This window comes from Choloepus didactylus, chromosome 10 (assembly GCF_015220235.1).
Source record: "Choloepus didactylus isolate mChoDid1 chromosome 10, mChoDid1.pri, whole genome shotgun sequence".
Taxonomy (NCBI): Eukaryota; Metazoa; Chordata; class Mammalia; order Pilosa; family Megalonychidae; genus Choloepus; species Choloepus didactylus.
This window is the reverse complement of record NC_051316.1, coordinates 114898718-115042896: the sequence shown is the minus strand read 5'-3', so window position 1 is coordinate 115042896 and position 144179 is coordinate 114898718. Positions and strand designations below refer to the sequence as shown.

Genomic DNA, 144179 nt, shown 5'->3' with positions numbered 1-144179 from the left:
TGTACTCTCAATAAAATCCTAAGGAAAATTGGAGTTCAGAGCAAAAGATGAAAAGATAAGATAATAATAACAGCCAAATATTTGTTCCAATTAGAAATATCAGTCACCTACAAGGATCTCTCTCACTTAATTGCTTTCTCAGGTATGGGTTTAGAATCAGGCATAAATAAATGGGAGCTGGATAAAATAACAAAATCATATAAGGAAATCAGAATGCAATAGTAGACCAAATATTTTAAAAAGTAAAGGACAGACTCAACATTAAGTAAATTCTAGTCTATGATGTAGAAGGTAGAAAATAAGTCTCTTCAAGTGTGCAGAAGAAAATGGGAAAATGGGAGAACAATGAAGGGAAACAAAGAGGATAAAGGGTAAAGAACAGAGATATTCTACTGGTGTTGGGAATAAAAAACTGGATCAAATTAAAAGAGAATCAAAATACAGAATTATAACAGAAGAGCTCAAGATCAGCAGCATATGCTTACTGTGGAAACATCACACACAAAACAAGACAAAGATATTTTATTTTTATTTTAACCCCTCTCTCATGTCACTTATTTGTTTTCTTTTATCTCTGTTTCCCAGTCCCATTCCCCTCCCTCCACATAGGTATCATTCCAATGTTGTTTTTTAATTAGCTCTATTAAAGGGTAATTCATACACAATAATTCACCAACTTAAATGTACAAGTCAATGCATTTTAAAAATGCAGTCGTGTAGCCATTACCAATATAGAAATAAAGTACATTTATAATTTTAATTACATTTTAATTTAATTCACTCCTTCCCCTTTACAGGCAACTCACTTCCCTACCCTGGCACCCAGAAACTACTGTCTGCTTTCTCTCACTATGGTTTTGCCTTTTCAGACCCAAATAATATGCAGTATTTTATGTCTGGCTTCCTTCATCTAATATAATGCTTTTGAGATTCATATAAATTGTTCTGTGTTTCTGTAGGTAATCCCTTTTCATTGCTTACTACTATTCCTTGTGTGGATAAACTACAATTTGTTTATTCATTCACCAGTTAATGTGCATTTTGCTGCTTCCAGTTTTTTAGTTTTATAAGTAAAGTTGCAGTAAACGTTTGAGTACAATTCATGTGGCATAGATTTTCATTTCTCTTGGGTAAATAACTAGTAGAAGAATTGTTGGGTCATATGGGAAGAGTAGAAAAATTGCAAACCATTTTCCAAAGGGCTTTGCCAATTTTCATTCTAATTAACAATACATGAGAGCTCCAGTTGTGACACAATGTTTGACAACATTTGGATTTGTCAGTTTTTCAAGTTTTAGCCAATCTAGTGAATGTGTTATGGTATCTCAATGTGGTGTTACTTTCCAATGACTAGCGATGTTGCATATTTTTTTCATTGCTTATTTGCCATTCATTTATCTTCATTGGTAAAATGTCTCTTCAAAAGTTTTGCAAATTTTTAAAAATCTGGTAGTTTAGCTTATTATTATTGAGTTATAAGTATTTTTTATAGTATTTTGGATATAGTTTTTAAAATCATATTTTGTAAATAGTTTACTTCCAGTATGTGGCATGTGTTCTTATTTTCTGAACAATGTCTTTTGAAGAGCAAAAGTTTTTGAATTTTGATGAAGTCTAATTTATCAAATTTTTTCTCTTTTTTCATTCAAGACCCCAAATACAGATATATTAGATGGCTTGATATCCCACAGATCATAAATGTTATGTTCAATTCATTCACTGTTTTTTCCTCTTCGAATTGCAATAAATCAATACATCAAAGCAAAAACTAGAAGCTGGATAGCACCAAACATGGCAGAGACAGTAGAATTCAGGAAACGCCCTGTATGTTGGTAGGAATGTAGATTGGCATCTCAATCAATGCAGAGAAGGCATTTGACAAAATTCAACATCCTTTCTTGTTGAAAACACTCAAAAGGTTAGGAATAGAAGGGCACTTTCTCAATATGATAGAGGCAACATATGAAAAACCCACAGCTAACATCATACTCAATGAGGAAAGACTTAAAACTTTCCCTCTAAAATCAGGAACAAGACAGAGATGCCCACTGTCACCATTGTTATTCAACATTGTGCTGGAAGTTCTAGCTAGAGCAAGAAAAAGAAATAAAAAGTATCCAGATTGGAGAGGAGGAAGTAAGACTTGCACTGTTTGCAGATTACATGACCCTATATGTAGAAAATCCAGAAAAATCTACAGCAAAGCTACTAGAACTAATCAATGAATACAGCAAGGTGGCAGAGTACAAGATTAACATGCAAATCAGTAGTGTGCCTATACACAAGTAATGAGCAACAGAAGGAGGAAATCAAGAAAAATTTCCCATTTGCAATAGCAGCCAAAAGAATCAAGTATTTAGGAATAAACTTAACAAAGGCTACAAAAAACCTATGCACAGATAACTACAAGAAACTGCTAAAAGAAATCAAACAGACCTAAAAAAATGGAAGAACATACTGTGTTCATGGATTGGAAGACTAAATATAGTTACGATGTCAATTCTACCTAAACCGATTTATAGATTCAATGCAATACCAATTACAATTCCAACAACTTACTTTGCAGAAATAGGAAAGCCAATAACCAAATTTATTTGGAAGGCCAGGGTGCCCTGAATAGTCAAAGTTATCTTGAGAAAGAGGAATAAAGTGGGAGGTCTCACACTACCTGACTTTAAACCATACTACAAAGCCACAGTGGTCAAAACAGCATGGTACTGGCATAAAGCTATATATACTGTCCAAATGAATAGAATTGAATGTTCAAAAATAGACCCTCTCATCTACGGAGAATTGGTCTTTGATAAGGCAGTCAAGGCAATCCAACTGGGACAGAGCAGCCTCATCAATAAATGGTGTTTGGAGAACTGGATATCCTTATCCAAAAGAATGAAAGAGGACTTCTATCTCACGTCTTATATAAAAATTAACTCAAAATGGATCAAAGACTTAAACATTAGTGCTAAGACCATAAGACTGTTAGAAGAAAATGTAGGGAAGTATCTTAAAGATCTTGTGATAAGAGGTGGTTTTCTGGACCTTACACCCAAAATTGAAGGAATAAAAGAAGAAATAGACAAATGTGAACTCCTCAAAATTAGACACTTTTGCACATCAAAGGACTTTGTCAGAAAAGTAAAAAGGCAGCCTGCACAATGGGAGACAATATTTGGAAACCACATATCAGATAAGGGATTAATATCCAGAATATATAAAGAGATCCTACAACTCAACAACAGAAAGACAAACAAGCCAATTTAAAAATGGGCAAAGGATATGGACAGACACTTTTCTGAAGAAGAAATGCAAATGGCACAAAAATATATGATAAGATGCTCAACTTCACTGGCTTTTAGGGAAATTCAAATCAAAACCACAATGAGCTATCTCACACCTACTAGAATGGCTATTATCAAAAAAATAGAAAATGACAAGTGCTAGAGAGGATGTGGAGAAAGAGGCACACTTATTCACCATTGGTGGGAATGTAGAATGGTGCAGCCACTCAGAAAGGCAGTATGGCAGTTCCTCAAGAAGCTAAGTACAGAATTGCCATATAAGCCAGCAATTCTATTACTAGGTATATACTCAGAGGAACTGAAAGCTAAGACACAAACGGACATTTGTAAACTGATGTTTATAGTGGCATTATTCACGACTGCCAAGAGATGGAAACAGCCCAAATGTCTATCAACGGATGAGTGGATAAAATGTAGTATAAACATATGATGGAATATTATGCAGCAGTAAGACAGAACAAAGACACAGAACACATAAAATGTGGATGAACCTTGAGGACGTTATGTTGAGCAAGGTTAGCCAGAAACAAAAGAACAAATACTGTGTGGTCTCACTAATAAGAACTAACATTAATGAGCAAACTTTGAGAGTTAAAGCTGAGAACACAGGTTATCAGGAGATAGAAAGAGGGTAAAGATCAGGCATTTGATGCTGAAGGACTACAGAATGGCCAACAGGATTTATTGTACAGATCCAGAATTGATAGCACAATACTGTGTGATGGTAGCATAATATTGTAAGTACACTGAACAAAGATGTCTGTGAGTAAAGTTGAAAGAGGAGGGCTAGCGGCATGTATGACACCAGAAGTAAAGATAGAAGATAAAGAATGGGACTGTATAACTTAGTGAAACCTAGAGTGGTCAATGATGGTGACTAAATGTACAAATATATAAATGTTTTTACATGTGGGAGAACAGATGAATGACAACCTTGAAGGTGTTGAAAAAGGGAGGGTATTGTGGAAAAAATATATATACATATGTATATGTATACAATTTTACAATTATAGCCTACAATTAACAGTAACTTGGTAATATGCTTCCATTAAATGTAACAAAGGCAATATACCAAAGCTAAATGTCTATGAGAGGGGGATATAAGGTAAAGGTCTGGGATTCTTGTTAGTGATGTTGCTGTCTGACCTTATTATTGTATTGTGATTTTTCCTTTATCTTTTTAATTCTTTTTTTTTTTAATTTTTTGAAGTACCGAATATGTTCAAGTGCTCATTGTGGTGATGAATGCAAAACTATATAATGATACTGTGAACAACTGACTGTACACTGTGGATGATTGTATGGTATGTGAATATATCTCTAAAAAATTGCAGGGAAAAATATAAACAGAGGGATACAAGTGCTGGGGAAAATGTGGAGAGAGGGATGTACCTATTCACTGTTGGTGGGAAATAGAATGGTGTAGCCTATCTGGAAGACAGTGTGGTGGTTTCCACAAGAAGCTAAGTATGTGGGTACCATAAAGTCCTGCAACCTCATTATGGGGTATATACTTGAAAGATCTGAGAGCAGAGAAAAAGAATGGACATTTGCACACTGGTGTTTATGGCAACAGCATTCATGATTTGCAGTGGGTGGAGGTGGCCTAAGGGTACATAGACTGAGGAACAGAATGGTGAACTGTGGTGTATGCATGCAATGGAATATTGAGCAACTACAAGAAGGAGTGAAGTTGTGAGACACGCCACGAGGTGAATGGATCCTGTAGACAGCATTTTGAGTGAAGTACACCATAAATGAAAAGGCAAACATTATAATACCTCACTATTATGGACTAACTATAATGTGTAAACTCTGAGAATTGAATCTTAGAGCACAGCTTATCAAGGGAACACTTTTTGTAGTGGTCCCTAGATTGTAAGCTCTTATAGCAGTCACATCTATTCCTGAGTTGTAATGGTTATCTCCAAATTCTGAGATGCTGAGCTCTTTGTGTATAACCTGCTCAGTCTCTGGAACTTTGGGTATCTGTGTAACACCTGAAATTCAGAGCTAGAGTTTGGCAGCTATGAATGTCAGTATTACCTCATACAACAACTGTCAAAAAGCTGAAAAATAATTCAGACTTCGATTAGCGATATGAATGAAACAGATCTGGTTAGGACTATGGCAAATCAGGCCAAAGAGTATTGACTGTTTTAAAACTTCAACTTCTGTGTGAGATCAAGGGAAAAGATGTTTCTTTGGTGCAAGATCTATATTTTCTGTGGCATAATAAATGCTTTAACTTGTATGGTCAGTTTATTCAAACCCCATAATTACATTGAACTTTGAATGGGCAGTGAGATCTGGTAGATTTGTATAGGTTAGTGTGAAATCCTGATATATCCCAAAGTAATTTGGGCAGAGAATAAAAATGTATTTGCAGGGCGCCCCTGAGGAACTGGGGAAAAATGCAGAAATGTTGGACTTCCCCATCTGGGTTATTACTGATATTTTCACAAACACTGAGTACTACCAATTTAGTAGGCCCAGTCCTCGATCTTGGGGCTTGCCTTTATGAAGCTTGCAACTGCAAAGGAGAGGGAGGAAGTGAAATGAAATCAAATAAAGTTTCAGTGTCTGAGAGATTTCAAATGGAGTCGAGACGTCACTCTGGAGGTTATTCTTATGCACCATATAGATATCCCTTTTCAGTTTTTATTGTATTGGAATAGCTAGAAGGAAATACCCAAAACTGTCAAACTACAACCCAGTATCATTGATTCTTGAAGATGATTGTGTAACTATGTAGCTTACATGGTGTGACTGTGTGATTGTGAAAACCTTGTGGCTCATACTCCCTTTATCCAGTGTATGGACAGATGAGTAGAAAAATGGGGATAAAAAGTAAATGAAAAATAGGGTGGGATGAGGGGGATGGAATATTTTGCGTGCTGTTTTATACTTTAATTTTCAGTCTAATTTCTATGCTTGTTTTTTTTTTGTTTGTTTGTTTGGTTTTTTTGAGTAAGGAAAATGTTCAAAACTTGAATGTGGTGATGAATGCACAGCTATATGATAGTACTATGAACAATTGATTATACACCATGGATGATTGTATGGTACATGAATATATATCAATAACACTGAATTTTTAAAAATAAATAGCAGAGCCAAAGGAAAAAAACAAAAACAAAAAACCCTGAGCAAATAAATTGCCATTGTTTAACCCAACCCATTTAATGGTATTTGCTTTGAGCAGCCTAGGAAACTAAAACATGTACCCATAACCATTCCCCCAAATTAGTTGACAGCTGTTAGAAAGAATAAGAGGTTCAGAGTGTAACTTAAATGTACAAAGTGATGACTTTATTGAATAGAACATACATATAATACATATACACATTACATTGATATTATAATATGAATACTTATACACAATACATAAATACGTTTTGTATGTGTATATAATTATATAGGAAATAATTCAATTAACATTGCAAGAAATACATGTAATACTTAGAAATAATCATAACAATAATTGTGTAGAACCTAAATGGGAAAAAGTACTTTGGTGAGGATAAAAGAGAATGCTGTACTAAATGGAGAGACTCCTTGCTTTTAAATGGAAAGACTCAATACTGAAAAGGTGTCAACGCTTCCCATGTTAATAGAAGAATCCAATAACTTCCCAAACAAAATCACAAAAAGATTTTATGCCATTATTCTAAAATTCATCTAGCCAACAACATAGCATAAACAAAAAGGCTAACAAAGAGGAACGTCTATTGATGTTAAACATGACAGAAAAAGAAGAGTAACAGAAATTAAAACAAATTAACATTAATGCCAAACAGCTGAATATGTGATTGACAAGAATAGGAGATCAGAAACTGATTCAAAGGTATACAATTACTTGCTATGTAATAAAAGTGGGGAAAAGATGCATTATTCAAGAAATATGGCTAAAATAATTGGTTTACAATTTTGTGGAAAAATTAGTCTTATCTAATGCCATATGCCAAATAAATTCCAGATAGCTGATAGATATAAACATTAAAGAAAAAATGTTTAATACTCAACCAAAAAAATTTTAGGCAAATAGTCATATGACTGTGGGAGTAAGGGGGGAAAGGTGGTAGTGGGATACATTTAGGCCTTCTTAAACATAACACCCAAAGCAGAAATTATTCTGGAAAACATTAAAAGTTTTAACTACATAAACTTGTCAAATCTTCAAATAAAAAACCCTATAATCTAAATGAGTTGGATATGCCCTCTCTAGCAGGACATACTTCTATTTCTTCCCTTTGCCTCCTTGAGAACCAGTGACATGAAGGATAAAGTCTAAATCCCTCAACATTGCATTCAAGTCCTTTTACAACATGGCAAATGTTTCAATGATCAGGAGAAGTTCACATATGCTTTCTGATTTCTTCCTTCCAACCCTGTAAGTCACACACAGGCACATCTACACACTGTTCTGCATAAAAGCAACCAGTGAGAGCAACCCATGACAAATTTACTTCCTCCTTGTTCAGAGAAGCATCAAAAATGGGGATGAGCATTCATTTGCTTCTCTTGGGAGGTAGGGAAAATGGAATATGAGTGAGCAGTTACTTTGTCAACAGGGAGAATGCACTGCACCCTGGAGAGGAAAACCACAAAAGGCAGGGCCACTGGATACAGTGGAAAGGCTGCATTCTAAACAAGGGTACCCAGCCAAGGGGCGAAAGGGGCTGAAATCCCACCTGAGTTCCTCTTGCCAAGCCATAAGCCCTGACTTAGGACCATGACTTTCTAGAGGAAGGGATTGCCTTTTCCTCCAAACAAAAGTGCCTCCTGCTAACCAAGTTCTACCCATGAAGGGCTGTGGTCCACCCAGTGGCTGGAGAGCAGGTGAGTGCACCTTTATTTTTTCTGTTGTACAAAAAGAGGTCACAGTCCTGGCCATAGACCCTGGGAAAAGGTAGAAATCGGGATAAGAGAGAGGGAGAGAGGGAGGGAACAAGAAGGAGAGGGAGAGATGGACAGAAGGAGACTCTCAGGAGCCAATTGCTTACATCTCTTGCCAACTTCATATTCAATAACTTCAAGTAGGTAACTTGAATTAACCATGATGGGCAATTTTTACACCACAGAAATAGGCAAACACTACAAATCAGAGTCCCGTCCCCCCCCCCACCCCCTTCAGAGAGCTAGTTGTTAAATATTCACCATCACTGGATTAAAAACTGAGCTCTAAGAGAAAGATGAGATCCAAAATTTATTAAGCACCTTTGGTGTGCTTCCCGACACCCATGCAAACACATGATAGAGTGATTATTACCCCACTCTGTAGGAAGTAGCTGAGAGTCATAGAAGTTAAATTATTTGCTCAAGGTCCCACCCAGCTAGCAAGAGGCAGAACCTGGGCTTAAACCCAGCTTTCTCTGGCTGACTCAAAAGCCCAGGTCTTTCCACCACACCGCGCGGTTTTGCTAAAATCCCAAGCCTGTGGTTTTGAGATGGCTCGTGGACAGCACTTGCTTATCACATTAATTTTCCTTAGCATTTTTATTTCCCCCATGATGTTGAGGCATTGTAAAGTACTGCAGCACTTCCAGTATATTCAAAAGGCTTGCTCCCCTGGCCCCAAAGTCAGCCTCCCAGTTAAGATCCTTCTTCAGAGAAACCATCCCCGAGTCAAGCAAGTCGGAGATCAGTAACTGCTCTGCATTTTCTGACATTGGGAAGACATATTACACACTCCAGTGACTGCAACGCTGAGAACAGTTTTGGAAGAGTATTGTTTCAATTATATTATCCTTCTGGGGGCCCTATTAACATTAAAATGTCTTTTGAGACTAGCTAAAGACTTGAACAAAGTAAACCCCTCATATGACGGCTCCCTCAAATTTATGGTTGTTGAGGAAAAAAAGAAAATCCACCCTAATTCTCCCTTTGCACATGACACAAGGATAGATGACTCTTCTCGGACTATTTTAAGCAAAATTATCTTAGAAAATGAGGGCCATTTCAGAATGGATTACTTCAGGCCAAAAACAGTGCTGGGTTGGAGGTGATACGGAGAAAGCAGGGATTGGAATCACACATACCTCAGTTCAAATTCTGGCTCTACCATGATACTAATGACAACAATTATAATTTACTTAGCAACTATTACAGGACAGGAGCTTTATATAATCCATGTTATCTAATATCCACAATAACAGTGCAAAGCAAACATTATTCTTATTTTAAATATGGGGAAACCAAGGCAAAGAGAAGCTAAGTAAACTTAACCAGCTCAGGCAGGTGGTGTGATCAGCGGCTTCTGAAATGATTCCCAATGATCCCCATCGCCTGGCATTCATATCTTTGTGTAACCTCCTCCCCTTGCAGGTGGACTGGACCTAGTGACTTGCTGCTAATGAGTAGAATACAGCAGAAGTGCTGGGGTGTTACTTCCAAGATTGGGTCATAAAGGAGATGGTGTCCATCTTGCTTGTACTCCCTCTTGCTCGCTCTCACTTGCTCACTTTAATGGAGCAAGCTGCTGTGTTCTGAATTGCTCTGTAGAGGGGCCCATCTGGCAAGGAACTGAGGATGGCCTCTGGCCAACAGCCAGGCTATCAGTCCAACAGTCTACTGGAACTCAATTCCACCAACAACCACTGAGTGACCTTGGAAGTGGACCCCACCTTAGATGAACCTTGACATGACTCACCTTGGCCATGTCTTAGAGGCTGCCTCATGAGAGATCCTGAGCCTGAGGACCCAACTAAGCCCTGCCCAGACCCTTGACTCACAGAAGCTGAGATAATAAATGTGAATATTTTTAAGCTAAGTTGGGGGGGTGGGTAATTTGTTACACAGCAATAGATAATGAATAAAGGTGGTAAGAGACAGAAATGAGGTTTGAAGCCACCCTTCTAATTTCAAAACACAAGCTCCTTCCACTGGGCAAGGGGATCTTTAAAAGCCATGTGACCTCAGGTGAGTTACTGACACTCTCTGAGACTCCTTATCTACAAAATCAGGATGATGCCCAAGTCACAGTGTTCTGGAGAAGCTTATGCAAGGTAATGTACATAATGCCCTTGGTCTGTCTGCCAGCTGAAATATGAAAGCGGAGAAGGGAGTGAATAGACATTTTGGGAATGTCTGAAAGATGTCAAGCCATAAATGAAGGCAGTGGACAGAGTGAAAAATAAAGTAGTCACAACGTAGTCTTTGGAGGCCGGCCTCCTGGACTGCATGAATTTGGGAGGCACAATAGTACATGGCCTCATCTAGCCCTTGACTTCTCTGATCCTTCCTCACTGATGCTCACCTGAGAGGTGTGTTCTGAGGATTTAATGACATCCCGATTATAGAATAATCAGTATAGGACCTGACGTACAATAGGACACTCGATAGATGTTGGCCATTTTTACACTGTTTCTAGTTAGCATTGTTGGGGATTAAATCATATCCCCCACAAAGATATGTTCAAAACTTATTCCCCAGACCTGTGGGTGTAGATGCATTTGTCAATAGCATCTTTGGAGATCCTATAAAGATGAGGCCACAATGAGTGAGGGTGGGCCTTGATCTGGCATGACTGGAGTCCTTAAAGGGAAAAGAAATTTAGACACAAAATACAAGCCACAAGAGGACACGGAAAGAGACATAACTCCATGTGATGGAGGTAGAAGCCAAGTGCCAGCAAGCCATCACCAGCACACTACAGGCTTCGGAGAAGGCACGACTTGCAATACCTTCATTTTGGATGTCTAGCCTCCAAACTGTGAGTCAATAAATTCCTGTTGTGGTTTTTTTGTTATAGCATCCATGGAAAACTGAGCAGTATTAGTTTTACTAATCGTGATGGAATTTCAGGGACTGCCCCAGGCAAGTAAGAAAGTTCTGGATTGAGGACTCCCAGTATTCTCCTCCTATGTTGCAGTTCCTCCCTGCTCCCTGAATGTATCAGGTAAGTCCAAATTACCCAAGCTTTGGTTCTCCACCTCAGTCTCTCTTCCCTTCTCTATTTATCAGATCCTATAGGAGGACATCTCCATGAATAGTTAGGCCCTAAAAGAACAATTGAAAAACAAAAGGCCCCAGCTAAGTATTGCATTTCCTACTTGCCACGAGATTCCTCTGAGGGATTAAGCATTAGACATCTGAGCAACTACTGACATTCATGGTCACTGTAGAGCCTCTGTAAAAAACAGATATGGCCATAGCAGGCACTCACAATGACCTGCTTACTATCTGCCAGAAGGAACAGAAATCACGTCCATCTCGTCCATTGTCATGCCGCCATGTCTCAGAAGGCCATAGCTTAGAAGAGGGGCTCAGTGAACATTTGCCAAATGAATGAAAGATCCGAACAAACACCAGAGCTTTTGATGTTCCCCAGAAATCACTGCTTGATTTTCTAAAAATCACTGTTCATCAAAATATTTGGTGTGAGCAATTTTTTGGTACAGCAATTTCACTTCTGTTTTACTCCTGTTGGCTGCTGTTATAGCCTGGCAAATCTGGTTAAAAAACACACACAAGAATTTCCTTCCCATATGCAGACTCAGTGCCAACTCAGTTTCCTTGGAAAAATGAAATAAAAGAAGACAAAAAGGTGAATGTGATCATGTGTACTTTGCTGAGCCAAGCATGAGTATCTACGAAGACGCTAAAGCACTGCAGACCTCTGCTAGCTGAGATCATTCTGACAGTAAGAAAGGACTGTCTTAATGAAGGCATGCTCTTGACTATTGCCTTTTTTTTTCTTTATTAGAGAAGCTGTGGGATTATGGAACAATCATGCATAAAATACAGGATTCCCATTTACCACCTTATTATTAACACCTTGTGTTGGTGCGGCATATTTGTTACAATTGATGAAAGCACATTTTTATAATGTGCTATTAATGGTTTAACTTAAGGTTCACTATTTGTGCAGTGTAGTTCCATGGATTTTTTTTTTTATTTTTTATTTAGCTACGTACATACAACCTAACATTTCCTCTTTTAACCACATTCAGATATATATTGCAGTGCTGTTAATTACATTCACAATGTTGTGCTACCATCACCAAAACATTTCCATTGTTCCAAGTAGGAACTGTATACATTTTAAGCTTTACATGTTAAGTTAAGGTGTTTTTTTTCTTTCTTTTTAACTTCAAAGATATTTGGACATATTTATAGATGAAGGATGTCATAGAATTAATCTGACACTAAATATCCTCCGAATTTATGTAAATCACCATAAACCTCCAAATACAAGGAAATTATTGAGAAAGATGACTGATTTTTATAATACCCATTGATTTTCCTTACCCTAACAACTGAAACTATTTGTAAGACTTAAATATGTAGAGAAATACAATTTACATACATGATCTAGGAATGGTTATTTTATAAATGTCATAATTTCACTTCTTCCCCTTTTTCATACATTTGTTCAGTAGGATTGGGGTGCTCAGGAGTTAAAGAAAGAAGAGAAAAGATTTATTCAGTTAGGAAAATCAGCAAGATGTGAACCACATTTTAGAATTAGAAACAGCAGTTGTATTAAAAGGAAAAAAAAACAAACTAACCACTAGACTTAGAATTTAAAATGTGTGTGTGTGTGTGTGTGTGTGCGTGCATGTGTTCAAATCCTTACCCTCCTCTAATTGGCTGGGTAAATTTGAACAAAACACATCACCTCTTAGAAATCTAAATTTTTTCATCTATAAAATGGGCAAAATGATTCTGACCTCATTCTGGCCTGGTTGTTAGATTTAAATGAAACATTGCACATAAAATTTCCTAGCATAGCTCCGGGCAGATAGCAGGCATGCATTAAAAATTGCTGAATCTCAATGGGAATGGGACTGGCCAGCCACAAATGAAGTCTAATGAGAAAATAATTACATAAACCAAACCTCTGAATGGTTAATGGTGAACATAAAAATCTTCTTTTCCTCTCTACTTCATTTTCTATTTAACAATGGACATACTGTCATGATTAAGGGCCAGAACTTTGTGAAAGTTACTGCCATAGAAACATAGAGCTGGATCTGTAAAAAAAATAAACAGTCATTGCATTCGAAATGTTCATGTCATTTAAATTAAACTCCAATTCTGTGGGTTTTGCTAAGAAAAACATTTTTAAAATTTCCACTTTTCCTTCAAAAATAGTTTTAATTTTTCAGAATATTTTTTATGCCCTCCATTGTTGGACTACTTAGCCCCAGCACACTTAGATAAATGATGGGTGTACAGTGATTTTCATAAGTCCCTCTGTTTACTTCTTTTCATCCCCAAAGAGTTGATTGGTAATTCCCAGAAGACAAGGCAGATGCAGGCTACCAAGATGACTGAGTGCCTGGCTTTTTCTTCTGTGCCTTGGGAACCAACCTCTTCTGTGGGTTCCTCTTGCTCTGACCATCCCATAAACTCTGTTGCACTACATGGATCTAACTGAGGACACTATTCTTCTCTCGCTCCATGCTTTCCTTGAAGTGATGGTTTTAACAACCTCTTCCAGGCTCATGAATTCCAAATCATGATCCCAGTTCAGTCATTCCTACTCGTACTTCATGTGCAAGGACCGATCAGACTTTCCCCTCCAGGACCCACGGGCTCTTTAAAGTCATCATGTACTAAACTGAGGTACTTTCTCCTTTTCTTCACTAAAGTTGGCTCCCTCTCTCCAGGAATAGCACCACCATCCACCCAGAGAACATGAGTGAGAAACCTGGCTCCCCTTTCCACCTCTCCACCTCCCAAATCCAAGTCTTCCTGATGTTATCTTCTAAACCCTCATGAGCTGGACCCATAGCCCCTCCCTGTCAACTATCACTGTCCTGCTTCAGCATCACAGCACCTGCTACCTATTGTCTATTGTCATACCTTCCCAACAGGCCATCCTTCCTCTCGTCTTGCCCTGCTCCAGTCCATTTTCCACATGGCAACCACAGTGTGACCATGTCGTTCTGTGGCTTAAAACCTTTCCATCACTCTACATTGAGGAGTCTAACTTAGCATATTGTATCTATGTGGATTCCTATGAGATCCTCCAGCCTCAGCTTTTACTATCCTCATTAAAATAATGCTTGAGAAATACTAAACTCCTTAGACTGGCTTTCTCCACAATTCTTGCTATGCCATAACCATGTGCCATTTTGCCCAATGTTGCCTTTATATTAGAATATCTTTTCCTCCTCTAGTACTCATTCAAGTCTCAACTAAAGGTTTGCTTCCTTCCAGAATCCCCCGGGCTCCCACAACCTCACTTGGGTACCTCCGTTCTGGCTCTCATTAGTAAGAACTATAATAATATATCTTAAGGTATGTTCCACCAACCTAACTTTCATTCTGCATTAATCTGAGATCCCTTTTAGATCAAAGACCTAAGTAGCATAATGCATGATTTAAGAACATGGGCTCTGAATTCAGACTCATGGGTTTAAATCCTGTCTCTACTAGTTATTAGCCAGTTGACAAACTACCAGGACTCTTTAAGCTCCAGTTTCTTCATCTCATACAAGGTTCAAGAATAGCACTGAACCCAAAGGACAATCATCAGAATGAGCTGAGACCTAAATGGTGAGAAGAAGTCAGCCATGCAAGGACCTAGAAGATGCACATTTCAGGGAGAGAGAATTGCAAGGACAAAGGCCCAGCAGATGAAATACAAGGGCACTGAATAATTGACTGCCACAGCCGTATGCTCCTACAATACTCACTCTGCCTAGGATTATGATTTGTTAGAGAAAATGGTGAAGGCCCCAGAGTTAACTCATGGTGCTTTGCAGAACCTCATCAGGTAGGCTCTGCTTCATTTTCCCTATCCCATTTGGATTCTTTCCAGATTTTACTATCGCATTTAAGCCTTGGCAAAACTCTCAAAGCCCTCAGAAGTGGTGAAAGGGCTACACTCACAGGGATCCAAAGAATGGCCTTGGGAGCTGAGTAAGAGAAGCTTGACAAGGGCATTGTCCAAAATGGCCTGCCTCTGGGTGATCACCGCAGAGCATGTAAGTTTGGGGAATGTGGCCTTCTTGTCAACCTTGGCAGTAGCTTTATTTCAGCATGAGATACACTTGCCAAGTGAACAGAGACTCAAAGATTGCACTGGATTTAAAAACTGTTTTTTGCTGTGTAGTAGAGAAATAAAATGATTTATGAGTTTGTCATGGAATGGATGCTGCCCTCTGAAAAAAAACTTTAAAAACATCCCAGTCCCAAAGTGTCATGCATTTCAAATGAACTGAGTGATATATGCATGCACGTGTGTACATGTACACACACACACACGTATCTCAGTGCTTGTCCTCTTTGTTCTTTGCCTCTGTGGTTTGGAAGCCAAGTCCACTGTGCGCCTTCACTGACAATGCAAGCAAATTGTAATTATAATGCTGAACAGTCATTTCCAAGACAAACCAAATCTGTGTTCCATTAAAGTCAGTGAATAGTTAAACATTATTACTTTTTTATTCCCAACCATAATAAAAAACAGGTTCCCCATTCAATCTGATGCTCCAGAATTCAGAGGATTCCACACGGTCCCTTACGTGTTGTTAGGAAATAGATTCTGATGGTGCCCCATGCATATCAGCAGGAGGTCAGCTTCATTTATGGTTTATCATGCTCACTGTGGTTTGGACAGCGGCTACATGGAAGTCCTGGAATGGTAATAACGTCTCCCCCCTGAGGTACTAGGCCTTCCTGCCAACTACTGAGCATATCCCCTTGGTGTGTCATTTTGAGAAGTTAGATGGAGTCAGAGAAATGAGAGCTGTGCCTTCTCCTGGACAAGAGATAAGGCAGTACTGCTCTTCAAGGGTTGCTTCACAAGGGAAAAATGACATGAGTTTTTCTGTTAATCAGTTTGCAAGAATCGTATGATGACATATTTTTGTAAAACTTTGACTTTGAAATAAAATATTCCTATGTAATTGTGCCGGTTTGAATATAATATGTCCCCCAAAACGTCATTATCTTTGATGCTATCTTGTGAATGCAGATGAATTAGTGTTGATTAGATTGTAATTCTTTGATTGAGTGTTTCCATGGAGACGCAACCCACACAACTGTAGGTGATAACTCTGATTGGATAATTTCCATGGAGGTGTGGCCCCGCCCATTCAGCATGGGCCTTGATTAGTTTACTAGGGCACTATATAAGCTCAGACAGAAGGAGCAACCTTGCTACAGCCAAGAGGGACACTTTGAAGAACGCACAGGAGCTGAGAGAGGAGCTGTAGCTTACAGAGACATTTTAGAGACAGCCTTTGAAAGCAGTCTTTTGCTCCTGAGAAGCTAAGAGAGGACAAATGCCCCAAGAGCAACTGAGAGTGACATTTTGGAGGAACTGCAGCCTAGAGAGGAACATCCTGGGAGGAAGCCATTTTGGAACCAGAACTCTGGAGCAGACGCCAGCCACGTGCCTTCGCAGCTAACAAAGGTTTTCCAGACACCATTGGCCGTCCTCCAGTGAAGGTACCTGATTGTTGATACCTTACCTTGAACACTTTATGCCCTTAAGACTGTAACTTTGTAACCAAATAAACCCTTTTTATAAAAGCCAATCCATTTCTGGTGTTTTGCATTCTGGCAGCATTAGCAAACCTGAACAATAATCAACCAGTTATTTTATCCCAATGCCTCAAATTTATGTGCATTCAGGATGCATTTTAATGGCTAAAAATAACCCCTTAAAGAATATTTGGATTACAAAAGCCAATAAAATGCTCCGATACCCACTTGCAAACATTTATCTCCTATAGAAAGTCTAACTTACATGGAATACATGCATCATACTGAACATTTTGCAATCATGCTGGAAATTACCAGTAGATTTAAGATGCAATTAGAGAAGACTAGCTTTGGAGCCTGAAACTCTGCAATTCTTTACTCAGCAGATCTATATTATGCTCCTAAAATGGGGTTCCTATGGGACAACATTTTTATGTTTACTTATCAACCTGTTTCTTTTTCTGTGGAGTGGTTGTTCATAATTTTGGTCCACTTTTTAATTAGGCTGTTTGCCTTTTTCTTACTGATTCATAGGTGTTCTTCTGTATTCTTGATACTAAACCCTTCTCTGTTTGGGAGTTTTACTTTTCACTTTCTTGGTTGTGATTAAGGAGAATCTTCAAAAGCCGGACAATCAGAAGGGATAGGGCTACTCTACACTCCAGCTCCGGACAGCCCTGAGGCTGCCCAGCAGGGGTCCAAGCATGGCCACTGACCTTGCTCTCACCTTCCTCAAGAGTCTCTAAGCCTAGTTTGTGTAGCTCGGCCCCTAGGCTCTCTCTGGTTCCTTTTTTCTTTGACATGTGGCCTTCTCTTGTGATTTTTATTTAACAACTGCTGCCCAGAATCACAGGTTACTTGAGCTACGTCCAGTCCCTTACTGTAAAAATACAAGGCCTTCAACCCAAAGAGGGGAGGTGCTTTCGCTGAGACCACACAGTCAGGGTCAGGCAACCTCCCAACCACATCTCCTTGTCTCGATGCCAGGCCTTCCCCTTGGAGGTCTGTTCTACTCTCTTTACCATCCCCATCACAAAGATGGCAGAATGGAGGCTCGGAGAGGGTTTAATATCTTGCCTAGCATCCTACAGATAATAAATGACAAAAGGAAGCACTTCACCCAGGAATGTTTGACTCCATCATATTTCTCTTGCTATATTATGTTGGGAGAACCTAGGTGAACAAATGAATCAATGCTAGGAATCATCCATGTCTCCAGAGGAAAACTCATTTCTCAAGTATCTCAAAGTGTCCTTAGACATCTAAAAGGACATATCTTGACATGTCCTTATTAACATCTCAAGCAATGATTTGTAACAAACTTTCTCCCCAAGAAAACAGGCAAGGCTCCATGGAGAATTTTAACTCGTCCATTCTTCGAGGAGGTTTATGTGGATGGGTTGTATATTAAACAGCTGGAGTGCCTCAGGGGGAGTGAAGTACTTGAATTGCTACAGTGACTTATGCTGTCTGAATTACATCCAGGCCTCTGATTCTCCACATAGCTGGGAAGATTTGTCACATGTTTATGCTATACTGATAGTAGCTGGACTGAACAATATTTTTGTTTCACTAACTGGCATTCCATGGAGCAGAGAGGGTGTCAATTAGTCATTAAACGGCTGGAAAAAAAATGGCTTTGATGACTCTCTCTATAGAGACATGCATTAGCATCTGAACAAGAAAGAACCTGGAGGTTCACCTAATCCCAAACCCCTCACTTTAAAGTTGAAGGAGACTAAGGACCAAAAAGGGGCTCCATTCAAACTATAGACAGCAGGCAGACTTTAGAATGTCTGTGACCCAATATGTGAGTCTCTGGTTCAAGATGTATGTGAGCTGAGAAGGGTCAAGTGCAAGTATTATTTATAAAGAAGTAACTGCGGCAGTAATCTGGTAGACTGTACCTCTATAGGGTTTACATACAGTTCTCCTGATGGCCAAAAATCTTCAGATACGCAGATACTATTGACTGCCTAGTCCAACTACCATACACAACTTCCTCTTTGTTAAAACAACTCTGATTTTATTCATGTGGCCATGTACACAGGCCCAGATAATCAATAATGCTTGGTGTGAACCAGTCATGGCAGCCCCATGTCCCTTCCTCAGTGATTTACTCAGAGTTGAGGCAGTGAGACATAAGGACCCAATCCTGGCCTATTAGGCACAAGGAAAAGTCACTGGGATCTTCTGTGAATTGATTTCCCTCCCTGATAACACAAAGATACACAGGGAGAAAGACATCTTCCTACCTCACCTGCACCCTTGTGTTCTGCTTTGGAGGTTATTTTGTGAGAACATGATGCTCAGAGATGCAGCAGCTATCTTATGACCATGACAGGAGACACTGCAGACAAACTGAGGATGGCACAACAAAAGGACCTAAAGAATCAAAGTCTTTGATGACAATGCTTAGCTGCCAACTGAGCCCTGGGTCCTCACACCTCTAGATAGGGTGCTAATCCAATGGTAAATGGCCTTACAGTTTAAGCCACTTCTAGGGGGGATTTCTGTTGCTTGCAATTGCCCTTGTTTTAAAGAAACATTAAGAAATGATGGATAAAACTTAAAAAAAGTAATTTATTCATTAATGAAGCAGTGTATTCCTTAAAGCACAAACTGCTAGGCTTTCCATCCTTGTATTCCCAAGGACCAACAGTAAACGGGTGTAACTGTGTGAATGTGTGCACATACACGCATACATACCCATGTTGATAAACAAATTGCAGGGCAAAGTTTGAGGGGTTGGCAGGTATGACTAAACTCAAAAAAATGTTTAAAGAATGGAAACTAGCCTTTGTTGAGAACCTAACACAGGCCAGCCCTTATCCTAGAAGATTTCCCAAACCAGAAGAATACTAAGGGCAGGATGTGCAAACAGTCTACCCTGGGAACAAGCAATGAGGGGTGCACTGCCTGTAGAGAATTTAAAAACAACACCAAAATGGACTGAAAAGTTGGTCTGCTCTTCATTATCACCATGAGCCAGAAATTCTAAACAATGTCTGTGATGAAATATCTCTCCACGAGTATTTGAAACAAAATCTTGTGTTGGTCTAAGTTCTAAAACAATTGTTGTGGTTACTATTGAGTTCTAATGATGTGCATGTAAGCTTCAAATTAATACATTCTTATTACATATCTTTTAATAAATGCCGTATCTAACACAGAAGTTAATATGGAGAACTCCCAGTTATACAGTCAGCTCCCAACATTCAAAGACCCAGACACAGGCAGTCTTGCGGAGACTACATTTGTGACGATTTGGAACCATTCCAGCTTGCTTCAAGCACAAGTCATGCCCACAGACCTTGCAGAGCTACCTCTCCCTGTGTTTAAACAGGTGATACTGAACGATCAAAAACGATAAAGAAACAGAACTACAGTTATTTCATTCCTGATACTCCTTGTAACTACTTGGAGATTTAATTTGCATTAAAAATTTCAAGCAGTGAAATAGAGGGAAGCTACAAAGTATTATATTCTTGACTGGAAAGTGCAAACTTTAGTCCATACAAGAAATGTGTGAAGTTTTTGATGGAGTTAATCACTCACCAACAATACTATTTGTAAACAGCCAGAATCATCCCGATCAATGTAAAATGAAACACCAGACCTTAAAATTAATCCTTGAAGTTCAGCACAGAGAAACTGAAGAAAAGGCCATTACCTACCCAACAACAAAATGTAAGGAAATGGACATTTTGCATGGGAAAAAGAATGAAATTTCAAGGAAGAATGCCAAGAGAAACAACAAAAGATGCTCATCTTACATTGCCTTGATCATTGCAGAAGGAACTGCATAATTGTTCTAAAGCAATTGATCAAATAATGTCAAAATTTATCATTCAGCCATTTTCCCTGATTTTAGCACATTTTACAAAATGTAATAGACATTTTTGATAAATTTTCTGGTGAAGGTATTGTAGTGGAGTTTTTTGTGTGTGTCGCAGTCATTTGAAAAACAGTAGAATTGCTCCCAGAGAAACAAAGACATCATCAGTATAACAATTTCTGGAATTTATTATGAATAAGGATTTTTATGAATCTGCCAGACTTATGCATATGTTTAAGATTTTTCCAAACTATTTGTATGTCTGTTGATTCCTATGAAAGAAAATTTTGAAATTAAAATTAATACAATCTCAAAGAATTTATTTTATCAATTATGAAAGGAGATACTTTGATAAGTCTGGCTATACTATCTATTGAATAGAAACATGCAAAAAAAAAGTAAATTTTGAAAAAGTCATTGACAAATCTGAGAAAGGCATAAAAACAAACTCTAATATGTAAATGTGTGTGTAAGCATTCCCTTTTTTCAAAACTACTTTAATGTAATTAAAAAGTATTGATCCTTTACTTTTTTTGCCTTTTTTGTAATATAATGTTTTTACTGGCATGATTTTATACATATGAAGTTCAATGAAAAATTTTATTATCTGTATTTCTTCTCTCCTCATTATTATTATTCATTTGTTTCATGATTATTATTGAAGATCATTTTGTCACTAAGAGGAGAGGGTGTTAAAAATGACCTGTCTCCATGTGTCACGTGTCCTAGGCACATCACTATCAGCAGCTCTGTGAAACAGGTTTTACAGATGAGAACACCAGGACTCAGAGAAATTAGGGACCCAAGATTAGGAACTATCACCCCAGATCCACATGTACCAGGATTTGGAACATTTTTTCATGGGGATTCAAATGGATGCTTGCTGTTCTTAGCAACCCTATTGGCCAACTCAGCCGATGCTTAAGTGCAGCATGGCGTAAAGCTAGCCTCCAACTGCGGTCAACTGCATGCGTATTTATGAATTTTACTTTTGTATAAATCAACCCCATTTTAAAGCCTTCTACCCAGAATCCCTTGCTTCACCCAAACAAATTTTTCCACTAAAAAATAAATATCAACTGTGAAACAGCCTATTTATGTAAGCAAAAACATTATCTAATCCCCATCCATTATGATTCGAAAATATACAATGTACTTGATTATTCTTTTTGATAATGTTACATTTCTAGTAAAGTTTATTAAAAACAGAACTCTTTGAGAGATACAAAGAGAATCATTGTGAAAATCCACAATAAACCTCATGTTTCCAGCCTCCTACCCTTAGTTAACGTCGTTCTTGAAGATATACAAGGAAAGGTATACGGGGCCCCTTCTCAGTTGTTATACTATATTCTGTTTCCAAGGGCAAACATGCTAAGGGGATGAAGTCATGAAGTACTCTGCAAGGTGCTAATAACTCAATGGGACATAATAACCTGCTGAAAATATCAACATTCATGTAAAGTATGGCAAGGGAGAGTAATGAAAATTTGGGGGAGGTGGAGGAGGGAAAGAGCACCGTAATGGTGACCTGAGTTGATACTGATGCCCCACTAGGTTTGAAGATGTATTTTATAATCACGTATAATACTTAAATGTTACCAATAGCACTTTAATTTGGTCAGGGTCAGTGTTTGTTCTTTGAATGTCCAAGGATTGCTCTTTCTTTCAGGCTGTCTCTCCCTCTCTACTATAAAATTCCAACTCAATGAGTTTTCTTCTATCTGTTTTCCTGTCATTGTCATTATCCTCCTTCTTAACTTTATCTTGTCCACTTCATCAAGCTACTGGGACTATTAAGTGCCAAGCAATTTACAAAGGTCATCATCCCACGTATTTCAAGACAAGCTGCTCGTCACATAGGAATCACTTTGTTTCCGCTTTTCTGATGAACAAATTGAGACTCCAAGCAGCCACTACAGCTCATACATAGGATGCAGGACTCGAACCCAAGTCCCGGTGAAGCCAGAACCTGTGTGTTCCTTTCCACATGGCACTGCCTCCCTCATGGCCCTGGTGCCCAGGGCTCCTCATTCATTTATTTCACACTTGGCAGCTTATAAACATCCTATGAAATCAGACAGCTTTTTTTCAGGCATGACAGAAATCTCAGGCCAGCCCCAAGCTATCTGAGTACAGCTGACCAATGAGGAGAAAGGTGTATGTGGAGGCATCTCTATGAGTCAAATGCCATGAAGGCTTTGGCTAAAAGATAGAACATTCAGAATATGTGTCCCAAAGGAGGGGGCAGCAAAGAAAGGGTCTGAGAATGTTCTGTATTGAGCCCATGAACTTGGATATGGAGAGAGAGGGGCTAAGAGGGGCCAGCTGGAGGAGCTCTTTTCATGAAGGACTCTGATGCATGGGGTACAAGCTGTGCTGATCCGGATACCAAATGTAAGCCAAAGTGAGGAAAAAAGGATAAATCTCCAGCTCTACATGGAAAATCACATGGCTTTGGTGCATGTTAAGGTAGGTTATGTGCAGTAATAAGTAGGCCCCCAAAAGAATAGTGACGAAAGCACAGAAGGGCTTTTCTGTTTGCTTTTGCATTTTTTATTTGCTTTTATGTTTTCCATTGTGTATATGTGTGTGTGCACACATTCAGAAACAGTCCAAGGAAACAGGCCAGTGAAGAGCTAATGGGCTCCATGGAAGCCATCCCCTCTGGCACGGGCAGCCTTGGGAACATCCAATGATAACTAAACAGCATTCTCCAAGAGGATTCCAGTGCCCGTGGTGGGGAAACAACTCCTTGCTGGACTTCATGGTCAGCAAGAAAGGACAGAGGTGGTGGAAATCCACAAAGAGGAGTCGCCCAGGAAGAGCACAGCTGTCACCCTGAGGTAGCAGAGATGTCTGCCCAGGGCTCACAGGAAAGGAAGTTGGGTAGCAAGAGGTAGGGCAAGAACCAGAGAAACCTGAAAGTAATAAGTGTGTATTTTAAAATATTCAAACAGTAAAGGGCTGAAAAAAGAAATATATTATTAATAATCATTTTACCTGAGATTAAAATTATTAACTTTTCAGTGTATAGTCTGCCAATCACACGTTACATGCACACATACACATGAAACATATCATACTCCTGTTTTAGAGACTACTTTTTTTTTACTTAATAATATACCATGGATTTTTCTCCTTGTCAGTAAGTACAATATTTTTCACTATTAAAGGCTCTTAGTACTGCATTAAGTAGGTATTATATAAACAATTGAGTCATTCCTTCATAAACGCAATCTTGGTATGTATCTTTTCCTTTCTTTTTATTTATCTTTACATCATTAATACCTACATACCTGGGTACATAACCTAATGTCATCCACATTTAAAAGTTGGAAATATATTGCCAAATTTCTCTCAAGAAAATTGAGCCCACCTATATTCACCTTATCAGGAGATGGATGCTTGACCCTCAGAGTCACCAATGCTAGATATTTTTATGAGTTTATAAATATTTGCCAAGCAAATGAGCAAAAACAGAACTCATTCGCATTTTAATTTGTTTTTCGCTGATTATTAGTGTAGCCCAGCATCAATTCAGAGGCTCATTGGCCACCTTGCATTCACCATATTTAAATATCTGACAGGTCAGTGTCCTCTTCAGTTACTTTTCGTTTTGAGAATTTTTACTATGCTAATATTTGTTTACTTTTGGGATGAACTTTAAAATGATTTGCTAATAAATTTTTTATCAATATTGTTGTAAACAGATTTTCTCAGAAATAATGGCATCACCAAAATTAATTTTCCCATTCAAGTGCAAGGTCCACCTTTACATTTATTCTTTCTTTCATGCTTTTCAACAAAGTTTTATTGCTTTCTTCATGTCAGTTCTGAACTTGTATTCTTTTTTTTAGTGTATTCCTAAATATTTTATGTATTTAGCCATATTGTATATTGGAACATTCTCCATCGTATTTCCTATATGTTCCTTCTAGATTAGAGCTTTTTGAGTTTTTATATATTTATTTTGTAACCAGCTACCTTTTTGGTAACTGAGAGTAAGAGGGTAAGAGCCCAATGCTACATAGGAATAGGCATGCGGGAGAAAATCAGGAAAAGCTTCTGTTGAAAGTGCAGCTCTGATCTCCCTACAGCTATTTCTGTATCTAAGAATTTTTACTTTGATCTTAGGTTCTTATGAAATTGGAAATTTGACCTTCTTTTCTATATTTCTATCTCATTTCATTTCCTTATCTATTTGCAGGGCTAGCTTTTCCAAAATGATGTGAGGTAATAGTGGTATAATAGCTTGTGTCTGCCTTTGATGGAAATGACCATGTGCATGAAAGTGTGTGTGAGTGAGACTGTGTGTGCATGTGCATGTTTATCAGGTGAGGAAAACAGCATCCTAAATCTGTACCTCCTAGATTTTTAATAAGAAACCATTGGGAAAAGTTATTAAATGCCTTTTCATATCAATCACAGTATGTACAGGACATAATTCCAGCAGCTGGACTTTGCATTTGGCAGTGAGTTTCCAAGCAAAAAGAGGGAAATAACTTGGTTACACTGTATTTGTTGCCTATAGTAGGAAAGGACAACTCTCTTTAATTCTGTAAAGACACACTCACTCTCTGGTAATTTCAAGTTTAGCCATAATAGAATAAAAAGAACTACAATGTGCTTTTTAAAAATAAATAATGACATAAAAGCCACCTAAGGAGAGCAAAATGATTGATACGAAACTGAACAAAGATCAAGTCATTATGTTCAAAACCTCAAACCTCATTGCCAAAAAAAAAAAAAAAAAAAAGATGCCCAAAGGCAGGTAAGAGATAGGTGAGTGCTTGCCACATGCCTTACAAAGGGAGCAAACAGTGGCCTTTTAAAATTGACCATTTTTTGTTTTATCGGATCCCAGGAAATGAAGGAGATGTTCTTTAATGTCCCTTTTACACCTGCCAGGCCAACAGGAGTGCCCACTAGAAGAAGACGATTCCAAGGAACATTGGAAACATGGTAAAGAATGTCAGAGATTTTGAAAGAGGAGGGGATAGGTTTCTTTTGGCCAAACTGGCCAGAAAGGGCCCACTTAGCCAGCGTGGAGGGAGATCAGAGCTCTACTTTCAACAGAAGAAGCCTGTCCTGATTTTCTCCAGCACCCCTATTCCTACATAGCATTGGACTCTTACCCTCTTAGAAGCCCCTTACCATTTAGTCTGCCTCTCATTTGCCCATTGTTTCTAATTATTGACAGACATACTTTTCCCAACTACAAAATAAGACCATGATGGAAAAGTATATGTCTAATTCACCTTTGTATCACCTACACCCACACCTTAGAGTACATAACACAATGCCCTTGCACAGCAGGCATGCAGAAAGCACTGAATGAATGAATGACAAGCACAAGCTTAATTTTGGTCCTTTAACCATTTTAATACTGATATTAAGAATAACAAAAGCTAATTTTTATGAAGTGCCAAGAATTTAAAATACATTCTCTCTTTAATCTTTATAATGGTCCTGACAGGTAGACATCATGATTCCCACTCAAGAGATAGAAGCACAAGGCTCAGAGATGTCGCTCAATGTGCCAAGGCCCACATAAAAGAGACTGGAAGGCCTTTCTGACATCAAAGACCATGTTCTTTCCAATATGCATAGCTGTCAGGTGTCGAGGGTAATTCCAACCCTTATTAGATGAGCTGTTTGGTGTTCCTAGGCTACAAAGATTACTTTGAAGAATTGTAGAAGGAAAAAATATGCTTAAATGTGGGTGGGATTTCCAATGAGTTTTGAAATTGGAGAAAATGTATTGCCAGGCACTAAACAAACATCGAATCTGTTTTATGAGTTAATGGATTAAGTAGTATTTCTGTGGCATTCCTATATCACTCACAGCAGACACATGCTCAGGCCTTTCTCCAAAGCTTTGGAGCAGTTGGTGTTGATCATAGACCCTGCCAGTTGGCCAGACTGTTTCAGAAGAATGCTACACACAGAGGGCTTGTATCTGATAATGTCGTACATACAAAAAAGTTTGTGGAAGAGATTTGACTGCCCAGATGGCCCTCCTAAAGAAAGAATAAATGATTCCTTATGAGCGCTTTCCTTTTTTAATGCAAGATTTTTGAAGGCAGGAACTCTGTCTTTTACCTTCTGCATAGAGAATAATTTGCCATGAAATACATGCTCAATAATCACTTGTTAAAAGAAATAAATAAAATTTAGCACTATGGAGTTTAAGTCCATCTATACTGGTTATACTGGTAGGTGCTACCAAATACGGTTGCCTTTAAAGAATTCTAAAAGCCTAGAAAGGGAAACATGGAAACTTCAAAATGGGTGGTGTGAGCAAAAGCAGAGGGGGGCGAAAATACTCAACCAAATAAAGAAAACTCTTGAAAGTTTGGCGCAGGACAGGAAAGTCAAAATCTCTGACAGTAACCTCTGTAAACTCTTGTCTGCCCTTCCTTGCCTGGGCCTTCCATTAAAACTTTGGGGTTCCTAGAGCTTGAGGATGCATAGGAGAGTATCAACTGATTTATTTATTTAATCATTACTCATATATAAATGTGCAGTACATTTATTCAAAGAGCATTTGCTGAGCATCTTTTAGGAGCCTATTACTACATATGTTGCTGTAGAAACAACGAGGACTAAGATACAGTTTCTGCTCTTGTAGTGCTCACTTTGTAGCCTGGGAGAAAACCACAAACATATGCTGAGGTGTGTGATGATCAGTGCTATCACAGAGTGGGAGAGCATTTCACATTGTGGGAGGTGACGTTTGAACAGGGTTTATGGGATAAGTAGGAGTTCACCAGCAGACTCAGGAGGAAGGGCGTTCAAAGGACAAAATCGCCCGGGCAATGACTTGAAGTACGATGGATCACAGCTTTAACGAATAGCACGTAGTTTGGATGCTGAACTAGAGAGGATAAGAAGAGGAAAACCATGCAGTGAATGCAGGCAGATTCAGTGGTATTAGTTCACAAAGGGCTTTGAGGATCATGCCCAGAGGGAAACATAGCATTGGAATAACCATCCAAAAAATATAAAACTAAACAATTAGCTTCAAATGTTGATAAAATGTTTAAAGCAGGTATGGAAAACTGTTTTCAAGTTGCATTTACTATTGATCATTAGTGGCTTTCTGGAGCTTCTGGCTGAAAAGGATCTAAGGCCAGTTGTAGCTCAGGGAACAAAGAGAGTCCTGCTCTGCTAGTGATATCTGATGCTCTTAGTCACAGGGGCAGAGTGCTATTTTCCTGCCATGTATTTAGTGCACTAGGGAAGGAAGAAAGGAAGCCGGGGGGAGGGAGAGAGAGAGAGGGAAGGAAAGATATGCCTTTAAGAAATAGTTTGACCTGCTAGAGTCATGTATTCAACTATGAGACTTAACACAAAAGCCATTAGTTTCTCTAACTGATGAAATATATTTATTGAGTAACTGAACTGCTAAAGATAACTTTTCCTTTATTGAAAACAAGTATTTCCTAGGAGAATGTATATAGACCAGAAAAAAAAAACAAAAACATAAATATAAAACCCAGTCTGATTTTTTTTCCAATCAAGTAGTATGGTACATAGGCAAACAATTGTCTGGACCTCCCTGATCCCAACCCCTATCCCACACCCCACCCCACCCCCCAACACACACGGGCAGAAATGGGACTAGCTAACTAACCAGAGCTGAATTCTAGCTTAAGGAAGGCAGACCTTGGAAAACTCTAAATTAACACAGGCACCAAGACACAGTTACAGAGGTAATTGTGAGAACTCTCAATGCCAAACCCCCAATCGTTTACAAAGGAAGAGCACTGCTTCTGTGGTCCGCTGTGCTTCACACACTCAAGCACTGGGAGTTGGGGGTTTCCCCAGGGTAGACAGGAAATCCAAGAATAAATGCTGCCTAAGAACATAGAATTTAGTGGAAGATGTTTAATTTGTACCTAGCTGTTTGCGTGTCATCAAATTTGGCTCCAGATTTTATGTTGACTTAAGCTTGAAAGCAATGGCAGATGCTTAATGATACGTACTATAGATTTTTAAAGATGATTTTGTTTCATTTAAAAACATTATTAGCTAAAATCTATGCTATAGCTGCTTCTCTCAATTATGCATGGCAACAAAGAAGCTCTCTGTTAAATCTGTTCACCTTTCTTATAGGCCAGTTTTCACCTGGTGGCAGTTACTGAAACCACTTGCTTAAGGCTCCGAAGAAAACCCCACCCAGTAGAGCTTAGCCTTTAAGTGATAAAGAAAATTAAAAAATGTCATGGCTTATGTCACACGTCTACCTAGAAGATGACTCTTTAATTGTCTGACCAATTTGAGAAAATATATCCATTATTTTAGGAAATAGAACAGGGGAGTTCACTAATGGAAATAACTCGTCGGAATTATAATTTTTTAAATGTCCACTCATGCTTCTTCATCATTGTCATCCAGAATTTCATTAGTTTGTGTGTTGCCTAAACTCACAGGAAAACAAAACAAGACACAACAAAACAAAAAACCCTTCCTTAATCATCCACTTTATTTACATTGTTGCTGGATTTTCTTGCATTTTCAATAAATGGGAAAAATAAAGACAAACCAAAAAGAGGCACTTTAATCTTAGCAAAGGCTAAGATATCTGAGTCAGAATACTGTGACTGCAAGGCAAGGTAATTTAGACCCGCAGCTCTCAATCAGGGATGACTTTCCCCCAGGGCGCATTTGGCATTGACAGGGGACATTTTTGGTTGTCAGGACAGTGAGGCAGTGTTCCTGGCTTCTAGTGGGAGGAGACCCAGGGGTGCTGCTAAGCATCTTACCATGCACAGGACAATGCCCACCACAAAAAATTATCTGGCCCAAAATGTCAATTTGCTCAAGTTGACAAACCCTGACTTCTAGGAATTGAGTATGACAAGATTGCCCTAAAATCAAGCTAAACTAGTAGAGAGAGAAAGAATTCTTTCCCCATTCATTGGATATTAATTAATAACTTAAATCAACAAAAATGCCTGCTGTTCCAGGTCCTGGAATGACAGCAGTAAAACAAAAACAAAATAGGTCAAGTGGTGATAAATGTTATAGAAAAGATGAAAGTCGGCAAAGGAATAGGAAGAGATGGTTTGGGTGGAGAGAGGGAGAGAGACAGTGAAAAAGGCGCTAAGGTTCTGTGCATTTAGCTCATCTAGTTCCACCTCTATTAAGCATTGGAACATCCCTTTAGAGTTTGATTCACATGACTATAAATTAGCTTTACACCTATTCCCTCCGGGTTTTATCCAAGTTCACGTTAATAAATGGTCATGTATAGAGCATTTCTGCTTTTTCTGTAATTAATAATATAAATGAGAACCCATGAAAGATTCCCCATTAGAGGGGGAAAAGTGTCTCTGATGTCTCTTTTACTTAAACAATTAAAACTCTGTTTCCTAGGACATTTTCTTCTTTGCCTGGGCTGCTGGGAATTTCAGAACTTCTGTGTGTACACTGGATTAATTTGCTTTAGCCTCATTTTCTAAGATAATGTTTCCATTTTGTTCCCTGTTTTTATTTACATGACTTTGCTATTTTGTTGCTGTATGGATGATTTCCTGTTTTACTCTATCCGAGATTTCTAACGTAAGGTGCCTTAAGTCTGTTTTGAAAATAGTCAGGGTATGAATAAACAAAACCATGAAGGCTCATTGACCAAGCCTTCTAACTCAGAGCTCTCTCCACCACACAGTAGTTGGTTCTGCTAGACTATCTTGAATAATCTTGAAAAGAAATGAGAAAAAATTCCTATTAAACTATCTCAAGGAGAGAACCATCTATTCCAAACATATGAGGCTTCAAGAGAAAGTAGACAACCTTCTTTAGCAACACATTCCAGAACTTCAGTGCTCCAGCACTGCACCCAGTAAAAATGTGTAACCTCGGTCCCAGTGACAACCCCAAAGCATCTGTTCCTTCGTCTATCCCAGTCTGGGCCTTTCAGATAGCCCTACTGCACACACCCCTTCCAACATCTGTCCAAGACATAACCTCCTGCGTCATGAAAGCAAATTTTCCACTTAAATGCACTCTACTTTGCCAACTATTTTGTAACTTTGGAAACCTTTGTCCTGAAAATGGCATTCTCTGGCCAGCTCACTTATTTGACTTGGTTTTAATAGATGTCTGAATGGGACAGCATGGCTGCAAACATTTTATGCGTAGTACTACTTGCTGTTCTTCAAGTAATCCCTGTGAATCCCAACTCTTGTCTTTTGGTTTATATGTGCCTTCCACTGGGATGATCTTCTTCCTGTGTCCAAATTCTTTATGTCATCTGTCCTTACCCCAGCTGAAAATGATTTCTCTTCCCTTTGAACTTACAGGTAATTTATTCTGCTCCCCACTCCTGTTTTTCTTACCAAGTAAAATAGTTTTAAGCTGAATGTCTTAACTTCCCTAAAAGACTGCAGGTTTCTCCACAACAGAATCTTTGTCTGATTTTGAAGGTGACAAGAATCTAATAAAAGCTCAAGAAATTATTTATTTGATCTATAAATGAATGAGAAGATAGAATCTAAAAATGTATTATCATTAGAAGTATACATTATTGGATGTATATATTGTTATTGGGAGTGACAGTCAATTTCATAATTTTTAAAGCAATTACTAATGACTCCCAATCTTTTTGATATGCAATACCCTCCCATTGCTTGATTTTTGCAGCAACATTTCTCCTTAATCTGGAAAATGTTCATGGAATGGCTTGTTTTGGAAAAAATAATTTAAAATTAGGTTTCTTTTAAAGTATTTCTTGGATACCTTTTATAAAAACAGGTTTAAGGATTATAAGACATGGTTGAGTAAAACAATGCTTATGAGTTATGGACCTACTCATTATAGGCCTTCCTTTAAATTACTGCCAAAGTTAAAGAATAATAGTTGTTTTAAAGTTTCAAGGATAAACCATGCGCAGATGAATCAAAGATGGGCTAAAGATACATAGAAACAACTGAGTAATGGAGAAAGTTTTCCTAGAAACTATATGGTCACTTTAGGTTCCTAAGATTTAAAACTATAATGCATAATGGACTTCATAGAAATTCAGGGCAAAAGATCGGTGTTGGATGAGAGCAAACCAATCTCAAATAGTCTGCTGTATCTTTGCCCAACATTAAGACTTCCATAATGAGAAGACTTGTTGGGCTATTTTCCACCACCCAACATGGAACAGTGCTATTGGATGGCACTCTTTTGAAACCCTATGAACAGCAGCAGTTGGCCTTCCATATGACCACTATCAAATGGTAGCCATTGCCAATGTACCGATCTCTAGTTAAGTTAGAACTTTCTCCTTCTATTTGTGGTTATGAAGATTTTATAAAATTAATGATGATTGTTGTCTCACCCTCTGACCAAAGGGCAATTATGGAAGTGCCTATAAGTCATTCCCCTCCCTTTGGTTGAATGACATTATGTTATCGTAAGCAATAGATTTTTGAATATGAAACTACTCTTACATTATTTTCAAAACATCCAACAAGGACATGATGTGTGTGTCTGTGTGTGTTCTAATTTGTAATTTTATTGAGATATAGTCACATACCATACAGTCATCCACACTGTACAATCAATTGTTCACAGTATCATCATATAGTTGTGCATTCATAACCATAAGCAATTTTTGAACGTTTTCATTATCCCCCAAGAAAATAAAAATAATAAAAATAAAAATAAAAGTCAAAAAGAACACCCAAAATATCCCCTACCCCTATCATCCCTATTATTCATTCACTTTTTGTCCCCATTTTTCTACTCATCAGTCCATACACTGGATAAAGGGAGTGTGAGCCACAAGGTTTTCACAATCACAGGTTCACACAGCATTAGCTATGTAGTTATACAGTCCTCTTCAAGAATCAAGGCTGGTGGATTACAGTCCAACAGTTTCAGGTATTTCCTTCTAGCTATTCCAATACACTCAAAACTAAAAAGGGATATCTATATAATGCATAAGAATAACTCCAAAATGACCACTCAACTCCATTTGAAATCTGTCAGCCACTGAAACTTTATTTTGTTCCCTTTCTCTTCCCCCTTTTGGTCCAAGAAGGCTTTCTCAATCCCATGGTGCTAGGTTTAGGCTCACCACAGAATAATGTCACACATTGTCAGGGAGACTTACACCTCTGGGAGTCATGTCCCACGTAGGGGAATGGGTAGTGACTTTACCTGCTGAGTTGGCTTAGAAAGAGATGCCACATCTGAGCAACAAAAGAGGTTCTCTGTGGGTGACCCTTAGGCACAATTATAAACAGGCTTAGCCTCTCCTTTGCAATAACAAGCTTCATAAGGGCAAGCCCCAAGATCAAGGGCTAGGCCTTCCAAATTGTTAGTCCCCAATGGCTGTGAGAATATCAGGAATTCCACAGATGGGGAAGTTTAATATTTCCACATTCTTCCCCAATCCCTCAAGAGGGCTTTGCAAATACTTTTTTATTCTCTGCCCAAATTATTCTGGGATGTATCAGGGCTTCACACTAACCTGTACAAACCAACCAGATCTCACTCCCTATTCAGGGTTCCATGTAATTATGGTTTGAATTAACTGACCATACAAGATAAATTATATAGTGTGCTACAGAAAATACAGATAAATATCTCTTCCTTTGGTCTCACACAGAAATTGAAGTTTTAAAACACCATCAATATCATACTTTACCCTTTAGTCTGATTTACCTTATTCCTAACCAAGGCCATTTTGTTCATATCTCTAACTGAAGTCTGATCTCTTTTTCAGCTTCTTTAACAGTTGCTGTATGAAGTAATGCTGACTTTCACAGCTGCCGAACTCTAGCTCTGAGTCTCAGGTGTCACACAGATACCCGAAGTTCCAGGGACCAACCAGGTTATGATGTGTTGTACCTCTAATATTCTGCTGAAATTATTTTACTAGCATTTAAATTAGGATTTTAAAAATTTCATTTATACATGAGATAGGTCTGACTTTTGGGTGTCTGCTGTTTTTGTCAGTGTTTCGGTATTATAAATATGCTAGTTTATAAAATTAAGTTTTATCTTTCTCTAGTTTTGGAACATGTTTTATAGATCTTATTTATTAAAAATTCAAATTGCTTACTTATAAACATGTTTAGACCAGATATCTTTACTATGTCTAATAATTGGACTTTTTACTTTCCTAGTTATTGGTCTATTTTTCCCCTTCTCTTTGAGTCTATTTCTTCTAATCACTGTGCTTCTATTCCCTACTTCTACTTTATCTTGTGTTGCTGTTACAATTTTTTTAATGCATTTTCCTGCTGTGTCTTTGCCCACACTTTTATTTTTACTAATTTGCATTACTTGGTTTAGGTGTGTCTCTTTTAAATAAAATGGAGTTGAATTGGGGGACTGGAGTCCAATCTCAGTCTTTGTTTTGGCTCTTTTACATTTAGTCCTCACTTGACCATTTTTTAATACTTTGTGATTCTAGTGTTCATTTACTTTGTTAAAAAAGCTCTCAGTATATGGATTATATTTTCTTTGGTTATTTTTTCCTTAGTCATTGGGAAAGTAGAGGAGGGAGTACTTAACCTGAAAATGCAGATAGAGCCATCCCTGGTCTGGGAACTTAGCAGGTTGTTTGTTTTTGTTTTATAATAATGATATCAAAACTCAGAGAAAGTAATTGATTAGTCTAAAGTTCCATGACTAATGAGCAATAAGATTGATACCAGCACCTAGTTCTCCTAACTTCAGACCAGAGCTTTCTATGGACTCCATTAGTGTTAAACGTTGCCCTGTTCCAAGTGGTGAGTCTTTTCCTCCTCAACTATTCCCAGCCCAAACTCTCACACTTCATCCTCTTGGAAGAACCAGTTTTTTCACCATATCAATGTTCTCCACAATTTTAGCAAGGCACAGCAGGCTATACACACAGAGAAGAACTCAGAAACAAGGTGTTAGTTGGAGCTGGAACCCAACAAATTCTCAATAAGGTCATCATATTTACCAAGTCTCTTTCATTTCAACTTAATATCAACTTACCTCTGGGTAAAAGGGATCTAGGTATGGTTTTTGACATCAAGGCACTCAAATTCTCACTCAAGGAGGCAGATACATGAATAAATAACTATGACACATGGTAGACTCTAAGTGCTACAATTTGTAAAACAGCTTTGACATAATATATATGGCATTCAGCAAATTTTACATGTAACTCCCTCTTGTAAGCATTAATTTGAAAACCATCTTTGACGTAATAAATATGGTACTCAGTGAAGTTTACACGTAATTCCCTCTCATCATTTCTCTTTGAAGAAAATAAGTAAGTGTTTCCAAATACTTTTAATAGAGATCAGTTTACTAATCAACCTTATTATGGGGTTAGTATTTTTACTGGGAAAAAAATTGCACACTTCCACACAAAAGCACACATGCAGACAAATACTCATACAATAAAAGACCAAGTTCTTGAATTTTATTCATCAGCCGCATGGTTCCCTTGCTGAAGGAAAGAAAGAAGGAAGGGGAGGGAAGGAAAGAAGCTGTTGGCACATGGTGCATACTCAGTTACTGGCACAATGGATTGTTTCATTAATTGAACACCTACTTTGTGAGAATGCCTTCTTTATAGCATCTCTGCAGCATTAGCTGATTGATTTATTTCAGTGAAACTCTGCTCACAGCAGCTCCCTGATGTTGCAGATACACACACACACAAACAAATGCTCAGTGATTTAAATTTTTACTTTGCAACAAACCCTTTTGGAGACATTGACACTTTTCCTTTTTGTTGCACCTCCAGGCACTCACGGTTTTCTGAAATTAGTTCATATTGCTCTATGCACAAATTAAATTCCAAAGAAAACGAAAGCTGCAATAAATCCACCTACCAAACCTTATACTTCAAGGGTGATTCCAGAAATCACGTGAAAAGTTAAGGACTCTGTCTTGAAGAAAGTTTCATCTAACGGAGAAGTGTTTTTTAAAGTGAATAATTTATGGTTAAAATAGGAATTGAGTTGCCTTTTAAAAATGTAATCATAGTCTGATTATCACAGTAATCTGGAGAAGATTCAAGTTTGTGCTTAGCAATGTCTGAAAAGGTGCTAGCCTCGAAAATTGCTCTACTTATGATGCAAAGCATTATTCTGTTAAGTGGCAGCCTCCTTTTGTGGGTGTTCTATTGTCCTTTATGCAGGAGACAATTTTAATAGTTCTTTTTCTCCTCAAACAGAATTTTTCCCAGATGTTCTCTCTAGTTGCCATGCTAAGAATTTTATGAGAAAGCTGAGTAAAGATCCCAGATCAATAAACATTTTTCCTTAAATATTACAGTTTCATTTTTAGAATAGTATTTGGTTATATCTATGGGAGGCTTACAGTAAGATGGATTTTGCACGAAAGACTCTATTTGGACCTGAAGTGTGCTAAGCATTTTAAATATTTTTTCTCATTAAATCCTCACAGTAATTCTGTGAGGTAGGTGCTGTCCTTATCATCATATTACGGGAAAAGACACTGTAGCCTAAAGAAATGAAATAACTTAACCAAGTTCATAGAATAATGGTGCCATGACTCAAGCCCAAGAAGTCAGATGGTAGAAGCCAAGTTCCTAACCCTTGCTTTATATTGTCTCCTGGATACCCATGCCATATTAAGATGAAATAGCAAATTTAAAAACAGCATGTATAGAAGGATCCCTAGTGTGATATATTTCCTTGGGGTGTGTGTGTGTGTGTGTTTGTGTGTGTGTGTGTGTGCATATTTTTAATATAATATAGACATAAAATAAGAGTTGTTATATAGCACTTTCTATATACTAGGTACTTTCTATATGCTAGATGCTTCACATGTATTATCTCATTTACTCCTCAAATAATCCCTTAAGATAGATACTATTATTGCCTCTGTTTTACAAATGAGAAAAGGAAGTACAGAGCAGTAAAGAAATTTAACCAAGGTCATAAAGCTAGCAAGTGGTAAAGACAAGAAGCAACCAGATAATGACATATGTGTGTATATATTAATAAATTTTTTAAATTAAAAAATGGATATTTAGCTAACATAGCTTGAAATATCCTTTCTCATTCTAAAATGAACTTAAAAAATTGAGTCCTAATGTATAATTTCCATTGGCCCATATAACCCTTTCTGTATCATTAGGAATCCATATTGGCTGTAACTGCTTCTGTCTTTCCTTCCATGGGTTCTGTGGTTGACCAGATGCCCTTCAGTCTGTCAAATTCTTTCTTTGGAGATGGTGATGCCTTTGGTTAGATCATTATACAGTGTTGTTGGCCTAAGAGACATTTTGTCTCTCTTTGGTGACTATTCCTCTACTCCAGAGGCCAGTAACTACAGCCTGAGGGCCAAATATGACCTGCCACCGGTTTTTTTTTGTTTTTATGGTCCATGAATTAAAGAATGGCTTCTATGTTTTTAAATAGCTTAAAAACATCAAAATAAGAATAACATTTGTGACATATGAAAATCATATGAAATTTAAATTTCGGTGCCCATAAATAAAGTTTTATTGGCACATGCCCATGCTCATTCATTGATGTATTATTGTGTATGGTTGCTCTTTTGTTACAGTGGCCAAGCTGAGTAGTTATGACAGAGACCTCATGGATTGCAAAAGCTAAAATATTTACTCTCTGACACTTCACAGGAAACATTTGCTGACTCTGCTCTACTCTAATGCATTGTATGTTTATTTTAAAGTTTATCTTTCTAAGAACAATTTTTCTTCTCTTCTCTCCAAATTCATTCAGAGTACCTCACTATCACTCTATTTCCCACTTTGATCTTTCAAGGATATGTCACTTTCCTTTTCTGAATATGATCACAGTACATTGTTTTATCATTATATAAGAATATTGCTACATTTCCTAAGTGGTCTAAGAAAACCTGGATATAATATAGTGGGCTATAGACCAAGACTTCAAATATTCATGATCGTTCTCTCCTCTGCACCTCCATTTAATCGTCTTAAAATGAATGCATTGCCCTAGATGGCTGAGGCTATTCTTACTACGACATTCTAGGTTTACACTAATTTGAAGATCAACATTTACTCAACATCAACCATGTGCAGGTAAGAAAATTGGATGTGATGTGACATAGTCCTTGACTTTGGTGAGCTCACAGCCCCTACTTGTCTGGACTGCCCAACCATTAGCTACTCAGGGAAAGGGACTAAATTTATCATCTCCTGGGGTAATAGCGGACTAATACTTATATATCTGATTTCACACATCAATGTCTTAATTTACATGGCCTGGGCAATCAGCCCCTTCAGTACAGAAAGAAAAACTCTGAAAAGGAAACCAAGGCACAGAGAATGTTGGCAGACCACATAGAATATTAAAATGGAAAAGGGATTGTACAGAACACCTGGTCTGTGGAAAGAAGACTGGTAGACCAGCAGCCAAATCTGTGCCATTGCGACTTGCCTATGGTCAAGATATTTAAAAGCAAACTTGGATCCAGAAGAAATGTCCCATCCATTCATTTGACAAACATATGTTAATTGTCTACTAGGTACAAAAGTCTGCTGCTGCCCAGGCCAGTTTTCTTCACCTGCCCTCCACCCTCAGCAATGTCTCCCTTATCCAAGAAACTTCCCTACATGTCTCTACAGCATGGTGAGGTTGTGAACGATCTCATTTACCAAGGAAATACCATCTAGTACCTACATATTATCATCCTCTTACTAATTAAAGACATATAAAAAATCTAATCAGTTCTCCTGAATTGATAAATTCCCCTTCTCATCATGGGAAAGTACAAATTGGAGCAGTCATTTTGAAGTCTGAACAGGACTTGCAGGCTCAGTCCTTTTGCGCCAGAAACCACAAACTGAGAACCACTGATGTTCTGGGCCTGGGTCACTGGATCCTGGTGTCCAACACTTGCTCTCAGGACCTAAAAGGTCAGCAAAGCCTGCTGCTCATCTGGGTCATCAAATTTGACTACAGTCTCATTTCCTGAATCTAGAGAGAATTATCACAGTTGAGAGCCTTGTCCAAACATACTGATGAGAATTAAACAAGTTCCATGCTGATGAAGCATGGATTAAGAATGAAAGAGGGGAAAACATTGTGATGAGGGACAAACTGCCTTTTGGACTCTGGGTTACTCTTTCCAGACTGCGAGAATGCAGATGCAAAAGGCTCAGGAGAGCAGCTATGGGGATGTAGGGCCAACATAACCAAACCAAGGGGGCAAGAACTTCTATGCAGGACAGGATGCTCAGAAGACACTTATAAGGAACAGAGAGAGAGAGAGAGATGTGTTATAGGTATGCTCACTCTGACTTGCTCAGTCACTTTGGGATAGGTGTATGGGACTTAGAAGGGCAGATTTTCCTTCCAGAAGACAAAGGCATAATTTACCTGCTTCTAGGTAAATAAAATGGCCCAATTATCTGATATTGAATAAGTGATGAATGGATAAATGCATGTAAGAGACACCACTGATTACTATCATTTTGTCAGTCTCCATGACGGACATTTTTCATACGTGATCTATTTTAAGCATTATAACAATCCCAGCTTATTGGTAGATAGGACACTGAGGCTTGTAGCAGTGAAAGGGATCCCATTATATGATGGACACTACATGCTGAGGGAATTTAAAAGTATAATTATTATTATTTAGTCCTTACTAAAATAAAAATCTCCAGAGCTCAATATTATCTCCATTTTTCATATGAAGAAAATGAGGATTCAAAGATGATATAAGTAAATATTTAGTAGCCAAAAGAGTCTTGACTTTTGCTACCATCTGGCTGTGTGTCCCTGGGACCTTGAGGTGGAGACCACCAACTAGGAACTGGAAATACATCCAGAAGGAGCTGCAGACAGAGACACAGTTCAGAGGCAAAATGAAAAGGGAATTTTGAATTAAACCTGGACCTAAAATGTTGAATGCTTCTATAGAGCCATCAACATGAGGAGAGAAATGGTGGTGATAATAAATGTGCTGTGGCTACAACAAATAAGAGTGGCCAAATATGAGTTTTTCTTCTCTTCTGAGACTCCTGATAGAACCCATGAGCCTTTTGTCTTTGGAAGTGTCACTTGCTAAAGCTCAGTCTCAACTCCCTCCCCGGACCTTGCAAATCTGTCAAGTTCTGGACTCCTCTGTCTCCCTTGATTCAGAGGCAGCTTCATGAAAAAACAGTCTACATTCATCATCCCTAATTAATGACGTCTCATTATTCATTCCCTCAACCTGCTTGGAGTTTTATTCCCATCATGCAATGTACACTGCTCTTACCAGGGCCACCACTGACCTCCGTATGCAATAACTGCCAAGCATGAAGATACATTTCAGATGTGCTTTTGATTGACCTGTCATGGGCATTTGACATTGCTGAACATCAATTTCTTCTAGAAGCTATTTTCATTCGGGGTTTCAGCAACATCATTCCTCCACGTTTTTCCTTTTCCCTCAAGTTGTTACTTCACAGTCTTTTCCCAAACTTTTCTTCCTCTGCCCATTTCTTAGGGCTGGTATACTCCAAAGCCCAAAGGGGAGGAGTCTCTTCTATTTCCTTTCTGTCGGTGTTTTATTTCCTCTGGTGGCTTCAGCTTTCACCTAACCATACACTGCAAATTATAAAAGCTGTATCTGTATATAAGCCTCTGGCTATATACCCATTTTCCTATGGTAATATATACTGGGACGTCCTTCAGGCTTCTCAGACCAATCATGACCTGTGTAAACTCTCCAGTCTTCTTCCTCTGACTCCAAACCCTCATTACCACCTGTATTAACTTCCTGCTGCCACTATAACAAATTATGATAAATTTGGTTGTTTTAAAATTCTGCATATCGGAAGTCCTAAAACCAAAATATTAACAGGACTGCATTTCCTTTGGAGGCTTTAAGGGAAAACATATTTCCCTTCCTTTTCAGCTTCTAGAGGCCTCCTACATTCCTTGGCTCATGGCCCTTTCCTCCATCTTCAAGGTCAGGAGTGCAGCATCTTCAAATATCTCTTTTCCCACCCCTCTCTCCCATCTCTCTTTCTCTCTGGCCTCTGCTTCCATAGTTGCATCTTCTCTGACTATGACCCTCTTGCCTCCCTCTTATAAGGATTCATAAGATCATTTTGGGCCCACCCAGATAAGCCAGGGTAATCTCCCCATCTCAAGGTCCTTAATTTAATCACATCTGAAAAGTCCCTTTTGTCATGGAAGTTAACGTATTCACAGGCTTTGAGGATTCGGGTGTGGACATCATGGAGGAGGGCATTACTTCATCTACTACACCACCCATGATTACTTTCTCAGCAGCGACATGACATTATTCTTCATCTCGTCATCCCAGCTAGTAAGTTGCAATCATCTTCAACTTTTCCTTCATCCCCCCAGTAGGGTCACCATCACATTCTACAAACTCCACCTCCTGCATCTCCCTCCATCACTCCTCTTCACAGCCACTTCCTCCAGTATCATCTGAACCTTTTCCACTCAGATCAAACTCTGCAAAATCCAATTCCAGTGCCAAACCTTGGCATAAAAATATATAAAGCTTTAGAAGTGTTTGTGAAATTTCTTCTTGCCATTTTAATAGCAGAAAACCCACATTATCATAGAGAGCTAGATAAGTGTTCTACTGAAAGGAAACCATGGCAGAGTAGTAAGTGCAATGAGTGAAGAAATGAAGGCTAATTTTGAGTTACAGCTGGCCATTTCCTACCTCTGTGATATCTGGTGCGTTACTTAAGTTCTCTGGTTCCTTGCTTCCACATCTGTAATACCTAACCTGTAAGTTATTCAGAGGCTCAAAATGCACTGACGTAGGTATTTAAGCCTGTTCACATGTAAGACATTAGTAACACACTTCCAATTCAGAAGACAAGTCATTATGTAAGCATAGTCAGCCAGAGCCTAGAAACAGTTTTAGTATTCAAAAACTCAGCCTGGGCAGTCTCAGGCCAATAAGCACCAACTTTTCCATCTCTCAATGGATCTCAAATACTTATACTTAGCCAGGGAGCAACTTCTTGCTCATTCTTGTCAATGGGAAGATTCTGATTTTATACAATTGGGTGAGGTGGGGTGGGACTCTTTAAGAAAAAGAACATAAAATTGTGAAAGCAACACAAATGATAAAAGCAAGTATTTATTTGGACTGAGAAATGAAAGCACAACAAATTACAAATAACTTTCTTTGCAAATGCTACAAAAATCCATGACCATATGAAAAAGGATTGAGCAAGGAAGAGCTGTGAAGCTTAAACTTTAGTAGCTACAGAATAAATCATCTGCTTTTGTCCATTCCTATGTCAAAAAAAAAAAAAATCACAGTTCTTATATTCTTAAACCTCATGGTTACCCCCACCCTTAATGCAAATAAAATGACTTCCCCACTGCAAAACTGAGGTGCTAAATATACTACTAACAAATGGTAAAATAAATGTCACATGGATTCAGTGGCTTGCTAAGCATTAAACATTCCTGCTACAAATTTGTTTCAGCACTGCATTAACAAAATTCTGGCTGGCATGGGGATTCATTCTTAATTCCAAACAGAGCCATGAGGAAAATGAAATGTTTGCTCCTTAAAGGACTAGAGCTGCACACAGAGGGAAGACTGGCCTTGTGCAATTGCTACAAATCCTGGGAAGAATAATTGAAACCAATGGATAATAGATCTCTTTTATTTTTACAAAAGGAATTTGTGGAATGAATAGCTCCACTCCATCTGTGCATCAATTTGGATGACCAGGCACAGGGAAGTGCCATGGGTACTGCGGTGCTCTGTCCAGATCCCCTTTTTGAGGCTCCTGAGCCCATTCCCCAGAAGCTACTGACGAAACAACACCTAGAGTCCTCATGGGAACTGCCTCAGGCAAGGCTCCACCCTGTCCCATTGGTCTACAACCACTGCAGGGTCACAAGGACCTGGCCCCTCGCCTCTGTTTGGAATAATTTTGAAGACCCATCCAAGCTCCAGAACTCCCTAGGATGGGCTGAGGTATCATGGGCAACCATATTGTGGAGCAGCTTGGTGTCTCCCCAATCCTGTCTTCCTCACTGGGTATTTAACAGGTTTATCTCCTAAAAGCATGCTCTAATCGACTCTTGTTCCAGAGTCTATTTTCAGGAAACCAATCTAAGATAGTTGATATTAGAAGTGGTCCTAGGAAGAAGAGATGGATTACACAATGGCCAGTTGACAATGAGCCATGAGGACACCACCACTGGAGGTAAGGTTACAATATGGCATACTCTAGTGGGGTAATTGTTAAAACTCACTGATGATGAACTGGAATGGTGTCCCAAGGAAAAATCCCTAACATCTCTGGAGCTGGAGAGGACAAGGGAAATGGTAACTAAAAGTACTTGTAATTAGGTGAATGTTTGCTCAGTGTCATTTATTCATTGAAAAGAAATACTGACAGATTCAGGATGACCAATTTGCAGGAAAATGTGAGATCCAACAGGCTCCACTTGACAGCATTTAAGGCAGCCTGAGAGCAGACAAGTGGAGGATCCTTCTCAATCAGGACTTGATTGTAATAATACTGGAGCTTCAAAGAATGTTGCATTCTCAGCCTCAACCATACAAGGTAAGGTTTGAGGAGGAAAGGAGTGCCACAGTGGCAGAGGTGAAGGCTCTGAATGGGCCCAACTGCATAGCCTCCAACTCATCCATGCAGATGTAGATACTGTCACTGACAAATGTCTAGCAACAAAAACCAAAGCTGAGCTCTTGATGTGGCACCAGCCTCAAGGAAATCAGTCAGCCACTGTGATGGTTAGGTCCATGTGTCAACTTGGCCATGCAATGGTACCCAGGTGTCTGGTCAAGCAAGCACTGGCCTAATCATTACTGCAAGGACATTTGTGGCTGGTTAATAAACCGACAAGCTGGTTTATTAAATCATCAGACATTTGGCTGCAGCTGTGACTGACTCCATCAATGAAGGGCATGTCTTCCACAACGAGAGAATGCAATTAGCTGGATTTAATCCAATCAGTTGAAGATTTTTAAGCAAGACAGATAGCGTACTTTCACTTCTTCTTCAGCTGACCAGTGAAGCATTTCCTGAGGAGTTCATCAAAGTTGCCAGTTTGTTTCCTGAGGAATTCATCGAACATCTTCATTGGAGTTGCCAGTCTGCTGCCTGCCCTACAGAATTTGGGCTCGTGCGTACCCACGGTTGTGTGAGACACTTTCATAAATCTTATATTTATAGATATCTCTCATTGATTCTGTTTCCCTAGAGAACCCTATCCAATACAGCCACTTATAGGCAAGCTCACTAGAGTGATCCGTATCAACTGGGATCAAAACATTTTCTGGGAATGGATTTGTCTCTTCTGCCTGCAGATCCTGGACCAGCACGATTACCTGAGGACCCACAGAGTATTTGTTCTACCAAGACAGGGTCCACACAATAAAGTCTCAGACCAAAGGTCTTATCATACTGCAGGAGAGGTGCAGCAGTGGGCAGACAACCATGGGAATCCACTGGTCATTTTACCATCTATACTGCCCAGAACTCACCAGCCAGATACAATGGTAGAATGGCTTCTTGAAGATGCATCTGAAGTACCACCTTGATGATGATATCCTGCTAAGATGGGGCACCATCTTCCAGGAGATAATTTATACTCTAAATCAATGATCTTAATATTCAATGATATAGGTGAAATACATGAGTCTGGGAACCACGGGGTAGAAGCAGAAGTGGAATCACCACAATCCCCAGTGCCTCCCATCCCTGCAGTTTTAAGCTCTGTGATTCTAGAGATCCTGCTTCCCAGAGGGTGAAAGCTTCACCTGGGGACAGAAGAAGAGTCTGCTGAACTTTAAGATCTGGCTGCCACTGATTACTTCAGGACCTACCTGCTAAGAAAAAAGCAGACAAAGACTTAAGTTGCCACACTTGCAGGAATCATTGACATTGATCATCAGGAGGAAGTAAGAGGATGTTAAGAAGTCAACTGTCAGCTCCCAACTCTTGGTTGATAGTCTTTTCTTTCTAATTGCTTTTAAATTTTTTCTTCATCTTTGCTACTCTGAGATTTCAAGTATAGAGATCTTTTTGTCATTCCTTATCTTAGTTCCCTGCTGCAATCACAAAAACCACAATATGGGTTGGCTTAAACAATGGTAATTTATTGGCTCACAGATTTGAGGCTAGGAGAAGTCCAAAATTGAGGTGTCAGCAAGGCGATGCTTTCTCCCTGAAGACAGCAGCTCTGGGACTAGCAGCCTGTGATCCTTGGTCTTTGGCTTTTCCATCACATGGCACAATACATTTAGCAGCATCTTCTCCTTTCTCTTCCAGGTTTTGCTGACTTTCTGGCTTTTCCTTTGCATGGCTTTCTCTTCATAAAGCCTCCACGAATAGAATTAAGACCCAATCTCATTCTGTTGGACCACACCTTCAATAAAAATAACATCTTCCAAAGGTCCTATTTGCAATGGGTTCATACCCACCGGAATGGATTAGGATTAAAAACATGCTTTTCTCAGGGGTACATAGTGCAACCTACCACACAACTGCTTGTGATTTATTGAGTCTCCTGAGACTGATCACTTGTGTCTTTCACCTGTCAAGTTTGGAAAATTCTCAACCATTAACTCCTCAAATTTGTGTTCCCTCTAGTCTCCCATTCTGGAACCCAAATTAAACATATATTGGAGACTACTAACCAGGGGATATACTGAGCTAAATTTTTGCCTTGGGGCTTTTGGGCCACAGAGGGAGAGTGAATTCTAGCCCCAAACATGCAAGTATGCAGGACCGTGGTTAGAAATTTTCAGGAGATGCCTACACCCTCTCACTTCCTCTTCCTGCCCAGCTACTCCACCCAGAGCCAACAAAAGAACAGTCAAATATCCCATTCTCTCCCTCTGTGGGGCAGGTTTTATTCTGGGTCACAAATTGAGAGTGTATTGGGGGGCTCCTATTTTTTGCAGTAATTTCTATAATCACATCCCAGTGTACTTAGGCACTAGACTTTGCCTCTTATGCTTTGTCTGCCTGGTCTATTAAAATCAAGGATGTACCTGGGCCTCTAGTGATCTACAGATTCCATCAGGACAGCCTGGACTCGTTGGCATCTCTAGAATCAAACTTTCTTATGTTGTTTGTCCTCTGATTGTTCCCCTTACCTTACCATGAGCTCAGTGATGCTTTGAAAAAAAAAATGGCTTGCTCTAACACTTTAGGTTTCTCTGCATATCCACTCTGCCATATTTTTGCAAACAGATGTCTATAATTCCTCAACTTTGTATCAATTCAGAAATTTCTAACAAATCTATTTTGATATTTAGAAGACCTAATTTGGAACCTGTGATGGTTTGAAGCTGTAGCACCCCAGAAAAGCATGTTTTTAAAGCTAATCCATCCTTGTGGGCGTGGACCCATTGTAAAAAGGACCTTAACTTAAGGTGAGATGTGACCCACCGCATTTAATCCTCTTATTCCTCTTACTGGAGTCATTTATAACAGGAGAAAAGACAGAGAGAAGATGCAGAAAAAAGCCCAGAGAAGTTTAGAAAGAAGTATACACAGAAGCTAAGAGAGATAAGCTAAAAGAGAGAAACACACAGAAGCTTGGAGAGGAAGCCTCTGAAGCCAGAACCTGGAAGCAATGAAACCCAGAGAGAATGGATAGGCCAGCAGGTGCACCATGTGCCGTCCCATGTGACAGAGGTGTCCCAGATGCCAGCAGCCTGTCTTTGGGAACAAGGTATCGTCTTGCTGATGCCTTCATTTGGACATTTTCACAGCCTTAGAACTATAGACTTACAAGCTAATAAAACCCCATTGCTACAAGCCAGTCCTTTTCTGGTATATTGCATTTCATTAGCTTTAGCAAACTAAAACAGAACCTCAGCTTTACCACTTTCTTTCTCTACAAATAAGGACAAGTTACTTCACCCGTCTTTGCCTCAGCACCTTCATCCATGAAATGGAAGAGAAGATGAGGACAAAATGACCTAATGTCTATAACTATGCAAACTAGGGCACAGTCTATTTATTGACTCCTGGTCTGAGCTATGTTTTAGATTAGAAGGAACACTTTGTGTCTGTCCAAGGCCTGTCGACTACTTCCACCCTCTGGGCATTAGAGACATGCCTGAAAGACCCACCAAATGATGGCCTTGGACCCTTTCTCTGGAACAACCAGTGGAGGGCTTACCATGGCAGTTGGAGCCAGGACTCTGGCAGGCCACTCGGACAGAGGCTCTCTTAAATCTCCTAAAGATGATACTGAGGGCTTTGCAAGGCATTTGTAAAATTTTTATAGACTTTCAACGGGGTTTCCTAAAAGTTGTTACATAGAGTCAACTTTATTTTGTCTTTTCAAAAAATGTTTATTAAAAAACTGTAGTTGCCTACATTCCATGTATGACATTGGAACTATTCAAGCTTCACTCCCTTGTTGTGGCTTGTTTGTGCCGAAATTACCACACTGTTCTTTATAAACCAGGTCAACTTATTCCCATATCATTGAGGCTGCATGGAGTGATTAATGTTCATGTTGCATCATCCTGACTTAGTTCAAGAATAGATGAATGGTAAGTACACATATAAGGGCTTCTCACTCCCTAAGACTTAGCTTCACAGTCAACAACTCTTTGCAACTTTCCCTGACCTTCTACCACCCCGATGGAGTTAGTCACTTTCTCCTCCATGCTCCCCAGCACTTCCTGCAAATATCATCTTAAAAGATCTTACCCTTGGCTTGGTCTCCTGTGATTAGCTATTTACATATCCCAGGGGATTTTTCAGTTGCTCAAGAGGAAAGACAAAGCATTATTCCTCTTGTAACTCCAGCACCTTCTATGGTGTTTACCACATAACAGGTACTCAATGAATGTTTATTGAAACACTCCAACCTTTAAAGATAAGTTACATTACATGCCTAAAATTGCATAAGATTTACTGCTTAAATTAGATGAAACTAAGATTTTAAAAATGCTAGAGCATAAAATCTAGTTAAGAGATAGCACTTTAAAAAATACACTCGGAGGACTTTGAGGTGTATTTTCCTGAACTTTATTTGATATTATTTTTGGGTGGCTTAATTGTGAGGTGATGTTTAAATGAGGAATTAGCATGGAGTTGACAAACACCCAAACTGAGAAGGGGGATTTTGAATCACCTGAATCAACAATCTGTATTTTCTTTTCTGGCCTTGTTTTTTTCAAAGTATTTATCATGAATTCAAATTACATAATTTTAATGTTTACATGATCATTTTCTCTCTCTTGCATTAGATTATAAGCTCCAGGAAAGCTAGACCCTTGCTATTATGCTCACTGCTATGTTTCTACCTCCTAAAATAATTCCTGAAGCATAACAGTGTCTTAAGAAAAATATTGAGTGGATGGATGGATGGGTGAATGGATGGATGGATGGATAGATGGATGAATGGATGGATGGATGGATGGATGGATGATTAATGAACAAGTGAATAAATGAATGACATGCAGATGAAGACATGAGGCCCTGATGTGAAAAGGGACCATTGTAAGACTTAGATTCAAGTCTTCTGTTTCCAAGTCCAGCATTCTTTAAACCCAAGAAAACTGTTCTCTTCTCATGTGATATAGCTCAAGTCCTCTGAATTGAACCTTGAAATTCTCTATTTTATTTACTCTTTGGAATTTCTGCTGCCACTACCATAGTTCAGGGTCTAACATTCTCACTTGCAATGGATTTTGGTGTCTTATGTACCCTAATTAGATGTCAATGCAAGATGTCAGTAGACAAACATCTGGGAGAGTAAGTTGTCAGGAGCAAGAAATAGGAAACTCCTTTTTGCAGTTATCCCCAAGTCTAAAAACATTACAGGAGCACTCATCCATTCATTCATTTAACAAATATCCAGTGAACGTCTATTACGTGCCAAGCAATAGTTTTAAGCACTTGGGATGCATCCGCAAATCAAACAAATGAAAATCAATTTCCTGATGGAGGGTAAATTATTTGGGGGGGGGAGGGGGCAGTTCAGAGGAGATCAACAAAATATAATAAACATATAACCATATGACATATAAGTATATTACACAATTTGTCTAGATGGTGATAAGCGCTATGAAAAAAAAATAGAACAGGACAAGGGGGATGGAGAATGCTGGTAAATACCATTTACCCTTGTCATTGTGTTAAGAATGATCTGTAGACAAATGAGGATTGATGCAGGGAGACTAGTAGCAAAACCAGACACAGTTCTGCCATGTGAACCATAACACACACACACACACACACACACACACACACACACAAACACCCCTCAACCATTAACAAATATGTTAGGGATCAAATCATGTCCCCAACAAAAAGCATGGTCAAGTCCACAACCCCCAGCCTATGGATGTGACCCATTTGTAAATAGGACCTTTCAAGGTGTCATTAGTTAAGGTGTGCCCAAACTGGAATGAGCATGTGCCTTAATCCAATATGGCTGAAGTCCTTATAAGCATAGAAAATTGGACTTAGATGGAGAAGCAATGGGGAGAAGCCAGAAGCTGAAAGTCAATGGAACTTGGAAGAGAAAGGAGATGTCACTACCATGTTCATTGTCATGCAACAGAAAAGCCAAGGAACCCCAAAGATTGCTGGCCAGCCAGAAGACACTGACCGGGGAGGAAGCCAACCTTCTAGCATCTGAAACCATGACCCAATAAATTCCTGTTGTTAAGCCAACCCATTGCGGGTTATTTGTTTTACCATCCATATAGGAAGCTGATCTATGTCAGATTCAAAAGGAAACCCTGTGGGTTGCAGATATGATACTTAGTCCCTAGCCCATTGGTGGTGTGCCCCCTCCAATGATTAGATCTCTTGTAACATCCTTGTCTCGAGTGCAACCAGCCTTTCTCACACTCTTGCATCCTTATCCAATGCAGCCAGCTCAATTCTTAGACATTGGGACAGCTTTACTTTCTTAATTTAACTAAAATCCACCTCTACCATTTCTGCTACTGCCCTAATGCAGCAAACACTTGGGGTAAGATGGAAGGAACTCAAGCTGTGAAGCAGTAGTAGCCTGGGTTTGAATTATAGCCCCACTGTTTCCTTACCAAGAGACTTTCTGCAAGGAACCCATTTTTTCTGAACCTCAGTCTTCTTATCTGTAAAATGGGGATAACAGATCCTATCTTTCAAGATCCTTGTGATGCCTAAAGTGTCATGTGCATAATAGGGGCTCATCATATATAGTTCCTGTTTCTAGGCACTAATCTGAACACCGTGTTTATGAAAATAAATAAAGCATGGACTCTGCCCTCAGTATCAGTCCCATTCTTGTTTTCCAGGGTGAATGTCACTGGTTCCTTCAGCCACCACACCTATCTGTACATATGCCTGGCTTTCTCTGTGTCCGTTTGTCCCTTTGCCTGGCTTTCCCATATTTAAAGATTCTTCGGACTTAGGAAGTTTTCCTTTTGAAAACTACTTCTAACCTCAGGTAGGATAGGAACAACATGGACTCGACCTGGACTAAGATTTAGAAGTCCAAGGGGCTCTGGCTCAGCTCTATCCCTAGCTCCCTGTGTAAACTTGATCGAGTCACTTTCGTTCTCAAGGACTTGATTGTCCTATTTGTATAGTGAAGACGTTAGCTGAAATGATTTTGTACAACTTCTGAAACTTATAGTGCGGACACTCTAAGATTCCTTAAATTGGATGTGAAGGTAAGTAGAGGCAGGGAAGAGGGGATCCGTAGTGAACTCTTGCAGTGGCATACCAATTCTTTGAATAATTACAGTTTTAAGTGAGAAGTGCTCTTGGCATTTTTATAGGAATTCTCATTTCATTATTTTGAAACATCAGCAAGATTTCTAAAGAGTAATGCAAATGGGCTCTGATTAATACCAAAGAACATTCTTTGAGCCTTCAGCTTACTGCCACCTATAAATAAAATTGTCTACTCAAAGAAAATTTGCTTCTTAATTATAAGACCATGCGTTGAAAAATAAAATTGAATCCAGTCTGTGGAATGTGTAAGAGAGGTATGTGTGAGTGCCTGTGTGTGGTTTGTGTGTGTGTGGTATATGTGCATATGTGTGTCTGTCTGTGTGTGTGTGTGCGCCATGTGTGTTTGTCTACTTCTAAGAAAATGACTCAGAAGTCATTTAAATCCTTACCAAGATTACATGACTAGTGTCATATTAAAAGTTTAATGAAAACCCAGAGTTCAGATAACCCCGTAAGACCAATTTCTAAAAGCCACTTTTTCAGTTGGAACATTTCAACAGCTGTTTTTAAAATTCAAAATGCTTATGCCCACAGTGGCTGCCCAAGTGTTTCTTCCCTGGGGAGGGAATGTGAGGGAGTGGGAGAGCCTTGAGGAGGGTAAATATGGGGCAGGGGAGTCATGGGATCTTGGTGTTTTGGAGGAAGCCATTACATTAGAAGTCACCCAGTGTGTTTATAGGAAAGCAGGTGTAGAGGAACTTTGGTCTAAAACCTTCCTCTGTACAATAGCCCCCTCCCCCTCCAAGAAAGGGGGGCAAAGGAGTAGGTCTGGGACTTAGAACAGGTTATTTCCTGTTTCTGGCCCCTATTTTCTCAACAGTAGGGAAGGATGTGAGGGACACCATAAGGCTTAATCTGACTCTGAACGGGAAAGGAGCAGCTTTCAGCACTGGGAAAACTGAAGAAGGCTGCAGAGTGATAGCTGGCATCCCAGGGTCCCTGAGACCCAAAGAAGAGAGATGTCTCCAACTGGAGAAAAGAGTTGACGCTCAGGAGACTCATCAGGGGACCGGGTGGGCCTGTGGTGAGTGAGGGAGGCATTTGCTGCAGCTGTGGGGACAACCCCAACTCTCCTCTTAAGTACCTCAAAGGAGGGAGTGTTGATGCTGGAACCTTCCAGTGAAGGGCTGAACTCACCTTTTGGCCTACAGTACATGCTCTCGTTAGCTGTGCCCCTTGCTCATAACTCCAGAACCCCAGGGGTAGCAATAAGAGGAGCCCAACTTACGGAAAACTCTTAGATTCCAATAGACTATGTTCCAAATTCAGGAGGAGACATGCATGCAAAGCCGAGTGGGAGTCCTGGTAATGAAAAACCTTCTCCCTACTGTCTGATTCACAACTTGTGAACCACTGTGATTCTGTGCAGTTCTTTCTCACTCAGTAAACAGTTTTCCCCTCTCCCTTGGGTAACTACTTTGTGATTTCCTTGCTGGCCTTCACCTATCCCTTTGGCCAGCCCCCAAGGTCAAGAGCATTTCTAATTGTAATCCAGCTTTCCCAGGGGCTTGTTCCCATGCCAATTTACATAAGAGGCTGCTTTAATGAATACATCTGCCATTCATGCATCTAAGATGTTAATTAACTTGCAGAGGACCCCCAGCTTCCTCCTGTTCACTCAAGGGAGAAGAGAGCTCCTAAACAGCCACTAAGGTCCCGACACAGTTCAGATCCTACTTTCCAGCCCCCCTGGAAGCACACAGGGAGCCCTGGAAATGAGGGTTGTGGCCTCAAGGACCAAGAGATGAAGGAAGGGAAGGCTTGACTAGTAGGGGACAGATGGCAGAAGGCCTAAACACCTCACAATTGTCCTTTGACAACTAATAACAGCCATGGCTATAATAATAACCTCCTACATAATATTACACCATGAGTCCTTCCTTCCCACAGGGGGCGTTGAGCCCATTTCAGCTATCTTGGTAATTAGAGAGGCAGCTGACATTCGGTAGACCAAGCACTGACCTTGGTACCAATTTTCAGGCGCTACCATTCTTTAGGTCTGTGACCTTTGGCAAACTCCCTTGCCTCTCTGAGCCTCGACTTATTCATCTGGAAGATGGGGATGATAATATCAATGTCACAAGGTTGTTGTGCTGCTCATAAGGGACCGAAGATACAAAAGCACTTTGGAAACTGAAGCACTACAGAAATGGAAGGTATTATTATTTCTAATAGCAGTTATTATCCCATCATCCCTGCAAGGCACATAATGGGATGAGTATTGCTTTACTCATTTTAAAGATGAGAAAACAGGTGCAGAAGCCCATGGGATTGCAATGCTGGAAAAAGATCATGAGCTCTGGAATCAGGTGGACTTGAATCCCATTTACTAGCTGTGTGATCCTGGGGGGTGGGGGGTGGGGTGGGGAAGTGGAGTTAGTTAACCTCTCTGAACTTCTGTTTTCTTCTATAAAATTGGGGGTGTTATGGAGATTGCCTGGGATAACATAAGGAAAGCACCTGACATGTTATCTGGCACCTGACAAGTTTTTAAGAAACAGTAACTATTACAGGCTTGTTTCTGTCATCCTTATTTTATTGAAAGTTTTAGAACTCCACCTTATTTAATTAATCTACTTTTCTGATGTTTCTAAAAGACCATGATGTGCACATGATGTGTCTGAAAGACTGAAAGACCATTATATTCCTTCCCGAATCAATTCATTTTTCATGTAAAACACCGCAAAAAAAAAACACACAAAAAACAGTCTCACAGCAGAAAGCTTAGGAGATTGTATTTTAACTTGAAAAGCATGAACAATTTTCCCTTTGGCTAGCCCCAGGCTCTCACTGGTAGTAATGCCTAAAGGCCAGGGTAAGGGGATTTTGACTATACACGATGTAGGACAAAACGATTTCCCCTACCATTTAAAAATCAGTTTTTTAAAAAGGAAAAATTGATGTGGCAGCTGCAAACCCTAAGCCTTGCTGCAGGATGCCAGGGCAGCCTGAGCCTTCTTCTAGTCCATCCAAAACAACAAGAAAAGGAGCACCTAGCTGAGACCAGGTGAGGGCAAATGTACCTGACTGTTCTGGGCACCATGACTCCCAGCTGTCGTGACTATCAGTTGGTCTATCAGTTGGCTCTCTGGGCTTATACACCTCCCCTGAGCTGCTACCATAAGGTGATGCCATTGTCAGAGGACTGGACATCCAGTGGGATAATATGGCTTAAAACTTGCTCTGAGCTTCCTGGAGAAATGTTGGGCATCAACATTTAGGCACAACTCAAAGCAGTGAGTCTACTTCTGATCCTGGGTGACGAATGGTCTGTGCGTGTGCATTCATGTGTGTATGTGTGTATCTGTATGTGATACATGTGTGGACATGCATGTGATCATGTCTATATGCAAATGCATGCACAAGCATGTGTTTGTGTGTGTTCTCAAACATGCACTGCTTGCAGTTCCTAAAGTCTTGCTGCCTGCTACCCCAAGAGAGTGAGCCCAGAGCTGTGGGCAACTCAGCCATGGGTAAACATGAGGTCAGGGTGGGGGCCCTGCTTCTGCAGTTCCCTCTGCTTGAGACATTCTGCCTCTCTCTCTCTCTCTTTCTCTCTCTCTCTCTCTCTGCCAGGGAACTCCTCATCCTTCTGATTTTCAGTTAACTGACGCCTTCCTGGCCTCCTGGACTCAGTCACTCCCTCCCCCTTTGCACATTGCAAAAGCAGCTGTGTTCCTCTCCCGGAGTAAAACATCCTACTTTGTAGTAATTATCACGAGTCCGGTTTTATATTTATTTGGGTGATTGCTTGATCAAAGTCTATCTCACTCACTAGGATAAAAGCTTCAAGAGAATGGGGTAATATCTGTTATTGTTGATCTGTGTGTCCAGGTATATTGTAGATACTAAAAAAGCAAGACAAAACAAAACAAAAAATTGTGAAATGAATGAATGGGTAGGGAATGAATGAGTGAACCAATGAACCAATATTTTGCTGAATCAATGATCTCTTAAATCATTTTTCTCACTTATAAAATGGGAATCGTAAAATATATTCTGTTTGCCCACTAGGTAAGGCACATAATCAGAATGGAGCTGTAGCTGCTAAAAACATCCTTCTTAGGAAATCTAGAGGCAGGAGGCCTTAATTGCAGCTTTATTCCCCAGAGAGTCTGAGGTCTGGAGAAAGACCTGAGCATTAGAATTTTTTGTAAGTTCCTGGGTGATTCTCAGGTGCCAGCAGGGCTGAGACACATGATGGTTGCTTCTGCAGGGAATTTCAAGTTGAGTCATTCCTGGTCTCTGCCTTCCAGGATCTTCTCTTTGCACGGGCAGGGGATCTTGCAGAAAGATCCTGGGTTAGAATGTGCCAGGGGCTAGAACAGAAGTCTGTTCTAGTAGCTATAAGATTAAATAAAGAAAAGAAAATGTATCACTGTTTGGATAGGTTGGTCAGGTATGACCCTATGAGGGTCTTGATATCTGAGTTCCATTTTGACAATTCAGCATTCACCAGAAAGACCCCAGAAGGGCTTTCCAAAGACAGGAAGCAGCAAGCCCAAAGATGCAAAATTGTGAAAGGTCTAGCAGATTACGGATTTTTCTGCATCTAACAGCTAAAAATGTTATATGCTGCAAGAGGGTGTGGTAAATGATGGCAGATAAAAAGACCAGACTTGCATTCTTGCTTACGAGAAGAAAGGCATTCCCAAAACTCTTTAATGGAGGAAGTGATCCGAGCAATGAATGGCCAACTGCAAGAAATTATGTGGAGATAAAGTTTTAAAAAATCAGCCGCCAGGGTCTCTGTGGTTCCAGCAGCTGAGGTGGATGGTTTCAACCAGTGGGTCTCCAAGGCTGGTTCCATAAGCAGTAGCGTCACCTGGCAACTTGTTAGAAATGCAAATTCTCAGGCCCAAATCAGAATAATATGGGCTTTGACATATTCAAGGAGCTTTAAATAGTAAGGAGCCTCTCCCTCAAAGCGATAGAGCTCTGCTACCAAATTCTATGTCTCCTGAGGCCGACAGGTGCCTCTGCCTAAGCAGAAGAGAAGGACACTTTATCCAGGGCACAAGGGGCAAGTATGGGCCTCCCCCATCCATAGCCTGCCGAGCCTGCCCATGGGTCTGGAAATCAGGGCAAGGCAAGATTCCCACACACAAAATTAGATCTTGGAAACAGGTTTGTTATCTTGGACAGAGCACAGAGGAATGTTGTCACTGTTCGGATCTACACATAGATCTATATGAAACTGGATTGAAACCACATCGTCTTTCACAGCAAAAGCCACCAACCCTAGATAGTACAGGAACTGCAGGACACCTGTGCTATTCCTTGCATAGGAAAGTCAGGGAATAGGGTTTCTGTAGAATCCCCGAAGGTGGTCTCTCCCTGACCTTGGCCACAGCCTTCTTTTCCCTCCCGTCTGGGTGCATCCTGCTTCTAGGGGACACTTCCAGATGTGTGGGCTTGTTGCAACTGCCTGTTGAAAGGAAATCACACAAAGTCCAAGAGACAGCAGCCAATGCCACGTTTTATTTTTCAGAAGCAGACTTGAATTACTCTGTGAAATGATTGAATCAGCCAATACTATTGCATAGCGTGAGGACTGAGAAGAAAACATTAGATGCTGTATAAATACTTCTTTCCTTTGCCTAGGTCATTTACATTTAGTACCTCATTGTGTTGTGCTACTGGTTTTTGTGGTTTTTTTTTTTAATTAATAGACTTTGTTTTTTAGAGAAGTTTTAGGTTTACAGAAAAATTGAGCAGAAAATACAGAGTTCCCATAAAACTCCTCTCTTCCTCCCATAGTCTCCCCCATTATTAGCATCCTGCATTAGTGTACATTAGTGTACATTTGTTACAGTTGATGAACCAATGTTTATACATTATTATTAACTAAAGCCCATAGTGTCCAATAGGATTCACCCTTTGTTTTGTGCAGCCCATGGGTTTTCACAAATGCATAATGTCATGTCTCCCTCATTACAGTATAATATAGGTAGATGGTAGTACTTTCCCCAGGAAAAAAATAATCTTCTTACTCTTGTTCATGCGGGTGTGGATTTACAGGGCCCACTGTAAATAGGACCTTTTTAAGGTGTGAAGGTGTCATTTTTAGTTAAGATGTAGCCAACTGAATCAGGATGGGTCATAAGCCTTACAGAGAGAAAGCCACAGGGAAGCCAGAAGTCATCAGAACCCAGAAGAGAAAGGAAGAAGACATTACCACATGATGGGAAAGCCAAGGAATCCCAGGATTGCCAGTCAGCCAGAACACTACTCTAGCTTCTGAAACCATAAGCCAATCAACTCCCGTGGTTTAAGCCAACTCATTGTGTGGTATTTGTCGGAACAGCCCTGGCAAACTGAGAAATTACCCTAAAGATCCCTTGTGTTCCATCTCTCCATCCCTCCCTCCCCCCTACCACTGGCAACTGCTGATCCTTTTACTGTCTCTATAGTTTTGCCTTTTCCAGAATTTCATATAGTTGGAATCATATAGTATGTGGTCTTTTCATATTGGCTTCTTTCACCTAGCAATATACATTTAAGGTTTCTCCATGTCTTTTCTTGGCTTGAGAGCTCACTTCCTTTTTTTTTTGCCTAATAATATTCCATTGTATGAATATACCACAGTTTATCCAACCACGTTTTGAAAAACATCTTGGTTGCTGGCAATTTCTGTCAGTTATGAATAAAGCTGCTATAAATACCCATGTGCAAGTTTTTGCAAGGACATGAGTTTTCAGTGCATGTGGGTAAGTAATTGTGAACATGGTAGCTGGATCATCAGGTAAGCCTATGTTTAGTTTTGTAAGAAATGGCCAAACTGTCTTCCAAAGTGGCTGTGTCATTTTGCACTCCCAACAGCAAAAAATGAGAGTTCTTGTGGCTCCACGTCCTCATCAGCACTTGATGCTATCAGGGTTTGGGATTTGGGCCCTTCTGATAGGTGGGGAGCCATAGCTCATTGTTGTTTTAATTTGCAATTCCCTAATGACATACAATGTGGAGCACCCTTCATTATTTTTCCCTCCCTGTCCACAGGGGGGAAGAGTGAGAGGGTTAGAACCATTTCCCCTGTACTGACTCCAACACTCACTAGGAGGGTGACCTTGAAGAGGTCGCATCACTTCTCTGAAGCTCAGTTTTCTGCGAACAAGGAAAATAAGGGCCAGCCATTTTAATGAGGATTGCAGGAGATGACATTTGTGAAAAACTAGGACACTGACTGGCACTCTCCAAGAGATGAATAAACATGGAGCTATCCCCTTTGTTCTAGTTTGCTAATGCTGCCAGAATGCAAAACACTAGAGATGGATTGGCTTTTATAAAAGGGGGGTTATTTGGTTACACAGTTAGTCTTAAGGCCATAAAGTGTCAAGGTAACACATCAGCAATTGGGTACCTTCACTGGAGGATGGCCAATGGTGTCCAGAAAACCTCTGTTAGCTGGGAAGGCACAAGGCTGGCATCTGCTCCAAAGTTCTGGTTTCAAAATGGCTTTCTCCCAGGACATTCCTCTCTAGGCTGCAGTTCCTCAAAAATGTCACTCTTAGTTGCACTTGGGATATTTGTCCTCTCTCAGCTTGTCCGGAGCAAGAGTCTGCTTTCAAGGGCCGTCTTCAAACTGTCTCTGATCTGCAGCTCCTGTGCTTTCTTCAGAGTGTCCCTCTTGGCTGTAGAAAGCTGGCTCCTTCTGTCTGAGGTTATACACTGCTCCAGTAATCAAGGCCCATGCTGAATGGGCGGGGCCACACCTCCATGGAAATTATCTCATCAGAGTTATCACCTACAGTTGGGTGGGGCACATCTCCATGGAAACACTCAAAGAATTCCATTCTAATCAACACTAAAATGTCTGCTCCACAAGATTACATCAAAGAATATGGCTTTTTCTGGGGAACATAATACATTCAAACCGGCACACCCTTTTTTAAAGCTGTTGTTAATTAACATTGAGTGAGACCATATAGGTGCAAGGCACTTTGTGTGCAATGAGTAGGTTGAACAGGTGTTGGCTATTGCTATCCTTTTTTTTCCCATATCTTGTAATTTTCACCTTCAAGCCTTTCTTCAGCATAGTTTTTTGTTTTTATTGTATTATATTTTAGCATTAAAAAGACACCCACCAAGTATAGGCCTGCTGCCAGGGGTTTCATGAGCATTATCTCACTTAATCCTTACAATGGTGGTTGCCTTCTTATGATCTAGCAAAGACAGCCCCAAGGAGCTGCTGCTGGCTTCAGGAGCTGTGCAGTTGGTAAGTGCCAGAACCAGAGCTTGGTCTGATGTTCTGTTTTGCCTCCCTGGTGCCCTGGAGATCTTTGAAGCCCAATTCCCTTGTCATATCCACCAGGGACTAGTCCGAGGTCACAGAGCAAGTGACAGGCAGCACCAGACTTAGAGCTCACATCTCCTGGTGCTCAGGGCCGGGGCTCCAGGCTCTCTGTTCTTGTGTGTTTCAGTCACACATCACCACCACCCCCACCACCCCCCACCCCCACCCCCAGGGAGGTGCGCTCTAAATCACCCTTTCCCAAACGATCATCCGGGCATCTCCAGTTTGGCAATCTTGGAGGCTGCTCTCTTTGTGGAGCTTTGAAATCCAGATTGGGGGCATGGTGGGGTGGGGTGGGGTGGGGAGGTGCAGGGGTGGGTTGGTGGGCAGCAGTGCAGGGTTGGTGGGAGGCAGGAGGTGGATCTTCAAGAGCTTAGTTCCTATTTATCCCTGTGCCATGCTTCTTGTCCCTGAGGCTATAATATCCATTTAGAGAGATTAAATCAAATGGAATTGGGGGACAAAGAAAGGGGGGCTATGGGGGAGGCAGAGGGAGAGAAGATGGAATCCTCAAAGCATTAGAATAAAGAGCCTAAGACCTTACTAATTCTCAAATAGGTCTCACTTCTTAAAGGCAAGCTGCTCCTTAGGAAATTGCAGCAGGGAATGCAACTTGGAGGATTTTTTTTTTTTTTTTTTTTTTTTTGTCCCTGAACCTGGCTTTTCTTTCCAGCATTCTCAGGTGCTCTGGGGGCCCAGGGGAGCAAGAAGGCTTTTTCAAAAGACACTTCCACCTCTTAATCCCTGTGCCTACAAACCAAATATTGATCTATTTAGTAAACCAGCCTGTGGAAGGAGAAATTGTAAAGCTCTGTTTACTCAGCAGTGGGGCCCCCCTGACAGCTGTTCAATGGGGATTATGATGTCACAGTGGTAATTACACTATAAACAAGGGAAAGGGGGGAGAATAAAGCATGAAAGGGAACTGTGGGGCTCGTTACCAGGCAACACAAAATATGTAAATTTCTTGCAAGCCTCCCAGATGTCCTCACTTAGTGGCCAACACTCAGTTTCGGTTTCAATTTATGTGCCCTTCTTCAGTCCCAAATGTGGAGCTGAGAATGTTGGAGGAGATAAAAGAAAGCAAAGAAACATGGGGCAAGGAGGGTCTGTGCTTTCTCCCTGGAGTGTAAAGCGGACAGGAGAGAGCTAAGGGGGTTGGTCTCCCTTGAGCAAGTTGTAGACAGCAGTGTCCCAAAGAAGTAGCTAAAGAGGCAACTGAGGAAGTGAACCTGGGGAGACAGGAAAGGAGAAAAGGAATGAAAAGAGAGAAGATGAAACTGGGCATGTGAGAGAAAGAGAAGGAAGAAGTCTCTGTTGCAGCCCAGACCCCCTGGAGGCCTCATGGCCACAGCCGCCCCTGGTGGCTGCCCCGCACCCACTTTCCCACAGCACCAGGCAGCCCGGCCTACCTTCTGCAGCCCATCAGAAAATGCCTACGTTGACTTGAAATCAGCCTCCATGTTCTAGATCCTCTCCCCAACCCCATTAGTTCAGATTCTGTTCTCTCTGCCCATGTCACAGCCCTTCAGAGATTTGGACACAATGACCAGCTTACATTACGTCTCTTTTCTCTCCAATTCTCTCCCCAGCAAACATTTTCCCAGTGGATTTTTCTGATGATATGGCTTCTTGCTCAACTCCCGGAAAAATTTCCAATGTGTCAATTCTCCTCCTACAATTCAAGGCTTTGAAACGAGGCACACCTCCTCAGGTGAGGTAGCACAAAACAGGATCTGCCACAGCCCCCAGTCAGTGATGTGCTGGAGACAGCTGGAGCAGGCCCTTGAGGTGATGGTTAAATTCTGTGTACTGGTTGTTACGCCGCTGGTAGTTTGAAATTGAACGTGGTGAGAGCACGTGCAAGACATCAGGCCTTCTCTGGAGAGCTGCTTTACCAGTACACCATTGCCCCAACATCTCCAACAGGAGTCAATAAACTACCTTTTTCAGATTTAGGGACAAAATCTTGTTCAAACTCTTTATTTAGGCATTGTTGGAGCAGATATAGGTGGAGACGGTGTTTTCAGAGCAAAAGATTTGGTGCCTCACAGAGGATCGGCTAAAACTTGTAGCCAGAGAGCCCTTACAAACCACAGCCTCCACACAAAAAAGCTGCAAAAGAAGGAACCCCTTAGAGCTAAAGAACCTGGGGCAGGGTTTGATTTCCTCTTGACTCTCTTTCATCTAGACTGGCCACCTTTGTTGACTGAGAATATTCCTCTTGAGAAATTCAAGAGAATTTCACATTTGGGCCACATGAATTTCCATAGGTCGCTCCAAAAGCCAGATCTTGAATGACCAGGTTGCGAAAAAATGTTCCCTGAAAACTGAATTGAAGAGGTGGCTGCTGCTGTCACAGGCACACACAGGAGCTGGTGCAAGCAGTGGCTTTTCTGCCACCTGGGGAATTCTGTCCAATTTCTTCTCCTGAATTCTAGTCATAACTGTCCAGAATGACAGTCTGGTGACAGGGGCTAACTTCCAGCCCTGACTCAGCTAGTCCTTTGGTGTTTGATGGGGAGCCCATCACTGTCCCTTTTCAGGGACCCTGTTTTCCTATCTGTCGGCCGTGAAGGCTGACCTTAGGACCTCTACCTCAGGTGACTTTTGCAGCTGGGTGCAACCCGGGGCACAGCATCAATAGTCTTAGAAGCCCAGCACTGAGAACAGTGTTTTTCCAGAAGCTAATTCTCACCATGTACAATTGCTCCTGCCTCCACACCTCCTCTCGTCCTGGGGATGATTTGTTTGGTGGGACTTCTCCTTGGATGAAGTACAAATATTGTTGAAATTGTCCTCAATTTTGCAGCCAGAGGCTCAAATAATCTCACCCAAGCCTAGGCTAATTTCAAACCATTTCCCTAAACCCAGCAGCCTGAGGTGACGCATCCTCAAGCCTCAGATGAAGTCTAGGTCTGGAGGCTTTGGCAAAGCCTGCCATCGCTTTGCAATATTCTCTTCTTTGGATTTAACCTGAGTCTTTCCCAAGAGCAAATGCACAACAGTGTTCTCTTTTACTAACATTATGACAACTTGGAAAGTGTACCAGTGCTCCTGCTTCTGAGTCTTCACCCGGTGTTCCTTTCAAGAGCCCAGGATTGAAGTAAGAGTCCTACACCATCTGCCAGGCCACTCTTCCTCTGACCTCCTCTCCCACCACTCCCGCCACCAGCTCCAGCCATACTGGTCCCCTGCTCAGCATCTTTACACTTCTGTTCCCATTTCCTGAATTGCTCTTCCTACAGATGTCCATATGGCTTGATTCCTTTCAGTGCCTGTTCAGATATTAACCCCCCACCCCAGTCTTCCCTGACTAGCCTGTGTGAATAGCAAGCCTCCACCCCATCCTTCCTCAATCCTCTCCCTGCTTTATCTGTCTCCATGGATTATCACCATCTGCTGACAGTATGCCTACCCATGAGATGCTTACCATTGTAACTGCTCATTTTTCCTCTTTCTCAGAATGTTAGTTCCATGAGGGCAGGAACTTTGTTTTGCTCACTGCTGCTCCCCTAGTGCCTAGAACAGTGTCAGACTTACAGTAAATACTCAATAATATTTACCACATGAATGAATGAAACTGGGTTTCATTCGCGCTGGCACTTAACGGGAATGGTGATCTGAAGAGGGTCTGTAACTGTCAGAGCCTTAGGTTCCTAATCTGTAAACTGGAAATGATAGTGCCTGTCCTCCAGGCTGTTCAGGTGTGGAACACAGTGCCTGACCCATGGAGGGGAACAGACATTTGCTCCGTCTCCCTTTCCCCTCAAATCTGTATTTGCAATCCACAGGGGAAATACATCTTGCTTTCTGATGCTACTATAAGCACTTCACCATGTAGTTCCATAATATTCATAACTTTGAAATAGCCCACCAACTGTCCCAAATCATTCTCCTACTCTTAGACATTGAGCTTCTCTTGGACATAAAATTTTGAATAGTTGCATGATGAGCAACAATTTTTTTTTTGGAATGTAACTTTTTCCTCCTTCCTAAGGGATTTATTTCTTTGGAATAAATTCCCAAGAGTGGAATTACTAATTCAATGGGCACGGAACATTGTATGGCTCTGAGAGTAGGTTTCCATAGTGATGATAAGAAAAGATTTCCTGGCAGGCACCCATTTGGATGCATGTGCACGGGGCTTAGTCACCCATTCTCCTGCAGTGTTCAGCTTCTCAGAGAATTCAGACCTGGGAGATGCCTTAGTGATGACCTCATCATATCAAGGAGGGAAATTAAAGCTATTAAAAAGAAGTGAGTCAATCAACATCATATGACCCATCAGGCCAGGACCGGACTCCAAATCCACTGACACTCTTCCCGTCCTACCTTTGCCAGAATGAAAATTAGAATGCTCCTACCAGGTGTGATCATGTTGCTTCCTCAAAGCTTTTAGGACCTATCATTTCAAGAAAAGTAAATGGAACAGATAGTTTGTTTTCTACTGGAAAATGCATGCATGCTATTCTGCTCTCCTCTGTCCAGTGCTAACTTCTGGCCTGACTTGGTGGCAAACAGGAGGAGGAGGAGGCTCTGTGCTCTGGAGCAGGGTTTACTAACAGAAACACCAAGGGACACTCTAAATCTGCCCAGCACAACACATGACCAACACCTGCCACCTAAACTCCTCTCACTCCACTGTTTCCTCTGGGAGGCACAAAGGCTGGAACTCCTCTACAAGACGAAGCAAATACTGAGCTGTGTTTTTCTGGTAAGGAGATAATGGATTTATCCATGAAAGTCACCATGGCAGTAATGAATGGCTCCTAGGGAGTCCTGCCCTCTCAACCCACTCTAAACTTAGCTATGTACTCTGCCTTGAAAAGTTCCTGATGATGTAAGAATAGAAGAGAAAGGAAGGAAAATTGTTCAAATTGCAAACTAAGATTACTATTTTTTTTTTTTTTAATTTCAGAAAGCACTAGATCTTCTCTAATCCCAAACCTTCAGGGAACCAGTCTCAATGTTGGGCCATTACCATAAAGCCAGCGATCACCAGGTTGATATTGAGCAAGAGAAGAATTTCTCAGAAATGTCTAACTCAGTTATAATCTTGGGTTGGGGATGAGATGGCTTAATCTGTCATCACGAAGATTTTACTGCTGTGAGAGCAGACTTTTCTCTTTTTCTCTATAGAAGTTAGCAGCTCCCTACCCCACCTCCATCCCTGGCTTCTGCCCAAGATCCCCTACCTTTATAGGGAGGAAGGAAGGAATAAGCAAATGAAGGAATGAAGGAAAGAGGAAGGGAGGATCAGAGAGGGAGAGAGGGAGAGAAAGAGAGAAGGAAGGGGGAGGAAGGAATGGAAAGTCGGACATCCTTTGAGTTGAACAGAAATCCCTCATATAAAAGAAAAATAAACATTGACCAGAAAAAGAAATACGTATCCTATTTCCTTTATATTTAGTAAAAAGAATTTTATTTTACCAAAGCCAAAGCCTTCCTTTCTTCTCCATTTGGATATGGTTAACTGTCTTTTATTCCAATCAGCAACTGTCATGTATGTCTTGGATAAAGGGTGGGCTTCTTGCCCATGAAACCAGTTCTTATTTTTTCATAAAGACACGATTATGTATTCTAACATGGGTACTGAGAATATTAGCCAAGATTTTAGCTATTTTAATAAGGATCCATCAATGAGTATTTACCTAGTATCCACAGCACTATGCTAGGGAGTGGGAGTTAGACAAAAAGTTGAACAAAAATGCCTTTAACTATAATTTAGCTCCTACTCTACGATGACAGACATATTTCCATCCTAGATCTTAGTCTCAAGTCATCCAGAAGGGAGACAGACATCTATGCCAACAAAATTTAATATAATATGATACAGCAATAGTACAAAGAGGTGAAAGTTGTAGCAATAATATGGAGAGGGAAAGAATTAGTCATCAGGGGAATGTAGGTGATTGTTGAGGAGGTGACTGCTGAGTTGCGGGTTTTGAAGAATAAATAGGAATACTCCAGAAGAATGTAATGGAGAGGGAAAGGACATTTCAGCCAGTGAAAAGGCACAGAAATGTCACCCAACATGGAGAGTGCAGAGATATTAGAGTGGAGACGTAGACAGAGGCCAGATGATAAAGGACACTAAATGCTATGCTCAGCACTTTCGACTTTATGGAGGTGCTCTGGGAGGATTTTCAGACATCTCTCAGGCTGCAATCTGGAGGCTAGACTAAAGGAGGAATGGATTTCAGATAAGGAGACCTTATAGGTAAGAAGAGGCCTTGTCATGACTTCATGGAGTAGAACCAGGGAAGGTAGAGCCTGACAGTCATGCCAGGGCACTTGACCACACACAACTGTCCAAGAAGCTGAAATCTTGGCCACAGAGAATTTTCCAAGAATTCTTACAGCGGGTAGACATTGCCTGAAAGGGGCCAGGGAATGCCTGAGCCTGGTGACAATCTGCAGGGTGGTCTTTGCCACCCTCCTCTAGCCCTTGAGTTTTCCTTATATAACCAACTGATTCACAAGTCTGCAAAGAGAGGGAAGCAGAAGTTGCTCACAGGTTTGCTCTGAGGCCTGAGGAAAGGACCTGTCTCTGGCCGGGCAGGGGAGCTGGCAGCAATCAGCCCAGGCTGAGTCTCAATACCAGCAGAGATCAAGGTGAGACCTCATGGTAACCAAGGACCCTAATAAGGCTGGAAGGTGACTCTACATGGAAATACTGAAGAATCAGGACACGTGCATCTACTCTCTATACCTTTAGTCCAAAAGGTAGAAGAATCTGGACATGGAAAGCTTGCTTGAAGGATTTCCAAAGAGGAAAAAAAGACCATGAGAGCCAAGCAGCCTCCGCAGGCTATGCTTTAGTGGGGAAGTTTCTACTTCATTCTCTAATAGAGTTAACACACTATGGGTGCCATCCTAAAAATGTATACATTTGGAAAACCTAAAAAGGAAGAGGATACAAAAAAGGGGAAAGACTCCAAAAATGGGGAGGGGGATATAGTTCCTATTGCATGTATATGCCCTCTCTTCTTTATTCCCACTGGTTCCATCAGGTGTCTCTCTGAGTCAAAGCATTAAGACCTTATTAGACCAGGGTAACCTCACCGTCTGTCCTTAAAGTTCAAAAGGGCTGAAGGATCAAATGGCTTTGGTAAACAAAGGGGCAAACAAATAGTCAGGGCTATAAACTATCATTCTAAGTGATGCCCCATGAAATATACTAGGAGCATTGTTAATTTTTTTTTATTACCCATCTTTGAAAGAGTATACCTCATTATTTTGATTTCAATTATTATACCTCACATCACTAGGTTCTGGTTACACCAGCCCTCCTGCTCTGAAACATTTAGTTCAATCAGCAATTCTTTTGCTTGGAGGCCCACAAATTACACTTAAAAGAATCAATAATTTCTACTAATCATTTATTTTGAACAAGACGTGGATGCAGATGAACATGGAAGTGAAATATCTTAGGAACCTTCCAATTCTGATCTAAAGGACAGATTTGTCACCACATGAAAGCACAGTGGGTAATTACCAGGAGGTTGAAATGACAATTAACTCCAACCCTAATAATTATAATGTGACAGACAATAAGTCAAGATGGCAGCCATCTGTAAATAAACACCCACGGAGCCAGCTGAATAGTATTTCACAATATCTTGACCTCATAAAACTAGCAAACTAGTTCTGGCTGGTGAACAAGTAAATCTCCCAAAGACCAGAGAGAAGCAAATTTTGGGGTCACCATGTTCCTACTTTTGTCAGCTGGACACAATTGAGGGCCCAGTGGTGTTTTGTTTTGTTTTTATTTGATTTTTTCCTGGGATAATTATTGTTATTTTCCACAAAACATTAGCTCATTTTAAAATATTGGATTATAACTTTTTGGTTCAAATGAAACTGTCCTCTCAAATAGCTCTACCCTGAGGCCCTGCATGTTTCTTGGCATATTTTGCCTTGGCCCACATGGTTAGCAGCTTAGCAAACTCTCCCCACTTATCTTCCATTACACACCTCTACTACTTTTTTCCCCAGGACTCTTTCTTGGATTTTGATAATCACAATGTGGTAATAACAACCACCTATATTCATGGTTCCTTCCGCTACCTGATTCATATGCATTTTCTCAATTAATCCTCTTAACAGCCCTCTGATGTAGGAACCCTTATTTACAAATACCCTTGAGGATATGTAGGCCAAGAAAGACCTAGGTCACTTCCCGGGGTCACACAGCTAGTCAATCGTGGAGCAAAGATTTTAATTCAAGTCTGCCACCCCAAAGCCATCGCTCTCAGCTCTGCCTCTTCCTCTACACAGTCTTTCTTAGTTTTCTTCCAGGTTTGATGTTGGTCTTTTTTTTTTTTTAACCTCAGTAAATATCTTTTCCTTGGTCTACTCCCAGATCTGCTTGCAGAGTACCAGGTTCTTGTAGCCATTGCTGTAACTGCCACCTGGATTCATTTGTCCATTCAGCAATTATCTATTGAGCGACTTCTGTGTGCCAGGCACTGTTCTAGTCACAGGGAATACCAAGGGGGACCAAACAGGAATCAATGAGTGACCTCATGGAATGTATATTATAGATACCAGGGAGTGGGGGACTGAAAATGATAGGCAAGATTTGAAAGTATGATATAGCAAGTGGTGTATGTGAAACAGTGATGTGCGCTAAGGGCAGGGGGTGGGAAAACCAGGGAAGGGGGCACTGGGAGATGGGAGGTAGGAAGGGGCCACCAAAGGAGACCTCACTGAGGAGGTGACTTTTCAGGAAAGACCTCAAAGAAGTGAGGAAGCTGATGAGGTGGTGTCTGAGGAAAAGCTGATATAGGCAGGGGATCAGTCCCTGAAAAGGCTCAGAGGCAGGAGCACAGCAGGCATGTCTGAGGAACAGGCAGGAATTCAGCGTGGCCGAGTGGCACCAGTGAAGGCTGTAGATGCTGAGGGGGATGTCAGAGCAGACATGTGCAGGCCTCGGGGTGGGGAAGGGCTGAATCATGCAGACCTTTATGACACTGTAAAGACCTTGGGATTTTATTCTGAGTGAGCTGGGAGGCCCCTCAAAGGTTTGGAATGGTTCATCATTATCTGACATCTTATTAAGAAGAGAACTCTGGTTACTACAATGAGAATAGGTGGGCACAAAGCAAGATGGAAAGCAGGGAGGCAATGTAGGAAGCTATTTTAATAATCCAAGGAATGGAAGCTGGGAAGATGGTGAGAAAGGGTCAGATTCTTGGTATGCTTTGAAGCAAAAGCTAACAGGATTTGCTGAAGGCTCAGATATAGATCTGAGAGAAAAGTGGAAGCATGGAGGACTCTAAAGACTAGAGTTTCCATCTGCTAAGAAGGGGAAGTTTGCGGGGAAGCAGTTTTGGGGGATGGGAGTGAGGCGATCAGGAGCTTATTCTGAATTTTCCCAGGTGACTATTGTATACATGTGTGCAAAACAGAGACCTATTATTTCCCATTCAACACACGCATGCCTATTTCTTCTGTATATTCCTCCTCTCCATTAACTATGTCACTTATTGGTACTTGTAGTATAGCATGCACGTGGGAGTGATGAGAAATGAGACCAAAGGAGGAAAGAAGTTCATCCAGAACCTTGAATGCGTGCTAAGGAGGTGGCACTTAGTCCTGAAGTTGATAAGGAACTAGCACAAGCTTTAAGAAGGCAAAGAGCCTGGTCTAACGTGGGTCTTCAAGATTTCAGTGCACTGACCATGTGGAGGGTGAGCTGGAGAGTAAGGTGAGACTTGATGAGTTCCTGAAATAAGGCTGGGATGATGGGGGCTGGAGAGACATTTCTGAACTAGACTTAGCAGGGCCTGAGGATAATATTTCTTGAGCCTTCCCATTTACCAGGCACTGTTTTAAACACTAACTCGTCTATCCTCTCAACAATCTCATGAGGGAGAGAGTATTCTTATCCCCGTTTTCAAAAGGACTTAAACTGACAGAGACAGACAGGCTATGGAGCTTGTGAGAAGAGGAGCCCAGAGGTGAATGCAAGCTGTTGCTGTAGGACCCAGGCCCCTCAGCACTACACTGTCCCCCCTTAAACATAGTGCATTAATGTAAAGCTATATTTCGCTGCACAGGAACATTTTCCTAACCCATGTCAATCCAAATTGAATGTCTATTTCAATATTTTTGCAAAACCGCCCTTCCAAAATATACCATTCGTGCACAGTACATGCTGTAACTTGTGTTTATATGGATGCTTGGCCACTATGTGATGTTTTTCTTAGTCCTTTTTACCCCTCTTGGTCAAATGAGGGGAAACATCTAACATATGGAAGCATTTCCACACTGCAAGTTACACTCGAGGGGAATGTTATGCAATTTGCAAACACTGTCAAATGAAATCTAAATATGCATTAGAAAAAATGCTAGATAGAGACAAAAATATCTTTGTATCCATGATATATTCAGTCAATCATGTTTTCATTCAACAAACATTAATCATGCTCCACTGTTATGGAAGGGGTAGTGGTTGGCAGTGAGAAGACAGAGATGAAAAAACTTACCCCTTGTCATGAGAAAACTCTCAACCTTAGGATATATGTATTTTTTAATTTAAATGGTGGAAGATGGATGGAAATATTGCAATTGACTTCTCTCTATAACCATCTCAAAAGGTAAACAGTGCTCTGCACTTTGAAATTCAGATAGAGCTACAGCCCTGCCTCTAACCAACTGGACATGTCACCCCATCCATCTGAGCCTCAGTTTCCTCAGCTGAAAATAAGAACTTCCCCTTACCTTTCTAATTGCTGTGAGAACTAGGGGATATTGTTCAGGATACTGGTTTGAACTAATGGATGGGTGAATGAATGAAAATCGTGGTTTTTATTTTTAATCCCCAGTACAATTTTCAAGGTCCAGCCAAAATTCACAGGTAATTGAACACTTCCAAAACTAATAAACAACAACAAACAAAAACCTTCCTGGTGTTTTTAGGTAGTAAGGAGATGACCAGATCAGGAACGGAGCTAGCCAGGCATGTGCAAAACCAGCCCATGCCTTGTCCACAGCCTAATGCACACTGCGGGGAAAGGCAAGTTTTTTAGCATCAGCCTATGAATGGGAAATGAAACTTGCTAACAAAATGGTGCAAATGTGAATAGCAATGCAGGGAACAGCTACGAGAAACCAGTGCCCCTGTGGAGACAAGAAATCAGAGGTCTCCTGAAGATGTCCCAACAGGTTTTCTTCAAAGAAGAATTGCCAGCAAAATGATTGGTTCTCTTTGAACAGGGGACCCCAATGAACAAAGTTCCAGGAGTGACACAGTCCTTCCCTCTCATCCCTCCATCCGTGACTCAACAGGGGACTCCCCACAGGAGCCTGGTAGGAGAAAAATGGCCAGACATCGTACCATATAAGGGCAAACTGATGGAAGGGATAATGAGAAGAAACCAGTAACTATCAAAAGCATTCCATGCATTGAGCCAGCCTCTTCCTTGAGTAATGCTCCCAGTGGTTATTACTCTCATCAACGCAGTTACATGGGTGGTCATTATAATTTCCATTTTACTGGATGAGGAAACTGAAACTCACAGAGGGTAAGCTGGAAATCTCCTGAAGCTGTCTCAACAGGTTTTCTACAGAAAAGACCCCATAATCTCACCACCAGTAGGGTGAATTTGAATTCAGATCCTCCTAACATCTAAACTTTTGTTCATTCTTCTCCGCCAGTCTGTCCCTTGGAATAAAGTCTGAAATCAGTTGGGAAAAGTGACCTCATTATCCTTCATTTGTCAGGCCACCCGCTGCCTCCAAGACAAGTCTCTTCCCCTCTGCCTGCCCTGCAACCCCAGCAGTCTGACACCTATGTTGAGGGCTAGCAGTCTCCTTTGCTCGTTGGCTTCTGGTTGGGTTTGGCTGGGAAACACCAGCAAGAGATCAGAGGTGCAAAGAGAGAGAAAGTTGGGGTATTTATTCACCCCTTTCCTCCATGCCTTGAACTACTGCAGCATCCCTACAGCTATAGCTCCTGTTGGGTGACCCTACTTCCAGAGTTCCAGCTCTTACCAGCCTCCATGTCCCACCCCTTAACCCTTCTGCCTGGGGTGGTAACAGATCATTGCTCTCCATAGTTCTCTGGGTCCCTCGCCATTCCTTGTTGATTCCCTTAACTTTGCTCATACATCTTCAAACACTCTTTTCATGAAATTACATTCAGCTTAACCCTTTTGAGTGTGCCCTTAGTTTCCTGCTCAAACCCTAATGATTATATTGAGTTAAAAATTATTGTATATTTAATTCCACCAGGATTAGAATCTTAAATTGGTCTCTGGTTATCTAGTAAATAGCATCAACTTGTGTCTTATGGAAATGAATTAGCTGAAATTGCAGCAAACACATTTTTTTTTAATTTAATGAGCTCTCTGGAGGGGCAATAAACTACCCCCCCACCCAAGTTACTGGCAACCACTGAGGTGAATGAAACTTCCCAGTTGCACTTGGAATGTGATGTTTTTCCATGTGGCTGTGCTGCAAAGATGAAATCCAAAGACTATGAAAACATGCTTTATGGTCCCTGCCAAGACATCCTCTAGAATGCATGCACAGTGTCACTGGAAGCATTTGTAACTCCATCATATGAAATAGAACTTCAGTTAGGAGAAGTTGACTAAAATCACTTGAGCTCTCCTGTCGCTGGCCTTCGGAAACAATGAGTGAGCAATTCGAAACTGAGAAATGTTTCAGCCTTAATGGTTTTTGTAAGTTTTCACAGAGCTCATACAGAATAGAGTCTGTCCATGAAACGTGTAAATGCGATGAGGCTGGCGTGGTGCCTGAAGCCATACCTCATCCCATCTGCTTGTGAAAACAGACACTCCGTTTACACATAGGAAGTTTTGAGAATTAAGCTCCTTATCCCAAAAGGTATGCCCATCCCCTGAAAGAAAGTAAACCAAAAAGCACTGCGAGCCACTTCTCCTGAAATTCACCCATATGCAAAGAGCTACCTGATGGTAATCGGCCAACCTTGCACGGGTGTTTCCTTTGGGAAAGTTTCAGAAGACAGGGTTGTTGGGTATCTTTTGTCTTGGGACTTTTAGCATTAATGTCAACATGGTAACTTCAATTGTATGCACCCTCTCCCTGAGGAACATTTTATAAGGGGATATGTTTGCTTTTCTAAACTTACATAAGATGGATTCAGGATCTATCTTACCCTCTACCCCAAAAAAAGTTTCTCTTCACAACCTTTCAGGACTTTATACCCATGGAAGAACACAGAGTAGGTGCTCAAATGTTTGCATGAATAAATATAAGCACTCCAAACATCTATTTATATTTCCAGGCTGTGACAATTTTTCATGGGGTGGGGAACAGGATTATAATAAACTTAACCAATGTTTAAGTATCCTGAACATCGGAAGTGTTCCTTTTCATCCATCTCCTAGTTGTGTGGCCTCAGGCAAGTTACACAACATCTCTGTTTTCCCCATCCATAGAGCAGGGGCATGGACTTTGCTTCATTCCATTGTTGTGATAATTAAATATAATGATATTTGGAAGGGGCCTAGCCTGATGACTGGCACGCAAAAGAAGATCTGTAGAGACCGATCCCTACCCTTCCTTCTGAATTGATACCATCAGTGTAATGCAAATGGACCTGAGAAGGCTGGAGGGGATTAAGGCAGGGTCCCTATCTGGAGGAAACCTGGATTTAGTGCAGTTTGGTTTCAGCCCAGTCAAAGCTTTGCTGATGCTGTAGACCTGGTTCTTGGCTGTGGTAGATGGACTCATGACCCCACAAAGACATGTTTATGTCCTAACCCCAGGTCCTGTGGGTATAACATGAGGCGAAACTGAAGCAGAGTGGGCCTTAATCCTATATGACTGGAGCCCTTATAAGCAAAGGGATTTGGACACGGAAGTAGATGCCAAAGAAAGAGAACAAAGGAGACACATTGCCACATGAGGAAGGCAGATTGATTGCCAGTAACCCACCACCAGAATGCCACAGACTTTGGAGAAAGCATGGCCCGCTGACACCTTGATTTGGGACTTCTGCCCTCCAAACTGTGAGCCAATAATTTCCTGCTGTTGAAGTTGACCAATCTACGTCGTTTGATCTAGCAGCCTTCTCTAGAGATCTCTGATGGCAAGTAGCATTGCTAGTTCATCAATGTCTCATTATTAAGAATCCTTCAGATAAAAAATTTTATATTCCATCTCCTTTGTCCATCTCTGAGTCCTCTCCTGGCTCTCTAGCAGTCGCCATTTGGCCCTTGATAGTTTAATAAATCTCTACCATATGTGTTTCCAATACTATTTGACATATTCTATCACTGTCCTATTTCAACCAACATTTACAAATGCTTCCTGTGTGCCAGGCACAGTGCTAGGAGCTGAGTTGGCAGTAATGAAAAAGACACAGCCCCTTAGCTTAAAGAGTTCAAATTCAAGCAAGAGAAACAGTTCAGAAAATCCACAGTGTAATTAGAGCCCTAACAGAGGGAGAGAGAAGGGGTTGTTGAAACAGGGCTGGGATAGAGGGAGGCAAGCAGCTCAAACCCAAAATTTAAGGAGGGCGTCACCCTCAGGAACATGCAGCTTGCAGGGCCAGCACTTGAACAACCCTGAGAGTGAAAGCCGCCTTAAATTTTGTACTCTAGGCTGCCTCACTTGCCTGCTCTTGTCCTGGTTCTACTAGAAACACAGAGGAGCAAAACCCCGACTTCCTTCTATGGTATCTAGGAAAGTTTCTCAGAGTAGATGGCCTGTGACTCAAGCTACTGAAAAATGGCAGGAGTCAGCCCAGTGGAAAAAGAAAAGTTAGGAAGACGTGTGCAAGCATCTTAGGCAGAGGGGTCAGCAAATGCACAACCCTAGAGGGGAGAGTGGGCAGAGCACAGTGATGAACCTTCAGGTGGACGACATGGCTGGACCCTTGCAAGGTGGGGAAGGCCACGGGAACGTGGGTGGGAGGACAGGGGCTGACCAGAGATGAGACAACGGCCAGCTCACAGAGCTCATGAGAGAAACATGCTGGAGATTTAAGAGGACCAAATAATTTATCATCCAGCCAGGATGCTTTTGAGGGTGAAAGGAGAACTATCTATAATTTTTCCAGGCAACAAAACCAAATAGGGATGCGTATATGCACAGTGCATCTGCATCACATAGCAAGCTCGGGTCCCCTGGAGTCATCCCAGGTAAGTGCTTTTCCTGCTCTTCCCACCTGTCAGAAATACATCACTCCTCTTTTTATTATTATTATTATATATTTTTATTCTGGGGCAGACCTGGGGGAAATAGAGCAATCAGGAAAAGGGCTTGGATTAGGAGCCCAGTAAATCCTTTTTTGTAAATGTGGCTTTTAGAACCACGTTTAGACCAGTATCATTTCTTGCATGTAAGGACCACATGGCCAGCTCAGCAAAGAGATTTCCACTCTTAAATACTAGGTTATACATCTATAAAAGAAAGAAAAGTTTCCTTCAAACAACTGTACCTAATAAAACTAACTAACAAAATCAAGATTAATGCCCTAACGTAATCTACTATACTTTCTATATTCAAATTTTCACAGTTACATCTCAGTTGTACCTTCCGTCCAGGAACCATTCAAGGACCATGACTTGCATTTAGTTGTTATGTCTCTTATGTCTCTTAAGACACAGAACAGTCCCCACATCCCAGGATGGTTGAAGAGGCCAGGCCAATTGTCATGTACAATGCCCCACTTTTGGATTTGGTCCCTTAGGGTTTCACTTCCACATGTTCTCTATTCCTTTTACTTCTGGTAAGCTAAAAGTTGAATCTGAAAGCTTGATTGTTTTCTAGTTAAAAGTTTTTGGCAACACTACATCATAGATGAATTTGTTTACTTCATATTGCATCACACTAAGAAACACATTATATCTGATTGCCCAATAAAGGGCAATAGTGATGCTAAAATCAGTTAAATTGGGGCCATTTTAGACAGAAAGACCCCGAGGTTAGGGAGATTGGGTAATGCACCTAAAGTCCGGCAGTTAGTAAGAGACTGAGGCAGAATCCAATGTATTACCTGCCAACGTAAGTCAGGGAGGGAAGGCTGAAGGAAAGATTCTCAAAATATCTTAAGAGGCAAAGTAGAACCAGATGATGAGGCATACCAGCAGAACTTCAAGGCACTCCTGGGAAGAGAATAGTCTTCAAGGACAAAAAGGACAGGAATGAGGCTGTGGATTGTGACCAGTTAAACATGTGACCAACAAGAGTTTAGTGGGAAAAGTTTTATGAAAGCTTATATTATGGTCAATTAGGCGTCAGGAATAAACTTTTTGAAGCTCTCATACAAACAGATCTGTGTTATAACAACTGAGAGAAAGTCAAGAACTTGTCTAAGGCATCATCCTCAACATGCTTATCTGACACTTATCCATACTAAGCAATTAATATTATTTGTCGAATGATTGAGTGAATGAGTGAATGAATGACTGTTGGTACCTCATTCTACTTCAACCTCAACAGCCAATCAAACCCAAGGGCCACTGATTCTAGTTCTTCAATATCTCTTGAGTCTATCTACACTTCTGTAGTATTCCCACCACTTTGCTACAAGCCACCATCTCTCTCAAACATATTGCAACAACCTTCCAATTGGTCCACTCTCTTCCACTCTTACCGCCTCCCAGTCCATTCTTCACACTGCTGCCAGAATAACTTTTAACACTGCAAATTAGACTTAAAACAAGGCTTAAAACGTTTCAATGGTTTCTAGTAACACTTAGGATAAAATTCAAGAGTCTTACCTTGTCTTACACGGCTCTGCATAATCTGTCACTCTTCTACCTCTCCTGACTCATCGTTTTTCTCCATACCCTTATGTCACTTTGTCTAACCCCTTTGGTCTTCTCTTGGTCCTTGAACAAACTCTTTCCTGTTTCTAAGTCTTTGCATGGGCAATTCCCTTTGCCTGCCACCATTTCCCTCCTGCTCTGCCTTGTAGCACAAACATCCTTACCATTTCACCTGGAATAGCAAGTTTTCAGGGGTGTTTTCCCTGACTCTCAGGTTGAATTAGATCTCCCAGTGAGAGCCCCTCATTTAATGCCTTGCTTTTACTTTGTTGGACCAGTCAGGTTTGTGATTAGATAATCATTTGTATAACTGTATGTGTAATTCCCATCTCTCTAGCTAAGTAGTAAATTCCATCAGAGCAGGAACCAACTGGGTCTTAGCACCTCTGACAGGCCCAGCAAGAGCAATGTCAGGGAAGACTTTCTAAAAGACAGGACTCTGGACCTGAGTTGTAGAGGGTGTTTCTGAGTTGGCCGGGAAAATAAGGATAGACGGGACAGGCATTCCAGGCAGATGGAACAGCGTGTGCTAAGACATGCAAGGAAGAGAGAATGTGGTGCTCTGAGGGATTGTAAGTACTTCGGTGAAGCTAAAGAGTAAGCAATGGGACCAGAAGCTAAAGAGGTAAGTGGGGTCTAGACCACAAAGGTCTTCTAGCCAGGTGAAGGAGCTTAAACTCTATGCACAGTGCAATGGGGAGCCAGTGAAGGTACTACAAAAAGGAGCGACATGACCAGATAAGACTTTTTAAAGAGCAATTGCACAAACTGTGGCTGAAATGAAGAAGATAAACACGCACATGAAATTCAATTTGGTAAATGTACTGAATTCAATTTGATAATACTAGACTTTGTCAGGACATGTGTTTCTGGGCTTCTTTTTTCCATTTGCCAAATCAAACATGCCCATGTGGAAGTGGCAGAATCTGCTACTTAACCCTTTCCTCCCCTAGCGTAAGGAGGGTTGAATGAACACATTGCTTGATTACTCTCACATGTGGCAGGTCCCCCCTTCAAGTTGCCCCAGATAGTTGGGCTCTGCTGTGGGTTTTGTAGTTTTTATTTATATAACCAGAGCTAGGAACATGGAAAACAACAGCCTCTGAGCACGCGGATGGGTTTCCCTGCAGGAGTCTAGGCTGGTAGTTATTTTAATTAGCAACACATTTTATAAGGGCAGAATCAGAAATGGAAACATGTCAAGGCCTCTTTAGCTATTGAGTTTGGCAGACTCACACTAGTGTGCCTGGGCATGGCAATTGGCTTTTGACTGCCCTCCCTCTCTCCCAAGGGAACCACGTGCACAGGAGATCTGTCTGCGCTCCAGCTTGGGAGCTGGAGGGCTTATAAATACTGCACAAAAAGGGAAGGATTCAAGAGTCTTCCTGGAGCCAGTTCTGGGAAATAGTCTTTTCAATGTCAGCCTGAAGCCATTCCTCTTTCCCAGATCAGTTTCTCTGTTCTAGCTCCCTTTCGAGAACTAACTCCTCTAGATATGCATCCCAGTTTGGGAAGTTTATCTCTCTAGCATCTACTTTGCATATGAAAATGATTTCTCCTTTTTATTGCCACAGTGGTTTCCCAGAATCCTGGAGATATGCAAATAAAAAATACGTATATATTATTTTTACTGACTTGAGATATATCTGAGATGATGAATCAGAGTATACTTGGACCATCTAAAAATGACTGGCAACTATGTAAACTATTCTAATAGGAACAGCTCCTAAACAAATGAATTAACCTGACACAATGCAATCTCCTGTTCGCTTAACCACTCAGTTAATAAGAAGTCACTGAAACTCTCTGTGCCAGATGTATGCTGAGTGCAAAGGATATGAAGAAACAGCTCTCTGGCTTCAAGACACACACAAATTAAAGGAAGAAAGTGACCAATGGGCTAATTTAAACCAAAGTGGTAAGTTTGGAGATAGACATATGCACAAGTCTCTTTGGTTTGCAAGCAACAGAAACCAACCTGAAGCAGCTTAGTAAAAATGTAGAATTCATTGGAAGGACAAATATTGCTAAATTCAACGTCACGTCTTGAGACGAGCTGGAAGGAACACCACGACACAGCAACTCTCTTGCGCCCTCTCATCCTCTTCCTTTTTCTTTTTGTTTGTGTTTACTTTCTTCTTTGCTCCCTACTGAATGAATTTCTCTCCCTCTCCAAAGCTCCAAAATTTCATTACCTAAATTCATACAAATATTCCAGGCTGAAATTAATCTCTCAGTCACAATTCAAGAATTTCAGGACAGGGAAGCTGATTGTACCTCACATAGAACATTCTGTTTTGGCTTTTAGCTGTCCTAGTACTTGTCTATCTCTCCTTCGAGACTGGAAGCAGTGTGAATTTAGATTTTAGCTGGGGCTAAGAGGCAGAGAAAAGGCACCTATGAAGAGTTGTTGACCACAGTTGACAAACTGCATTCCACGCTAAAGCAAACGGGCATTCTGAAAGTTGACACTTGCAATCTCTAAGCTGCTCTCTTTGCAGCTTTCCTCTCTGTTCCAGTTTGGATATATATGCCCCCCAGAAAAGTGATATTAAATGCCGTCTTGCAGGGGCAGACTGATTAGTCTGTTGATTCGGGTGGAAACTCTGATCGAATTATTTCTATGGAACTGTGGCCCCGCCCATTCAGGGTGGGTCTTGATTAGTTCACTGGAGTATTTAAGAGAGAAGCTAAGAGCTGACACAGAACCAGATGCTCCCTAACACTTAGAGATGCTTGGGGATGTGGACAGAAGAACATCTGGAGATGCTACGCTAAGAGATGAAGCCCAGAGTTTGCCCTGGAGAAGCTAAGAGAGGACCCCCAGATGCTTAGAGAGAAATGCCCTGGGAAAAAGAAGCAAGGACGCACTAGAGCTGAGACAGAGGAGTAAAATCAGAAGCCCAGAGACATTTTGGAGAAAGCCATTTCGAAACCCAACTTGGGAGCAAAAGACCAGCATGTGCCATCCCAACTAACAGAGTTGTTCTGGATGCCATCAGCCATTCCTCAGTGAGGGCATCCTCTTATTGATGCTTTGGTTTGGGCACTTTTATGGCCATAGGACTGTAAATTTGTAACCAAATAAACCCCCTTTATAAAAGCCAATCCAATTCTGGTGTTTTGCATTCCAGCAGCATTAGCAAACCTGAACACTCTCCAATAAGATGCTTAAGTCAATAGACAACCTTAATGGGATTGGCTGGTTTGGACACATTTCTCCTTTGCAGAATGCAAATATCTAATGTGAGTCACTTAAACTTTTCAAAGAGAAAGGGATGGGGGAGGATGAGGAGAAATCCTTAAACCTTAAAATAAGAATATACTACAGTTTTGAATAATCATTTAACTGCAGACTCTATCATTAAAAACAAAACACTCCTTTTGCAGTGGGTTTGATTTTAAGTCCAAGGATCCAGGATTGTGGCCCATTGGGTGAGCAGTTCTCAGCAACAAGTGACAGAAGGAACGGTTCAAATGTCCTACAGTCCTACTCCCTAAATTCTAGTTCCAAACAAGCCTTTGCTCTACCCTGTGGACACCTCCTGAAATTCTTAAGGACTTTGCAAGGAAAACTTCTTTGTCAGGCCGTCAACCTGGACACCAAAATTATTATTAAAAACAAAAAACAACTCTTCCATCCTGGTCCAGCAACACCTACATTATTGTGTACTGTCACAACACCTCAAGAATCATTAACCCATTTGGTTAACCCATTTTGGAACTTCTTTGGTTCAGAACGAAAGAGATCAGTTTTGGCTTTTGGACACATAGCCTTCAGTTTAGTGTTTATGGTCTTGATACTTAAAAAAAAAAAACACTTTTTAAAATATGAGAGCAACTTGAAGCAAACCTGGAGTCAAGGCAGCTGCGGGTGCATGCTGGGGTGACAAGGTGGTGGCATACTGAAGACGATATCCTTGGAGGTGACCTGGGCCACTGCAGGGATGGTACTAAGAGAACTTTGTGTCTTGGATCAAGAAGGAAATGATGCTACCAGGGTTGGAACCAAGGAGATAACTTTTAAAACACATCTAAAGGCTCTGATGACAGTAAGAAAAGAACCCTTTCCTACCATTTATGTAGATTCACAAAAAGAAATGAGAGGTGGGATGTTATTTCTAAATCACAGATGAAGAACATTTTAAAAATGTGGCATAGGGAACAGATGAAGAGTGAATCTCAGCAAAAGGAAAAGGCAGAAGCAGAAGATAATTTGCAAAGAGGAAAGAACCCAGAAGAAGCAAAGATTACCATTAAAAATGATCCAAGTCTTCCAGAGCCAAAATGTATGAAGATTTACGTGTTAGAATCCCACAGAGGCCAAAGAGTAAAGGTGTTTGGCTGGGTCTACAGGCTGTGTAGGCAAGGAAAGAATTTAATGTTTTTGGTGTTGTGGGATGGTTCAGGTTATCTGCAGTGTGTCTTGTCGGGTGAGCTGTGTCAGCGTTACAATGGGTGATCCTGTCCACTGAGACCAATATCGCCATGTATGGAACTCTGAATCTCATGCCAAAGGGCTGACAGGCTCCAGGGGACCATGAGCTGAATTGGGACTTCTGGTAACTAACTGGGTTGGCCCCTGCTGGGAGAGCTGATAACCTGATCAACAACAGACACATGATGATCTGAGGAGAAAACACGTCCAAAATCTTAAAAGCACAGTCCTTAGTCACCAGGTGCTTTAGAGACCACTGCTTTGATAAGGGATGCTGTGAAGTCACTCCTCCAACGTTAGCACAATCACAAGTAGAAGGTGGCCCTACACTCTTCGAGCTTGATTATTTCAGGGAGGAGACGTTTTTGACTCAGTCCTCTCAGTTGAATCTGGAGACCTGCATCCCAGCTCTGGGCGATAGGTCTGCATTGCCCAATCCTACAGGGCAGAACATTCCAGGACACGTGGGCACTGGCAGAATACACTCACGTTGGAGCCAAGTGCCATTTCCTGAGCTTTGAGGACCTCCTGAACCAACTGGACAACTTGGTTTGTGATGTGGTAGATAAAGTCTTGAAATCACCCGCAGGAAGCACAGTATATGACCTCAACCCGAACTTCAAGCCCCCCAAATAGCCTTTCAAACAGATGAACTATTCAGATGCTATTGTGTGGCTAAAAGAACACAATATAAAAAAGAAGATGGAACTTTATATGAATTTGGAAAGGATATCCCAGAAGCTGTGTTGATTTCCTGTAGAGATCAAATTCTTCTATACACAGCAATATCCTAAGGATTCCCACCTCACTGAATCAGTTGACATATTGATGCCTAATGTTGGTGAGAGTGTGGGAGGCTCAGTGCATATCTGGGATAGTGAAGAAATGCTGGTAGGCTATAAAAAGGAAGGGGTTGACCAAGCCCCTTTACTGGTATACAAATCAGAGATCAGAGAAGATACGGAACACGTCCTCATGGATAATATGGCTTGGGCTTGGAACGATTCTTAACTTGGATTCTGAATAGGTATCACATCTGAGATGTATGCTTACGCCCTCAGTTTGTCCACCTCTGCAAACCGTAACCAATTCCTCCTGAAGCATTAGAAAAGAACACGGTTCATGAACGGAACAGACTGCCTCAAAAAAAAAAAAAAAAAAAAAAAAAAACAAAATCTTCCCTTTTTTGTTCCCTTGGGGTATAACTTTGTTTTCTTTTCCTACTACCATAAAAAGTGGTCCAAATTACTTGAACATCAAGTGACATTGATTTTGTCATTTTAAGAAAACAAAATCCATTTGTGGAAAATATGTGGCATGTTATCCTGAGGATATGGATTCATTTCAGCACTTTGGTATCCAAATACACCATGTTTTTAATTAAAAAGTTTTTAATGATGTTCTAAGACATCCGAGTAACTTAATCTTTCTGTCCTTTTAAGTGTAACTGGAATTTAATTTATATCACTTTATTCTATCAATGAGTTAAAAATGTTGGGGAAAAATTGACAATATGGGTATGAAAATTTGCTAATTTTAGAACAGGATATAATTCAGCAGTAGATACTGGGATCAAATTAATACAGGCTTTTGCATCAGTTATTAATTTTTTCTAAACCCATATAGCTGCATATAATTCTGAGGCATATGAATGATATGGAAGAATTTGTAAAATTAGAATTTAAAGTAAGAACATGATTCTTTTTTGGTAGCTATGTGGATCACGTCTCTTCTAGCATTGGTTTATGCTAAAGAGGCAGACTGATCTTCAATAGTAATTAAAAATAAGTGACTTCTAAAAGAATTTGTAGCTGGAATCTTAATAACAACTGTAAGTAGCTGTTTGAGTTGTCCCCACCCTGTCCTCATATCTAATCTGTTACCTTTTTAACTCACAGCAGGCTTATTGAATGATTTCATTTCAGATTTAGCTAATTTATCCCCCAAAATGCAGGTCATATAATCTCAATAGGCTGTAGTTCCAGCAATCAATAAATGGACATACATTTATATATATATATATATATATATATATATATATATATATATGTGTGTGTGTGTATACATATATATATTTGGAAGTGCTTTTACTTTGAGAAGCTGGCACCCGCAGCCGGAACTGCTGACAGAAAATCCAAGTCTCCCCAGGAGGTGGCTGCAATGAAAAGTAGAGACAATTTTGGCTACACATTTAACATCATGTTACAGTGATGATGGGAACCTGGAGTCCACCACCATTCATTTTCAAGCATTCATTCACCAGCACGTGGCTCCCATTGAGCCCTTCCTGTGGTTGAGGCTCAGTGGGGAATCCAAGGATGGCTAAAGCACAATCCTTAAACACATTCTGCTTCCAATCTAGAAGGAGGGAGGGAAGAGTTCTGGGTGAGCTAAAAGGCAAAGCAGAGTGCACAAAGTGAGATACAAAGCGCCGATGAAATTTAGAAGAGAATTTAGTAGGTAAGGTCCCTGGCTCTTGAAAATTGAAAAACTCAAGTTGGAACACCAGACTTGCCACCTTCTAGATAAGTGTCCCTGGTCAAGTATTTTTAGTATCATTTAATGGCAGTATTTTCATCTGCAAAGTGAGGATAATAGGAATATTCACCTCATAAGGTTGTGGGATATATGAATTTAGCAAAGATTGGAAAATAACTTACTGTCCTATGGAAGAAATGGTGTTTATACTATGAACGGCTCCCATGTTTGAAAAATAATGTAAATAATGTAATATTTACAGTAGAAAATTTTAAAAATATAAGAAGTAAAAAGAATAAAAAATTTTTTAAAAAACACCCAAATTCCCTTTCTCAGAGGTGAACACTATTAAAATTTTGGCAAACTGCTGCCTGTTCCTTTTTTCCCCCTCATATATTGTATTTTAGAGTCAATTTGACTCTAAAATACAATATATGTATAATTTTCCACAGATTTTTATTTTAGAGGTCATCTCCATTCCAAAATTTGATACTGTATATTGCATACATTATAGCATGTAATCTGCTAGAGCTTTCTAAACTTTATTTTACATTTTGAGGACAAGAGGATAAGATGAAGTAGTGAATTAAGAATTAAGTAAGCTAAAAGGGAAACAAACCAAAAGGAAATGATACAAAGAAGAGCAAGGAAAATGCCTGCATTAAAAATCATGGAAAGAAGTTGCCAATTCATTAATGCACATTTGTGAGCATGTAGTATGGGCTGGAATCCTTGGCTTTGCGGAGCAAAAGGCTCAATTAGACATTGTTCTTGCCCTAGGGAGAAATGCACTGTCAGTGAACTGATTCTGATTAAAAGCAGCTAGAAAATCTTATTAAACTGCATGACAATTGGAAAAGGAAGGGAACCAATGCACATCAAGCTTCCACCCTGTCCAGTGTAGACTAAATCCCACTTCCTTCTCATGCAGCCCTGAGAAGTGGGCACCATCAGGCCATTTCACATGTGAGGAGACTGCAGCTCCTAAATTAACAGGAGACAGGTGAGCTAGACCTGGAATCAGGGCCAGTCCCACGGACCTGCCATCTGTGCAGTTACCCAGATCCTCAGGCTCAGAAGGGCCCCTCCTGTCATCATCTTGACATGTTTAGTAATTTTTTACCTTTGAATTTGTGTTTTAGAAATGATCGTGGAGCAAGCGCCAGGGCTTAGAGCCTCAGCTCACATGCGCTCTCCTCTCCCACTGCCTTCCTGCTGGCACAGGTGACTTCTTGGCCTCCCAGGCTGTTTTAGCAGAAGTAACTCTCTCCATCTACACTGGGCATTAGAGAAATCATGCTATGGTGCCAAGTGGGTAGAGTGGAGAGAAGACAGGTCTGGGAGGACTTGGAAAGGTTCAAATGCACAGTAGGAGGGAACTGAACCAGGAAAGAGGCAAACAGCACAGCCACAGGCAGTAGCATGACCAAGTGGGGCCCATGGAAGCCTTCGTCCCTCCAGGATCAGGTTTCTTCCCTGCAATAATTACATGGAGAGGGCAGGACGGTTTTATCACCCCCATTTTGTTTAGGGAGAAATTGGGGCTCAAAGAATGCAAATGAATTACCCCCAATCAAATCACTAGTAAGGACTGCAAATCCAGATCTGTTAATAAAACAGAAGGGTCTGATAACCAAATGAATGTCTTGAGGAAGAAAGAGAGAAGAGCCAGGTTTTTGAGGTGACCAAGAGAAGAACGTTTCCTTGAAAAGAAATAAGGAAAGTAGGAGGAAAGAATCACTTGGGACAGGATAGGAAAGATGAGTTAGGTTTGAGGTGTATCAGGTCACTTAATATTCTGAATCTGCTGAGTGACACAAAATTCTTGGCGGACCAATATCTTGGAAGTGATCTACCAAAATTACGTTTGCCTAATCCGTCTCTCTCAGGTGTGGCAAAGCTCTGAGAAACATGTTTGGCAGTGATATTCTGCTTCTACTCAGGAAATATTCTTGGTCACTTTCCTGACAAGAAGGCATAAGAACAGGCTGTAAATTACTGTGACTCTACAGTGGGCAGGAAGTAAGCAATATGTAATCAATTGTCTATAAAGGACCCAAGTATAGGAACCACAAAAAGTAGCCCCAAAGTAGAGGGATTAGGATGCTGCCTTTAGGATTATTTTTTCCCATTTATCCATTTATTAGTTTTTTTAACAATTGGTTTCCAGAAACCACGCTAAATTCTGGGAAGACAAAGTCACAGTCCTGCCATTGAAAAACTCAGAATCCGCCACTGGGGCACACAGGCTGTGTGACCAGTGCTATACTACAAGTCCATACGATGTTTTTGAGGGAAGTCTCCAGGAAAAGTAATGCAAATGGGACTTTGAAGAATGAATTTCCAGGTAGAAAAGGGTAGGAAAGTTCAATTCGTGCCTTACCCATTCATTCAATGATTTATTTAGCGTCTACCACATGTCTGGCCCCCTTTTAAGTGACTTATATCAAGAATGCAGAGCTCAGAAGATTTGAGCTCCAGCTTCTCTGGCTCCAACTTCCATTATACTGTTATTCTTCTGGAGAGCACCACGACTTTCTGGAGAAGGGCAGGGCCCTCGGCAAAGGATAGAGGGTAGGTCCAGAGATAAATTCTCTTTGAGTCCTCCACTTCAAGCTCAGCTCGAGCAGAGACATCGATGCACAGGTAGAGAATTTATGAAACAGGTACAACAAACACAGAAGCAACCACCTTCCTAAGCATGTTCCAGCACCAGGCCACATCACGTTTTAGACTCATCCTAATGTCGCTTGTGATGGCAAAACAGAAATTCAGAGAGTTTCAATAACTGGCCCAGGCCGCACAGCCAATAAGTAAGAGTCCAGTGTTTGACTCGTACCCTACGCTCTTACTACAGCACCGGACTTCCCCAGAAGCATGTAACTAGCATGTGGCTATTTAAATGTGAAACTCTCCATTCTTCATATCTTATATTCCAGAAATTGCAAGTAGGACTTTCTGCAACCACCTTATTTCACACTAGAACTACTCCTGATTCTTCTGGCTCTTCCAGGAGAGAATAGCTAGAGGAAATCAATTATTGGTGTGCCTTCTCTTCTGCTCTTGAAATTCTGATTCTGCGAGAACTGAATAAGGCTCAGAATCAATCTTGTTGAGTTTCATTGGCTACCCACACATATGAAATCTCTCTCTCTCACACACACACACACACACACACTCCCAGCTTTGTGAGTTTGTTTGCTTTTTGGAGTCTTTTGTTTGTTTTACTCTGTATTTGTTTAATTCTCCCAAAATGCTAGTAGAGGCTAACAAAATTGTGCAAGACCTCAATTTATCAGTCTAAGCTACTCAAAGCATATGCTAGTACTGACTGTTTCATGGATATTATTCCTCTTGGTTACAATTTATGACATCCAAACAGAGCTTTTACTACAAACAAAGTTGCAATTACAAATTAAAAAAAAAAAAGAATCCAGGCAACACACAGAGAAAGGCTGTACCTCTGAAACTGACTCTTGGTTTTTGGACACAGAAGTGGGGCAGGAGGAGGGGGAGGAGAGAGGATTATCCCTCCTGAAATTCAGAGATTCAGTCCAGAGAGCCAGACCAGCCTCACTTCTGTGGCTGAGAACTTCGACTCCAACTTCCATCTGGTTTCCATAAGGCAGGGGAACTTGGCGAATGGCTGGCCACGTAACTTCAGCACGTGCATGTCCTGACCGCAAGCATCAATAAAAGGAGCCAAAGGGAATGGATAAATTTCCCTCAGTTCCTCTCTACCGTGTAGAGAAGGAAAAGTTGCTTTTGAAAGAAAGGGAGTACTCTTCAACACTGCTGGGCAGGTTCACAAAGAACTGCATCAAAAATGCCCAAACACCCAAATGATGTGGTGTTACCAGTTATTTCAGAAGTCTTGGATAAAATTCCTATTTTTTTTGTATGTATAATTCTGTACAGTGTATGCACAGGCATCAGGGTATAAGAGAAAAAGCCTGAACTTGGATCCAGATGGGTATGGGTAAGCCAACAGTTCTATTCCTTACCAACTGCACAACCTTGAACAAATTACTTCAAGTGCCCAGGAAACATTCATAATATCCCCTAATTTATGAGAATTCTGTGAGAATTATCGATAATGTATAGAAAACATCCTCTACACAGTAGGTGCCTAATAAATGGCAGCTATTATTAAGGCTGAAGTGATGCTTTCCTCCAAGACTTTAGTTGTTAATGCATGTTTACAAAGTGTCTGGTTCTAGGATATATATACCACCTCTCTTATTCTTTTCAGCACACCTTGGATGTACTTCAGTTCAGAGAATTATGTAAAATGAGACCTGAAACTCCCTCGCCTGACATATGAGGATACCAGGGAAGTAAGGAAAAGGCCAACTGATCCCCAAGGTCTAAGCACATCAATTGCAGATCCAGGGCCCCCCCAGTCTCCCAGCTTTCATCTTTCTATCTGCTGTTCTCCCTGCATTCATACATCTTCCTGAAGTTGCCATCATTATAGAATCCTTTGAACAACGTTACCATAGAACTGTAGATCTGGAGAGGACCGGAGAAGATTCATCCTTGGCTCCTGAAAGCAGCGAGGTAGGCAGAATATTGACCCACTAGAGGTGCCCATGTCCCAATCCCCAGAACCTGTGAATATTACCTGCTATGGAAAAAATGAACTTTGCCAATGTAATTAAGCTAAGGATCTTGAGATGGGGAAATTATCCCAGATTATCTGGGTGGACCTAGTATAATCATAAGGGTCCTTGTAAGAGGAGAAGTCAGAGCCTGCGAGAAGGCTGTGTGATGATGGAAGCAGAGATTGGAATAAAGCTCTTTGAAGACAGAGGAAGGGGCCAGAAGCCAATGAATGGGGTGGACTCTAGAATCTGGAAAAGGAAGGGATAGGGATATTCCCATCAGAGTCTCCAGAAGGAATGAGCTCTGCTGACACCTGCACTTATGACTAGTGACACTTATTTCAGACTTCTGATCTTCAGAACTATAAGAGAATACTTTGTGTTGTTTTAAGCCACTGAATTTATGATAATTTGTTACAGCAGCAATAGGAAACTAATACAAGCAGTGTAGCATCTCCTACTAAACATTGACAATCAAAATATCCCACAACACAGGGAACTAAGTAGATAAATTATAGTGGAATGTTATGCAGAAGTTAAAAACTGTTAAACTGTATTTATTGAAGTAGGAAATACATATATAATATTTTAAAGTTTAAAAAAAAGGCAGTTTACAAAACAGATTGTAGATATGAGCTGTTTTGAGAAAGAAAAGAAAATAAGACTGGAATTATAAATTCCAAAATATTTATGGTAATTATCATTGGTGGTAGAATTTTTTGTGTGTTTTACTATGTACTTTTCTGTATTCTCTAAATGTAGAAAACATGTGCTGATTTTATAATTAGAGAGATTATTTTTTAAAACAAAAATTTAATTTTCCCTCATCCTTTCATTTAACAAAACAGGGAACACATACGTAAAGCAGAGGAGGAGCTTGCTCCCAAAAGGGAATGCTACACCAAAATTACCCTCAATTCAGAATTTTGAAGCTTATTCTTGGATTCTAGAAGGTATGAGAAGCTCAATGTTGAATCATCTCCATGAAAGTCTGTAGAAATCACACACACACTTCCCTTTCCACTTAACTCCCCTTCTCTGGACTGCCCTTTGGTAATCAGGAAGAGTTAATAAGTGCTTTCTCCCTGAGACGAGTCATGAAAAGCTTGGAGTGCATCATGGCATGTGGCATTTTGCAGACTCACATGGAGTCTCCCAAGGTGAATGCCATTCCAAGGGAGTTCAGTCTGAGAGAAGAGATCCTCATATTACTGGCAGTTTATAAAGTTATGAGATTTAAGTGCTTTTTGGTTCTTTATTACCCATTTCCCTTCTACTCTTATGCCTTCTTGACTCTTCTTATTTCTCCTCGTCTCTATCTGTATCCCTTAACCAACCATCCCCTGATCTGTGTGTGTGCTGTTCATACCCCTCCCTCTCCAATTCAGCAGAGAATATTCCTGAACTGTTACAATGTACTAAACAACAAACAGGGCTCTAGAGTTACAAAGATAAGTAAAACGGAGTCTTGGCCTAAAATTAATTCCCAATCCGGTGGTGTTGATCAGCACATGAGAAGAAAAGAGATCTTATAAAGGGCAGTGTTAAAATTAGTTAGTTGGATTTTTTATTTGGGTCCAGGTGAAGGTCAGGTCTACACAATGGGAAACTGAGGCCATCAATGCATGAGAAAAGACTCACATGTCCCAGAGAGAGAGGGGTGCACTGAGGGGTCAACAGGAAGAGCAACTGGCTTGAGGGGCTCAACCAGCAGGTGAAGTGCACATGAGCAGAGTGAGAAGGACCCATGGGTCTCTGCTGCCATCAAGGGTAGAGGTTAGTAGAGTCCCTGCAGAAGTCAAGGATTGGTTAGTGTGAAGCAAACGTGCATGAAAAGGGAAAGCGACAGTGGGCCTGAGGGTGATGGGGATGGCTGGCTTATCATTTGGGAGCAGCTATGGGTTCTGGGTGAGGTGTGAGGGTGGTGGCTGCAGAAGCAAGTCTGGGCTCTGGGTGAGTTTATGCTCAACAGCTGGAATGCTGCTTATTATCTAGGCCAAAGGTCACTGCTGAGGCAAGTGGCTTAGCCAAAGTAAGATGGATGCTGAGGCAGCACACAAAAAAATTTTGATAGTTGTAACAGGCAGGCTGTATTAGAGACTGTCATAGAGGTTCAAACAGCATAAAGGAGATACTGGGAGTGAGCAGCATGCTTGCAACAGAAAAGAGATGCTTTCTTGGAAGACAGACATGCTAGTTATTTGCTTCTTGGCTCTGGGATTCAATTCTCACCCTCCCCCTGCTCTGCATTGTGTCACAGGAGGGTTGATCCCAGAGAACTGCGTTTTCCAGGCTCCCTTACCAACTGGCTTCAGGCCAAGTTCAGCCAGTGGGAGACTATGCCAGGAGATTGGAGGAAGGCAGGAAACCAGGCATTTCTGCCACACTCTCTAGGCTTTAGGTGGTGTCTCTGGCTGTGGCTGAATCTCCATCATGTCCCAGCTCCATCGGATGGCCCCAACTCCCACTGGATGGTCCCAGCTCCTGGCCTCCAGTTGCCTAAGAGTTCTAGCATCTTCCTCTTGGTGCCAGTCTCTCAATTGCCTCACCAACAGCTTTTTGATTAAATACCCTGTAGTTAACTATAAGGTGTGGGCTATGTTTTCCTGACTGGCCACTGTAGAGGAGTTTGACAAACCAGAAGATTCTCAATAGGCAAAGTAGAAGAGTAAAGCATTCTAGATAGAGAATACAGTATGACCACAGTCCGGGGTGAGAAGTACAGGCAGATTTGAGGAGCTGGACTAGTGCAATGGAGCTATGCCTTGGGAGTCATTGGAAATATATTAGAGAATAGAGTGGGCAATCCAGGGAGAATCAGATCATGGAGGCCCTTGAGTGGAGGTCATTGTGGATGGGTTTAACTCCACAGGTCTGGAAAGTAGGTGAAGGTTTTGTGCACAGTGAGATAGCTGGACCTTTTCTTTGAGAAGTTCAACCAGAGATGGCAAGAGACTCAACTATGCAATGTTAAGGAGAATCTCACACAGGCGAATGGCATGGAAGGGGTACAATTGAGCAGAGCCGGCATGACTTGGAGAGATGAAAGGGAGGTTTTAGAGAAGTCTGGGGAGTGATGAGCCTGAATGACTAGTGGAGCAGCAACCCAAGGGACCAGGAGGAAACTATGGAGGTGAGCTTGATCTGGCCTAAGATGGGAGGAAAAGCATCTGTGTGGAAAGGTAGGTTTGAAGCTTGGGAGAGAAGTCATGGTACAGCTACTTCTGGGGGAAATTATTTTAAAAGACATGCTCACCCCAATGACAAATTGGTTGGTTTAATTGAAGGTAAAATTCAAACCAGCTATGTTGACAGGAAGCAATCACCCTGATTGGATTAACAGATTACAATAATTGATATTGTCATTTTATTAATTACAAATTCATGAGAATATGACATTTTCATGGCATAATAGCTGTATGACTAACTCAGAGTAACAAAAGGCTATAAGAAATATTTTCATGACCTATATTTTAAACACTAGAATGAAATCATCAGCTCTTAGTAATGATGAATGGAGGTATGCACAGCCTAATTTTTTTTCCTGACAGTAACAGAATTTTGCCTTCTTTGTATATTCCAACACAGCATGAAGAATGTAGAAATATTTGTCTACATGTGCGTAGTCTTTTAACCTCTTAGTTTACCTTTCTAGATCCTGAAAATGCCCACCACATAGACAATTCCCAAATGTCATCATGTGAGTCAGCACCCCAATTAGAAATTAACCCCAATAATTTGCCCTACTAAAAAGTTAACATTTTTAAACACAAGAATGATTTATTTCCTTATAATGCCAATGGAACATTCCTAAAAGACTGCTGTTTCACTTTTTTAAGAGATTTGTCCAAATCAGTGTACTTAGAAGCACAAGTGCCCACCTAGTGAGTTAAGTTTGTTTACGTGATTCTGGGGTCCTGAATAATTCCTGAGTGAACCATTTGTTCCATTTGTCCCAAAATTCACAGCTGCTTTCCAAGCATTACTGTCTGAATAATGTGCATTTTAGAACTGGAAGGCACCCTTGAGCTCTTTTCAACCACTTTACAGAGGAGTAAACTGAGACCTACAAGGAGCCAAATCATTTGCCTTAAGTAGTACAGTTAGCAGGTAGTGGAGCCCAGCCTGATTCCCTAGCCAGCATTCTCTCCATTACCATCACGTAAGCCGCTAGCTTTCCAGAATTATGGCAGCCTCAGCCACCACTTTGCATGAAACCAGACACTCCTTAGTTGAGCCAGGACTGGGGGCCTCCAAGATCCATCAGATTTTCTGCTTCTGATGACAGGTAGGCCTCAGAGCAGAGCAAAGTCATGCAAGCTTCAGCTTCAGGGAAGATGAGATTTTATTAAAACACCTTGCCACACACTCACAACCCTGGCTGTACGACTGCAGCTTTCCGCAGATGATCCAGCAGGGTCTCCTTGTTAATTCCGTGTCTATCTAACCTCAGTAGACTTAGGGATGTCCCTGGCTATCGCCCTGGCACAAGCATGTTGCCTTTATATTTAAACACACACACACTGCAGAATAATAAAGGAAGACACTCTACTTTCCTGGCTTATACAAAGAAGTGCTTGTAAATCCAGCAGTACTGGGTATGAATTATGTATTGCAACCCTCCTCATAGACCCAGCACTGCCTCTTCATAGAAGTGCTTTCCTGCAGGTTGTACATCCCATAATATTCTAGAGCTGTCACTAAACACAGTCTCGTCTCCAGGCTGTTTTCTTTCTTTACTCGGACAACTCTTTCGGAATGGCCTCTTTACTTCACTCCTGTGACATGTCAGGGCATAAGGAGATGCAAATGGCTCTTCTACTCTGTGCTTCCTCTTACAGGAGACATGAATCTTTCCTTGTCCCAGTGGCCCAGAGGAGTCCGACTCCAATAGAAACACATCATCTGCCAGACTCTGCCCTCTGCTGAGGGAGGCAGGAGAGAATGGAAGCAATACAGGCAAATGTAATAAAACTTCATTAATACAAACCTCCTGCTTGCACTTGGATTTCGTGATAGCAGTTGTCCTAGAGTTTATCTTCATAGCATGCATAAATGAGGTAATGGAGGAAATCAATCAACTTTGAGGAAAATGGCATATTTACTGAAATCAGCTTCAAGTACTTTAGATATATGCATTTTCAGGTAAATAATTTCTCACCAAGCATGAAATATTTATTTCTCTCCATAGAGCAGCTCCTCCTCTTCCTTTCTCATCGAGAAAAGTAATTCTTAACCCTTTGGAAAGTCAACATAGAGAAATAAGAAGCATAAATGGAAATCATATACATCCTATGAGAACGGGACGACAGAAGTTGTATGATATAATATGCTTAAACATTTCCAAATATACCAACAATATCTGGAACATAGCAGGAACTCTATAGGTACCATTTCTGTTCTCCTTTTCCAATTAATCTAAACAAGAAGTTTTTATTATAGTTATTGATTTAAGTCATGATTTAGGCTCTAAAGGATCATGAAAGTTCACAAACTATAAAGCCGAAATGAAATCTGAGACCAGTTGACTCCAACTCTGAAAGGAGCTAGAGACAATCAGTTCCAACCCCTTCATTCTACACATGTAGAAACTGAGACCAACCGAGATTGATTTCTTCAAGTTCATTCATTCACCAATAAATACACTTTTTATGTGGCAAGTGCTGGGGTAATCACAGAGTTGGCTGGTGACAGAGCCAAGACCAGGACTTAGGACCCAGGACCTTGAGTCCCTTTTATTCCTGCATTAGTTTTGTTTCAGAAATCACCAGGGGCTCTTGGCAGATCTTGCTACCTCTTTCTGGTATGTTTAGGGTTGGTTCTCCTTCACAGAGCATGGTAAAAGGAGTTATCTAAAACAAATCTGAAATCTGACAGGATTACACACAGAAAAAAAGGGGAAAAAAATCTACAAATGTTACCTTGGGTATTTGAGAATGCCAGAAGTCTCTTTGGCTCCCTATTTTGGGCATAACCTAGGCATAATTCATACTTACTGGATTGAATTAGACATACAGTGTGTCATGGTGGGCACATCAATGAGGTGAGGACCACGGCAGGGGGAGGGGAGTTGAGGAGTGGTGGGGGGACATTGGAACAGATTGAGATCATTGTTGAAGAAAGACTACGAGAGCAGAGAAAGAAAGGAGTGGTGCCCAAGACAGAGGGAATGGCATAAACACATATGCATGGGAACATGTTCAATATGGAACCTAAAAATGTTTTTAGAAGTAGAAGATAGAATACAAAAATATGTGATCATTAATAATTTGTGACCCTCTTGTCTGAAGAGTTATGTAAATATGGACATTTTCAGTCTGATTTTAGTATATTCCATTTGGATCATAAACTGGCTTCTTCAAGTCCCCAAGTGTGTTTGGAATGCAAATGCAACCATGTTGAACAAGTCAATATTCACCCTTTTATGTGCTTTCTAAAAGAAGAACAAAGATTGAGGGACTTACACTACCTGATTTAAGGATTTACTCTAAAGGTTTATTAGTCAAGACATTCTCCTATGCATTGAAGATACAGATACAGATCTATGGAAAGGACTAGCAAGTACAGTATAAACCTACACATATATGGTCAATAGATTTTTGACAAATGCGCCAACATGATTCAATAGGAAATGAGAGTCTTTTCAACACAGAGTTCTGAAATAACTGGATACCCATGTTGAAAAAGAAAAGAACTTCAGTTCTACCTTATGTCATACACAAAACTTAATTCAAAGTGAATCACAGAACTAAGCATATAAAATGATAAAAGCTCTAGAAGAAACAGAGACGAAATCTTCCTAACCTTGGAGCAGGAAAAGATTTCTTAAACAAGACATAATAAACATGGACCATAAAAAAAAATGATAAATTTATCTTCATCAAAATTAACTCTCAGCTCTTCAAAAGACACTTAAGAAAATGAAAAGGCCAGCCAAAGACAGGGAGAAAATAGTTATATACATGCATATGACAAAGGACTAGTATTCAGAATATAAAAATAGAACTCGTGCAACTCAATAATAAGGCCAAAAATAAAAATAAATACAATAAATGGGCTAAAGATTTGAACAGACACTTAATAAAAGCAGATGTACAAAAGGTCACAAGCACATATAAAGATAAAAAAACAAAAACATTTGTAATCATTGAGAAAATGCAAATGAAAACCACAATTAGATCCAACTGTGTACACCCACCAGAATGGCTAAAATTAAAAGACTGACAATACAAAGTGTTAGCAAGGATGTAGAGCAACTCAAACATTGCTGCCTGGATTGCAAAATGGTGCACCCACTTTGGAAAACAACCTTGTATTTCCTTCTAAAGTTAAGCATACACTTAACATACAACCCAGCAATTTTAATCTTAGGTATTCACCTCTGAGAAACAAAAACATATGTTCACAAAAAGACTTCACAAGAATATTTAAAGCAGCTTTAATCACAGTAGCCCAAAACTGGAAACAACCCCAATGTCTATCAACTGGTTAATAGAGACCCAAACTGTGTATATTCAAGCAGTGGAAAATTATTCATTAATAAAAAGGAACGAAATACTGACGGATACAACAATGTGAATGAATCTCCAAAACATTATGCCGAGTGAAGAAGCTAGGCATGAAAGAGAACATACAGCATGATTCCATTTATATGAAGTTCTTGAATGTGCAAAACTAATTTATAGAGGTAAAAATCAGTTAAATGTCTGAAGATCAACTGCCAAGCGGCCTGAGGGAAGTTTCTGGGGCAATGGAAATTTTCTGTATCTTGACTGAAGTGGTGGTTACACTTGTATACATTTGTCGAAATTCATCAAAGTAGACACTTAAAATGTGAACATTTTATTGTATGTCATTATACTGGAAGAAATTTGATTTAAAAACTAAAAATCAGAAAATAAACAGAAACAAATAAATACTGTAAAAAAAAAAGTGTTTTCCAGTTTACCAACACACTTCACACTTCCGCTGATCTTCTTAATTCTTACCACCACCTTGTGAAGTAAGCATTCCTACAAGCCCCTGTGAAAAAGTCAGAATCATGCATCTGTTCATGAACTGCAGTGTCTTGCTCAGGCCCAGGATTTGTTTGCACACACCTTGGAGAAATGAGACCAGCACTTCTACTCTCCCAAGCATACAAATGATAAATGCTCCTTAGAATGGAGCATCGTCTACATTTGGGGGTGGTGGGCAGCTCACAGGAATATTGGTTATGCTGACTACTATTTATAAGACCCTGGTTATATGCAGACACTGTGCCAAGCTCTGTACAAGGAATTCCCCAATAAGTCCTGGGAGGTAGGCATCATAGTCCCCACATATAGATGAGGACATTGAGGCTCACTGACATTAAGGGAATTGCCCAAATTCCTACAGCTAGTAAGTAGCAGAGTTGGGACCTAGGTCTAAGGGATGCAGTACCCCAGTTCTTTCCATAGCACTACACCAACTCCATATTTGACATAACTGGGTCTACTTCTTCCCAGGGATTAAAGTTACCCAAGGGAGCTGGCTGGGAGTGACCCTTTGGAGAGAACTGGCTAACTTGCTTAAGATAGAGCCCAAAGAACTCCAGGGATAGAATAATGTGTTATGCACTGCGAGTAGCATGTGAGCACTAATGCCTCTCCTAATCTGATGAGGGGACAGTAAGCTGTAATGAAGCTGTTTTGAAACTATATTTTTGAAGCTGTTATGTACTTCAGGAAAGGCCATGTTCTTTTAATCCATTCTTGTGGGGGAAGACCTATTATGGGTGGACCTTTTGATTAGGTTGTTTCACTTAAGATGTGATCCACCCAATTCAAGGTGGGTCTTAATCCTTTGCTGGGGTCCTTTATGAGGATAAAAGGCAGAAAAAGCCCAAAGAGCTCAAAGAGAGAAACACCCAGAGAGAGAGAAAAGCCACAGAAATGCTGAGAGAGGATCCATAGAAACTGAAAGAGTCACTGAAACCAGAACCTGAGAGCAATGAATCTTGGGAGCAAAGGACCAGCAGATGCCAGCCATGTGCCTCGCTATCTAACAGAGGAACCCCAGATGCCAGCAGATTTTCTTCAGAAAAGGTATTGTCCTGTTAATGCCTTAATTGGGACATTTTCATGGCCTTAGAACTGTAAATTTGTAAACTAATAAATCCCCATTGTAAAAGCCCACCCATTTCTGGTATATTGCATCCCAGCAGCTTTAGCAAACCGAAACAAGGGGAGTCACACTTGAGGGAAAAAGGAGCCTCACCTGGGCCTCATTTCTGTGAATGCAATTGTGAAAAAGCAGACCTTTGGTGTAAGATGATGTTTCCAGCAGGAGAACTGAAACCATCGAGTCCTTGATGCAAAGCATTGTGGGACGGTGATTTGATGCTAATGGAGACCGACTTTTCTTTTAAAGAAGAAAAATTAAAAAGGCATAAGGGCATGATGGATTAAAAGAGTTGTGGCATCTTATTAGCTATATACCCCAGAAAAACATGTTCTTATCCTTAATCCATTCCTGTGGTTGTGAACCCATTGTAAATAGGCCCACAGAGAGAGAAGCCACAGGGAGCAGGCAGAAGTTGGAAGCCAACAGAACCCAGAAAAGAAGGGAGAAGACTTCACCACATGCATTGTCATGTGAGAGAAAAAGGACTAAGGATCACTGACAGCCATCCCCAGAACCCCACAGTCTATGGGGAGAAAGCATCACCTTGCTGACACCTCAATTTTGGACTTCTTCTAGCCTCAAAATCATGAGCCAATAAATTCCCATTGTTTAAGCCAACCCATTGCATGATATTTGTTTTAGTAGCTAGGAAATTAAAACAATAGTCATGGGGTTGCATGCCAATTCTTAACACTTGGTGAAAATGGGTTTGAAGCTAAAGAAAACTGGGATAGAGCTCTGGCTGCGTAGTTGCTAACTGTGCCACCCCAGGCAAGGTACTTCACTCCTCTGAGACACCTTCTCCTTGGCTGGAGGAGGTGGATGATGATGCCAACTTCGTGGCACTGCCAGGAAGATGAATGTTTGCAAAGTGCCTGACTTGAAGCCTGGCACTGGGTAAACATCTGGCCTTTCCTTCTCTGGAGAACCAATCTGGAACCCTGGGTTTCAACCTTGACTTGAATCCATATACTTCAAAGCCTAAATTTGCCTAGAGCCCCAGGGTTCCTTCCCCATCTTTCCCCAGGGGATGGAGTCTTCTGGAAGCTACTCCTCTTTCCTGCTCCTTCCCTCTCTTTCTTGCAGGTCTTTGCATCTCATTTGCACCCTTGGCTTAATCCTTGTACCCAGTCCATCCCTTGCTGTGGTACCTCCTGGGTCTGCCGAGCTCTTTTCCAGACCTCCCTTGTGACCTGTCACCAAGCTCTCTGTTACCAAACTACCTGGAGGGACTTCCCTGCATTCTCTGCAGCTGGCTCTGATGAGAAAGGCAGTAACTAGTTTGTTATGATAAAAACTCGTCACAAAAGTCCCCTGCCTTTCTGCTGACTCTCCTCTTACATGGACTTAATACAAGGCTAATCTGATAATCCCATGTTCCTGATTAGAATCTGCCTCACTTGTCCTCAAGATAAAGTCCAAAATCCTTAGCACGACCTACAAGGCTCTCGTAGGACATGACTCATGATTATCTCACTAAATTCCTTCCTCACCAACCTCTTAATGACCTGCAACCTGCTGCAACCAACCCCCCACCTACTCTACCTTCCAACCAGATGGAACTACCTGCATTTCCAAAAAGGGCCACACTCTTTCTTGTCCCAGGGACTCTCTTTCTGTTGCCTGAAACCATTTGTCTCTGCCTGACTCATTTCTATTCTTCTTGAAGCTAAAAGTTTAGCCATCATCTGCAAAGTCATCGCTGATTTCCAGGGCTGATTTGGGGTCCCCTTTGTGTGCTCCCCCAGACATCTAAGCTTCAATTATAGGACTCATCACCATTAGCTGACTTTATTGTGTCTTCCCCACTAGTCTGTAAGCATTTGGAAAGCTCGTCTGCATTTTCACTCCTGTATCCCCAGCACCTGTCAGGGTGTCTAGCACCTCAGGGGTTCTCCATGAGTACCCATTGGATGAATATATGAAAAGAATGAAAGCAAGTCAGAAAACACACTTGATGAATCACAGCCATCTACCTTTGTGATAGGCTATGGACCCTAGAAAAGTCATTCCCTAAAGGAAAGAAAAGGGAGAATTTCTGCAATAAACTTTCTGCGACATTGCCCCAAATATTCCAGCAAATGGAGCCGACTGTAATCCAAGACCTCTGGACCACCCTGGAAAAGCAAAGCCCTCTTCTCAGAATTGCATGGGAACCCCTCTTCCCCCACATTGTGTTCTCAGCACTCTCAGTCTGGAAATGGAGTGTCACATTTTTCAGTCTGTGCGGTGTGCTGGCCTGCTCTAAAGTTGGAGGGAGCAACATTCTCTAGGCACAAAGAATGCATCCAGACCCACTGATTTGGCATGTATTTTTAAACCAGAAAGTTTGGGAAGAGTTAAGCATCCTGGAAGCTTTTAGACTTCTGTAGCAAATGGATTCAGTGCAGAGACCTCCCAGGATGTAGGACTTGTCCCAGAGAGGAATCAAAGCTTCCCAGATCTGGTAAAGATTTCTAGAGGCTTAAGTAATCAGGCAAAGATCTATTTGCAGCAAGTCCCTAAGATGGGTGCTAAGACTCCTAAGGCCTATTCTCATGTGAGGCCTGCAAATTCAGGCTCTTTGCCCTCACTGTTGGGTAAATTTTGGCAAAGATGGACAGCTGTCAGAGTACCAGTGGCTCCCTACAATACAGTTGAACAGAAAGACTTCCAACCAATTTATGGCTTGCTTCTGACATGGTTTTGTTACAGATGACTGCCTCCTGCAAGCTCTATTTTTCCATCTCTAAAACCAAGGCCCACTGAAACTGTGTTCCCAGGTGACCATGTATTCCAAACCATAAATCAGAACAGGATCAGACAATGGATTGATAAAGCACAGCAGTTGAGAGGGTGGTCTTTGGAGCCTGAATACCTGGATTAAACCCCTGGTTCCACTCCTCCTTGTGTGACTTGTTTCCTTATCCCCCAAGCCTCGTTTTCCACAACGGTAAAATGGAGATAATGAGAGGATTTACAAGAGTAAGGCTTCACTAGAGAGAAGATTCAGTATAAAATCCTTCACATCTTCCTGGGACATCATAAAATCAATAAATTTTAACTACCTTTAGTGAAAATGGGACAATCCTTCACAATCTGGGGTGCACAGTAACCACAGAACCGGAACAAAATCTTTATGGAAGAACCTGATAGACCGAACTATAAGACAGTCACTGATACGGATTTGTTCTCTTCCAATCAACACATATTTCAGGAGATTATGTGCCCAGACTGTGCTAGGCTCTGAGGCTACAGCGATGAACAAGTCCTTGCTGAACTCACCGATGGAAGGGGAGTCAGATGCAAACAGATGTCTTCCCAGAGGACGATCCATTTCACTGCAGTATAATGGATGATCTCATTTCATGAGAGAGAGGAGGCCAAGGGGGCTGTGGGCACACAGAGAAGGGGGAGATGGTGTGTGGAAGGCGTCCTGAAGGATACGCATCACACAGTGAGACTCAGAGAAGGAAGAGGAGATGACCAGCTGAAGAAGAGTGCTCAGAACAGGAAAGGCGGCAGAACAAAGCCCAGAGATCCCACACTGATTGGGAACCGATGGAATCATCTGGGAGTAATCCACTTTGGCTAGAGGCAAGGATGTGAGAGCAGTGATGAAGCTGGAGCTCCTTGTACACAGGGGCCAGTCAGGGAGCACCCATAGGCTCAGCCAGGGTTCCTCAACCCCAGCACCAATGACCTTTGGGGCAGGATGATCCTTTGTGGTCGAGGACTGCCCGGTGCACTGTATGATGTTTAGCACACCCCTGGCTTCTACCCTTGAGAAGCCAGCTGCATTCCCCAAGTTCTGACAGCCAGAAAGGTCTCCAGATACAATCAAATGTTCTCCAGGGGAGGCAAAATCACCTTAGTTGAGAACCACTGAGCTAAACTAAGGACTTTGAATTTTATGCTGGGTTAGAGGCTTCTCAGGCAAAGTGACATGATTAGATAGGATTTGACTTCGATTATTTTGGATTAGAAAGACAACACAAAGATAGCTGATCTAGTTCAGGGGCTACTGCAATAGCCTAGGAAACGGATCATGAGTGGCAGTGGGAATGCTGAAGAAGGGATGGGTGCTCTCTATATTAGATAGATAGATGCTAGATAGTAGAAAAGATGTATATAGATGATAGATATAGATAGATTAGATAGATGATAGATAATAAGATAGATAGATAGATAGATAGATAGATAGATAGATAGAGATAAAATGTATTAGTATATACATATACTAATTGGCTCTGTAGAGAAATGGCAGGGGGCAGCTAAGGGAAAAGGGGGTGATGAGTCTTTACCTCCTCTCCAAGGACAAATAGGAAAATTTTTTGAATTATTCATAATTTTCCAGAATAATTATAAATACTATTGCCACAATATTTGCATTTGCACTTCAAAGTTGATAACACCATTTTACAAATATTAGCTCACAAAATTCTGAATTGGGTTTTATAATCTGCATATTATAGATGAGGAAACTGAGGGTTAGGGAGTCAATGAGTGTGATGGTTGGGTTCATGTGTCAACTTGGCTAGGTGGCACTGGCCTGACAATTGCTGTGAGGATATTTGAGGCTGGTTAATAATCCAATGGGCTGGTTTGTCGGATCATCAGTCAATTGACTGCAGCTGACTGATGACTCATCAAGGGGCATGCTTCCACAGTGAGAGAATGCAATTGGCTGGATTTGGTCCGGGTGATCAGTTGGAGGCTTATAAGCTGGACAGTTAAAGAACCTTCACTTCTTTCTTCAGCTGCTCAGTGAAGCATTTCCTGGGGAGCTTGTCAAAGTTGCCAGTTCGTTTCCTGAGGAGTTCGTCAAAGTTGTCGGTTCGTTTCCTGAGGAGTTCGTCAAAATTGCCGGTTCGTTTCCTGAGGAGTTCGTCAAAGTTGTCGGTTCGTTTCCCGAGGAGTTTGTCGGACATCTTCCTTGGAGTTGACAGCTTGTTGACGGCTCTGCAGAATTTGGACTCATGCACTCCCGCAGTTGCGTGAGTCACTTTTACAATTTGATAATCAGAGACATCTCTCATTGATTCTGTTTCCAAGGAGAACCCTAACTAATACAATGAGCAACCCAAAATCATACAGCCAATCAATTGCAAAGCTTGAACTTAACATCTTGAGTCCAAATCCCATTTTTTCCCTTCTCTACATATCATGAAAGATGGTTCATAAACGTAAAGCTTCTGGTATTCTGACTCTTTGGAATCAGTTTAATCTGGGGCATTTTAAAATTGGCTCCATCTAGTTTTTTCAAACAGTGAATTTCCCAGCAGATGATCTCTCAAAAATACATAGGGAGGAGAACCAGGAAATGTTCTGGAAAGTTCTATATGACTTGAGTGCTTTCAACCCCCTCGCATCCCCCAGGTTCTTTATTATGGTGTTAAATAAGGATGTGTTCTCCTTTTTCTTACCCAACCCAGACTCGTGTAACCAGTGCCCAGGAATCTCCGGTGTCCCTGAGGTTGATGCCTAGAGTCCACGTGAGGTCTGCCACCACAGACCCCTGAGGGGCAGGGAGAATCAAGCCCTCTGCTTTATTTGGCCTTGCTGCTGACAAATCTTTCTGCTTCATGTCTGGAAGCAGGAAAAAAATGTCTTTTTTTTTCCCCTTGGAGCAAAGTTTACAGCTGATAAATCTGTCTAAATGTTGTTAACAGGTCAAGTGCACCTGGGGGCCAACATGATTTTGCCAGACCAGGGCAGAACGTGTGCAGTTTCCCAGTTACGTCCACACCTCATTTGTTACACAGTTAGAAACCTTAGCTGGTGGCTGTGCCCAGCCCCCCTCCACCCTGAGTTTTTGGTTTTTTGTTTTTTTATTTTATTTTATTTTATTTTGAAATAAATTCAAACTTACAGGGACAATTGCAAAAACAATACAAACCCTATACACAGAACTCCAGTATACCCTGACCCACCTCCCCAGATACCTTGATCCACCAACTCTAACATCCTGTCACACCACCATTTCTTTCTTTCCCTCCCACCCTCCCTCCCTATCATCCATCATCTATTGCTCTGTCTTCTGAACATATTAGAACAAGCTGCACACATCCTTAAACAAACAATATAATTCACGTATACATTTGCCATGAACAAGAACATTCTTTTATGTAATCCCATTAAGTGCAGCTAAGAAGTTCAAGAAATTCAACATTGATACAAAGCTTTACATTCTATATTTCCTTTTTTTTTTCTTATGTCCCAACTGTGTCCCTTTGAGCCTCCTCTCCTCCATCCTCAGATCCCATCCAGGATCACCCTTGGCATTTAACTGTCATTATCTATTTAGACTGTCTTTTTTTTTTTTTTTCAATTGTGGAAACATATATACAGCCTAAATCTTCCCATTCCAACCCCTCCCTAACATTACATTAGTGGGATTAATCACATTTAGAATGTCGCAATGCCATCACCTTCCACCATCCATTTCTAGAAGTTTCCCTTCATCCCAAACAGAAACCCTACACTCATTTCTTAACTCCCCATTGCCCCTTCCCTCACTTCATATAACCCGTACTCTGCTTTTCATCTCTATGATCATATTCTCTGATACTTTCTTTGTGTTTACCGTGGGGTTTAAATTTAACATCTTAAATCTATAACAATCTTGTTTTTTTTTTTTGATACCAACTTAACTTCAATAGGACACCTAAACTATATTCCTATACTCCTACATTCCCCCACCTTTATGTAATTATTGTCAAAAATTACATATTTTACATTGAGTCCAAAACCACTGATTTATCATTACAGTTTATGCATTTTAGATCTTGTAGGAAGTAAACAGTGGAGTTACAAATCAAAAATACAGTAGTATTGGTATTTATATTTACCATGTGATATTTACTGGAAATCTTTATTTCTTCATGTGGTTTCAGTCAATTGTTTAGTGTCCCTTCCTTTCAGCCTGCACAATTCCCTTTAGCATTTCTTATAGGACTGATCTACTGTTGATGAAGTCCCTCAGCTTTTGATTATCCAGGAATGTTTTCATCTCCCCCTCATTTTTAACCTCCAGGTGTTTGTGAATTTTCTAAGTCTCTGATGGTTATTGACTTCTATTTGTATTCCATTGTGGTCAGAGAATGTGCTCTGAATAAATTCAAAATTTTTTAAATTTATTGAGGCTTGTTTTGTGTCCTAGCCTATGGTCTATTCTGGAGAAAGATCCGTGATCACTAGAGAAGAATGTGTGTCCTGGTGATCTGGGATGTAATGTTCTATATATGTCTGTTAAATTTCTCTATATCTGTCTCTCCTTTCTTTGTTTCTCCGTCGGTAGGGCTCCCTTTAGTATCTCAAGTAGGGCAGGTCTTTTATTAACAAAATCTCTCAGCATTTGTTTGTCTGTGAAAAATTTAAGCTCTCCCTCAAATTTGAAGGAGTTCTGCTGGATAAAGTATTCTTGGTTGGAAATTTTTCTCTCTCAGAATTTTAAATATGTCATGCCACTGCCTTCTCGCCTCCATGGTGGCCGCTGAGTAGTCACTGCTTATTCTTATGTTGTTTCCTTTGTATGCAGTGAATTGCTTTTCTCTTGCTGCTTTCAGAACTTGCTCCTTCTCTTCAGTATTTGACAGTCTGATCAGACTATGTTTTGGAGTGGGTTTATTTGGATTTATTCTATTTGGAGTTCGCTGGGCATTTATGCTTGGTGTATTTATATTCTGTAGAAGGTTTGGGAAGTTTTCCCCAACAATTTCTTTGAATACTCTTTCTAGACCTTTACCCTTTTCTTCCCCTTTTGGGACACCAATGAGTCTTAAATTTGGACATTTTATTTTATCTATCATATCCCTGAGATCCATTTTGATTTTTTCTATTTTTTTCCCCATTCTTTCTTCTGTTCTTTCATTTTCCATTCTGTGGTCCTCGAGGACACTGAGTCATTGTTCAACTTCCTCTAATCTTGTATTGTGAATATCCAGAGTCTTTTTAATTTGGCCAACAGTTTTATTTCCATAAGATCATCTAAATTCTTTATGCTCTTCTAGGGTCTTCTTCACATCCTTTATATCCTGTGCCATGCTCTTCTTCATGTCTCTTATATCCTGTGCCATGCTCTTGTTGTTTGTCTTTAGTTCCTTGATTAATTGCTCCAAGTACTGTGTCTCCTCTGATGTTTCGATTTGGGTGTTTGGGTTTGGGTTCTCCATATCATCTGGTTTTATCATATGCTTTAAAATTTTCTGTTGTTTTTGGCCTCTTGGCATTTGCTTTATGTGATAGGTTTCTTTCAGAATATGAAAAACACCAATCTCTAATTTGTCAGATCTACAGCTTGGTGGCGTGCACTTTCTCTAACTAACCAGAAGATGGCATCCGCGAATCACCTATTCCCCTCAAGTCAGTTCTCCCCAACTTTGTCTTTATGGTGTATGGGGATCCGATTCTTGTGGGGTTCAATTGGTGCACTAAGTTTGGGTGTGTTGTTGGTGCCGTCCACCCTGAATGTGGGGCGTGTGTCTGGGTGGTTAGGGAGGCAGGGCAGCTTTAATCATCAAACCTCCCAGGTGTTCCTAGAGATTAAAGGCTGTTGCATGAGTCTAAGCCTTCATTTCAGTCTTGCCACAGATTGTCTCTGCCGCTGACCCACAAGTCCTTGGTATTGGTGTAGAGGCCCTGGGATTTCCGAGCGGTTCCCCCTTCTCAGCCATGCTCTTCCAGGACCTCTGCCGAGGGGAGGCTGTGCCATGTCACAAGTGCATGCCGGCCTTCCAGGGAAGCTCTGGGCCACTGGGCCATGCAGGGGCATTCCCAGCCTGCTGTAAAGATGGCTGAATGGGGCGTGTTAATTTCCCCCTTTTCGCACAGCTCCATCTTCCCAGCTCCAGGACAATTAGCTGTGGATGCACTAAAGTCCACTGTCCATGGCTGATATTGTGGCATGTGCGCGGTGCTGCGGAATCACTCCCTGTCACACTGGGATCCTTGGTGAGGCTCTGGGCTGTGGTTCCAGCCCTGGGCAGGAGTGTCCCCAGCCTGCCAGGAAGATGGCTGCAAGGGGTGTGGTTTCTTTCTCCTTTTGGCTCCCCTCTGCTCCCCTGGCTCTGAGACAATTAGCAGCGGGTGTGGGAAGGGCTATCTTCCATGCCAGATACTGAGGCATTGGCACAGCCTGTTCCTGCCGCACTTCACTGCACAGTTCTCAGCGCCGTGTCCACAGCTGCTCCCAGGTTTTTTTTTTTTTTTGAAGAACTAGTCCGTCTCCAAATGCCAACCCATGGTTTCCCCACACCGCAGCACAGCCACCAGACTTTCAGCCAGCTCACTCACTCGTTTCAGAATGCAGACTCCCGGTTTCACTAAATGCACGGTCCCTGTGGATTTAGCAGACCTTGTCTGGCTGGTGCATCGTTGCAACTGGTGTTCTGGGTCACTTTCTGGCTTTTATCTAGTATTTTTCATGGAGGTGTTTTTTTGCCCTGTCTCACCTAGCCGCCATCTCAGGGTCTCCTGAGTTTTAATGCTTTTTCTGTTTACAGAGTTTTCAAGTGACTCTAGGAAAAAAATTGGGGAAGGATCATCAGTATAGTTCTGCACACTGGGCAAGAAACAGAAGAGTCATGGAACTTATTCAAACTACATTTGCTCAATTTTTTTTTTCATGTAAGTTTGCTTGTGAATTGGATTAAAATTCAGAGGTTAATTTGGCCACTGGAGGTGGAAAGAAACTAATGTTTATGCAGAGCTTATTATGGACTAGGCCCTGTACTCCATGCTTTGCCTACTTATTTCATAATTCTCACCACAATCCTGTGAAAGTCATCTTCTAAGATGAAACTTAGAGGCTCAGAGAGTATTAATGACTTGCCCAAGACCATTCAGCAAGTAAATGGAAGAACAGATAATATTTATTCAGTCATTCAGCCATTTGCTGAGTGTCTGTTCTGGGCACTGAAGATACAGCAGTGAGTGAAACAGACCAAAACGTTTGCCTTCTCAGAGCCAACATTCTAGACAGGGGAAAGAAAACAAAAAAATTGACAAATACATAAAATATCAGGTATGTTCAAGGTGACAAGTGCTGAGGTGATCATTCATGTGTTCACCAAATATGTCTGATCTTGACTTTCCAAGCACAGGATGGGATGGCACTTCCAAGTCTTCCTGTTAGTGTCACTTCTGGGCTGGAGGATTTAATTGCTGGTTTGAACCCTGCAGGACACTGTCTGTTCCCTGCTGTGGGGATGGACAAGATGGGAAGATGGCGATGCTTCTCTCAGCCTGGATCCCAGGTAAGGACAATAGCTGTCAGTTGCAAGAAAGAAGGGCATGGGTGCTGAGGCTGCATGGGGCATCTGCTACAGGTGTGAGCGATGACCATTTAACCAGGTGCAAAGCAACATGGGCATGTGAAACCCTGCTTGGGGGTTCATAAGCCACACCACAATTAGCCTGGAGTCTGGAACCAAGGGAAGAGGGCCTTATGGGTCACATCCCATGATAGGAAAGAGCACATACGAGTGGAGAGGACATGGAAGATGAGTCATGGAGATGTGGGCTCTAAGCTCAGTTGTGCCCATAACCAGCTAAACAAAAACCTTGGCCTTGAAATAGTTAGTATCTGAACTTTCATTTCTTTATTTGCCAAATGCAAGTAACAAGCTCTTGCTTCACAGAGTTGTATTATGGCCCACATAGGGTGGAGTGTGCAAAATGAAAGGGCTTGAGAGAGTGCTCGGTAACTGCCAGCCTCCAGGCTGGTCCTCTGTCTACCCCTCGCCCCCACGGTGCCCTCCTTCCCATGCTCCCTTGTTGGAGTCCTCAGTTGGGTGCTGTCTGCACAGACTGCAAGCATGACTCTTCTCAGGCAAATTGCTGTAGACTGCCATTACTTTTAAAAGCCTGGTTCTTGTTTTCTCCGCTTTGGCTGTTTTGTTTCATTTTATTTGTTTGGTTGTTTTTGTGTGTGCATGTGCTTCTTTTTATTTATCTTCAAAAAAATTCTTTATGATCCACTATTTAAGTTTCCAAAGACTGAACATCCTCATCAAGATGAGCTTTGTGCTCTAAAACAAGTAGGCAGTGATTCTCACTTCCTGTGACAGTGCATGCCTTCTCTCCTTCCTTCTCTTTCTCTCCTTCCCAAGAAAAATGTTTCCTGGCTCCCTTGCAGAGGTCCCCTTTCAGTGCCCTCCCCCCATCTTGGGACCCTGTCTGTTGATTGAAATATGTAATTGGATTAAGCAGGTTTATGTCTCCACGTCCTGTTTCCTGTGTAAATTATGTCCTTTGCCACACATCAAGAAGAAAAAAGGAAGTATCGTCCTTGTTCACAGAAAAGAATCAACTATCCTTCCCACTAAAATGAAATCATATGTATTTATTTGGTGGGAAGTCTTCAAAGACACCAAAAGGATTCCTCTAAAATATTCAGGTCTTCTTCACAACCTCTCAGGGTCTGGTTTAGTTTTTTTATTACTCAAATGTTTATTGGTTACCTATTGGGCACCAGATATCAAGGTATTGATGAGAAAAGATCCATCCCCTCAAAGAGTTCACAGTCTAGAAAGGAAACTAGACATGAAAAGAATCACACTGCAGAAAAGATTCACGCAGCAATGAAAGTGCAACGAGAGAGGTGGCGATCGGGACAGCCGTGTTTGGGGGAGAGGTGGTGAGGCTAGAGACAAAAGGGTGGGGGCAGGAGTGGGCTTCTGTGGTGATGGTGAGATGGCAGGGGAGGGTGGAGAGATCAGCTAGAACGAGATCAGAGTCTCATTCCATGGGAGAAAAAAGTGTGGACTTTTACTTGTTTTCTCCAAAGAAGGGAGGATTAGAAAGGTTTTGGATGGGGTTGTTGACTCCACAATGAATGTAGACGAGCTCTAGCTGAGAGATGGAAAAGGGAGGAAAAAAGCAAAAGAATGGAATTAATTAGACACTGTGTTGAGAAAGTAAACATATTATCTCATTTGATTTTCACAACAACCCAGCAAGCACAGGTTTTTCCACAGCTGCTATTACTGTACTCTTTTATACATGAGAGGATTATATTCAGAAAAAAATAGATGGGGGAATGAGGTGACACTGCCTTGCTTACCCCAGGGCTGACTTCTGGGGTCCAGCAATGTGCCCGGGGCCAGGTGAAGCTGCCTCTGTCACTCCAGAGTGGGAAGTGCTCAGGTGCAGCAGGTCGGGCCCGTGTGTCACACACCTGCCTGATGGCAAAGCTCTTCTGAGTGCTGCTTGGGAAACAAAAATAATATGTCCTTACCACATGGCTTTTCTTCCACTGATTTGTCTACTCATCGGGCTTTCATGATTATGGGTTCTTAAACCTGACAGAAGCTAGAAATTGTAGCTGGAGGGAAGATGTAGCTGGAACCAGATGTAGCTGGAAGGAAATGAATGTCCAGTAAATTCTAAGATTACCAAGGATGGCACATCCCCTGCCAAAAATGCGAAAGCCCCTGAAACACTTTTGCTCTCTCCCTTTAGGACTTCAACATTGGTACACCCAAGGGGCAATAAAGACCCCAGAACATCATAATTAGACAAATAGTGCTTGCCATAAACCACAGGCAGTCCTCATGAGACTTTGCCTTGAAACAGAGAGAAACTTCAAGTGGGGACTCAGGGTGAACCCCACAACTTCATCAACCAACCCAGTAGTGTTTCCCACATCTCCCTCTGAAAAAGAAGGCAGATGGTATCAGGCTCTCCAGACAATTCCCACTGGCAGGTTATTTTCCAGCAGGCTTCCTCCTTGAGATGGACTACCTTCTGTGCACAGATAAGGGCATGAAGCCTAGTGATCATGTGGGACAGGAGATTCCCTCCACCCCTGCTTCTGTGGGGTCATTCAGGAGGAGTTCACCTCTGAACTTAGTCTCAAGTCCACATTCCCAAAAAGGATTGTGAGTTTTTAATTTTTTGGTGGTTTGATGCTGAGGTTGCAGGTTTACCAAAGGCCACCGCCAAGTGTAAATGGCCAATAAAGGTCAATAACAAAGTGGATGTTGGGCAGGATGAGAGCCAATTGGTCAGTTGAGTAAGAACCTGGGTCCTCATAAACCAACCAAAACCATCCCCCCAAATTACATTGGGTTGAGGAGCTGCCAGATTGGCAACATGACAGAACTCAGCTATACAGATAAATAATTACTATGAAATCTGTTACAGAGGGCTCGGCTTCCAAAACGGACCGAGGTGGCATAGGAAAAAATGTGAGTGATCATGGCAGGAGGGCCTGTCCCTCCTCCTTCCAGCTCAGCCTCAGCCAGGCCCATTTTTGTCAGATTGGATATAGCACCACTTCTTTTTCTGTTTCCTTGAAAATGATTGCACAACCTTGGCAATTTCTGCTCCACCACCTCTGGACAGAACTACTTCTTTGGCTCAAGTATTGAAAATCAAGAGTTCTTTGGGTTGCCTGGCAACTTTAGTCTCCCTTTATCCTCCTACCAATCCTTTAAGATGGATGGGACATTTAATACCAATGATCTCTCTTCTGACAATTGAGAAAGCTGACAGAGGGTGGCTTTTCTGGACCAAGGTGGGGGACTGCCTGACAAGTCCAAGCAGTGTTTTCCTTGACTGTCCCATGGGAGTGAACAAATGGACCTGTTCTAGCTGCTGCCCACTTACAACCTATAACTTTAAGCCAGAATGACTCTCCCCTTTTCAAAGTGCAGTCAGGCAGTTGTCGTGGAATACAGAGGAACCCCATAAAATCGGGATTCAATTTACAAGATGGTCCCCTTTGGATGCAGGCATAATGGGAATATAATCCATTCAAGACCACCTTCCTCCACTCGTCTTTTTGTCCATCTCAAGGCAATGCCGGCTGTCCACAAACAGCAAGAGAGTCATCGTTACCTTTGTTGCTTTTGTTGCTATTGTTGTCGTTGTTATTGTTAGTAGTAGTAGAAGTAGTTGTGGTGGAGGTGGTTATAGTGGTGGGATATGCCTCACTTGCAATCTCTCATTTCCTAATTGAGACCTTGATTTTTCTGGCTTCTTGAGCAAGACCTTAGAGTGACATGAAACCTACCATCTATTTGGCCCTGCTGTGACTCCCACCCTGCTCCTGAGTTTTCCCTCCTATGCAAGTGAAAAAGTCACACCCTTGCAGCCCTTGTCCCTTTCCCGTGGTTTGTAAAATTTTGGAGCTCCTTTCCAGCCATAAAATACTCTAATTCAAAATTACATGCACTTCTCTCTCAGGGTCGAACAGCCTTTTTACTCTCGGATAAATCAGGAAAACAGTGTCTAAAATTCCCTTTTTCTCTACAAAAAGTGAACACAGCTGCATTCAGGGCTCACCACTGGAGGGTCACAGAGCCGGGCCCTAGCAACAAGCTCTATTGTCCCTTATTCCATGATGACCTTGGGGGTTAAGGTTTGTCCTAGGGCAGAACCCTAAACCTTTATCCATCCACTGAGAGCCAGAAACCTAATACGCACCTCTCAACCTGTCCTCTCAGATGCCAGTGAATCCTAGTGGCCCTGTTTGGTGCTGTTTTGTCTGAATTTTTTTTTTACTATAACATTTCCGAGGTGGTTTGTTTGTAAAATATAGTATATTCATTTATCAACTAAGTCTTGTTGAAAGTCTTCTTCAGAATTTTTCTATAGTGAATGATGTATTTAAGCCCATTATGGACCAGCCTTGTGACCCATTTGCCTTAACGTGGCTTCTCCTATTTTGCAACACTTTGATTTGCAAAGAAAATTTTTAAAACTTTTCTGTGAATATTTTTCCACTCTTATTTTTTGACTATGAAGCTAACATAATGTTAAACTCTCAGAAATAGGTTTTCAGCCCTGTTTACCCCTTGACGCAGTAAATGGGAGTATATTTATTGTGATTTCTTCACCAAAATAATTGAACAGGGGTTGAGTGGTTTGGTTAAAAAAAAATAAATATTAAATTAAATAATTTGTTCAAGTAATGCAGCCAGTGAGAATGATGAGATTTGAACCGTCTGTTTTATTCCACAGACTTGTTTTGCATGGCAGTTAGGAAGACAGAGCAGGTATCCCGTTGGTTTCTAGTGCCTGGTTTCACCTTTTCATATTACAAATGGGAGAACGGAGGTCCGAGTAGACTGAGGACTTCCCCCACATCACATGGAAAGTTACTGGCAGGGCTGCGATGAGACGGGTGGCTGCCTGCTCCCCGTGCAGGATCTGCCCCCTCCTCCAGGGGGCGCCCCACTGCCTGGTGCCGGTTCTTCTTCCTATGCCTCACTTTTGGAAACCACTATTCCTCTCCTCTTCCTTACAATAAATGGCTGATTACTGAGGCCTAAAGCAACACATACAAACATGGTTCCACATCCCAGTACACCCATACGCTTGTGATTGCCAATTAGGAACTGACTCTTTGAAAGAATGGAACAGAAAAAAAAAATCTGCTCAAGTGGAAGGCAACATGGCAGAGAAAACATAATTTGACTTTGGAAGTTAGATCAGTTCAGGCTTTAAACTTGGCTCTGTCACTACCGAGCTCCCTGACCTTGAGAGCATCATGGCACCTCTGTGCATTTGAGTTTAGCTCAGGGCCTGGTCCACGGAGATGCTCCGACTGTATACCTTAGCACATCTTCCCCATCATAGTCTGCCCAAGGTGAGGTGGTAGACAGATCATATTCAAAATTTTAGAACAGAAACGTGGTTACCAAGTTTCTCAAAGCTGAGGACGCCTTCTTAAAGTGAAAAAAATGTTCATGTGCCGCTCCCAATAGCCAGTGTGTACGTGCAGTATGTAATATTGTTTCAGTCTATAGATAGTTCTTGGGGATGTATGGATTTCTCAAATCCTTATCATAATTCTATAGGTATCCACTCCTCTGACCAACAATAACCCCTATTTCACCCCTGATTCCAGGATTATTCCCATCTGGGAAATCCCTGATTACTTAGTGACTACTAATTCCATTTTGGATTTTCCATAAAGACAGATCCATGTAAGTTATTGCATATCAATATAATTTTCTCTACAACAAAAAATACAAATTTAGAAAAAATATTTATCTTTCAGCTCCAAATAAAGCATATTTAATGAAATAACCTTTTTACCAGATTAAGATTTAATAATTATATCCTTTGAAATGTAAAAATCATAATATTTTTGATTACCTTTTCTGAGACATTCAGATAGCTTATGTTCATTTTTATAACCTTCTCATCAGGTAGGACAGATACAGTTATGTAATTTGTTTTGCCTGCCCGGGCCAGAGAGTCAACATTAGTGTGGACAACCCTGAAGCAGGCAACATCCAGGTACCTTATGGTCCCTCTGCCCTTTGGCCCTTCACAAGCCACAATCATGAAGAGGAGCTGGTGATCATAGTGGTATCATCCTTCAATATGGTATCTGACCCAGGACTAGGATCCTGTGAAACAAATCTGATCAAAGTCCGTAATTACCAAACCTGGTTCCTTTCTGCCATTACAGCAGAAACCCTCCAAGCCTCTGTAGACATTAGGGTTTACCTTGAAGACTTTTAGTCACTGTCTCATTGTTTTTCTAGAGTCAACCATATGAAGCGCCATACAATTTCCCTGTCACTTTTAAGTTTTCCTGAGTGAGTCTTTACTGCCGAATGACAATTACATTAAATGGAAACAGTCTGCACCACATGATGGGTTGATGTGAATAAATAGGCCACTTTTCCCAGTCTTGTGTGTCTTTGGGTACGCTAATGTCTTTGGAATGGAAAAGGGTATATTGAATGAGTGTGTTTGCCCATATGAATTCATGTCAAGGCTTATCCTGGCTAATGCCAGTTCTCAGGGAGAATTTTCCACTGCCAATCTCAAATTGCATATTGTTAATACGTGCCATTAAGATTAATCTTTGCTTTAGCTGTCAGGTCTTATTTACAGACCCAAATTTTCTCTGTTGCAGTTAACTCTAGTTATGAAATCCTCCACAATACCAAGGCCCTCACACCAGCTTAATGTGAGGGTCCAGTGTGTGTGGAGGGGCTCAAAACCCATGTGGATTCATGATTTTAGTTATACAGATGATACCTGTTTTATTTTATAGATTTTGTATCATATGGAAGTTTTAATAGTGTGGTCCCAGAATTTTACTGCACACAAATATCACTATGTTCTTCATCAAATACAGATGACTCAAGAGAAGAAATTTACCATTGATTGAACACCTATTATATATGGGCATTGAGTGTGATCATCACTTTACATACATAAATTCATTTATAACAACCCTATGAAGGAAAAACTATTTCATCCAAATTACAAATAAAGCATATAAATCTTAGAGAGATAAACTAACTTGCCTAAAATCATGAAGTTATTAAATGTAGTGGCTGAAATAAAAAAAAAAAAATCAGTGCTTTCTGGTTCTGCTGCTGTTCTCATCACTGCAGCACAGGGAATAAGAGATTAAGAGATTTCAATTTTATTTCTCATTTTGCAGATCAACCAATACCCATAATAATTATCAGTTCAAATTATTTATCACATAATGCTACATAGCTATATTTAATATATAGATCATATGTAAATTCAAAGGACTTAAAGCATAATTAGGCAGCTAAATTATTAGAATCCCTTTTATATCACTAATCTCAGGACTAATTATTCATTAGTTTTAGCTGAGGGGTTCTGTTTTTACCATGTCAGCCACTCCCATCCAACAACAAAAAAATGATCGTGCATGGGAATTTTCACTAGTGTGCTTAAGGGTCTATTTCACTGTTTATATTTCTTAGAGGGACGTGAAGGTCTCTATACTCATTGAAGATGTGCATTTCTGGATTTGAGTCTTAAGAAAATTTACAGGTTCCAAATTACATATAATTCACAAACTGGATTGAGCTTCAAATGGCTGACTCTATAAAAACAATGAAACAATGACTAAAAGTCTTTAAGTAAACTCTAACGTCTACAAAGGTTGGAGCGTTTGAGTCCTGGTAGTAAAAAGTAATGGCAGAAAGGAATCCAGTTAGCTCTTAGTACTATCTGAACAGGATTTAGGATAGAGCAGAGCTACCTTTTACCCTAGTCAACATAGAGTCAAAGGCACCACAACAGTGACTTATAAACACAAGATGTGGTATAGTATAGTTATTCAATTAGTGCTTATGGAAAGAGGGCAACAAAAGGGAACAATGGAGGGAAGGAAGAGGACAACAAGGAAGACAGCAGCTTCAGAAGATAAATTATTCCTTAAAAAACATCAAATTCCACCTCTGCTTAACAATGTCGAGTTGAACACACATATTTATCCCCTGCTTCCTCCTTTCTAAAACCCTACTTAAATGCCACTACTCACTATAGTATTTTTTTATTTTTCATCTGTCTGCCTGTCTGTCTGTTTGTTTTAAGGCATAAATATATAAGGGAAAAGAAAACAGACAGAAGTCAACAGCAAAAAAATTTTGGAAGGTGAAAAGTAGATGGATGGTTAGCAAAATCCTAAACTAAAAGATGTAATTTAAAAACCATGGGAATGTAGAAAAGATCCTACAAGTTTTCAGAAAAGAAATAGTTCTCATAGAAAAGTTCAAGAATTAGATTGGCACCATAGCTCTAAACAGAAGTCTTGAAATCAAAAGAAAATTGGGTAATGCCTTTAAAATACAGAAGGAAAATTATTTCCTACCCTGAATTTGATACCCAGCTAAGCTATCAATTAAATGTGATAGTATAGTAAAGCCATTTTCAGACACACAAACTTTATTCTTATATACCTTTTTTCAAGAAACTGCTGGAGGATGTGCTCAATTGAAACAAGGTAGTAAACCAAAGAGAAGCAGACATGAGATCAGGGAAATAGAGAATCCAACATAATGCATCAAAGGGAATCTTCAGGATGATAATGAAAGGTCATTCCAAGACAAATTCTATGAAGAAGGCCTACAGAGTAACTAGGTATTGCAACCTGGTTTCTCCAGAAGCAAATGCTGCATGGAGTTTGGCATGCAGGGTATTTTTTAGAGATCAGCCACCTGTTGAAGGGCAAGGGAAAAGCCAAGGCTGGGAAGACCAAGGAATTCAATTGTGAGCTCTGGAGTATTGCAGCCCATTAGCGTTGTCCCACAGTGGGCCGAAATTCCCAGGCATTTATGCCCTCCCTTGTTATCAATCACTGGATATGGGCCATCCTGGGCAGGGCATGCTCGTGGGTAGGGCATCTCTCTGCAGCTGAGGCAAACCCTGAAGGAGCTGACAGCTGGAGGCTGTCTGCTGACTCACTCCCAGTAGCTGGGACGAAACGTGGCCTTCTTAAAGGGGCTTCTGGGCAACACATCTCCAAGCCCACCACACTGGTCTAAGTTGGAGCAGATTAAAATATCCAGAAGAAAGTTCTTTAAGGTGATGAAATTGATAGATTATATCTAATGTGTATTAAATTTATGCAATTGGGGTAAGTTTGGGATGAATTAATAATACATACATAGAAATCTAAGAAAAAGATAAAAACATGATTAACTCCAAGGACAATAAAATACTGTACAAGAAAATAATCAAACAATTCTTCACTGCTCAGCTATAAATCACTTTATATTGACATGTAATTATACTGAGAGAATGGGGGAATGAGAAATGTGGACGGGGTAAATCCTCATCTACCATAGTGGGAAATCAACAATAATATTTTATACTTTTTAAAAATCAAGAAATAGCAACATAAGCTTGATTCATTTATATAAAGATAAATGCTAGATTCTATTAGAAGGGTTGTAAGCGATTGCCTCTGAGGAGGATGACTTAGGAATGGACAGGGAAGTGCTGCTTTTCCTAGAACTATGTACATGTTCTGATAAAATAGAACCAAAATTTTAAAGAGGGAAAATATATTCTATTGCATTCTGTGCTTTCTGATATGGCGACAATTAGGGTCTGGTTTTCACTATATTTTTCCATCCCTATTCCAAAAGAGTAGCCAGGCTCATTTTCCTGGCTGCAGAAATCTTTCCTTCTGGCTCTTATCTTTAAAAGTGAGAACTTGAGAAGGTTTTTTGGGGGTGGGTGGGAGGGGGGACGGGGGTAGAGATTGGAACAGTAAGTGCCTTTGATTTGGGGAGAGGGGAAAGCAAAGGGAGAGATATGGTAGAATCCCCACAGCCAAGAAGGGGTTGGGAGTCTGGGAGGTCCTATAGGGAGTGTCCAGTCACTGGGGCCCCCGGCTTAAGCACAGACTTTTGGGGCCAAGATTGCCCCGGAAGCTGCAGAGGTGCCTCAGCTTAAGATACTAAGTGGACTTAGACAATGAGAACATGAACTGCCCATGAAGAGAACCTAAGGAAATAAACTCTATCCAAATTTCTCAGCTCCACTTAGTATTCTAATGTTACCCTGATTCTCTGAGAACTATAAGGGTTCTATACAGTGAATGTGGTATTATAATTACATTATTATTTATAATTAAAAATGAAGTGGCTCAATGCCTTTAATTTGATGACCCATAAACCAATTTTAGTAGAAATTATGCCTGACTATATATAATCTCCTGGACGAGCTTATTCCAGAATATTTTAAAGGCTACTAGAGTCTCAAATTATCACAAGTCTCACTTCATGAGCTCTTATTCAGAAAGTGGAATGATAGCTTAGCTTTCAAGTATACGATATATGTAAGAGTCCCTGTGCCTCAAATCATGACTTCCTAAATTTCTAAACCCAAAACCACAGTTGGTAATTCATCATTTGGCCTGTTTCAGCCATCCTACCGATATAGGAACTGGCAAGGCAGAAAACAAAGACTATAAATATAACAATTACTTCCATTTATTGTGCATTCACTATGAACATCATGTTTAATATGTTATATTTCTTATCCTTATAAAAACCTTGAAAGGTAATCTTTTTTTTTTAACTCTCACTTTAAGACAAGAAAACAGGCTCAGAGAGGTGAAGCGACTTGTCTAAGAACATGCAGCAAGTAATTTTCTGAATACTGAATGAGAACTCAGGTCTGTCATTTCTAACGCTGATGCTCTTTCTACTATAAAATGACACTTCTAGAATCTAAATTTGTACTTATTCACACCCAGAATATCAAACCACAGCAGTAAAATTGTCATTATAATAGCACAGCCCTTTCATAAAGAGAAAAGCTAAGAAACTAACTTCCTCTTTAGTTTGTTGTCAAAAAGTTTAAAGGTTGTTTTTGTTTTCCCTCAAAAAGTTTAAAGGTTGTTTTTGTTTTCCCTCACAGAGCACTTAGACAATTTTATGTAATGACCGAGTATCATGGCTCAATCATTAAGGACTCATAAATCAAGAGGGAAAATGATAATACATATCTTTGAGCTAACAATGGAAAAATACCAAATTATTCGAGGGGTTACAGGTTAGCAGGAAAACATGAAATGTAAATAACATTTCATTTACTGTAAGAACAAGGTACAACTGTTCAGAGTAATTTCATTCCACCCTGAATTTCTAATGAAATGCTGAGATCAGTGTCAAGCAGGGTTTTGGAGCAAGACGTGGAATAGATGTTAAAATATGTCAAACCAAATGAAGTAAGTTAGAGGAAAGAGAGCCACATGTTTATTTGTCTTTGAAGAACATAGAATCACTTCTTCTTCTTTCATTTTTCAAAGCAGAAGTATTTGGAAGTTATTAGTTGTGATTAAAATGCAAAATATTTAAGGTAGGGTTTATTAGCTTCAATAAATGTTGGACAAAAACAAACTTCTCCTTAAAAATAACTTATAAAAATAATTTTAAAACAACCTTAATTTCAACTTTTCATATTAATTGGTATTCTGATAGATACACCAAGGTAATTTATAGAGAAAACTGTATAGAAAAAATATTTTATTCACCAAATACATCCTCAATTTCTTATTTTCAAAAATGTAATCACAGTGTTCTAATTGTAGAACACATGTTCACTGTTTGAAACTTGAAAAATATAACGAAAGAAAGAAAACCCACACATAGTCCTATGAACAAGATTTTTCCTACAATAAAAATATGTGTATGTATTACATCTATAACACATATTTCATGCTTTACCTTCAATTTTAGAACATTAATAATTTTCCCCTACCTTGTGCTTGCTTTAAAGATTAGAGTTTTCCTGGATGATACCTATTTTATACAATTAATTTTTAAAATTAAGGTGGTTTCTTTTAAACATATGTTTATACAGGATTTGATTCATATGCTTTTGTAAAGATTTTCATCTTTTGCTGGATGGCATCTTCACATTGAGTTCAAAAACTACATTACTGCAATCTCACAACTTTCATTCTCCCTGTGGATGGTTTATCAAAGACCCTCTTCTCTGCTTTCTCACCGGCCTTTCCCAGTAGGACATGAATTTAGGCTGTTGAAACTGGCCCTTGGTAAAGCCCCACCTTGTTGGCCCTGATCAGCAGGATTTCCTTTGCTCACTGCTCATTAGCCAGTTACATAAAACTTGGCTGCAGAAGCTCACATGGTAGTTATCTGTGAAAAGGCGGTTTCACCACAGAGCCAACCCCTGCCTTCTTGGTCCAGATCATCCTTGCTTCTCAGCCTATCATGGCCCTCAGCTGTTTATTTATTTATTTATCTAGTCATTCATTCATTCATTCATTCATTCATTCATTTAAGGGGTTTTTCTAAGTGTCCCAAGCCATGGAAAAGGAGGAGTGTCTTCAGAGGAGGTTCTCACAGCTCCACCAAAGTCTTGGGGGATATGGGGCCAGGCAGGGTCACCATGTTGACCCCGCTCCCCTTCAAGACAAAGCCTAGAACTGGCCCTCAACTCTCTACCCCTGAGCTCCCCAAATCCTTTCTCAGCCTTCCATTTAAATACATCCATGCCCAGGGACGCCTCCTCTGGAAGCAAGATAGAGAATCTTTCAGAATTCACTGTCTGGGCATACAGTCTGCACCATGCTTCCCTCAAGCCTTCCTTTTGAGTATAAAACCCATTTTGAAAGTTGAGGGGAAACTCACTGTTTCTTACTCTTTCAGTCCTGCTTCCCCCAGAGACAGGTAAATGCCTTCAGGGAAACGTCACATACAAGGAGGTAGAGAAAAGAAAAGCATGACTGCTAGTATTGCAGAGCATCATCACAGTAACTCAATCACCTTCTGCTCCTCTAACTCTGAGCATCTGAGGGCAGAAGCTCTTGTCCGATGCCTGCACCCCAATGCTTAGCATCACTCCTAAAACAGCACAGGCCCTCAGGAACTACTTGCTAAAAGGATACACATGCAAGCTATTACTATTTTTGATCATCAGCTATGGAGAAATTTGGCTGCAATAAATGGTATCTTAACAACTTCAATGGTGCAAAGTTTCAATCATGCAGGAAAACTCTTTACTTCTAAGTGGAATTCTGGAGCTCTTGGCATAAACTGACAAATTAAATAGATTTATGATAGTTTTGCAAAAATGAAAGTTTACAAGGTGTTTTAAAGAAACTGATATCACAGGCAATATAATTTCCACCAGCATTCAAATGTAAGACTATGCAATTCCTCTGCATCTGATGGTGATGTAAGTGCAGGCGTCTGACACTCAGCCCTCCACCCTCAGTCAAACAGAATGACCAGTGGATATAAAATTAGGGAAAAACCAGCATCAGCGTTGGAAAATAGGAAGGGCGCCACACTGATGCCCGAAATGTCAGGGAATATATATTTGATACAGGCTAATGGTAATGAATAGAAGGCACTATGTGAACTCTACTCATGACTGTCCCTGTAACAGAGAAGAAAGTACAGAAGAAGTAGAGAGACCTGTGACAATTCCTATAAGACCATCTAATTTGGTGAGCTGGAGCCTTGAGGCAGGAACACCCAATAGTCATAGGCTGGTTCTGCTGGTAGGCTCTCTCCTTAAGCACCCCCCCTCAGGAGAAAGTGCTCACAACAGAAGTGGGCTGCCACTTTAAGCCTGGGAAGCCACCCCAAACAGGGCCACCTCCAGGGTGGGAGATTCCAAAAAAGGTGCTGCAGGTCCAAACATGTTCACCTTGAAGAGATGAAATGCTTCTTTTGAAAGCAACTTATTCTAAGACGTAAGAAAACAAATATGGTAATTTATGTTTCAGAAAGATTTCAGAGTGTTTCTGAATGAGTCTGAAAACAGAGCAAGCAGTGGAAGTAAAACACGAAATAAAACAAAACAAAAAAAAACCACTTGGTGAATGTAGTACAGATAATCCATAATCCATCCAAAGTTCCTGATTCCCCTTTCATAATCATTGCTGGTGGCTGGGAAGCGGCTGTCCCTTTGCCTCCTGCTCATCCAAGGTAACAGTTCTTGCCAAGGAAAATGGGAAGTAGAATGCCTCTCCTGGGCTAGGTTATAAGCAGCGAGTGTGCCTTCTCTGCTGCATCTTTCCGCGTCAGCTGGCTGAAGACAGGGGTCAGAGGTGCTCAGGGGGGGAAGGAATCGGAGACCCTGAGTCATCAGATAGAGGAAAGTTATATGAACCTTTTAAAGGGCAAGAAGTGCACTTCTATTTGTTAAGGCGACCTGTTGGGGTTTGTTGGTGCAGTTGATGTTTAATGGCCTCCAACTCGCGCCCCATCCCAACTCTTCCCAGCATCCGCATCCCTTTGCAATGCGACTTTGCATGGCACCTTCTGTCCAGAGATGGATGCAATCTGGGCTGGCCTCTGATTTGCTTTGACCAACAGAATGTGGTGAAATAACATCGTGTGAGTTCCGGAGCACCCCTTCGCCATGTCAGGGAGCCTGGGTCGATGGAGAGGCCAAATGGAGAGACCCTGAGACAGCCTGCTCCAAGGCCGCCATCTTGCACCCTCTGGCACCAGGAGAGCAAGTGATGGCTGCAGCCCAAGAGCCAGCCCAAGGGCAGCCAGTAAAAGAGCCATGGAATTGTAGCTCCGGGGAAAACAACATAAAAAATACTGTGGAGACAAAACTTAAGCTGATCATAGCTGTCTCTGTGTTGCAAACTTCCAGAAAACAATTGAGTAATATCTAGGGTATTATGATGGAAAAGATTCGGACTGAAGAATTCTGTTGCTGAACAACTGCTCTCTGTATATGAGGCTCACAAAATTATACTCAGACACGTGAGACTTGGAATTTATATCATCCCTATATACTTACGCAAAAGCATATATGGATTAAATTACTTGAAGATTTAACCAAGTCATAAATCAAAATTTAAAAATTCAAAGATGGACAAGTTGTGGCAGAAAAGCTTCATCAATACAAATGAAGCTAAACAAAGAGTTGCTTAAATAATCATAATTATGGTTTTAAAACCATACAGATGTTAATAACAATTCTTAAAAGAGAAGCTACGTGATGAAAATGATAATGATTTGGGCCAAAGTTACAAATTATCATCAATAAAAATTAGGAGATTTGGGAAAAGATATAAGCAAGCATGTTACGTTGACTTCGTTACACAATGGAAGTAAATATAGTTTAATTCTGAACATCAAAAATTGGAGAAAATATATTCAAATACATTTTTAAGAAATTAAAGGGGAAAAAACTAAGAGATGGACCAGGACCATTTGATTGCATCTTTTTATTTTTATGAGTAAAACTTGTTGAGTGACATATCCCCAATAGAGTTATTTCTTAATAAATTACATATGTATGTAGCATTGTACTAATATATATTGCAAAACATATATTAATAGAAAGTTAAAAGGATGAGATAAACCTGAAATAAACAATATGTTCACAATGGATTTTACTGTATTTATTATTAACACAAACTACTTTTTCCTTTCACTGAAATAATGTTTTTATTGGAAGCAGAATGATTGAATTTGCTCTCAGTGTTTTTAAAAATCTCGGTTTCACACCTTGCAATATAGCAATTCAAAGCTGTGGTTCTGGGACAAGTTTTATTTCAAACTTTGTTCTCGTGGCTGTAATAGGTGACCAAGAGCCTTCAGAGAGATAGAAAAACCCAAGGTGAGGAAATACTTCATTGGCTGTTCTTAATAATCACAATACATATTCTATTGCATCCCCTGATCATATAATTGCTTTTTTGAAATTTGGTAGTAAATTTCCACCTTCCATTGTTTTTTTGAAATTTGGTAGTAAATTTCCACCTTCCATGATATCTATCCATTTTTTTTTAAAAGGTATCAATCTGTATTTTATATATATATATACACACATATATACAGTTTTTTTGAGACATTTTCACATACCATACAAGCCATCCAAAATGTACAATTAATGCCTTCTAGTATATTCACAGAGTTGTGCATTCATCACCACAATCAATTTTAGAACACTTTCATTATTCCAAAATGAAAAACCCCATACTCCTTAGCAATCACCTCTCGGTCCCTCTATCCTTCCCCAGCCCTACACAACCACTAATCTATTTCTGTCTCTATAGATTTATTATATTTACATTTTATATAAATGGAATCATACAATATGTAGTACTTTGTGTCTGGTTTCTTTCACTTGGCATAATTTTTTTAAATTAGTGAAGTTGTAGGTTTACAGAAAAGTTATATAAAATACAGCATTCCCATATACCCTGCAGTTGTGGACACTTTGCAGTAAGTATGGTACCTTTGTTACAATTAATGAAAGAATATTAGAATAGTACTATTAACTATAGTCCATAATTTATATTAGTTACATGTTTCCCAAATACTGCCCTATTATTAATATGTTGTATTAATGTTATACAATTGTTATAATTCATGAAAGAATATTCTTATACTATTAACCCCAGTTGATTATCCACAAGAGGATTTACCATATTATATGGTCTCATGTTTTATCTTTTAACTTTCATTCTAGTAACAGTCACAACCCAAAACTTCCCCTTTCAATCACATTCACATACCTTATTCAGTGAGTAACACTCACAATAATGTGCGACCATCACCACCATTTATTTCCAAGCCTTTACAATCAACCTAAACAGAAATTCTGTACAAATGAAGCATCAGGTCCCCATTCTCTACCCTCAAACTATCCACTGAAAACCTATACTCTAGATTCAACTCTATGAGTTTGCTTACTATAAAAAGTTCCTATCAGTGAGATTGTACAATATTTAAACTTTTGTGTCTGACTTATTTCATATAGCATAATTTCCTCAAGGTTCATCCATGTTGTCACATGCATCAGGATCTCACTCCATTTTTACAGTTGAATAATATTCCATCGTATGTAATACCACATTTTGTTTATCCATTCATCAGTTGATGGACACTTGGGGTCTTTCCATCTTCTGGTAATTGTGAATAATGCCTCTTTGAACATCAGTATGCAAATATCTGTTTGAGTGCCTGCTTCCAATTCTTCTGGGTATATAACTAGTAGTGGGATTGCCGGGTCATATGGTAATTCTATATTTAGCTTCCTGAGGAACTGCCAAACTGTCTTCCACAGCAGCTGCACCATTTTATATTTCCATGAGCAAAGAATAAGTGTTCCTATTTATCCACACCCTCTCCAACACTTGTAATTTTCTGTTTTTCTAATAGTAGACATTCTAGTGGGCATGAAATGATATCTCATTGTGGTTTTGATTTGCATTTCCCTAATATCCTAGTGATGTTGAGCATCTTTTCATGTGCTTTTTAGTCATTCGTACATCCTTTTTGGAGAACTGTCTATTCAAGTTGTTTGTCCATTTTCTAATTGGGTTGCCTTTTTATTGTTGACTTGTAGGATTTATTCATATATTCTGGATATTTAACCCTTGTTGGTTATGTGGTTTCCAAGTATTTTCTCCCATTGAATAGGTTGTCTTTTCACTTTCATGACAAAGTCCTTTGATGTACAAAAGTTTTTAATTTTGATGCAGTCCCATTTATCTATTTTTTCTTTCATTGCCTGTGTTTTGAGTGTAAAGTCTAAGAAACTGTTGCATAACACAAGATCTTGAAGATGTTTCCCTACATTTTCTTCTAGCAGGAATAGTCCTGCCTCTTACATTTAGGTCTTTGATAAATTTTGAGTTAATTTTTTTTGTATATGGTGTGAGATAGTGGTCCTCCTTCATTCATGTTTAGAGTTCTCCCAGTATCATTTGTTAAAGAGACTATTCTTTCCCAACTGAGTGGACTTGGCAACCTTGTCAAAAATCAATTGGCTATAGGTGTGGGGTCTATTTCTGAACTCTTAATTTGATTCCATTGTCAATATATCTATCCTTGTGCCAGTATCACGCTGTTTTGACTATTGTAGCTTTGTAATATGCTTTAAAGTCAGAAAGTATGAGTCCTCCAACTTCACTCTTCTTTTTCAAGATGTTCCTGGCTATTCAGGGCCACTTACCCTTCCAAATAAATTTGATAATTGGCTTTTCCATTTCTGCAAAGTAGGCTGCTGGAAATTTGATCGGGATTTTGTTGGATCTGTAAATCACTTTGAGTAGAATTGACGTCTTAATATTTAATCTACCAGTCCATGAACATGGAACGTCCTTCCATTTATTTAGGTCTTCTTTGAATTCTTTTAGCAATGTTTTGTAGTTTTCTGTGTACAAATGCTTTACATCTTTGGTTAAATTTATTCCTAGATATTTTATTCTTTTAGTTGCTATTATAAATGGGATTATTTCTTGATTTCTTCCTCAGCTTGCTTATTACTAGTGTATAGAAACATTACTTATTTTCTTGATCTTGGACCCTGCCACTTTGCTGAATTCATTTATTAGCCCTAGTAGCTTCTTAATGTTCACATATTGTCTTCTTAATATCCTTTATTGCTTTCACATATTTTCCTTCATCTCCTTGAATTGATTTAGGGTATTTGTTTGAACACCTTTTATTAGTTGTTTCCAACTTCTGAGTCTCCTCTGAGGTTTTAATTTGTTCTCTTGACTGATCCATATCCTCCTGTTTCTTAGTATGGTTGTAATTTCTTGCTAATGACTAGGCATCTGATTATCTTGATGAGTTAACGCTGAAGGTCCATTTCTCCCTCTTGTCTATGGTTTTATTGTTGATTGGATTTGTGTTCAGCTTCTTTTTGACTCTTGGTCCAACTTGTTCTAGACTTTTAGAATAGCTCATGTTTAACTCTTCAGATTTTCTCAGCTCTTCTTCATCTGATTCTTGCCCTGGAAGACTGCACTTTTTGTGCAACTGTTTCCCCCTCAGGAGAGAGCTTCCTTTCCTCTGTTCCTTCTCCAGGAATCTTGATCTGTTCTAATCGTTTTTGTGCAGACTTTTCTTCCCAGTTCCTATGATTTTTTAAATTCTCGCCCTTACTCAGTGCCCTCTTTTCCTTACACTTTTCCATTCTGGGACCTGACCTGTCTTATAGAAGTTCAGTTTAAACCCAACCCCCTCATTTTTTTCTGTGATGATTTTCTGCCCCTGTTTTCTTCCCGATTAGGGTATCCTGCCCCAGGTAGCCAGATGGGGTCAATCCAGAAAGGTAGGTCACTTCAGAAAAGTCTGTTTTGCCTTTAGGTTGTCCAGCCAACTGAAAATGATTGACTCAGGGCACAACAGTTCTGACCAGCATTTTTTAACAGTCCCCACCCAACCTTTTTGTTTAAATTCAATTTTATTGAGATATATTCACATACCATACACACCATGCAGTCATACAAAGCATACAATCAGTTGTTCACAGTACCATTACATAGTTGTGCATTCATTACCAAAATTAATTTTTGAACATTTTTATTACCACACACACAAAAATAATAAGAATAAAAATTAAAGTGAAAAAGAACAATTAAAGTAAAAAAGAACACTGGGTGCTCCACCCAACCCTTTTGGATGCAGCACTCCTCAGTGGCTTGTGTTCACCCTGGGTCTCTGCGGACTTAGGTCCCTGTGACTGGATAGGCGTGAAGTCCAAATTTGCTGCTGTGAGTTGCTCTCTAGCCTCTGTCCGTGGTGGGAGGGACCCAGGCTGTGCTGTCTCTGTGCAACTCCCAAGCTGTACCGAGTTTTGGGAGGGAAGTGGGAACAGTCTGGTGGCCTGGGATGGAATTTTCCTATCTGATATTTTTTCTGGTTCTTCAATTCAGCATTTGTAGACTCCTTCTCCTGTCTCTGCCATCCTCCAGAGCTCTAGGCAAGTGAGATTTGTCCTTTTATTTGCTAAAGCTCTTGGGAGGCTTTTCAGGGGATGTCTTATGTCCTCTGTATTACATATTTATGTTTTAACAAATGGTTTTAAAGTCTCTAGAATTTTTAAACAGGAAAAATTATATTTCAAGTTTGTGTGTTGATATGAGAGATTATTTTTTTTACGGCTGTCATGTTTATAACATTTCAACAACATAACACATAGCAATGGAAACAAGGAGAAACATTTCCAAACATCCATTTTGAAAATGCTCTCTACTACCTCATAATTGTGGCTGATGGTGAGCTCCTGCCAAGAAAAGTAAAGTGTTGGGATTTGGGGCTTTTTTTTGGGGGGGGGGGGGTTGTTGTTCTCTTGTGTTTGCATCATGGACCTTATTTTTAACCTGCTTTTTTTTCCAGGAATCATTTTAAGATCCTTGCCAATTTTGTGCATTAGCTTAGATAAAAATAAATGATATACACCTTACCAGTTAATGTAGCACACTTGAGCTCCATGGGTCAATGAAAGTGAGCAAAATCCAAGTGTCATGGTCATTGACCCTGATTTGTAGAAGTTGCTCTCTTCCATCCACACACGTCTTACTGTGAATAATCTGAACATGACCACCTGACACATGGACCTTAGCAAAGTGCCAGTATTCATTCACATGAAATATTAGTAAATATTTATACTTATTTATATTAAAGAGAATATTTCAAGGAATTGGCTCATGTGATAATGGGGGCTGGCAAGTACAAAATCTGTAGGGGAGGCCAGCAGGCTAGCAACTCAGACAGGATTTGATATTATAGTCTTAAGGCAGAATTTCTTCTTTTGAGGGACTCTGAGTTCTTTGCTTTTAAGACCTCAAACTGACTGGATAAGGTCCACCCACATCATCAGAGATAATCTCCTTTACTTAAAGTCAACTCATTGTAGATGCTAATCACATCTATAAAATTCACAATAACTCTAGATTAGGGTTTGATTCAACCAACCGGACACCACAGCCTAGCCAAACTGACATACAAAATGACATAATAATCTTTCTTATTTTTAAAATAAAGGTTAGTATTTTCTTCTGGCTCTCCAGTTAATTATCTTGTATACCAGCTGGGGAGTATGTTACCGCATTTTGAAGAAATAAGCACTAAAGAAATAAGTCAGTAGGGAAGCATGATAGAAAGTGATAGAAAGTAATAGAAATGAGACCAATATATTAACAGTGACAATAAATGTAAATGGTCAGAAATCAAAACCTACCTATAAGAGACACATCTAAGATATTATTTTAAAAGATTAAAGACAGAAAGATAGGAAAAGACACACTGAGCAAGCCCAAACAACAAGAAAGTAGAGGTAACAATATTAATATCAGACAAACAGAATCTGTGGCAAATGGCATAAAAAAGGACAGGAAATATCATTTCATATTGATAAAAATCACAGTCCACAGAGATTACATGAATAGAAGTGCATGTATGTTAGAAATACTAGGCAAAATGTACAGAAGCACAACTATAATGAGATACTTTAAAATACCACCCCGGTCATGGCTATTCAGGGAAGTAAAAACCAACCAAGGATGTAGAAGATATGAATAGTAATATTAATAGGTTGATGTAATGTATATATAGTGATCTCAGAATGGGGGGGAACAGAGTAAGCCTTCTTTCCAAGATCCTGCAGAACACTTCCAAACATCGACCATATATTTGGCTGCAAAAATAAAGCTGAAATAAATTCACAAAAGTAAGAATTATATAGGTCAAGTTCTCAGAAGATAATGTAACTTAAACATAGAAATTGATAATTTATATGGTCTAGTTGGCTTTTTAATATATGTCATTCCTTCTAAACCATAAGCTTTCCACCAGAACATCACAGGAATTCCTGTGATCTAGGAATATATAAGTTTATTAGTCTCTTGGAATATTCTTCTAAGAACTTTATGGAGAAAGATGACTCAAGGCTTAGTCCATTTCATAATCAAAGAAATACAATCCACAATGTGTAAAGAAAAAAAGGGAAAAATCATCCATAATGATACTATCCAGGGATAGTTTTGATTTTATCACTCCAGGCTTCTTTCAGTCTATACACATACCAGCACACACACAAATATTCATGCAAGCAACCTCATGCATTTTTTTCTCAGTAAATGGTGGGTCATAGTGTAAGTTTATAATTTGCTATTCATTAAATAATGTATCATAGGTATCTTTCCATGCCAAAAAATATGAGTCTAGACTATTATTTTTCATGATGGTGATTTTCCACAGTATATGGATATACCAAGAGTTTTTTTTACCAACCTTCTATTGATCACTTTAGTCACTGATCTATTAATACTTTATCATGTGTGCTGCTTATATATGTTCCAATTATCATTTGATGGTGTTAATATTCTGTGGGTACTTTTGTTGTTGTTTGATTGGTCTGGTTAATTTTCTATATTTGATTATTTTGGTTGATTTGGTTTGGTTTTGCTAAGATATTTTTTATAGCCAAAACTACAATTTTTCTTCTATGGTTTATGATTTTGATGTCGTGTTTAAAAATTATTTATATATCCTAAAATTATGCAATGATTTACCAATATTTTCTTCTAGTTTTATATTTACTTTTTAAAATTTAATCCATCTGAAATTTATTTTGGTGCAAGGTTGAGTTTGAGACATTATAGCATAAGGTTTAAGAACATAAACCCAGTCTCTGGATTTCCCAGGTTCAAATTCTAGCTCTACCCCTGACTAGTTGTGTGGCCTTGGAAAAGTTACTTAGCTTGTCTGTGTCTCAGTTTCCTCATCTGTAAAATGGTGATCACAATTGAACCCATTTACGGAGTTCTTGAGAAATTTAAAATATGAATTGCTTAGAGCCATGCCTAACACATAGTGCTAGCTACCATTTTTCCAAATGATCAGCCAATTGTGCCACCCCACTCACTGCATATCTTCCCCTCATCCCTAATAGGAAATCAAATTTTTATCATTTAATAAAAGCTGGGATACTCTCTGTCTGTCCGGTCCTATCCCTGTCCCACACTTTTTAGGTTACTCTGCCTGTATAATGTGCTTTCATACCTCCTGGGGTAGATCCACCTTCACAATTCTTCTTTTCCAGAGTGTTCTTAGCTATGCCAACCCTGATATTTTTCTAGGTGAACTTGAAAATATCTTGTTAAACTCCCATTAGGATTTAATTGGGATTGGACTAAATTTGTGGATTGATGTAGGGGTAATTGATACCCTTACATCAAAATAATTTTAATGACAAATAGCATTTTAGATTTTCCAAAAGATACTTTTAGAGTATTGTCTAAAATACTGACATGTGATACTTGCACACATGCAGAAAATATATTTGGGCAGGTATGCATTGCTCCCATTTAACTGACAATCTAAGTCTCAAAATGTTCCAGGAGTTGACACAGGGGTAACAGGTGGCAGAGTCAAGATTTAAATTTGAGTCCATTAAGCTAAAAATTCATGCTCTTCAACAGAACATGCTAGTGTAGTATAGAAAAAAGAGCCTCATCCAGGGCATCAAGAGGTGTGGACGTGACTTCCAGTTCTAACTTGAATATATCACTTCCCCCTTTGTGCTCTAGGTTCGCTTAGCTGCAGAATAAGAATGTGTGATTAGATCATAAGCCAGATTCTTTCCTTCTCTGATGAACTTTGACACTCCCTCTATTTAAATGTATTTGTCATCTTAAACATATTGCCAACATTCAGGTTACATTTTAACATGTGTCCAAGATAAAACCCAAATATTTCCTTTAATTTGCCTTTAAATGCTGTGTGGTTAATCTCATTCAATAAATAATATCTTGATTAATGAAATGATCGCAAAAGAGTTATTGGCATTTTATCTTCAGCTCTCAAATGCTTATACTTGCTTGCAGATAATTGGAAAAGAATAACATATGTTCAAAACCATTAAAAATATTCTTTTTATAAAACACCAGTCTTGTTAATTACCATTAGATGGCATAATTATGACCTTTCTTAAGTTATTCAGATCACGGGAGTATTTTAATGCTTTAACTCTCTTTAAGATATTGAGGCTACTTGTCATTAAGCATAAGTCCCAAACTATACCTTCTAAAATATAGGTTAGTCCCTGATTTTGCCTAGCCTATTCTTAGAGTTTGCAAAGCCCAATATTTTCAGGCAGTATTATATAGGTACTTCTCATGCTTTATGTCCATCCAGGCATCATTTTTTCCCAGACCCTCAAATTCACAGCCAAATATACTCACCCATGCTATGCAAAAGCAGAATGCAAAAGTACTTCTGAATGAATGAAAGAGGTTGGAATAATATATCAGATTTGGAACTTTAAACTGAAAAGTCTGTTGCAGACATGCTGAGCTGGTCCCGAGAGACAGCCATCACTTTAGGCAGGAGATAAACCCCAGGTAAGCACGGACATAACACGGGGGCAGTTGCAGGGCTTTGGTGTGTGCAGACATCGACTCCCAGGCAGGCTCTCCATTTGAAAGTGGCAAAAGTTATTATTCGTCTTCTTCAAAAATCACACAAAGCCAGGGTGGAATTTCAGTGGAAAGAATGTGAAGCATCTTTGAGACTAAATTAAACATTTAAAACATATTGAAACAACAGATGAGATAGGATTTTACAAAGGATTACTAATATTGAAACTTTATATAAACATAAATATATATTTATATATATATATATTTTAGATGTTAGGGAATTAGAATAGCTAGAAGGAAATAACTGAAATGGTGGAACTGTAACCTATAATATTCTCTGAAACTTACTATATAGCCATTTATTGAATTGTGCTTTGAAAGTTAGCTCCTTTCTGTATATATCTTATATTTCACATTAAGGAAAGAACTGAAACTGTGGAACTATAACCCATAACGTTTTTTGAAATTACCCATATAACTGCTTGTTGAGCTGTACTTTGAAAGTTAACACCTTTCTGTATATATGTTATATTTTACAATAATGGAAATAACTGAAATTGTGGAACTGTAATCCATAGCATTCTTTGAAATTTGCTCTCTAACTATGTGTTGGACTGTACTTTGGAAGTTATCACTTCTATGTATATATGTTAAAGTTCACTATTTTTAAAAAAGCATTTAAAAAAATACTTATTGAGGCCACAATATGTGAACTTCTCACAACAAGGGACCTGGACTTGGATCCAACTCTGATATTTAGGAAAAGTGTGACTTTAGGCAAGTGACTTCAAGTTCATAGGCCTCCCTCTCCTAATTAAAAAAGGGGGTCAGTATCTTTGAGTTTTTCTTCAGCTGTGATTTACTGGTAAGAAACTAAACTTGGAGATAGGATACCTGGTTCAAATTTCAGTATATACCAGCTGTGCGACCTGGAAAACATCACAGCTTTCCATTTCCACTTCTATGAAATAGATTCACATCATTTCTGTTCTTCAATTTCCATATCCATAAAATAGTGACTATGCTACCTGCATCAAAGAGTTGTAACTAATAGTTGAGATAACAGGAAAAGTACCTAGAATTATTTCATATTTCCCAATGGAAAACCTGTAATGCCTAGAACAGGGCTGACCAATAGAACTTTCTGCAATGCGGGAAGTGTTCTGTATCTGTGCTGTCCAATATGGCAGCCACTAGCCACGTGTAGCTATTAAGCTCTGAAATGTGGTTAGTGTGACCAAGGAACTGTGCTTTTCAATTTACTTAATTCTAATTAGTTTAAATTAAAACAGATACTTGTGGCTCTGGAACAGTACAAGCCTAGACTCTGATAGATCGATAAATTGATACATCAATAAATCAATAGATCAATAGATTGATTGGTAGAGATAGAGACATAGACATGGATATTTTTTTTTTTAATTAGTGTTGGAGTTGGTTTGACTTTTGGTGGCAGTGATGGTGATGAACAACCTACACGTTGTCATCCAGATGAGTATGCAATTTAGTTGTGTCACCCATGATCATTAACTGAATAAAAATATTTGCATGTAGAATTTTAGAGAATAAGTATTTTTTACCAATGTATTCACATCTCACACATTTCCCCAGCCATTCCTTTTCTATTTCATGGTGTGCATTCCAAAAGCAACATGTAATCTTGGATTTCAGTAAATTCTACAAGCAGTGGCAATGTTCTCATTTCACAGCATGTCTATAAACAGAGAAATCTCATTAAATGCTGACATTTATTTCTTGTTAGTATTGCATCTAACCTAGAGACAACATGCAAATGTGTAATTTATTGTGAAGTTGCTTTTTTCTACTTATTTAAGTTGTTTAACCAAATTTCCAAGTGTTGTGAGTTTTTCACTTTTTGTCTATCTGTTGCAAACAATTTTGAGGGTTTACTGTGTGCTAGACAGTGCTGGGGTGAAGAGATGAATAAGACAAAATCTGTTACCTCAAGAATCCTAGATTTCAATGGGTAGACAAATTCAAATATTTTAAATTTATTGTGAAAGTTTATATATCTCAGGTCACAGAAATACATAGACGGTAGAGGGAAGGCTCAAAGGAAGGAGGAGTAGGGAACTCTCTGGGACTTACTAAGGTCTTCTGAAGAACACCTAATCAAAAATCAAACACACTCCAACACATGTAATGCTTAGCTGGGACTTGATGAATGAGTAGGAGCTCATCAGCTGATCAGAGGGAGAAAGGAAAAGCCAGGAAGAGAGGAAGGCATGAGGGAAAGGGGTGAGGTGGGAAAAGCAGGGCATATTCAAGAAATTGCATGTGTTTTCATATGCTGATTATGTCAGTCGAGAAATAGAATCAACAGAATGTACCCACCCAATATATATAATCATGTGATTATGGGGGCTGGCAACTATGACTTCCAATAGGGCAGGTTGCAGGTTGGAAATTCTAGTAAAGGTGATGTTGATTTCTCGAGTCTGAATTACTTAAGGTAAGTCTGTAGGTTGGAAATTCTGGTAAGGGTTGACGTTGAAGTCCTGAGGTAGAAATTCTCTTGATTCCAGAACTCTTCCTTCTTGGACTAAGATCTCCAATTGGTTCGATGAGACCCACCCATATATTTGGAGGGTAATCTCCCTTACCTAAGTCAACTGACTGGAGACACTAATGCCATCATAAAATACCTCCACAGTAACAACTAAACAAGTATTTGTCCAAACAGCTGGGCATCATAATCTAGTTCAAGCTGACATAAAATTAGCCATCACACTAACAGTTCAATATAGTTTCCATCTCTAGAAAGATATCTTAGAACTTCAGTATTTGAAGAACACCTAATCAACATTTCTCTTATCCTATCAGTCATTTCTCTTTTCATACCATCAATTACTTAAAATTCTACATTTCTTCTGACATTACTTCCCTGATTTTCTTCTTCAATGAAAGATTTGGAGATTTCCCAAGCATGAAAATTCATGAGCACCTTCCAGTTTCTCTTTTGGTGAGGTGAAAAAAATTGATCAAGTCTTACACATTTTTACTAGTCAATTGATAAGTATTGTTTAGGTTGTGTGGCATCTACATGTCCTCCACTACGAAAACAGTCCCCTGTGTTTTGTTTGGGAACCTATCCCATCCTCTAGTCCTAGGGATGCACGAGGCTGATGCAGGGCTGAGTCTTTTTATCACTTCTAACTTCTGTTCATGATATCACAAAAATAGACCTAGCAAGAAAGACTAGGTACCTAGGGGTTGTTCAACAAACCTCTCAGGGACCCACTATTCTAGGTCATGCTGTGGTCTGGAGTAGATCCAAGCAGACAGGAGTAGGGCTTGAGGATATTTCATTGCAAGAGCTTAGCTTCTGTATGCGCTGACAGGAGTCATTGTGGGGCCATCCTGACTCAGTAGTCCCTCCTCCTCTGTCCCCTTTTCTGCTTCCCTTTTACTTCCTTTTTCCTATTAATGTGACCAATATCTAGGACTTCATACTCAGACTCATTTTGGCAGGATGTCCACTGTTTTAGTTTTCTGGCTGCTCAAAACAAATACCATACAATGTATTAGCTTTACAACAGGAATTTATTGGCCCATGCTTTCAAAGGCTAGCAGGCTTGCTTCCTCCCAGAATCAGTATCTCTGGCTGGTCGGCAATCTTTGGGGCTCCCTGGCTTTTCCGTCTCATGGCAATGGACACGGCAGCTTCTTATCCTTTGTTTTCTGAGTTTCATTGACTTTCAGCTTCTGGCTGTGCCCCATGACTTCTCTTTCCAAGTCCAATGTCTTTTACTTATAAGGACTTCAGCCTTAACTTAATGTTGGATTAAGGCCCATTCTCATTCAGTTGGGGCACACCTTAACTAATAAGATCTTCAAAGGTTTGATTTACAAATGAGTTCACACCCACAAGACCAGGGGTTAGGACATGAACATGCCTTTTGTGGGGGACATGATTCAGTCCCCAACATCTACTCTCACACATGTAGTTCAACATTGTACTGAAGGTCCTAGCCAGTACAATAAGACAAAAACAAAACAAAACAAAACAAAAAAACCTGAAAGAAAGAAAAGTCCTGTAGATTGGAAGAAAGAAATAAAATTCTTTTATTCACAGAAGGCATGATTGTTTTTGTAGAAAATCTTAAGGAATCTACCCAAACAGAAAAATCCCACTAGAACTAAGAGTAAATTTATCATGGTCACAGGATATGAGGTTGATTTACAGAAATTATTTGTATTTCTTTATATTGACAATAAGCAACTGGAAAACAAAACAAAGAAAAAGTATCATTTATAATAACATCAAAAACATGAAATACTCAGATTTAAATTCATTGAAAAAAGGGAAAATTCTGGGGTGATGTATATGTTCTATATTTTGATTGGAATGGTGATTTCACAGGCAATATTTAACATTTGTTAAAAACTAATTAAGCTCTAGACTTAAAATCTATTTTATTGTATGAAATTTTATCCTAAAACTTAAAAAGTAGATTCCCATATTAAAAAAAAAAGAAAGTTGGAATGGAAAATAGATGTGAGTGTGCCTGAGATGGGGAGTTGGTCACTTTCCACTTCTGAGCTTCCCTTTGCCAAACTGTTGTTTTTTGAGCCTTTGCTGTGGAGCCGGCACCGCACTTGGTTCTTTTCATACTTTCCCTCATTCAGTCACCATTTTAGAGATGAGGAAACTGGGGCTTAGAGAAGTTAAATAACTTGCAACAAACGTTTTGTCTGTATGGCAACAAAGCTGGATTCTCTATCTCCCGTCTCTTAAAGAACTTGCTTTTCCAGTGGTCAAATCAGCAGAGGCCCTGAACCCATTCAGGGCTAGAGAATGAAATGAATCCTCAAGACCTAACCAAGTTGGGAGATTGACAGAGGGGCCCGTAATGATAAACCACCATTGGATCTTTAAAACCCATGGCCTAATGTCAAAGATTTCCAACTATCCTCAGCTACAGATCCTATAGTGGTAAAATTGCAAGTACTTATCCTTTCTGGAAATTGGGGCAAAGAGGGAAGTCTTCAAATGTTTTTCAAATAATTGTATGCAGAAATGAGAACTACACACTCACTCACTAATTAACTAACTAACATACTACACTCCTTTGAGTGCCCCATTTTTTTTTAATTTTTTTAATGGAGGGTGGCTTGTGTACAAACTGCAACCTCAATTCTGCTCTAGCTTCTGCAGTATTCTAACCTATTATTCCCTGCAATGTCATACTAACTGGTTAAACTCAAGCTTTTGCAAGGTTTGTGCCAAGATGAGATTTTTAAAAAAAAAATCATATCTAAATTACTTCATGAAATAATGTTCCAAGATGCTGTCAAGGTTGAGGCCAAAAGCTCTGCTAAGCAGAACTGAGCAAACTGAACCAAGGGTCTCCAGAGAATAGTGGAGTAGAAACCAGCTCTGGGGAGCCCTCCATAGACATCTTCTTGCTCCATATTTCCCTCTAAACAATGTAGGTATTATCATTACAAAGAGTATTTCCAAGCAAACTCTGAATCCATGGGGGTTAGAAGACCCAAACCCATGTACCCTGGCTCTCATTGGAGCTTGTATTCTGAAGAAAATGAAATATGAGGGAAATACCTCAGCTTTCTTAGACTAAGTAACCTGACTCTTAATATAAAATCTTGTCATTCATTTCTTTAGCAAACATTCTCTGAATGCCTGCTATGTTCCAGGCACTGAATATAAACATCTGAATAAATGGCATGGGCCCTGTCCTTAAGAAAATCACATTTTGGTGGGAAATATAAGCAAACAAACAGATTATTATGGTACAATGTTAGGAGTTATTGTCCAAAGGCAGATTGGCTATACATTGAGAATCAGCAGTTCATTACCCATTTTATTTTCATTTGTTTATTAATTTTCCATTTATTCAGCAAATTTTTACAAAGTGACCACAGTATACAAGGTGCTAGTCACTGCTTTGAGGTCCACAAAAATGAATTGATAAAATTGTGTGCACCACGAGTTTTACTGACTTAGAAGAGAGATGACGAATCTGCTGGATATTTTCCATTGCCCCTCTAGATCTATCATTCATCTTTTTCTATGCCACTCTGTGACCCAGGAAACTGACCTTTACTGGGCTTCATTAGCAGGCTCCCTTGCTCCCTGGCTTCTGGTTGGGTTCAGTCAACGGGAGGCCCCAGCACAAGACTGGAAGCCAGGGGGAGACTGAGGTCAGGGTGTTTATTCTCCTAGTTCCCGCCTTGTCAGGTCACTGTTGGTTGTAACCTTCCCGTGCCGAAGGCCAGGGCTCCTGTTGGGCAGCCCTCTCCTAGATATAATCTCTTTGGTCCAGCCTTCAGGCTAGGATTGTAACTGCTCCCCTCTTTTGCTAGCCTTATGGTGTTTCAACATTCCCAGTTGGTTTCAATCCCGTTAGGAAACTTTCTAAATTGTCTTACTAAACTTTTTTTTTGAAAGTGTCAATTTGTTTCTGAAAGTACCTGACTGACACAGTGAATATACATCAAATGGTAGACTGTGAGATAGAAAAGAACAAGGGGACGTGCAGGAAGAACATATCATTCAAGTGCTAGAGATATTGCAGGTTTCTGATCAGAGCCATGGGTGTGCGGAGAAAGGGGTGGGGGAGCCAAGTGGTTAAAATGTGAGGAGACCAGATTGAAGGGTATAGAAAGGCTCAGACAAGAGCTGATGAAGGCCCAGCCAGGGAAGGAAGGGAAAGAAGCCAAGGCAACAGATTGCAGAGACATTCAGGTGGTAGAATTGATAGGGCTTGGAGTTGGTTGAGACATGACCAAGCATCTGTTGTGGGAGGGAGTGGGGAACAGCTAAATTTAAGGATATTTTAAATATACACAACCAAGTGGATAGTGTAATCATTGACAGAGTAAGGAATCACTGGATTTGGGGCAGATTTGTGGGGAAAGAGGAGTTCAATTTTTTATCACATTAAGGTTGAGTTTCTAAGAGGGATATCCAGGCTTTTTCAGAGGTCTTCAGTTTAACGAGGAGACTTGAGGAGAAAAGAAGTAACATTCCTTAAGTACCTTAATTGTATCACATACTTCACATATTTATCCATTTAACCCACTCAACTCTGTGATGTAGATATTTTATAATCTCTACAGATAAAGAGAGAGGTTCAGAGTTATTCAGCCAAGCTCACAGAGCTAGTAAGTCATAGAGTCAGGAACTGAACTCAGATCTCTTTTTCCCCAAATACATACTCTTTCCACTTCTTTGGCACCTAAATGCATATTGTTTCCACTACTCCCTGTTGCATTTTGTTCATTAATCAATGGTTAAAATTTTATCTTTAAAATAGCTCTCCTTCATTGAAGGTCTTAAAGATTCTTCAGAGATAAGTAATTGTTCTCACTTCTACTTCCCAGGCCCATTAATTTTGGGGTCTTAGAAAAACATCTCTCCAAATGAATGTTCTTTCCTTCATCCCCAGTCTGCATCGTAAACTGTCACCAGTAGCCTCCTCATTTTCTTCTTCCTCCTGGGATGTGATTTATTTGGCTTCTGCACTTCCCTGTTGCAACCCCTCTCTGTTCCAACAAAGACCTCATTAAACGTATCCTTTCTTTTCCACTTGCCTGGATTTCCAGAGCTGGCAGTGCTCTTCTGAGGTTAATGATGGAGGAAGGCATCACCACCAATTCACTGCAATCCTCCAGTTTGGCTCATTCCTCCCTATTAAGAGTTGAATTGTGTTCCCAAAAAGACATGTTCCCATACCAACCCCCAGTCCTGCGAATGTGAACTGACTTGTGAATAGGGTCTTTGAAGATGTTCTTAGCTAAGGCCAAACACGATCCAATATAACCAGTGGCCCTTATAAGGAGAGAAATTTGGAGAGACACAGATGACTGATGCCAAGACAGAGAGAGGGACAGTCGTGTGACAGAGGCAGAGACTGAATTACATCATGGACTGCCGACAAGCCACCACCAGAGCCCTAAACATTTCAGATAAACCATGGCCCCCCTAGCACCTTGATTTGAGAGGTCTAACCTCCAGAACTGTAAGAGAATAAATTCTTGTTGTTTAAGGTGACTATTCTCTGGTCCTTTAACAGCAGACCTGGCAAACTAAGACTCTCCCCTTTAAGAATATTTAGTTGTGTGTCTTATAGAAGGAGGAAAATAGTGAAGTGACAAGGGGAAAATGCTGCTAGATTGCTAGATCCTCATGCCAATTTGATCCAACCAGCAAATAAAAATAAAATACCCCAGTTAAATTTGAATTTCAGATAATTTTTTGTATAAATATGTCCTATGCAATATTTGGGACATACTAAAAAACTGTTTGTTCTTTATCAGAAATTCAAATTTAACTGAGTGTTCTGCATTTTATTTGGCAACCCTAGTCCCAGAACCCTGCAAAAGCCTATCTCCAGATTCCTGCCCCAGCAGAACTGAAATCTAAATGGAGTTCATTTCTGTGACAAGTTCTTGAATTCAATTCGGTTCAGCCAAAATCCATTGAGTACCCACATCTCTACCTTTTCTTTTAATGCTCTATATTATTTCCCATCTCTATGCTGTTTCCTCTGAACACAACACCTTTTCTCCTGGGCTGTACTCGGCTAATGCTTACGTATTCATCAATACTCAGCTTCAATGTCACCTCCTCGGAGAGAAAGCCTTCTCTAAGCTCCCTGGGTAGGGTTAGGAGACAGCTCCTCCACCACTGTGATCTTCTGAAAACGGGATGCTTCTGCCCTGACATTCTGTTTCCATTATTTTGACACAGATGTCATTTTGACCCAGTGTTGTTGGTGGTTTAAGACAAGAAGGAAAAGACATTTATTTGGATTCTTATCTACTCTCCTACTTTAAAGACAACTTTTAATGCCTTTACATAAATAGCTGTCAGGCACTTGTCTTCAGAGATAAAATAGAGAAGAAAATGACAATAGAATAGAACTATTGCATCTCTAGGGAAGCACCATTATTTGTTTTTCAGTTTTTTTATTAGTGAAGTTATGGTTTACAGAACAATCCTGCATAAAATACAGGATTCCCATACACCACCCCACCACCAACACCTTACATTGTTGTGAAAAATTTGTTACAATTGATGATAGCACTTTTTTATGATAATATTATTTTTTAACAGTAATAGTCAGCATTTATTGATATTATAGTCTATGTTGTAGGCACTGTGTGAAGCAACTTACATGGATTACCGCATAGGAAACATCCAATACGTAGGTCTGTGAAACAGGTTTTTTTTTTTTTTTTTGTAATTTTGTTGGAGAAATTGTAGGTTTATTGAAAAATCATGTATAAAATGCAGCATCCCCATAATCCCACCTCCTTTTGTTGACACTTTGCATTAGTGGGATACCTTTGTTACAACTGATACTAAAATTGTACTAACCAGAATTCACAGTTTTACATTAGGTGTATTTTTCCCATATACCACCCTATTATTAGCGACTTGTATTAGTGTCATACATTTGCTATAATTCATGAAAGAGCATTCTTATAATTATACTACTAACTATAGTCCATCATCTACAATAGGATTCACTGTTATATAGTCCCTTGTTATATCTTTTAATTTTTATTCTAGTTACATATATGACATAAAATGTCCCCTTTGTTTTGACCCCAAGAACATTCTGAGCCTACATTTGTTATAACTTGAGTCACAATCATTACATTGATGGATTTTTATCCTAAAATGCATTTTCTGAAGACAGACCATTATACATTTTAATTTCTTACTCAAATTCTTTATAGCACAGTGCAAACATTTTTCACTTTCTATTTTAATAATATTCTTTGCTTAAATTATGTCCACAAGGTCTTTTTCATATACGTTAACAATAAAGACTTCTAAAATTCTGTCAGGGTTTTTTTTGCCTGTATTTGTTTTTTTACATATTATACTTTCTGCCATAGTGAGTTTTCTTTTGTTTGGGGTTATTTCTACCAAGCCCATTTTTTTTAAAGTCTTGGTAAAATTTTGCAGATTAAAAAAATCTCACTAAGGTGGTATAATCTCTTGTCAACTTTTAATAAATAATAAGTTTAAATATATGTATATTAGCTATTTCTTATCTCTTCCAGCAATATTTAGTTGTGATTTCATTCCTAAAATAAAATTACTATTTGTGGATATTATTTCAGAAGAACTTTTAATTTTCCCTCAACAGGATTAAAATGGCAAGCTCAAAACATCTCGCTTTACATTGTGCAGCTTCCTGGTTATATACATCTCTAAAGGCACTTAGGTCAGTTTATTGAGACTAATGTCTGTCTCCCTCAGAATCATGTGACCTCCTTGAGTGCAGAAACTTGATATTATTCACCTCCAGAAAGCCAACGCCTTGCCCAGCCTGCCCCAGATGGTGTTTAGGAAATACAGGTTGATTGTAGAGTCAAGGATTTTTTGTTTTCTTTATACGCTCCTCCTCCATATGTATGGTTTTCCAGGCACTCTATGTGAAGAACTGAGGAGCACAGCATTGTCAACATCCTTAGATGCAGGAAATCCTGAAGTACAGAGTGGTATCCATTTACTTTGGTTAACTCCATTCTCGTTTTATCCAGGCTGCTGCTTACTGGCCCACCCTTTCCCAGGCCCCGTGGTGAGTAGATGCCCAGCGGTGGCCATTGAGTGAAAACATTCAGAGCCTCACACACCAGTCCTACCAACCTTCAATCCGTCACTGCTGGGGTTAGATTCCAGGCAACAAGGATGTGCAGCAGTAAACAGATCGGAGAGCAAATGGGTTAAAGAAAAGGGGAGAAAAAGGGAGGCACAGAGGACGAAAAGGAGTGTGTATTAATCTCAACAACAGCAGCAAATTTACCTGTTTTATTCCCTATCATTTGTCCAGCTCCTAGAACACTGTTGGCACATAGTATTTGCTCAGTAGATATTTTTGAAGGAAGGGAGACATAATGAGGGGCACTTGGATTTACTGAGAACCTACTATTTGACAGCTCTGTGCTAATCACTTTCACACATGATCTTACTTTAAATTTAATCCTCAAATCTTGTGTGGTAGATTGTATTACCCTTGTTTTACAGAGAAAGTAACTGAGCCCTCAGTACTACTTTTAAGTTGTTGGTAACTCGTTGAAGAGTTGGCATCATGGAGTGAAAGATGTGTCAGAGCGAAAGGGGACTCAGAAATGATCTAATCCAACCCTGTCTTTTTATTGATGGAGAAAATAACCCTCAGGTAGCAGAAGTGACTTTGTCAAAGTCTCACAGGAATTACTGGTGGAGGTTGAACTTGAACTACAATCTTCCACTGCACATGAGGCTCTCTGCTCTGTTTTGATGCCTCTCACTGTTCTTATCACTCAGAGGACTAGAAACAACCAGCTATATAGTTGTTCAACCCCAAAGAAATCTAGTTCTACATGTGCTTGCAATCACATTTCGTCTCCTGACACCCAACAGCTCATGAGTTTTGTTTTTCTAGCCAAGATGGGCTTGCATACAGCTTGTAAGCCTTTTAAGACCCTTGCCTTATACATGGTCTTGAAAACTGTGGAACCTCTCTACTTGGCAGGGGAACATTTGCCAAAGAATGCTCTTTTTCCTGTTTTAACTTGATTCCACTGTTCATCACATATATTTTTCTTCCTATGAAATACAACCAAACAGTTTATGACAGGCTTTAACATTTAGATCTGTAATATAAAAACCTCCCTTTGTCCCTGCATCCTGACAGTTTGTCAAATGAGGATAACGTGGATTGCTAAAACATGACTATGTTATGAGATAATTCCTTGGGCTAGCTTTTTGTGTCCATGCATGCTGCGGACAGCGGAATCAGCAAGAGGAACGGAGATCAGGAAGCACAGGAAGGGAACGTACAAATATGAGCTTGTCCCTCTGAGAGGGCATCAGATCTTGCTCCTCCAGAGGGCTGTAGTCTGGGATCCCCAGCAGACATCACACACTGTACCTCATTTCCTGGACACACCTCTGCTTTGCATCTGAAGTGAACACTTTCCTCCTGGCCTCACTATCTGCTTCAGTATCGATGAAAGAAAGTGAGAATTGTTTGTCATTCGGGACTGTACAATGTGATTGTATTCATGATGCACAGCTGAAGCTTAGGTTTTTCAACAAGGGCAGGAAATAAATGCCACCAGGCTTCGGTTCATGTTGGCTTTGCACCCACATCATCTCTCAGTGGGATTGTTGCAAGTGTCCTGAGCAGTTTCCTTGCCTCCATCCCACTATCCAAAGCATCATTGCAATGCGTTATTTCTAGAATATAAATCTCACATCACGCCCCTGTTTAAAACCCTTGAATGTTACTTTAAAACCCACAGCCTGAAGTATAAACTCATCAACATGGCAGATAGGTACTTAAAATTTGGTCCCAGACTACCAGCCTGATGCCCCCCAACTCATACCACGTGCTCCCTCCTCCAGCAAGACGTGACTACTCATTTCTCACAGACAAGCTGTTACTTAGCAAGTATTACTTTTTTGCCTTTTATCCACCTTATGATCTCTTCCTTATCATACTTCAAGACCTAGTACAGAGGCCCCATCCCCTGAGAAGCCTTTTGAGACTTTTCCAGATAGAACTAGTCACGTCTAGTTGTGTCTTCCTTTTGTTAGAACACTGATCGCACTGGAATCTGACAGTCTGATTGCTGATCTATCTACTTCCAACCAGACTGCAAGCTGCTTCAAGGTGGGAGACTATGTCTTAGGCTTTCTTACTGCCCTAGTAATAAGCACAGTACCTGGCACAAAGTAGGCACTAAAAAGAAATACTCAAGTAGACATTTACTCTTTTCTATAGCACTCTGTTCAAATGCTATGGGAAATGCAAATATGGATTACTCAGTCTCTATTCTTATCTTAGTTTCCTAGGGCTGCCCTACCAAAGTACCACAAACTAGAAGACTTAAACAATAGGAGATTATTTTTTCACAGTTCTGGAGACTAGACGTTCTGAATTGTTACAGGAGAATCCTTCTTTGCCTCTCTCCAGCTTCTGGAGTTTGCCAGCAAACCTTGGTATCCCTGGCTAATAAATGTATCATTCCAATCTCTGCCCCCCTCCATCTTTTCACAGGCTTCTCCCTTTTCTATACGGATGCCAGTCATATTAGTCAACCCTGATTCCAGTTTGGCCTGAACTTAAACTAATCACATCTTCAAAAGTCCTATTTCCAAATAAAGTCACATTCACAGGGTGAGGATTTAAATGTATCTTTTGGGAGACACAATTCAACCCCTAACAATCCTTAAGGAGCTTGTACGTTATTAGGACAGCTACTACCCACACTAATTTGTAAACTTTTTGCAGAAATACATTTTGATGGCTCCTGGCAAAAATTAAATTTTCTCCATGGTTATTGCATTTTTCACTCAATTACCCTTCAACATTCCTTGTGAATTGCTTACCATTCTGATTGCCTTCTTATATAGCCATGAGGCATCTCACTATGTGTGTTCAAGCAACACAAAACCATTCTTTAATGCACCTTGATTTTTTTCTGTACTGCTTTTCTGAATGGTATATATTCACAGTTGAAGCAAAATTCAATGTTATGTACTGATCAAACTTCAACATAACATGTGAGATTCATCTACATCAAGGGGTCAAGGCAGGCCAATTGGGTAACTCTGACCAACCCAAGTAGTTATCAAATGCACCCAGTATTTAATGCAGGAATGCATCTTGCAGACACTGTGGTAGAGATGCTACCAAAAGGGTCTAAAAGCAAAGGGACAAACAAAAAAAGGGGACTGAGGACGATGTCTGAACCTGATGGGAAAAAGGTACTACCTTGCAAATAATGCAGAAATTTCACCTGAGTCACTCTTTGGCATTT

General features: G+C 40.2%; 1 pseudogene; it reads left to right on the top strand.

Annotated features, from left to right (window-relative positions):
* The first annotated feature begins 79239 nt into the window (after positions 1-79239).
* Positions 79240-80842, top strand: LOC119505529 (annotated as a pseudogene).
* The last annotated feature ends 63337 nt before the right edge of the window (positions 80843-144179 follow it).